The 144,179-nt window shown below is 45.2% G+C and overlaps 2 protein-coding genes across 4 annotated transcripts; one reads left to right on the top strand and one right to left on the bottom strand.

Annotated features, from left to right (window-relative positions):
• Window positions 1-35,507: 35,507 nt before the first annotated feature.
• On the top strand, window positions 35,508-105,247 carry slc12a2 (solute carrier family 12 member 2). Of its 3 annotated transcripts, none has more exons than XM_061734530.1 (27): window positions 35,509-36,316; window positions 57,223-57,342; window positions 59,746-59,821; window positions 63,230-63,325; window positions 64,158-64,297; window positions 64,393-64,503; window positions 65,229-65,337; window positions 65,428-65,552; window positions 65,653-65,737; window positions 65,825-65,985; window positions 66,075-66,182; window positions 66,284-66,407; window positions 66,553-66,654; window positions 71,197-71,352; window positions 72,393-72,492; window positions 74,755-74,866; window positions 83,298-83,438; window positions 83,593-83,699; window positions 85,372-85,451; window positions 86,351-86,494; window positions 88,506-88,553; window positions 90,539-90,658; window positions 93,971-94,082; window positions 97,356-97,442; window positions 99,147-99,282; window positions 99,411-99,478; window positions 101,019-105,247. In XM_061734530.1, exons 1-27 carry the CDS (start codon window positions 35,759-35,761, stop codon window positions 101,152-101,154), a joined length of 3,462 nt encoding a protein of 1,153 aa, XP_061590514.1. In that variant the 5' UTR covers window positions 35,509-35,758; the 3' UTR covers window positions 101,155-105,247. The 3 variants fall into 3 exon arrangements, with proteins under 3 accessions (XP_061590515.1, XP_061590514.1, XP_061590516.1); XM_061734532.1 differs by lacking the exon at window positions 35,509-36,316 and adding an exon at window positions 36,572-36,599; XM_061734531.1 differs by lacking the exon at window positions 88,506-88,553 and having other exon boundaries at window positions 35,508-36,316.
• Window positions 105,248-109,438: 4,191 nt separating this feature from the next.
• LOC133454475 (major intrinsically disordered NOTCH2-binding receptor 1-like) lies at window positions 109,439-115,354 on the bottom strand. The gene is made up of 3 exons (XM_061733204.1): window positions 115,220-115,354; window positions 109,710-109,958; window positions 109,439-109,642 (listed from the first exon to the last, which is right to left on the bottom strand). The coding sequence occupies exons 1-3, from the start codon at window positions 115,352-115,354 to the stop codon at window positions 109,439-109,441; spliced, it is 588 nt and encodes a 195-aa protein (XP_061589188.1).
• Window positions 115,355-144,179: the final 28,825 nt, after the last annotated feature.

The raw sequence follows: 144,179 nt of genomic DNA, 5'->3' as shown, positions 1-144,179 counted from the left end.
ATGATGATGATGATGATGGTGGTGATGATGATGATGATGATGATGATGATGATGATGATGATGATGATGATGATGATGATGATGATGATGATGATGATGATGATGATGATGGTGGTGACGACAGTTTGATCTGTCAGATGTTCTGTTGGTTATTGACTGCATATTTTCATCACAGATTTGTGAGGCTCTCAGTCATCCAGGACAAACTAACCTGAAGAACTTCACTGAACTTTTTTATAATTCATCAAAAATCATCTGAGATGTCTCAACACTGAGATGAGCAGACCTGTGGCGTCCTTCACCTTTAACAATGGATAAGTATGAGTTGATATGAACTCAAGTCAGTGATGTAGTTCTAGCATGGATCCCCGGTTCCTGGGACTTAATTCGTAAGTTCTTGTTAGAGGTGAATGTCTGATGATGATGATGATGATGATGATGATGATGATGATGATGATGATGATGATGATGATGATGATGATGATGGTGATGGTGGTGAAACAGCTCTGAGTTCACAAACATCTGCAGTTGAAGGCCACAACCCTCCTGTAGAACATTATATACAAGCTGAACTTTCACACAGTTGGCAGCTCTGAGGGAAACATTCAGATAAACATATGACCCCGGTCAGCATGACCTCTGCAACACTTTCACTTTTTTATGAAGGAATAAACTTAAGCCAGGGGATTCTAGGGATGTCCCGATCAGATTTCTTTGGCCCCGATGCGATTCCGAGTCATTTGAGTCCCGATCCGATACTTACGTAACACATTACAAAAATGAACAAATGGAAAACAAACAGATCCAGGTTGTCCCTCATTTTTTATTTTATTCACCTTATTTTATTATTATTATTTAATTTTGCACTTAAATAGAGCAGTTATCTTTAAGGTAGCTTGAACAATCAAGTAATAATTTTCAGGATTTGACATTTCCCCCAGTTTCAGTTCTGCCCCTCCTGTTTCCATCTGCCCTGGTTGTCGTCACCTGTGTCTCATTATCCCCTGTTATATCTAGTCTTGTCTTTCCCTGCTCCTGCTGGTCCGTACTGTTTCCTCCCTCCATGTTCTCCTCTAGTTTTGGATCCCTGTTTCTGTTCTGCCTTTTTTGATCCTGCTAAGCAGCGCTTTTGGTTTTGTTTTTGTCCAATAAACCCTGCCTTTTGTGAACTCCTGCCTCCTGCTTTTGGGTCCTCAACTAAACCACATCATGACAATAATACTGCAACTATTAACTAGTAAAAATAGCGCAAATGTAAACATAAATGTGAAAGAGTGTCAGAAAGACTGAGTGGCAGCGTAAACTTTCAGTTTGAGCACTTGAAAACATCTAAAATGGGAAAGAGCTGTTGTGCGATCGACTGTACTCATAGATTTAGCAAGAAATCGGAGTTATTGTTTTACAGACTGCTGAAAAATAAGCTTATAAGAGACAAATGGATCGTTGCAATTCACAGAAACAACTGGATTCCAGGCACCGAAACGTGGATTTGCGGTTCCCATTTTGTATCAGGTAATGTTGGATTTTTGGGTAGCTAACGTTAAATGGTCAAATCATAAAGTTCAGTGTCCTCATCACTTTAATTTCTACAACAAATTCAATTCAATTTTCAATTCAATTTTATTTATATAGCGTCTAATACAACAGAGTTGTCTCTAGACGCTTTACAGAGACCCATACCCAGAACATGACCCCCGAGCAGTTATTACATAAACAATGGCAGGTAAAAACTCCCCTAGTGGGAGAAAAACCTTAAGCCAAACAGTGGCAAGGAAAAACTCCCCTTTAGGAGGGAAGAAACCTTGAGCAGGACCAGGCTCATCAGGGGGGACCCTCCTGCCGAGGGCCAGACTGGTGGGTCAGGGACGGCAATAGCACAGCAGGCAGGTGGAAGCAGCAACGGGATGACCGGGGGTGGGGACCGCAGGCCAGCACGCAGCTCCCGAAGCTCCGGCCCAATCAGCAAGTCCCAGGTTGGGGTGCAGGGTCAGGAAAAGACTTGTGCTCCGTAAAAAAATCCTGCCTTGAAGTCGGACCAAGCGTCAAGACTTTTGTATCTTCAAGCTTTACTTCGTGTATTTCCCCGGCATAGAAATTAAGTACATTAAAATATCAGGAAACTGGATTGGTGTCCAAATATTAATGTCCATGGACCACTGGTTCTTGGTAACTGTACCAAATATTAATGTCCATGGACCACTGGTTCTTGGTAACTGTACCAAATATTAATGTCCATGGACCACTGGTTCTTGGTAACTGTACCAAATATTAATGTCCATGGACCACTGGTTCTTGGGGTAACTGTACCAAATATTAATGTCCATGGACCACTGGTTCTTGGTAACTGTACCAAATATTAATGTCCATGGACCACTGGTTCTTGGGGTAACTGTACCAAATATTAATGTCCATGGACCACTGGTTCTTGGGGTAACTGTACCAAATATTAATGTCCATGGACCACTGGTTCTTGGGGTAACTGTACCAAATATTAATGTCCATGGACCACTGGTTCTTGGGGTAACTGTACGGGTTACTGTCAAGTCCAACTGCCTTGAAGTTAAGGCCATAATCAGCTGTTATCCCATCTAATTGCAGCCATTTTCTCTGATGCTTTGCCACTGGTCCAGCTGGTCCAGGGGGGATGTGACGTCAATGCACACCCATATTGACCTCACTTTATGTGACATAGCCCACACTCCTCACCCCCACATCATCCATAGCTTTCTTCATATTAGCAGCGCTGTCGCACAAAAATACGTGGACCTGTTTGTTGATGCACCAGTTGTTTAGCATTTTTTCCATAGTCTGTTTGATGCGCTGATGAAAATCTTGACAATAAAATATATATCCGATCCCTAATCGGGATGCAACGTCCAATTTCAATCAAGTCTGAAACAACGCGATCAGGCCCGATTTCCATTCACCTGATCGGATCAGGGCATCCCTAATAAATTCATAAAGAAGACACATTAGTTTCGGAATATTTAAATTTTGGCTTCCTAAGTTCATGAAAAGTGAGCTGACGACGGTGCTGAAGCTGCTACAACACAGGATATTTACTGCTGCTGGACGAGATGAGACCCTTCAATAACACGCTCATCATCTCCAAAGAGAAGCCGCCTGCTACAGCGAATGATCTCTTATCAGCCAGCGAGGTGGTTACTGCACAGAGAGTATTCCTGGAAGTGAATCCCATGTTTGGTGAAAGGACGTCGCTGGTTTTCACCATTTTACAGACATTAAAAATAGTGTTGCCATCTTCCTGGTAAGTGAAGACCAATGATTCAGACCACTTCTGATTTCCCCAAAGAAACAAACTCAGACGCAGGTCATGCTCCTTTTCTTTCATCTTTAGATTTGCAGTCGGTGGACAGATCCATCAAAGGGATCGTTTCAGATTCTTGAGCTTTCAAAAATGCGCGCTTGCTTTTGCGGGAACGCGCGACCCCCTCAGGAGTCCGCCTTGACATTTGTCTGTGGAGAACGATCAATATTTACATCCATAATGTTTACTGTGATTCAAGGGTCAGTGTCTGATTTCATCCGTCCACGCTCCACCTGCGAGCGTAAATGCTGGCTGTGCGGCGGCGTGTGTTCGCTGACAACAAGATGTGGCGTGGAAAGACTGCGGAGAGGAAACTTTCCACTCTGCCGGCGGTAACTGTGGCCGTGACCTTCGCTGGTGTTCTGTCCGTCGGTCAGGTTCAGGTTGAAGTTTGTGGGCTTTTGATAATCTTTTCCCGTTTTTCTGTGTTAAAGATTCTGGTCACATGAAAGCAGGATGAAACACAGTGAGAGTTATACACTTTGTGCACTTTTTATTAATCTCCTAAATCATAACTGCACAATCAAGTGCTTGTACTGCCCTCATCAACGTGATCCACTTCATTCAAATCATCTGCATGTTTCTCACAAGGCAACAATAACTCTTGAGTCCTGCACTAACGAGTGAATCTGCCGGCCTCTCTTTGAACTGTGTCGGTGCGTTGATGAGCCTCCGGTCTCTGTGGTTGGAGTCGGGTCGTTGCAGCAGCTTCTGGGAATGTGAGCCGCCTCCCTGCACGGGTCAGCTATGTGCTAATAGTCTTACACTGTTCTGAAAGGTCGGAGTGACACACGAGCCTCAGCTTTCTCTCCCGACCTCCCTGAAACAGAAAACCACTCCAGATACTCTACCGTCTCTCACCTTTCATCATTCTGTGCAGTTCATCTCAAATCATCGCTGCGCTCTTTCCTAGAAAGTCAGAGTCATTTTCTTCAGTTTGGGTCTTTTACTGTTAAATACCGTTAAATACATCGAACATCTCAAGCTGAAAAAGGTCTCAAAAAGAATCAGTGAATACAGTGATTGTATTTGTTTTTAGTTCTTTTAAATATTTGTGACTCTCAGAACTCATCTTTATTCATGTATTCATGCATGTTTAACGGGCAGTTTTTAAAAAGTTCCTAACTTGTTACCACATGTGCAGTAAACTGCAGAATGGCACATTTTGCATCTTCTAAGAGTGTGCATGTAAAATATTTTCACCTGCATGCTGTTTGTGATGGTAACCCTCTTGTTTTGTGTTGGGAGGTTTATCTGCACAGACGGAGCGCAAAAGCATCGCTTTAATTTCTTCACTCGCTTTTACTTTTTGCAGAATAGTCTTCCTTCTAGGGACCAACAATTCTTTCATAATAGTTCTTTTGGTGGACAAATAGAGACAAAAAAAGTCTTAAAATGATTTGATACGTCAGCAACGGGGGTTTGGAATTCAGACAGAATATTCAAAGAAATATTGGGACAAATGTGCATATTTTTCTCCTCCTGCGGCGGTGAACATGGTTGAATGTTGAGGATTCCAGTGAATAAAGGCTTAGCTGTGATCTCTGATCCCTCCACATCACTCTGCATCAACAACCATCATTAATCAAAATGATTAAATATTGATAGAATCCCATGGACAACACAATAATACACTACAATAAAGAGTTACTTTCATAAATAGTGCATAAACCTTACTTTTGATGGCATCTGAGAGGAACCGTCACAGAAAGGAGAAATTTTATTGTGGGGAGACAAATCAGTATTGCACATCACTTTTGGACAAAATCAGCACAATATACTCAAAACCAGGGGGGGAAGCTCATTCAGACAACTGACATGTCCCAGTTTTCCAACAGAGAGTAAACCCAACATGCATCAAAAGGTCTGACACCACTCCTGTAAAACTGCAACCCGTGTCCACACGACACACACAGGGTTTTTATATGTGTGTGTGGAGGTCTGTGTGACCTGCAGGGTCTGCCATCACTCAAGTGAACCCACTTTATGTTGGTGCAGGCGGACGGAAGGCGTCCTCGGCAAAAGTCACAGTACCCTGCTAACTGAAAGGCCACAAATATGGTCAAAACAAACAAAACAGTGATGATCCATAAACTGCACCACACCTCCATGAAACATGGCATTCACCTGGGAAATTAGCATCACGCTTGTTCTGCATCCAGCTGCAGAGCTGAAATGAGATGTTCAATGATTCATCACAGTTAAATTATTTCTGCTGCTGACAGCAACTACAAAGAAACCCACCGGGTCCCGTAGGGACCGGACCGGGGAACCAGAACCCACAATGTGATCAATAACCTCAAGGGCCGAGGACAAAATCTTTGTGTTGGGTTTGGATCAATATTTCTTCTTAATGTCACACCTAAAGATGACTTTGTACCTCTGTTCACAGCATGATAATGTTTGTTTTGTTTTCTTTTGTTTGCTTTGATATGTTTTGATTTTGACTATATTTATAAATACATATAATTGAGTATTATATTACTGTATTGAACAGTTATTAAAGTAGGTATGGGTGTTTTATAAGTAAGCTTATTGAAACTCATCTTATGTAAGAATGTATGTAGATTCAGGGGTAGGACTCGATAAGTGTAAGCTGTACATATAAATATATATATATATATATATATATATATATATATATATATATATATAAATATATATATATAAATAAATATATAAAATCTTCAAATCAAATCATTATCAGGCCGGAGCAGCTGATGCTTCATATCTGAAAGGCAGCTGAATAAAATCACCTAACCAACGCCATCTCTCCCTCGTCTTTGGTTTCTTTTTGCCGGAACGATCATTTTAAAACCACTAATATCCTCCGGGCTCCTGCCGGCTGAAGCGTGTTTTCTCAGCTCGCGGCTCAATTCTCTGGTACATCTGAGAAATGACAAATAGACGCCGCAGTCGGCACAGATGTTAGAAACGTATTCCCGGGGCTGGTGATCACCTATCATGTGTGTGTGGTGTCGGAGGTCACGGGCCGGTGGCCCTGCAGGGGCTTCTCTGCAGACCTGCAGAGGTGGAGCTCAGCTTACACAGACCGGAGACCATGAAGCACGGGGAGGATGAGGAGGAGGCTGTCACAGAGACGGGAGCTCACAGTTTCCTTTTCATATCACCACTTCAGTGTATAACTAAAGCTACCACCTCCTCTTTTAATCCTACATCTATTGTGCATAAAACCACAACAAAACCCACCTGATCATAGTCAGTCTTGGTGACGGGCAAATACAACCTCCAACAAACACCAACATACAACTTTTTTCACTATTATTTCTTTAAAGGGGACCTATTGTGGCATCTAATCCCTATTTTAAACAGGCCTTGAATGTCTTTAAAACATGCTTTTGATTGTTTTTGCCTAATAAATTAGAAATTCAGCCTCTGATCCATGTCTTTATCATCTCATTCTCTAACCTCATTATCTATGCGGGATTCTGGGTGGGCGGGGCTATGATAATGAGGCTCTGTGCTGATTGGCTGCCTGAATGATGCGATACACCGCTAAAATGGTGGAAGCTCCGGCTGGCGGAGTTACCGTGTCCTAACTGCATGCGAGCGAGCGTCAGCAACAAAATCAATTCCATTGCTTTATTTTCTATTGGACTGTCCTAACTGGACACAGCGACGCAGCGTTTTGATCTGAACATTTGCCGGACGTCCTGCTTCTATTTTCTTCCTGTCGCTCGCGTTGAAAGCCGGTTGAAAGCGCTGTAGGAAACAGTCATGATGAGGAAAAGCTGATCCAGTTAGTTGAAATGAGAAGTTATCTCTATGATTCCTCCTCATTTCACTACAAAAACCTCAATAAAGTGGCAGCTGCTGGAGGGAGATGGACAGAGAGACGATGTCACGCAGTGCTACGATAGTCGGACACTCGCATGCAGTTACACGGTTTAATAGTTGTGGGCGTGGTTTGCATTTTGGTTCCGTAATGACGGGAGCAGAATCTTATTGGCTCGTAGATCCACATCACACTGGACGGCTCATCCGGGCGGCTGTACAGACACTGCAGAATCTGGTTGTTTCCTCCTTCTCTGAGTTGGCAGGCTGAGGGGAGACCACTTTATATATGTTAAAGCAAGAGAAAACCTGTTTTTCAGAATAGGTCCCCTTTAACAAATAAGGACAAATCATGAGGAATATTAAGTACCCCCATGATCCAGCAGCTTACAGATCCCCCTTTAGCAACAACGGCGTGAAGAACTCTTTTCCAGTTGGGTTTTATCAGTCCCTCATGGTCCGTTCTGCTCCACAACACTTCTGCAAGTCCTGAGTTCACGTTCAAGTCCTTGAGCGTAAGTTCAGCCCAGACCAGCGTCCCTCCACCACCGTGCTTGACAGCAGGTGTTTCTGCTGGTTTCCTCCAAACATGGTTTTGGACATTCAGATCAAACATGTCCATGTTGGTCTCATGTGTCCAGAGGACAATGTTCCAGAAGTCTGCTGGTTTGTTCAGATGCAGGTTTGTGAACGCCGGTCCTGCTTCCACAATCTTTTCATACAAAAGAGGCAAACTCTTCCAAACCAAGTGATCATCATCACCATCACCACCACCACCACAAATGCTGCTTTGTGCAACTTTTCACTCACCTTCTTGTAAATCTGGCTATCCCGGTACTTTCTACCTTCTACAAATGAAAATGTTCATATCCTTCATTACATTTATGAAGTGATTAGTCTCCTCCTGGTCTTGTGTTTCTCCGTGTTTGTAAGAACTTCCTGGACTCAAAAGACCAGGATTCCTTGTGAACAGAGCATGTGCAGAAAACAAATTCCTGTTCCTTTTGATGGGGAAATCCTGTTAGGCATTTACATGACCCAATATTCGGGTTACAAAAGGAGTAACCCAGGGCTCATATTTGGGTTTTTAAAAACCTGAATATGAGCAAATTCAGGTTATTCAAAGGGGTTATTGGTGTTTACATGGCCGTGCAAAACCGGGTTATTGCTAATATTCTGGTTAGAAAATTCAATTCAATTCAATTTTATTTATATAGCGTTGTTTCTATGATTTTTCCAGAGACCCAGAATATGAACATAAACCCCCGAGCAATTATTACATAAACAATGGCAGGTAAAAACTCCCATAGTGGGAGAAAATCCTTAAGCCAAACAGTGGCAAGAAAAACTCCCCTTTAGGAGGGAAGAAACCTGGACCAGGACCTGGATCATAGCAGCAGCAGCGGGATGACCAGAGGGGGGGCGTCAGCAGCACACAGCAGACATCCACGTAGGCAGGTGGAAGCAGCAACGGGATGACCGGGGATGGGGGGGGGGGGCCGGGACCGCAGGCCAGAACGCAGCTCCCGAGGCTCCAGCCTGCAAACATGCACAAAAGAAAAAAAAGGGGGGCCGGCACAAGAAACTACAGGAACGATGGACAAAAATGATCGCTATGAGATATTTATAATAAATAAAAATGGAAATGGAGAAGAGAGGAAGGGAAGAGGAGAGGAGAAGAAGGGTGAGAGGCACCGCCCAGTGGATCATGTCGGTCCCCCCTGCAGCATAAGCCTATAGCAGCATATCTACCACCAAGCTATATTTGAGACTAACTATTATAGTCTTGTTCTATAGCTGCAACTATGACTACTGACTCTAACACACTAGAGTTTACACTACCTAGAGATTTACCAACACCAGCTAGAGGTTTATTGACTGCATGGAAACGCAGTCAATGACTTACATACATGTATAAAGAGTTAAGAGAAGAGCGTGAATAAAGAGGGTGGATGGAACTGCTCCCATCTATGCGCTTTATCAAAAAGGAAGGTTTTAAGACTAATCTCAAAGTCTGAAAGGGTGTCGGCCTCGTGAACGTTCGTAAAAACCGCGAGAAAGAGGTCAAGCAAAGAGGTAAATTTACTATGAAAAACCTGGAAGAAACTGCTGACCCCGACAGGTGAGGGTGGTGTGACTGCATATGAAAGGATCCTCCTCATGGACTCAGGAGAACTCCCATCACGGTCCATCGCCGCATTACAAACATCACAAAGGTTGTTTTGTTTGTTTGTTTTAGTAGATGCAACAATAGTTGGCCCTTGTGTTCAACACAAGTGCAGTTCTTCTTGGACACAAAAACACACACAACAAAGGACATGGTCTTGACTTAACAACGTCCAACGGTCTGGACATCTCCAAGGTTACGGTGACGTTGCTGTTTGACCAGTCTGGTGTTTTCTTTGAGACTTTTATTAACGTCAATAGCTTCAGACAGATCATCAAGAAACGCTACATAGGTGAAAATATCCATCTCCTCCTCCTCCCCCACTCAACTTCAGGTAATGAACTTGCGCATAAATTCAATGGTAAAATTATCAGTATTATTTCTCCCAACAAGATAAAGGTGATCACTGCTAAAAAGAAACCTCAGAGGAGAAATGCTGCATGGGTCGGAATTGAAACAAGAGTCGAAGAACTGAACGCAGGTGGAAACCTAACTTACAGGTTCATTATGTCTGTTAAGAGAGACTGAGAAGATACAATACGGAGCTGAGGGATGAAACATGATCATATCAGACCTTCTAGACATTGTAAATATGTCTCTGCTTTCACACTTGCCTGGTTGGAGTCTTGTCTAAAAGACAGAAACTATTTTGTGTCTTTAAGAAACTACTAATCTGAACTAACAAAAATAACATGTGGAGTTCTTCAAGGTTCAGTTCTGGGGCTTCTGTTGTTTAACATCTATCTGCTCCCACTCCCTCAAATTATGAAGAAAAAAAAAAGTGTTACCAAAACTACGCAGATGACACACAAATCTATATATCCACTTCACCAGGAGACTATAATCCAATTCAGTATTGATCAAATGCTTTGATCAAATTAAGGAGTGGATCAGATTTCCTTCAGTTAAATAAAGACTAAACAGAAATAATAGTGTTTGGAACCGAGGAAGATTAAACGTAGGACTAAAAAGCAGAAATGTGGGACTGGTTCTGGACTCAGACCTGAACGTTAACAGCTGCATTAAGACGGTAGTGAAGCCTGTTGTCCCCGTGAAGACCATGTGGACGATTAAAGGACTGATGTCTCAGCAGGACTTAGAAGACCTGGTCCAGATCTTCAGTAGACCGGACTACTGTAACGCTGGTCTCAACGGTCTCCCTAAAACCTCCATCAACCAGCTGCAGTTAGTCCAGAACTGAGACCAGGAGACCAGAGTCCTCACTGAGACCAGGAGACCAGAGTCTTCACTGAGACCAGGAGACCAGAGTCCTCACTGAGACCAGGAGACCAGAGTCCTCACTGAGACCAGGAGACCAGAGTCCTCACTGACACCAGGAGACCAGAGTCTTCACTGAGACCAGGAGACCAGAGTCCTCACTAAGACCAGGAGACCAGAGTCCTCACTGACACCAGGAGACCAGAGTCTTCACTGAGACCAGGAGACCAGAGTCCTCACTAAGACCAGGAGACTAGAGTCCTCACTGAGACCAGGAGACCAGGGTCCTCACTAAGACCAGAGTCCTCACTAAGACCAGGAGACCAGAGTCCTCACTAAGACCAGGAGACTAGAGTCCTCACTGAGACCAGGAGACCAGGGTCCTCACTAAGACCAGAGTCCTCACTAAGACCAGGAGACCAGAGTCCTCACTAAGACCAGGAGACTAGAGTCCTCACTGAGACCAGGAGACCAGGGTCCTCACTAAGACCAGAGTCTTCACTGAGACCAGGAGACCAGAGTCCTCACTAAGACCAGGAGACCAGAGTCCTCACTAAGACCAGGAGACTAGAGTCCTCACTAAGACCAGGAGACTAGAGTCCTCACTGAGACCAGGAGACCAGAGTCCTCACTGAGACCAGGAGACCAGAGTCCTCACTGAGACCAGGAGACGAGGGGCCTCATCTATAAAGCTTGCTTGCGCAGAAAAAAATCCCTTGAAAGTTGCGGAAGCCGCCATCTACGCAAAGCCTTGGATCTATAAAGAAAAAACTAACCGAAAAATCTGCGGATCCCTATGGCAACCCTCACCCTCCCGTAAGAAAATACTTAAGACATGGGGAACTGGCGACGCATGCGGTGAGGTGGTGAAATGCAGCCAGATACATGTCATACTCCCAGTGACTGCGTCCACATGCACTCAACATCCACTTTAAAACGCAAAGATTGGCAATAACACCAATGTGGACTGCATGTAAACATAGTCAATGTCATCACATATCAGACTTACAGATCCATTTACACCCAAGCCGGCACCATCATAGATCCATGTGTTCCACGAGTAAGCCATTACGCAGGCGGGGGGGGGAGAGGAAAAAAGAAAGTGTTCTGATTAAAATAAGGTTGGACTATATAAAAATTGCGTTCATAAGGATAAAGTTTTAAACAAAATAAAAATTAAAGAAATAGTCTCTTCTCCCCGTGTGTATCTGCCTGTCATGCAGGGTGCGCGCATGTTGTGTTTACTTTTAAGCCTGAATTATTGTTCTGTGTTACACCAACGCAGAGCCTACGCCGTAGGGTACGGCGTATGGTGCGCATCGCCGCGTACCCTACGCCGTAGGCTCTGCGTTGGTGTGACGCGGAACCATAAATCAGCCCTGAGCAGCTCTGAGGGGAGGAGGGGGGGTCCGCTCCTGTCTTCGCATCGCTTTCGCACAGACAGTCTTGAGGATTTGCAATCACAGGCTGAGCCTACCGTTAGTTTTTAAACTGTAAAGTGGGGGGGACAAATACATGATTTTGAAAAGTGGGGGGGGACATGTCCCCCCTGTCCCCAGTGGTAATTGCGTCGTGGCACTAACGGGCAGCAACGGCGTGCTGCCACTCACTCGCTTTATTTTATTGTATACTATTTATATACTTATTCTAACTTTTACTGTGACCACCGAATAATGTGGTTTTCCTGTCCTCCACATCATCTACAACATCTAGATCTAAGTCTCCGTGAAAGTCAGTGTCACGGTGGCTGGACACCCTCTCATTCATTCTGACGCCAAACAGGCTGCAGGAAGCCACTGCGCATGCTCAGTAGCATTCATTCATATGCATTTATGGTAAAAAGTGGGCGTGTATAGGGCGGGATATGAGGCGGATTCAGCTGCGCAGCCTTCCAGCTGGACTGTGATTCATAAAGCGAACATTGCGTGCAGATGTGCGTGCACATGGTTTTATTGATCTGGATTTTTTTTTGCGCCCGGCATTTTCGGCTTTTGACTGTACGTGCACTTTTAGTATGAATCCTACGCAGTCCATTTTGTTTTATTTTTTTTATTTATTTATTTTTTTTACCTTGTCTGCACACATATTAATGATTGATACCATGACGGTAGAAACCAAAAGTATATATATGTGCATTATTACTATATTTAATATATATACATATATATATATACGCATACATATGCGTACACATACATAAATATACACATACAAACCCAGTGATTTTTTTTTTTTTTGAGGGGTGGGGGAGGGGGGGGGGGGGGGTGACGACATCCACTGCCAATCCAGGAAGCAGGAACACACGGAAACACATGACAAGCACTGGAAATCTGTAACAAAAAACCACAAACAGAACACGAAGCCGGCACGGAGCCAACCAAAACATGAACAGCAATCGGCCCAAATCTTGAGATCTGATCGCAGTCTGAGCTAAGCTACCGCTACCACTACCTAACCCAAAAAACTAGAGAGCCAGCATGCAGGTGAACAAGCCAGTGTGTATGTCTATGTGTGTGTGTGTGTGTGTGTGTGTGTGTGTGTGTGTGTGTGTGTATGTATATGATCATGCATGTGTGTGTGTGTGTGTATGTATATGTTTGTGTGGCTGTGTATGTTTGTGTATATGTATGTGACTAAGTGGCTATATGTGTGTGTGTGTGTGTGTGTGTGTGTGTGTGTGTGTGTGTGTGTGTGTGTGTGTGTGTGTGTGTGTGTGTGTGTGTGTGTGTGTGTGTGTGTGTGTGTGTGTGTGTGTGTGTGTGTGTGTAATAAACCAAACAAAGCTCTACCTGAAGTGTATCTATAGTGGGGGAGGGGGGGGAGCAACCCCGCCACCCGCGAGACCAGAGGCCGACACGGAAGAGCCCGGAACCCAGGCCACCGGCAACCCCACAGAGGGGAGAAGCAGGAGGGAGGCAACCCACAGCCTGCGAGGCCCCGCCCCCCCGGCGGCGGCCGAGGGGGCGGGGCCCCCACGGCGCGGGAAGAAGCAGCCAGGGATCCCGCGGCGGCGGACCGCGACCCAGGCAATCCCCGGCCACCCGGTCCGGGCCGGACACACGGCCAGGAGGCCCTCACCCTTCAGGCCAACGACCCCCACCCGGCAGGGGGCCAGCCTGCCCGGAGAGACAGAGCCGCACCCGCCCCCCACGAAAGTGGCCCTCCAAGACCAGAGGGGCGCCCCGCCGCAGAGGCAGCGGGGGGGACCGGAGACGGGCCCGGAGAGAGGGAACCCCCCAACAAGGCGACACCCGTGCAGGCCCGACAACGGAGGGCCCCAGACCCAGGCATCCCATTCATTCATCCATTCAACTATCCAATATCTATACTAATAATAATATGATATCCATCCATCCATCGTCCGCCGCTTTATCCGTTCCCGGGTCGCGGGGGCAGCAGCCTCAGCAGGGATGCCCAGACTTCCTTCACCCCAAACACTTCCTCCAGCTCCTCCGAGGGGAGTCCGAGGCGTTCCCAGGCCAGCCGAGAGACATAGTCTCTCCAGCGTGTCCTGGGTCTTCCCCGGGGTCTCCTCCCGGAGGGACATGCCTGGAACACCTCCCTAGGGAGGCGTCCAGGAGGCATCCGGTACAGATGCCCAAGCCACCTCAGCTGACTCCTCTCAATGTGGAGGAGCAGCGGCTCGACTCCGAGCTCCTCCCGGGTGACCGAACTCACCCTATCTCTAAGGGAGCGTCCAGCCACCCTACGGAGGAAACTCATCTCGGCCGCTTGTATCCGCGATCTTGTCCTTTCGGTCACTACCCAAAGTTCGTGACCATAGGTGAGGGTAGGGGCGTAGATTGACCGGTAAATCGAGAGCTTCGCCTTTCGACTCAGCTCCCTCTTCACCACGACGGACCGGTACATCGACCGCATAACTGCGGACGCTGCACCGATCCGTCTGTCAATCTCCCGCTCCATCGTTCCCTCACTCGTGAACAAGATCCCGAGATACTTGAACTCCTCCACCTGAGGCAGGACTTCTCCACCCACCCGGAGAAGGAACGCCACCCTTTTCCGATGGAGAACCATGGCCTCGGTTTTGGAGGTGCTGATTCTCATCCCTGCCGTGTCGCACTAGGCCGCAAACCGCCCCAGCACATGCTGAAGGTCCCGGTCCGATGAAGCCAACAGGACAACATCATCTGCAAACAGCAGAGATGAAATCCTGAGGTTCCCAAACCGGAACCCCTCCGGCCCCTGGCTGCGCCTAGAAATCCTGTCCATAAAAATTATGAACAGGACCGGTGACAAAGGGCAGCCCTGCCAGAGTCCAACATGCACCGGGAACAAGTCTGACTTACTGCCGGCAATGCGAACCAGACTCCTGCTCCGATCATACAGAGACCGGACAGCCCTTAATAGAGGGCCCCGGACTCCGCCAGAAGGCACCCCAGGCTGCACGGCGAGCCCCGCCAGGCCCGGGTATCCCGACCCACCTATCCCAGGCCGGTGAGGGAACGCGGGTGATGTGGGACCCCCTCCCGCCCCTGGTGTTGAGTGCATGTGATTAATGCCATAAAAACAGGGAGGGGGAGGGCCAAGTGACACCGACCCCCCCCCCCCCCCCCCCCCTCCCGAACTACGTGTCCTTGTCAAATGTATTTATTAAGTGTTGAATGTGCAGTGTCTATTTCGCTGTTAAAACCGTGAGGCGGGGAGTGCCGGGCCACGCGGGACAATGCCCCCCACGACCCGGACCCCCCGCCCTTCGCCTATGTGCGTATGAATCGTGTAGGGGGGGAAGGAGGGGGAGCGGAGGCCAAAGCCAGGAGGCAGGACCAGCAAAGCCGGCCCTGATAAGACACCCGCGCCCCCCCACCGGCCATCCAGTAGACGGGGGCCGGCCCTCCGAGCCGGGCCAGGGCCCCACCGTACCTCCACGGGCGCCCCCGGCGCCGCCGGAGCCCCCAGACGGAGGGGGAAACGGTCCAACATCCTCCCATTCATACTGACAACATAAGACATAGACACCTGGGAATGGTGTCACCCCGCCGCCGCGCCCGCCCGTGCACCCCCCGGTCAGGGGAGGCCCGATCCCCAGACCCGGCCCCACCCCCCCCCCCCCCCGAGGCCATCCCGGCGGACACCCCAAGGGTCACGGAGTCCCCACATCCGCAGGGGCACTCGGCCCCCGCCCAGCGACCAAGGAACAAGGCAGCAATGCCCCCCCAGCGCAGACAGCCACCCCCCACCCAGGCAGGGCCGGGCCCTCCGAGTGGGACCCCCACGTCCACGGCCCAGCCCCCCCCGGGAGACCCGGAGACGCCCAAGCCACAGCCCCCCGCCCGAGCCCCCCCAGCCATCCCCCCCATCGCCATGAGGCAACCCCCCCATAGGCCCCCAAGGCCCCCACCGGCCAGGGACAGGGCCCCACGGCCCCCCCCACGGCCCCCCAGGGGCCACCAGAGGCCTGCGCCCCAGACCGCCCAAGCCGACCCCCAACCCCAAGGGCTACGAGATCACCACCCCCCCGCCCCCACTACGTAACGAAGCCAATAATCGGGGACCAGAGAGAGTGCAATTCAGCCGAATGTTGTTCAGTGGAGGCAGACATTATCTCACTACTAATATGATCTGATAAAAGATAAAAGATAAAAGATTCCTAAAAATGATTGATACATAAACTGGATTTTTGTTTCCAATTTACTAGAATGGTTTTCTTTGCGATACATAAGGCAGTGAGGACCCGGTGTGTCCAATTAGGTTCTATTTCAATGTCTCCCAGGTGACCTAATATACATACCATGGGGCACACTGGGATTCTGTAGTTGATCCATGTGGATAAATCCTCACAAATCTCCTTCCAGAACCTCTGTACCGGTGTGCAGAACCATAAAGCATGCATATAATTATCAGGAGTGTTCTCTGTGCACTGTGAACAGATATTAGAGGTGACAAAGCCCATCTGGAACATCCTTTGTCCAGTATAATGTATTCTATGATGAACTTTGTACTGTATAAGTTGTAAGTTTGGGTTTTTAGTCATAGTAAATGTATTTAAGCATATTTGTGACCAAGAAAACTGGTCAGTATTAAGAGAGAGGTCCGCCTCCCACTTGGAAATCGGAAGAGAGACTGAATCATCCAGTTAAAACTGGTCAGTATTAAGAGAGAGGTCCGCCTCCCATGGGCGTCAGTTTGATTTCAGAAGTGCTGGGGACATTTACCATAAACCTGAGTAAGGTTTGAAAAGTGCTGGGTACGAGCTACGCCCATTACTTCCGAATTGAGGTTTCCTGATAAATAATAGTCATTGCTTATTATTATTATTATTATTTTAATATTGCTGATCATGGCTTACAGTTTAAGAAAACTCAAATATCCTATCTCAAAAAATTTGAATATTCTGGGAATCTTAATCTTAAACTGTAAGCCATAATCAGCAATATTAAAATAATAAAAGGCTTGCAATATTTCAGTTGATTTGTAATGAATCCAGAATGTATGACATTTTTAGACTCCAGAAAAATAAAGGATTTTATCACAATATTCTAATTTTCTGAGACAGTCCTTCCTGTAAACTTGTTTGTGTCGTTGTGCTGAACCACTTGCGAATATCCATGTTACTTTGTGTTAACGGAGCAGCAGAGAGCAGAGTCTTGCTGGTGCAGGAAACTGCGCACTGGTAGCAGATCAGTGACGGACACTGGCTGATTTATGGTTCCGCGTTTTACCAACGCAAAGAGTACGGCGTAGAAGACCAGAGTCCTCACTAAGACCAGAGTCCTCACTAAGACCAGAGTCCTCACTGAGACCAGAGTCCTCACTAAGACCAGGAGACCAGAGTCCTCACTGAGACCAGGAGACCAGAGTCCTCACTAAGACCAGAGTCCTCACTAAGACCAGAGTCCTCACTAAGACCAGAGTCCTCACTAAGACCAGAGTCCTCACTAAGACCAGAGTCCTCACTAAGACCAGGAGACCAGAGTCCTCACTAAGACCAGGAGACCAGAGTCCTCACTGAGACCAGAGTCCTCACTGAGACCAGAGTCCTCACTGAGACCAGAGTCCTCACTAAGACCAGAGTCCTCACTAAGACCAGGAGACCAGAGTCCTCACTAAGACCAGGAGACCAGAGTCCTCACTAAGACCAGGAGACCAGAGTCCTCACTGAGACCAGAGTCCTCACTGAGACCAGAGTCCTCACTGAGACCAGAGTCCTCACTAAGACCAGAGTCCTCACTAAGACCAGGAGACCAGAGTCCTCACTGAGACCAGGAGACCAGAGTCCTCACTGAGACCAGAGTCCTCACTAAGACCAGAGTCCTCACTGAGACCAGAGTCCTCACTAAGACCAGGAGACCAGAGTCCTCACTAAGACCAGGAGACCAGAGTCGTCACTGAGACCAGGAGACCAGAGTCCTCACTAAGACCAGGAGACCAGAGTCCTCACTGAGACCAGAGACCAGAGTCCTCACTAAGACCAGAGACCAGAGTCCTCACTAAGACCAGAGTCCTCACTAAGACCAGAGTCCTCACTAAGACCAGAGTCCTCACTGAGACCAGAGTCCTCACTGAGACCAGAGTCCTCACTGAGACCAGAGTCCTCACTAAGACCAGGAGACCAGAGTCCTCACTAAGACCAGGAGACCAGAGTCCTCACTAAGACCAGAGTCCTCACTAAGACCAGAGTCCTCACTAAGACCAGAGTCCTCACTGAGACCAGGAGACCAGAGTCCTCACTGAGACCAGGAGACCAGAGTCCTCACTGAGACCAGGAGACCAGAGTCCTCACTAAGACCAGGAGACCAGAGTCCTCACTGAGACCAGGAGACCAGAGTCCTCACTGAGACCAGAGACCAGAGTCCTCACTAAGACCAGAGTCCTCACTAAGACCAGAGTCCTCACTGAGACCAGAGTCCTCACTAAGACCAGGAGACCAGAGTCCTCACTGAGACCAGGAGACCAGAGTCCTCACTAAGACCAGAGTCCTCACTAAGACCAGAGTCCTCACTAAGACCAGAGTCCTCACTAAGACCAGAGACCAGAGTCCTCACTAAGACCAGGAGACCAGAGTCCTCACTAAGACCAGAGTCCTCACTGAGACCAGGAGACCAGAGTCCTCACTAAGACCAGAGTCCTCACTGAGACCAGGAGACCAGAGTCCTCACTGAGACCAGGAGACCAGAGTCCTCACTAAGACCAGGAGACCAGAGTCCTCACTAAGACCAGGAGACCAGAGTCCTCACTGAGACCAGAGACCAGAGTCCTCACTGAGACCAGGAGACCAGAGTCCTCACTGAGACCAGAGTCCTCACTAAGACCAGAGTCCTCACTAAGACCAGAGACCAGAGTCCTCACTAAGACCAGGAGACCAGAGTCCTCACTAAGACCAGAGTCCTCACTGAGACCAGGAGACCAGAGTCCTCACTAAGACCAGAGTCCTCACTGAGACCAGAGTCCTCACTGAGACCAGGAGACCAGAGTCCTCACTAAGACCAGGAGACCAGAGTCCTCACTAAGACCAGAGTCCTCACTGAGACCAGGAGACCAGAGTCCTCACTGAGACCAGGAGACCAGAGTCCTCACTAAGACCAGGAGACCAGAGTCCTCACTAAGACCAGGAGACCAGAGTCCTCACTAAGACCAGAGTCCTCACTGAGACCAGAGTCCTCACTAAGACCAGGAGACCAGAGTCCTCACTGAGACCAGAGTCCTCACTGAGACCAGAGTCCTCACTAAGACCAGAGTCCTCACTGAGACCAGAGTCCTCACTGAGACCAGAGTCCTCACTAAGACCAGGAGACCAGAGTCCTCACTAAGACCAGAGTCCTCACTAAGACCAGAGTCCTCACTAAGACCAGGAGACCAGAGTCCTCACTGAGACCAGGAGACCAGAGTCCTCACTGAGACCAGAGTCCTCACTAAGACCAGAGTCCTCACTAAGACCAGGAGACCAGAGTCCTCACTGAGACCAGAGTCCTCACTAAGACCAGGAGACCAGAGTCCTCACTAAGACCAGAGTCCTCACTAAGACCAGGAGACCAGAGTCCTCACTAAGACCAGAGTCCTCACTAAGACCAGGAGACCAGAGTCCTCACTAAGACCAGAGTCCTCACTGAGACCAGGAGACCAGAGTCCTCACTAAGACCAGGAGACCAGAGTCCTCACTGAGACCAGAGTCCTCACTGAGACCAGGAGACCAGAGTCCTCACTGAGACCAGAGACCAGAGTCCTCACTAAGACCAGAGTCCTCACTGAGACCAGGAGACCAGAGTCCTCACTGAGACCAGGAGACCAGAGTCCTCACTAAGACCAGGAGACCAGAGTCCTCACTGAGACCAGGAGACCAGAGTCCTCACTGAGACCAGGAGACCAGAGTCCTCACTAAGACCAGGAGACCAGAGTCCTCACTAAGACCAGGAGACCAGAGTCCTCACTGAGACCAGGAGACCAGAGTCCTCACTAAGACCAGAGTCCTCACTAAGACCAGGAGACCAGAGTCCTCACTAAGACCAGGAGACCAGGGTCCTCACTAAGACCAGGAGACCAGAGTCCTCACTAAGACCAGAGTCCTCACTAAGACCAGAGTCCTCACTAAGACCAGAGTCCTCACTGAGACCAGAGTCCTCACTGAGACCAGAGTCCTCACTAAGACCAGGAGACCAGGGTCCTCACTAAGACCAGGAGACCAGAGTCCTCACTGAGACCAGGAGACCAGAGTCCTCACTAAGACCAGGAGACCAGAGTCCTCACTGAGACCAGAGTCCTCACTAAGACCAGAGTCCTCACTGAGACCAGAGTCCTCACTGAGACCAGAGACCAGAGTCCTCACTAAGACCAGAGTCCTCACTAAGACCAGAGTCCTCACTAAGACCAGGAGACCAGGGTCCTCACTAAGACCAGGAGACCAGAGTCCTAATGAGACCAGGAGACCAGAGTCCTCACTAAGACCAGGAGACCAGAGTCCTCACTAAGACCAGGAGACCAGAGTCCTCACTAAGACCAGAGTCCTCACTAAGACCAGAGTCCTCACTAAGACCAGAGTCCTCACTAAGACCAGAGTCCTCACTAAGACCAGAGACCAGAGTCCTCACTAAGACCAGAGTCCTCACTAAGACCAGAGTCCTCACTGAGACCAGAGACCAGAGTCCTCACTAAGACCAGAGACCAGAGTCCTCACTAAGACCAGAGTCCTCACTAAGACCAGAGTCCTCACTAAGACCAGAGACCAGAGTCCTCACTAAGACCAGAGTCCTCACTAAGACCAGAGTCCTCACTAAGACCAGAGTCCTCACTGAGACCAGAGACCAGAGTCCTCACTAAGACCAGAGACCAGAGTCCTCACTAAGACCAGAGACCAGAGTCCTCACTAAGACCAGAGTCCTCACTAAGACCAGAGTCCTCACTAAGACCAGAGACCAGAGTCCTCACTAAGACCAGAGTCCTCACTAAGACCAGAGTCCTCACTAAGACCAGAGTCCTCACTAAGACCAGAGTCCTCACTGAGACCAGGAGACCAGAGTCCTCACTAAGACCAGAGACCAGAGTCCTCACTGAGACCAGAGTCCTCACTGAGACCAGAGTCCTCACTGAGACCAGGAGACCAGAGTCCTCATTAGGACCAAGAGATTGTTCTTAGTTCTTGGATCTTTACACGTGTTTCCAGTGTGTCCCAGAACAGATGTTAAATCCAGCTGCTGGTTTATAAATCTCTGAATGGTCTGGGACCAACATCCATCTCTGATCTCCTGGTCCATGATGAACCAACCAGGAGAAAACCTTTTCTCATAACAGGCTTCACTTGTCTTCACAGTTGTGCAGTAACTGAGCGAGTGCATCTTGTGAAGGCCTGATACTGGTTTGTGAGCATCCAGCTTCCATCTTCTCTCCAAAATGCACAACACGAGTTAAATTTCTCAGTGATTGTGAAGCAAATAATGCTCCAACGATCCACCAGAGGTCGGGGGTGACGGATGCAGCAGAACGTGTAAAGGGTGCGTGGTGAGGAGATTTCCCTGACCTCCCTCGTGTTTGCCCTCCAGGCCAGAGGAGCAGAGGTCGGACGACAACAGCTCCTGGGGAGGTTTCAGGGACTGATGGCTGTTATTTGTTGTTCAAACTTTCACTACAACTGTGCCGGTGACGAGGCGGTTTGTGACGTTGTCTGATGAGTGTTTGCTTCATAACAAGCGTCGTAGTCCCCGCTGCTGCAGAGCTGACCTGCATTTGAAACACTACTAACATCCCATCAGAGTGGCGCTGGCTGCCGTTGAGCACTGTTACCATAAACACTCAAACACACCCTCCAGCTGCTCCAAGTGCTCACTCTCCTGTAAAGACCCACATCTTCAGGAGAAACCTGCAGGATGGGACTGTGAGCTACAGGGACAGCAGCAACAGTTGTATGGTTTTATTCTAAATAAAACAATAAAAAAGGGCCATTATAGCACGCTCGTGCCACTGGGGTCGACCGACAGGACAGAGGACACAGGGTTTAGTGCAGGAATTGTGTTTTATTTCACTAAGACACGCGTGAACCAGCACCTTCAGCAGCTCTCCTTCCTCCCAGCAGAGCTCCTTGCTGGTGCAGCCGCTGTTCAAGTAGCCAGGCAGGGTGGAGAGATTGATTGACCTTTAAGACTAAACTTAAAACCTTTCTGTTTAGTAAAGCCTATAGTTAGTGTTTGGTAAACCTCTAGCTGGTGTTGGTAAATCTCTAGGTAGTGTAAACTCTAGTGTGTTAGAGTCAGTAGTCATAGTTGCAGCTATAGAACAAGACTATAATAGTTAGTCTCAAATATAGCTTCGCGGTAGATATGCTGCTATAGGCTTATGCTGCAGGGGGGCACCGACATGATCCGCTGGGCGGTGCCTCTCACCCTTCTTCTCCTCTCCTCTTCCCTTCCTCTCTTCTCCATTTCCATTTTTATTTATTATAAATATCTCATAGCTATCGTTTTTTGTCCATCGCTCCTGTAGTTTCTTGTGCCGGCCCCCCTTTTTTCTCTTTTGTGCATGTTTGCAGGCCGGAGCCTCGGGAGATGCATTCTGGCCTGTCCCCCCCCCCCTTGCTGCTTCCACCTGCCTGCTGTGTGCTGCTGACGTCCCCGACCCCCCAGTCTGGCCTTCGGCAGGAGGGTCCCCCCTTATGATCCTGGTCCTGGTCCAGGTTTCTTCCCTCCTAAAGGGGAGTTTTTCTTGCCACTGTTTGGCTTAAAGGAGACCTATTATGGCATTTAATGTATATTTTAAACAGGCCTTGAATGTCTTACATAAATCAGAAATCCAGCCTGTGGGCCCTGTCACTAGTTTTACCGCTTCTAACCTCTTTTTCTGTGCTCCATTCTAAGGGAAGGGGGGGGTATGATAATGAGGCTCTGTGCTGATTGGCTCCCTGAATGACGTGTAGCAGGGGAGGAGAATAAACCTCGCTCCGCCAGAGCAGCCCAAGCCTGTAAATAAATCCCAACACGGAATTTTCACAAATGGCAACTTTATTGTTAAAAAAATAAAATATGAGTTGTATATGAATAACATTTATGCACTATTTCAGCCGGATCTGCCCGGCGGATGCTGAACGCTGGCCCCGCAACCCCACGCCGGGCGCCAGGCGTGGCTCCGGGGCACATCGCCCGTTACCGGGGATCAAACCGACAGATTTCGCTGAAAATCTCGGAGGGTGAAGCTGGTCCAGCCTGGGACGTACCCCAGAAATCCCTGCTCCCAAAGCGGCTGGGAACCTGGACAATTTAGACGGACGGACCCGCTTTGGGAACCAGGAAGTAGGCTGGAGCAGCGCGCATCACCGCTGCTTTAACCAGGGAATCTGACCGGTTCCGACCGGCCGGGACCGCAGAAACCGGCCTGGACTGGTAGCAGGGACTCCCGGGGACCGACCAGCGGAATTTCAGCCGGATCTGCCCGGCGGATGCTGTGCGACGGGCGCCGCAACCCCACGGCGGGCGCACAGATCGGCTCCGGAGCGCATCCTATGCGCATCGCCCGTTACCGGTGATCAAACCGACAGATTTGGCTGAAAATCTCGGAGGGTGAAGCTGATCCGACCTGGGACGGACCCCCGAGGACCCAGCTCCCAAACCACCCGGGAACCTGGATGATTTAACCCGGATCCGCTCCACCGCGGCGCCGCGTCCGACTGGCTGAAGGAAGCACCGCTCCAGCAGCGGAGAGAGCTGGTTGTGGGCGTGGTTTCAGCAGCGGAGGCTGAACCTATGGAAATCTGCTCCCGTCGTGACGTAACGACGGGGGCAGATTTTAATCGGCTCAAAAAAAAACCACGTGACACTGGGGGACTCTGTCCGGCGGGGGTCAGAGAGCTTGCAGAAATTCATGGTATTTTGTCTCCCCTGTGCTGGCAGGGTGAGGGGAGACCACTTTATATATGTTAAAACAAGAAAAAACGTGTTTTTCATAATAGGTCCCCTTTAAGGTTTTTCCCGCACTAGGGGAGTTTTTACCTGTCATTGTTTATGTAATAATTGCTCAGGGGTTTATGCTCATGTTCATGTTCTGGGTCTCTGGAAATCGTCTAGAGACAACATCTGTTGTATTAGACACTATACAAATAACATTTTATTTAATTTAATCTACCCTGCCACAGCCATTCTTTCATTCTAGCTGCCAAGTCAACGTGTCAAGACAAAGTAAGTAAATCAAGTCAGTTTTATGGTCCTCTTTATTACTCAGTGGTCTGCAGTTAAACGGGTCTCCTGCTCGGAGGCCAGAAGAGAGGACCAGACCTGATCTGTGTGGTCACCTTTCTCCTCTCCAGGGTGGAGGGACAATTACGCCGCTATAACTATGGCGATTATGGGGAAAAACAGGAGACGTGCTGTGCTCTTAAAGTCCCGGGAGCAACTTTGTCTAACTGCTTCCACTTATCAGCATCCCCAAAGGAGCCGGGAGCATTTCCTCCGCCTCCCGCTGCCCAGAAACCCGCCGGAGAGACCAGCAGAGAACCAGCGACGCTCTGGAACGCCACTCCCCTCATTAGTTCACATGTGCCAAGCACAGTCGCTTTTATTGCTTGTTCCTGCTCCCACTTGGCCCAGCTGTCAGTGGGAGGGAGGCGGGGCACACCTGGAGACGACGAGCACGTCCACCCCTGCAGCTCAGCCACCCATCAACCTGACCTGACCGTTTAGTTCAGGGCTGCAGCTATCCAATATTTTAGTAATCCAGTAATTCTACAGAAAATTCCATCTATTAATCGGGTAATCGGATAAAACATATTTTTGTTTAGTTAAAGAGCAATTATAAATATACATAAGGTGTTAGATGTTAAATGCCATCACTAAGACTAAATGATATAATACAGTAGGTTCATGGCTGTTCATTTAAAAACCCTGAACTTACACCAGTTGACCAAATTTACTGCCTTCACTCAAAAAACTAAGGATCTTACCAAGAAATGTTCTTATTTCTAACCTAAAAATGCCATTACACCTGATAACACACACCACTTAAAAGGTTAGGTGTTTTTCACACGTGTTTAAATTGAACTTTTATTTGTGTCAAGCAAATTTTAAGTTCTAGTTAAGTTTTAAGTCAAAGTAAAATTTTATTTTGAACACTGCCAAAACTCAAAATCTTATCAAGATAAGATTTTGAGTTTTGGCAGTGTTCAAAATAAAATTCTGATTCCTGCTGTATTGGAGCACATTAGCCACCAGCGCTACTTGATGTTTTATCCATCAATGACTACAGAGCTAAAACTGAAAACTCTCAGCTCTGTGTTTGTACAGATTAAATGCGTTAGCCGCATGGACAGTCGTCATAATTAACAGAAACCCAGCCCTCCACAGGGTAACGTTATGTTATCAAGGTACCGTAACGTTAATCTCATTAATTAGTGCTACTTTAACTTAATTTTATCTTGTCTGGGTGACGGTCCTCCCTCTGGGAGTAACAGGGTGTTGGTGGAGAAGCTGCAGCGTTGAGGACGTACTGTTGTGTATCAGCTCTGTCTTACAGTGAAACAGCTACAGTGTTGCCTTGGTGTCCAGCTGGAAATGACCCACACTTTTGACACTTTCTGCCTTTTCTTTTAGTTAAAACCAAACATATCCTCCTCTTTCTTCTTCCTTTACGTGCGTGGTGTCAGCGCGTTGTGCCGCATTAAATGTAGTCTGGGAGAAATACCTGCTTTGAGCTGCAAAATTAAACCATTCCTCGAGGCAGAGAACATTCCTCCATCATTTTTTGTAATCGAATTACTCTAATTATTCGAGGAATCGTATCGGCCCTAGTTTAGTTTGCAGTTTTCCCAAGTGGCACATCCCTCCGTTCTCCCCATTCATCAGTCATTCTGGATGTTGCTAGTAGTGTTCAAAGCTGATGATAAAATCTGTCTGGAAGTGCACGCTCTGGCGTTCCTGTAATTAACTGCAATAAAACGTGTTGCTGAAACTAAATGAGAGAGTAATAAAAACAGTGCAACAGTCTCTAGGTCGTTAAACACACCATTTAGAGTCTTTCTCCCGTTACCCCTGGCGACCACAGCATTCAGTCAGAAGCAGATGTCTACAAGTGAAACTGGGGCCGAGCACTGATCTGGTCTCCTGCAGGTCCAGCCCCCTGAACAAGACACCAGAGTCCCAGTTATAAGATGATATCTACATTAACTTCAACACCACTCTGATGTTAGATGCAGGCAGGCCAGCTGACAGTCTTGCCTGGGCCCCGGACAAAATAATCTAAGATGGGCCCCCCTGTGCCCGGATCTCTCCTTCTCCTCTTCCTCTCCTCTCCCTATGCTCTTCAGCTTTTTATACAAGCTAATGTACGTTAACATTAGAGCTAGCCAGTTAGGTTAAGTTACAAGGTTGGTAAACGTTGTAACTGTTTCTTACCTTGCTCTACGCTGACTTTATTAATTCCAGCTTCACCGTCACCACCTTTTTAAAATATTTGTGTAGAGAATCTCTGAGGCCTCTATTTTGTTCTTCTCTTCTTCTCTTTTCTCTTCTTTTCTGAGCACCGGACTTGTGCTGACCGGACATTTTGACCATTCTAATGGTTGAATTAAATGATGAGCTTTTATGTAACTCAAATACTACATATTTTTTCAACAAATAGGCATATTTTGAAACATTTTGAAAAATGATTCCATAATTTAATGAGAATTAAAAAAAAAAATCTTTTTTTTTTCAGTTCTGCCAAATACTGACTTGGTGATTGGGAGATAGGTGGAGGGTGGAGCTTCAGAAACAATACTGACTTGGTGATTGGGAGATAGGTGGAGGGTGGAGCTTCAGAAACAATACTGACTTGGTGATTGGGAGATAGGTGGAGGGTGGAGCTTCAGAAACAATACTGACTTGGTGATTGGGAGATAGGTGGAGGGTGGAGCTTCAGGCCAAAACAAAAAATGACAACATAAACATCAGTTGAGGGCTGCAACTCCTCTTTTTAAACTGGAATATCCTGGCTTGAGTGCTGTTGTCAGTGACATAAGTATTTGAAATGAACATGATTTTTAAATGTCTGTTGACATACCGGGGTCATTTTATGATGTTTTATTATTGCTCTTACACACAGCTCCTTTAAAAAAGTAATTTTAAGATGTGCATTTTATCTATTTCCCGTCAGTATGAACCTAAGAACATTTCATGCTTTCCTCGGCAGCTTCATTTCCTGTTTGTGCCTCTATTTCTGCATCTACGACCTGCAACGCATCACAGCACGTCAGCGCAGGAAAGTTCATGTCACTTTTTAAGCCGTCGTTCCTTCTCACAATATCTGAAACCGGTTCTGCTGGTGCTGATTCACGTTTCCGTTGTTCCTCTTCCTCATTCTTCCTGCACACGCATCTTAAGGCATGTAACACTATTGGCACTTTTGCACTAGTCTCACTTCAGCCCGGCTCGGCTCGGCTCGCCTCGCCTCGGCGCGGCTCCACTCGTGTGTTTTCGCACTGCCTGGGGAGAAGTGGGCAGGTTGGGGTGAAGCTGCTGTGACGTACTCGATTGCGCAACCGCTTTGTTCATGTCGGCGCTGATCAGAAATCAGCTGGAGCCGCGAGCGGCTGAGAGTAAAACAGCCCGTCTACATCCCTTTTTTAATTCTCTCCTCAGCACCAGGTTTATGAACATCTGCACCTCAGAGTTGGATCACCAAACAGACGTTTTGCGCTGTATAATAAAATCGCCGCGAGCCGCGGGTCGCTCTCGCGCTGACTCCCGCTTCCTGATTCAAACGTCTGACGGCCCCGCCCCCCGACCAATCAGAGGCGTGGAGGGTGGTGACGGCCCCGCCCCACGACCAATCGGTGGCGAGGAGGGTGGTGACCTCAGAAATAGTCCCTGCTCAGCCCCGTATAGAACCTCGCTGAAATGGTTACAGAAAAATGTATCGGCTTGGAGCGGCTCTACCCGTCTCAGCCCTAGTGCGAAAGCGCAAAATGGGGCCGTGGCAGGTAGAACCGAGGAGAAGCGATACTAGTGCAAAAGCGGCTTATGAGGTCATCGTTGCCATATTTGTAGTTTTAAACTCATCCACACGTACCCGGGACAGTTTAGGACTGCAGGCAGGTCGACTCCGGCCCCGAGCTGGTGACCTTTCTCCCCTTTACCTTAACTGGGCTCTCCTTTTTACAGAAGAGTTCTTCACTTCTTCCTCTGGAGGATATCTCCTCCGGGATCATGTGAGCGTGGGTGTCTGCAAGCTGAAGCCTGCTAGGTGATGCAGCAGCACGAGGACTCGATGAGACTGAACGTTCGGGTCTGGGGGGGTTTCCCCCAGACCAGGTTTGACCAGCTGTGAACTCCAAGGGGTTAAAAAGCTTGAATAGAAGGCGACGAGACGTGTTTATCTCTATTCACAAGGATGTTTCACCTTCTGGACGGAAGCCTTCAACAAAGCTGGTGTGGACTTCACGTGATGTCCTTAAATTGAAGCTTAACCAGCGAGTTTCAGGAGCAGGACCACACCTCAACCACGCCTCTTCCGGCATACCTTCAAATACTAACCTAAACCTCAGTTCCTCTTCGCTCTCGTTCTCTGCACCCCTCCCCCCCACCCTTTTTCTCTTCTCCTTCTTCCCTCTCTTTCTCTACCTCATAGATTCCTAGGGGGTTCGTCGTTGCCCGGGCGCTGCGGCGGATTCCCTACCAGCTTCCCCACGACGCATCAACCGAACCATAGATCATCATCATCATCGCCATCGTCATCGTCATCACCTTCGTATCAATAAATCAATTAAATGTATCTCGTTGATGTTGTGGTCCTTGCTAGTGAAACAACTTTTAAAGTCTGAAATCTAAAACCAAAATGAATTATAAATATAGAAAGAGGTCATGATTCATGTATTTTGGTGAACATGTCGTTACATTCCTGTTGATACCCGAACAGCGTTTACAGACAGAGAACTGTGATGCAAACAGCTGTTACACGGTTTTGTTTGTGTGCTGACAAACATCTCTTCACTTGTTAATTACGTGTCATTAAGCACAGCTGCCATGAGCCAATCCGTAGTCCGTGTACCAAACACTGGCCCCTGGAGTCCAAAGTGACCCCCGCCCCCACATTCAGATGGGGCTTTGAAATGTAAAAGCACGTCTGAGTGGCGACCAGGATGAATGAAGAAAAAGGGACATTTTTACCTGAAACGGAGCAGGAAACTATGTTTATCTGCAACACCAAGGGTTTGAATGTGTTCTGGAAATAAACTTCTCTGTAAATCACTGTTGGGTCATAAACATGCGTACAAGGTGTGGTCTGTGCATTGCTACGTCTCTTTTAGCAGTTATTTCCCACAGGAGTGCACACGGATTCATGAACAATTTCAGAGGAAGCTGAAGTGTGAAGTGTCTGCAGCTCCTCACGTCTGCTGTAGTCGGCCGTGTTTTCATGTTACGTTTACTCTGGGCTCCTGTCTGGTGTCGCCCCGACTACTACTGGCGGGACACAAAACAAAGAACACGTGAGGTGCTAAACCAGGTCGTCCTGAAGGGAAAAGGCCTTCCCAAGTGACATCATGCTGAAATTAATGACATCAACAAAGCTGAGAATTCTTATTTAACAACAGACTTTTGAAAAAAAAAAAACAATCATTTGGTTCTGTGTTGTGTAATTTGGAAATTTGGAAACATTGGCTTCAGAGTTTGGAGGTTCTGCAAAGCCACCGAATGTCCTTTTATACCACAAAACATCTGACTTTTCTCCTTCAGGGGAAACAGCAGGGATTCAGCCATGTCTGACTGCCACGAAAAGCGTGACAGTTAGCGCTTTTACGCTTGAACATGTGGCTTTACAGGTTTGACCCTGTCATTTTCAGAGCCAATTGAATCAAAGTTATCAAATTCCCATCGTTTTCCGGTGTTGACCAATCAGAATAAAGCAAAGATTGGTCATTTGTTCCAGATGATTCTGGGAAATCTGGCCCTTGTTCACTCCTACCGCACACACAAAACAGATCAGAGGGAACTATGTGTAAGATGTGCAGGTAAACACGCTCTGCTGCTATTTCAGGAATGTCAACTCCTGCTCAGTCCGGGGTGAGCAGGCCTGACGCTGCAGCTGCTGGAAGAGCATTCATTCCTGTGTTCCACCCAAAAACAAGCGCCCTCAGCTACGGCTGTGTTTACATGCTATTTAAACATTTAATCACTACTCAACGGGATACAGATGGACAGGCCAGTAATAACCAGTCTAGGAGGACTAAATCAGAACATTATAGTTGTAGTTTAACATTAAGTATAAAAAGAGGAAACCTTTGATTTCTGTCAGCATGAACTATGGCAGTGGTTCCCAACCTTTTTTCCTTGTTCCCCCCCTACTTGTGTCTAAGACCAGCCGGGCCCCCCGACCCGTACGTACTAGCAGCAAAAGAGTAAAGTGATTCGTTACAAACCTTTAATTGAAAAAATTAACATTAATTATGTTTTTTTGATACATTCCTCTTTGGTTTACCCTGTACTTTGTTTTTCTCACCTTCCTTTTGTGTCACCAATCTATAAAATACGCACAAAAAATAATTGCAAGGACATAAAAATATTTCTGAAAAATGTCTCTTTTAATATGAGAACAACATTTTTTTTAACATTTTTCCTTTAACAACCTGTCGGAGTAGTAGTATGATTAAATGTTGAATAATGATATAATAATACATTTTTAAGTTTTTATCCTGATAAATAACTTAGTATTTTAAAATGACCAATATATTTCTAAGTGGGTTTATACAGACTTGGATTACAGTATTTTTATTTATTTAACATGTGTAAATATAATTTGTACAACTGCATATCCTCAAAGCAGACAAAGTTTTGCGCCCCCCCAGAGATCTCTGGCGCGCCCCCAGGGGGGGCCCGGACCACAGGGGGGGAGACACTGGACTACCGTGAAGACAGACACTGGCAAGCAAAAGTTTGTTTCCTCCTTTAAATGAAGCCTTTCTGCGTGGAAGGTCGGCGGTTGTAGTTCTGCCAGTGACCAAAAGGAGGCGCACATACAACAACTGGCTGGACGGACACACACACAAGACTCCTGAAAACTTCACTGCTTCCCTTTCAAAGGTGCATCAACAAGGTGATGGGGTCCGTTGACGTGTAAGAGGAAGTAATGTAAACAGATAATGAAGCGTAGAGACGAGTCTGACGATAACAAACCCAACCACGAGCGTTTCAAATCTAGAAGAAAACTTCAGCGGTCGTCAACATTTCCCATTGGATTTGTAAACACGTCACATTACACACTACTGCTCTCCTGTGTAAATAACGGCAGTAACCACAGGTGTGTATGATATCATAACTCACATGTTATGGCACAACAGTCGTGAGGCACACGCGTTCAGGGGACACCTGCGTAACATATCAGGTCTGCGGTGTTTGTAAAGCAAACTGTCTTGGTGGTAAAGATCACAGGTATGAAGTTTGCTCAGTCAGAGTTAGACGTGGCTCCCGCCCCAGAGAGTTGGCTGCGGTCTGGGAGCTGGTCTCAGGCCCGTTTTCACAGCCTTTCCTGGTGAATTCGTTACCGGCCTTTCGCCGGTTAAATCAAACTTCCCAGGAAACCATTTATTTCTGCTTCACTTCTAAAGGTTCATGTTTAAAAGTCGTAGGAGTGTTCACACAAACTCATTGTGGAGATGAATGTCATGAGAACGCTGCACTTTCTGTGATTTCCACGAACTCTGGAGCAGGATGATGAATGAAGGGCATAAATATTAGCAGAACAAAGTCAGCGCTGCGTAACTTCCTGTTAAAGATGAGACGATGAGACGACTGCTGGCAGCTCCTCTGCTCTAAAAAGGGTTTGTTTAACAGTTTTCATCTGACTGACTAAAGCACACACTGCAAGGCCTGAGAGAGAGAATCTGGAGCCACAAACCTCTGCAGAGTTCAAACGTACACTCTCAATATCAGCTTCCCCACAGGTGAACTACAACAATATGACAGCACTATCTGCTGGTTTCATGCCCGAACCTGCTTGCAGGAATTACATGCATCCCTTCAACAGAGCATGCACATCTGATGTCAGCCGATGAAGTGTGATTCACAATCTTACGTTCCAGCTTTACCCTGAAGATATTGCTGGGATGAGTCAAGTTTTTCCACAGCAAATCCGGAAGAAATATTTCCTTATAAGAGCTTGCTTGGTGCTGTCCCGTCCAACCAGGAGTAAAGCGACGAAAGAGAAAAGGTATTAGGTCAAGCTGTTGCATGAATGGCAATGTGAATCCTTTAGAAATTACATGCTGAATCTCCATTCGGCAGCTGGAGAAATTTGGTCTAGGTATGTGCAGAAAAAGCTCCAGGTAAAATGTAGAGTTGCAAGCAGGGCAAGCTGGGATTTTGGTGGCCTGAAACAAGATTTTGGGCAAACACTAAATCACACGCACTGCTGGAACTGAATACACCGACAGGTAGACGAATGAATCGTCAACAAATATCTTCAGTATTCCTGTAAAACTGAACCTTTGAGGAGCAAAGGTGGACAGAGCATCTCCACCTTGGACATACGAAGAAAATCCTTGAAAATGTTTGAGTTCTTCAAAGAAAGATCAGAAGCAAATTGCATACTTCTCCATCGAGAGAGCAGAATGTCATTAAACCATTGAAGGAACCTGAAGAGCTGTGGTGGTCTGGGGGTTGGGCCGTTGACCTTGGCAAAAGTGTAATTTCACTTCTAACAGAAAAACACACCATCTCTTCGGGTGGGGGTGGGGGTGGGGGGGTGGGGGGGGTCCTGATCTGTGCAGAACAGAGAATGTTGGAGGATTGTCACTGAAACCAGAGTGTGACGACGCCGACGGCTCAGGTCTTATGCACTTTCTGAAGCACGTTTGCATAAAAAAGGGACAAAATAACACTTGAAACTCTTCGTCACTTTGTTTCCTCATCTTGTAAGTGGTGGAACGGCAAGATAACAATGTGATTAAGACATTGCTGCTTCAGATGTTCCTGAAAATGATTGCATTCCTGAAGTGAAGGAATGAAAGCAGGTCAATGTCTGCAAAGAAAGTCAAACAGTTGCATTGCTGTGTTTTTGGTTATTGGGCATTTTTCTTTTCTACTCTTTTCTAGAAAAGCCACTTGTGTTCCTACATTTTATGAGCATTATTTACTGTCATGTTTTTTCTCATTTTTTAAGATCTACTTTATGAGTACTTTTACAGATTATCTGTAGCCTTTCATTCATCCTGCACTGTTTGAGATTTACTTGATTTCCTTGTACATGCAACGTCTCTCTTTCTTTCTTTTGGTTTCTCTCTCAGTGTAACATCAGTGTTCTATGGTTGGCTCAGTATTTTATATTTTATACGTACGTTAGATGTTAGATACGTTAGATTGTTTTATTCAAGTTTAGAAAATACAAATACAAATTTTATGTTAATATTGTATTTTCCAAGCTATTAAAAGCGTGAAACGTTCCTGCGCAAACAAACCCGAGGTTATAAAGTGGGGTGTGGTGTAAGTCCTTAGTTTCGGGGGGGGGTTGAAGGGCATCCATGATGTCAGGTGTGGTGACAGCGCCCTCAGTTAAGGGGGTGATGAGGTTAGATAACATAAACTGGCGTCGTGCTTGGTCGTGTCCCTTTAAATTTTGTATCTCAAATAAGATCAGAGAGATTCATTTAAAAATGTTACACAATATCTATCCTTGTAACAAGTTAATATCCAAATTTGTTGATGTTGATGTTGATTGCACCTTTTGTAAGATTGAGCCTGAAACTCCCATACATTTGTTTTATCACTGCTCACTTCTCTCATCTGCGTTTTGGACTGATTTTGAGAATTGTATACATAGTAAAACTAACTTTTGTTTACTATAACATTTATGGCTAAAGATGTTATCACTCAGTTTGAATCTGACAATAAACCATTAAGTTACATAGTAAATCTTATGATTGGTAAATTTCATATACACAAAGCAAAATTCTCAAAATCACTCCCAAATCTCAATGCTTTCCTTGGAGATTTTAATTTATATATAGGCTCCCTTAAACTTATGTCAAACCAAAAGAGCAAACACACATTGTCATATTATAGAGAGCTTTTTTCTGTGTTTCTTGATTAAGCTAAATTAATTTTATAGATATTTTTATTTTACTCATTTATACATATATATAATTTATATTGTATACTGTATTGCACAAGTTTTTGTGTATTGCATCCACTTGCTACAATTAATATGATATTTACCCATGAGAATAACTGTATTTATTATGTCAGATACATTCGACTTCAAGTTATCTATATAGAAAAAAATATGAGAGATATCAAAGACTGGTACTCTATTCTAAGTAGTAACCAGTTTCTTAATTCTAACCAGAGGTTTCTGGACACAGGACACAGGAAAAACATATGTTCTAAAATGTAATCTGCTACATTACAGAAAGCACATTGATCACTCAAATCGTATTAAATGCTGTAGCGAGAAACAGCACGGCGTAAAGCCTGAATTATGGTTCCGCGTTACAACTACGGCGTACATAACCGTACGGTGCGCGTCTCCGCGTACCCTACGCCGTAGGCTCTGCGTTGGTGTGACGCGGAACCATAAATCAGCCTTAACCTGCAGGATGACGACAGACCCGGCAGGTCCACGTGCTCGGAGCAGCAGCTGAACCAGTTGGTGCAGTTTCTCCATGGATCTATTCTCCCTCCTCCTCCGTTTTTGTGGGGCTATTGTGATGTATTCTCGCGAGAAAAGCCTGAATTATGTTTTTTTTTTTTTTATTGAAACATAGATACAAACAAACAAGGCACATAAAAGTCATATCAGAATTACAAACTTTTGCCTTGGGTTGAGCAACATCAGTATTACAAAATACACACTGAGAATCTAATTATCGTACAACATAAAAAATAAAAAAAATAAAAAATAAAAAATAAAATAAAATAACTCACAAGGGCCATCTCATATTAAATCATATCTTTCAAGTAAAGAAAATTGTTTAAAGGCTTTCTTTTCTTTAACAAGACTCAAGGACTTACTCAAGAGCTCATTAGCTCATTTCTCCACTGGGTCAAACACGGTTTGGTCTTAAAATATCTAAATTTGTGAATGAAGAACTTTCCCAATAACACCACATTTTTAAGGACAGAAATTTTAATCTTAAAAACTCATTTGTTGGGTAAATTTCATTTAAAATTTTGAAGTTTACCTCTTATTTTTGGTGGAAGTGGAAATTAAATGTAATTTTTTCTTATTTTTCTAATCTTTTCCACTTCAAATTCCTTTAGGATATACCATCTTTTTATTGAGTTAGGGTAATATTCTTCTAGCAAAATGTTTCTAATGACTTTGTTATTACATTTAAAGTCACAAGCATAGAAATGTACAGTTGGAGGAGGCCATTATAAAGGACAGGGATGGTCGATACATAATAATCAGAGGTGTATAATCCTGGTGCCATAAAGTAAAAATCCTGTCCAAAATACTAATCAGTAATTTGGTGTTTGGAATAAACTATAATAAACTTAAATCTGAAGATGCTTAAAAAAAAAAGAAAGAAAAAAAAAGATGTACCGCTCGAAGTCTCGCGAGACCCCGCTGCAGCGGGATCCTCCTCCTCCCAGCGCGTATAAACAGCAGCGGAGCCGCCGGGACGCAAGGTCGACAGCAGCATCCCGCCCTTTTACACCGAATCACAGCTCTGAGCAGGACCGGACCTGCTCCGACCAGACGACCAGGCGACCAGGCTCGGGTTCGAGTCCCAGTATCAGTCCTCCCAGCCCCGGCTGCAGCTCCCCGCCCCTCCGAGCCTCGTTTCTGCAGGACGGACCTCCATCCCTCACCCCGGCCCCGGTCCCCGTCGCTGTTGCATCGGTAGAACCATGTCCGCGGAACCGCCCCCCGGCCCCGACCCCGGCCCGGAGGAGCTGCTGGCCCCGGGCCCACCGGGGCCGGGACCCACGCCCAGCCAGAGCCGCTTCCAGGTGGACCTGGTGGCCGAAGCCGCCGGAGGAACCGGAGCCGGGGGAGCCGAGGACCGCTCCCCCGGCTCCGGGGAGGGGGAGCAGGGCTCCGGTCCCGGTCCTGGCTCTGGCTCCAGCCCGGCCACCACCGGGGGAGCCGGGGAGGAGGCCAAGGGCCGGTTCCGGGTGGTGAACTTCGCGGACCCGGGCGGGTCCAGCGCGGCCTCGCCGGAGCCGGGTCCGGACGGGCTGCAGAACGGGGACACCGTGATGAGCGAGTCCAGCGTGCACTCGTCCACGGGCGGCCAGCACCACTACCACTACGACACCCACACCAACACCTACTACCTGCGGACCTTCGGACACAACACCATCGACGCCGTGCCCAAGATAGACTACTACCGGAACACCGCGGCCCCGCTGGGCGAGAAGCTGGTCCGACCCACGCTGTCCGAGCTGCACGACGAGCTGGACAAGGTTAGGACACACACACACACACACACACACACACACACACACACACACACACACACACACACACACCACGCTATCCGAGCTGCACGACGAGCTGGACAAGGTTAGGACACACACACACACACACACACACACACACACACACACACACACACACACACACACACACACACCTATACACATACACACACCACGCTGTCCGAGCTGCACGACGAGCTGGACAAGGTAGAGATACACACACGCATATACACACACGCTGTCCGAGCTGCACGACGAGCTGGACAAGGTGAGAGACACACACACACACACACACACACACAGAGACACTGGACAAGGTAAAGGAGTCACACCCCCAAACACACACCACACTGGACAGGGAAACACACCCCCAAACACACACCACACTGAACAGGGTGAAGGAAACACACCCAAACACACACCACACTGGACAGGGTGAAGGAAACACACCCAAACACACACCACACTGGCCGCTGGGTCTGAGGTCTGAGTGACCCGGAGGATGGAGATCCAGCATTTTCTGATCCAGAAACACAGCAGGGTTTTTACTTTATGGCATCTGGATTAAACACTTCTGCAAAAAACAACCAATTCCCATGTTGCAAACCACAGAAATCACTGTCTTCACATGCTTCTTCAGAGGGTTGGAACAACTGCTGGACAAGATTTTACTTTATGGCACCTGGATTATTCACCTCCAGACCTGCTCCGCTCCAGACAGGGGTTTCTGAGACGCAGTTCTTGTCTTAAGTGTAGGAGCTGCAGGACGGCATCTTTCTGAAAGCACCTATTAAGTGTGTTGGTAGAAGATCAAATTTAAAAAGCACAACAATTTTTTTTAAATTGTTTTTATTATTATTATTGTTGTTGTTGTTATTATTAAGTTGTCATAGTTAACTGAGCTATTTTCTCACATCTTCAGTAGATGATGAGTTTATGTTTTACTTTATTCACAAGTGTTAATGAATTAATGAACCCTCCACGTGGCTCAATGAAAACATTTACAAATGAGGCTTGTTCTTTTCAACAAATGGATGTTAAGTTTGAACTTCAGGCTAGCGGTGCCTTTCAAGAAGACTGAAGCGGTTGTATGATGGTTATGAAAGGCGGTGGCCAGTCTTGCAGACTGTGATGAAACCAGCGGTCACCTCTACGAAGGACCGCTGAAGCACGTGCATCAGTGTCTGTCAACATCCAGTTCTGACTACTCTAGGAAATGTTTATACTGGTGAAAAATGATGAGACTCTACAAGCCTAAACTTTGCAAGGTTTTAGTAGCATTTTTAGACAAGTCTTGGAGTGTGAATGGGGCTTTGACTGACTTAGCTGAACTTGGTGTGCCAGTGTCCTTTAAAAATATATGATGATCCACTAGAGGTTCATAATTACTCAAACCTAACAGTTCCAGTAATTATTACATTTTTTTTGTCTTCATTAGGACTCATTTAATGAAGTGATCTGTAAAATATAAACATGAGTTCAGCCATCAGCACAAGATCAAGGCAGATTCAGCAGCTGAGCCGGTGCTTCAGTTACGTTTAACGGCTTTAACTCGGTGTTGAGGTTCAGGCCTGTTAAAGCGTTGCTAGCTTAGTCTCATGGTAACTGATCCAGTGGGCATGGAAAGAGCAAAGATCTGGCCCAGTACCGACCGTTTTAGAAGTGGTACCAGATCCACGCGAGGAGAGATGCAACGTCTGACTTAAATGTAATTAAATGTTTGTCCTTCAAGGCAACAGAGATTGCTGCTAGATGAAACTCCTGTTAACAAACCGTGGGGATGAGGGAGGGCACCGCCCAAGTGGGTGGAGGCCTCCAGAGATCCCCCAGAATTCTTTGGGGGCTGTTTCTGTTATAAGCAGCGGCATGTAACTTGGGGGAAGTCATCAAATATACTTTGATTATTCCAAGTTTGTTTGCTCTATTTGACAGAATCTCTTTCATCAATGAGGGGATAGAAAAGGTTTACGCTTCATCCTCTTTTTCATTCCACGTCCACCCCGGCTCTTTGAAACTTGAAGTCTCCTCACGACGTGCAGATTTGTCATGTTCCCAGCGTTGCTTGTTTTTTTTTTTTTTAAGGCTCCACCAGCTGCGTCCGCTTGTAAACAACCCTCTAGTTGTCATGGGTACTCTTCATCACGGCTGTCTGAAGAGCGCCAGAGTTACAAAAGCACAACCCTTTAAGAAGCACAGCATCCGAACAGGAGCAGAGAAGTATCGAAGGACCCGGGCTTGCAGACACAATGACCAGAACCGATGCCACGATGAGCCGATAGTCTGGAGCTGATTATAGCATTTGCCAATATTGAATGCCTTTTCCTATAATTCCACAACAGTATTTCCTTTGTCTACTCAGATTACGCTCCGATATCGTCTATGATGAAGACTGCAGAGGTCACAGGTGGTAATGTGATCGGGGTCAAACCGTTGTTATCAGCAGATGTGGATTTTTATTATTATTTAAAAGAAGGCCTATCAAGCAGTCAACCTCCTGGTGCTTGTATTCATCAATATTACTGTACATATTTGTGGCTTCCACCATGAAGCAGACGGCGTGGTTCAGAGATGACATCACACGCGTGTCGTGGTTGAATAGTTCCTGGTGGCTCTGAGCAGCGACTTGGCTTGAAATGCACATCTGTTTCTCATCTCAGCCACAGAAACAGATTTGTATTGTTTCTGACGTGCTTGTTAACGCTCTGGTTCCTGGCCCCTCCCACTTCCATCGGATTTTTAGAAGAACAAATTCGCGGCACGCCTAAGTCGTACTGATGTTCTTGATTTAAAAAAAGTATGATTAGACTGTTCCGTTCTGGAGCTCTGCATCAAAATTTAGAGGGAAGGGCCCTGCGTGCCTGCAGTGTGATCTAAAGATAATCTTGCCGAGGTGCTCTGATGATGAGTCATGGTCTTTTAACTGTTGCCGGGTTTTACCACCCGGTGACCTTGACTTATCAAGGTTGAATTCTGATAAACTTCAAAGTGAGTCTGGGCTTCAGCAGCGTGTCTTATGCATCACGTCTGATTCATTTCCTCTGGTCTCTCTCCGGTTTAGACAAAAGCCTCCTCAAAACCACATCTGCACTCCCGTTGTTTTCCATGAAGAAATATGTAACGGTGCCCTCCCGAGGATTTTAATCAAGTTATAAATGCACTTCTCTGCAGCAACACGAGCTGGTGGTGGTGATGACAGATGAGTGGTGGATGTTTGTGTTTCACTCACCGTGAAAGGACCTACGTCCTTTTATGACTCATCCTCATTTAATGGAGGACATCTGATACTGAACGTACGTCTGAGGCCGGAAAAAATATTTTTGAGTTAAGCAGATTTAATTAAAGCTGATTACATTTACTTTTTGACACAAACGTCTCATCAGTCCGCGCCCTGTTCTTTAATCTGTGGGGCGCATGATGTGTTTTCCAATATTCAAGCAGGAAGTAGTCTGCGATGAAAAGCCGGTCTTGTCCTATCAAGGTCACGTGCCACAGAGTTTCAATTGTGAACTGGGTTCAACGGCAGCTATGGCGTGTAGTGACACAAGGCCACATTGTTTCATCGCCACACAATTAATGGTAGCTGATGCACGTTGATAGACGGCCAGATTTAAACCGTCGCTGTGGTTGGCTGACTCTGGTGGGGGTGGGGCAGTTCGGCCCGATCGTGTTGGGGGTTGAGAGGGTTTGAAGGTCGCGCTGACCGCGTGTCCCTGCCGTATCACGGCTTAAGGCTGGATTATGGTTCTGCGTTAAATCGACGCTGACCCCACGCCGCACGCCACGCCGTGCCTGACGTCACCTCCCACAAAATGTAACTACACGTCAAGAGGTTGCAGATCAACGCAGACCGAGAGGGCTGTGATTGGTTCGCTTGGTAGCAACGCATTTCTGGTTCCGGTTCGTGACGCAGTCGTGAACTTTCAGCGCTCTTTTCTTCCTGTATGTGTGATTATTTTTATTTATTTTTTTGGTTGTTTGGGTTTTTTGCACAATAGTTGTCCTTATCACTTTGATTCACTGTGACCGGAAAAGTCGGATAAACCATTCAGGAAAAGATTGCGACCCCCTAGCGCCCTCGGGGGGTACTGCACCGTGGAGAAATGGAGTGACGGAGAAGTCCGAACGATTCACGCCGGCGTCACGGCAGCGGCGTGTGCTCTGCGTTGGTTTAACGCAGAACCTTAATCTAGCCTTTACAGGAGAGCGTTTTCCTGTCTGTGAGGCAGATCCACATTAAAGTGTCCAATGGAAACTCCACTGTACTTTATCGAATTTTGCCCGTGGTGATCAATGAGTGGTCCGCTTCACCAATGAGGAGAAGCGGTTGACTGTTGAACGCTTAGGTGTCTCTGATGTCGCCGAAAGTGACAGTAACGACCACAAGCTCAACTTGTGGTTAATTAGGTGACTTTTCGTGGGCGTCTGCAGCAGGTGCAGGGCGGGAACACGCCACCGTCCTGCAGATGCACAGGCGGCGGGTTTTAGGTCAGTATCGACGGACCAGAAGGGAAGTGGTGACAGAGCAGATTTATTCAATCCCGGTCAGCCGAGCATAAAAGCACTGTGCTTAAATAGCGAGGTCGCCCACAGTGGTGCCCCTTTGTGGTTACGCGGCCGTTTGTTTATTAAAAGTAAAAGGTTAGCGTGGCGTCACCAGCTTCCCTCCCTGTGCCGCACAGTCATGGTGAGAGGGATGACTGTACTCCAAGTTTAGCACGTTTGACCGGGATGTGGCGTTTAGGACACGACAGCTGGTCGTGGACGCGAGCCAGAAAGGAAACATAGATGACCAGATTGGAACCAGATTCTGTAGGAACTATGACATGAATGAATGTTTCAGCCACGAATAACTCGTGGGCATGACCCGGTTTACAGTCACAAGTCGTGTTTGATCAATCTGAACTTGGTCTGAAAACATGCCAGGGCGGCATATTTAAATGTGTTAATTTTTTATGAGTTCTCTGTTGCATCATCTCCTGCAGTAATGTTGAAGGTGTTTTTGACTAATGTGCTTAAACATTGATGGACTTTATCTCATCTTTAACTCCCGGAGTCTAACTAAAGCCCAAACTACAGATTTGAGGCGTGTCGGCCCACTGCAGAAGCTCACATCCGCTGTGCGTCATTGTTCAATTTGTCAATTTGCTCTTCGCACAGATCAAGCCAAGGCTGCTCAATACTGCGCTTGTGTGTTAGTGTGTTTGTGTGTTGATGCACACCAACACACTGTTGTTGAATCAGCTGAGCGACGGACTTGTTGAGAGGAGCGGTGGGTTTTTTCTCACCTTCAAACAAGCCTCTGCATCGATCTGTAGCTATTGCTCAATTCAGTGGTGTATCGGCTCTGGAGTGATGATGATGATGGCAGGAGTGCTTCACAACTTATTTGACATAAATATACAATATATCCTTTGGTTTTTGGAGACTCATTGGTTTATTTTATCTTATCTTTTCATTTATTTTAAAGGTATTTGGTGCATTTTTCTGTTACGTCATTATTGATGTGCAGATGACAAACTAGGTCTGCAGCGTCTGTCCAGAGTCTGCAGGTCTGTTCTCGGAGAAAGATGCATAGACCCATCAAACACTTCAATGGACACAAATTTTATATATAAAAAAAAAAAACACATTTCTGTTAGATGCCAGATGTTTTAAGAGCCACCGATGATGCTGGTCGAGCAGATCCTGCACTATGACTTGTGCTGTCTCATGGTGGCGGGCCGACGTGGAAGTTCTCGTGATATCCAGCCTCCTTGTGGTCAAAGCTGGTATTGCCGTTGCTTTCATAAATCGGACAATAATTAAAGGGGACCTATTATGGCATTTAATCCCTATTTTAAACAGGCCTGGAATGTCTTAAACAAAGCTTTTGATTGTTTTTGCAGACATGAGCCTGCTCCTCAGTGGCGGAGCTAGACTTTTAACCTTGGGGGGGCCAGAGGGGGGACAAGGCTATTTCAGGGGGTCCACAGACTATGACAATGAATTAGTTTCTCAAACAATCCCCCCAACAATTGCAATCGGAGTCTCTAAATGTTGAAACGTATTAAGCACAGGAGATGGGATTTGTGTGTGTGTGTGTGTGTGTGTGTGTGTGTGTGTGTGTGTGTGTGTGTGTGTGTGTGTGTGTGTGTGTGTGTGTGTATATATAAATTTAAAGGGGACCTATTATGGCATGTAATATCTATTTTAAACAGGCCTTGAATGTCTTAAAAACAAGCTTTTGATTGTTTTTGCTAAATAAATTAGAAATTCAGCCTCTAAACCATGTTTTTATCTTCCCATTCTCTAACCTCATAGCGGGGCTATGATAATGAGGCTCTGTGCTGATTGGCTGCCTGACGCGATGATGGGAATAACGCGATATACCGCTACGAAAAAAGGTGGACGCTCCGGCTGGCGGAGTTAAGGCTGATTTATGGTTCCGCGTTACACCAACGCAGAGCCTACGGCGTAGGGTACGCGGCGACGCGCACCGTAGGCTACGCCGTACCCTACGGCGTAGGCTCTGCGTCGTTTTAATGTGGAACCATAATTCAGGCTTTATGCGAGCGAGCGTCAGCGACAAAATCAATTCCATTGCTTTATTTTCTATTGGACTGTCCTAACTGGACGCAGCACGGCGAGGCGCGCCTATTTGAGCTGAACATTTGTCGGACGTCCTGCTTCTATTTTCTTCCTGTCGCTCGCGTGGAAAGCCGGTTGAAAGCGCTGTAGGAAACGGTCGTGGACGAGGAACGGCTGATCCAGTTAGTTGAAATGAGAAGTTATCTCTATGATTCCTCCTCATTTCACTACAAAAACGTCAATAAAGTGGCAGATGCTGGAGGGAGATGGACAGGGAGTACGATGTCACGCAGTGCTACGATAGTCGGACGCTCGCATGCAGTTAGGACACGGTGTTTAGTTGTGGGCGTGGTTTGCATTTTGGTTACGTAACGAAAATCAGCAGAATCTGAACAGAATTTGATGTAGAAGCCACATCACACTGGACGGCTCATCCGGGCGGCTGTACAGACACTGCAGAATCTGGTTGCTTTCCTCCTTCTCTGAGTTGGCAGGCTGAGGGGAGACCACTTTATATATGTTAAAGACAGAAAAAACCTGTTTTTCAGAATAGGTCCCCTTTAAACGAAACGTTTTGTTCAGCCGTAGCTGGTTGGTAGAGACTGGTCACCTCCAGATAGTGATACTTGAACCCGCCTGGTTCGTTTCTGTTCCTGATGACCCACCTCTCGCACCTCTGTCTGGAGTCGGCGTTCCCGAGCAGCAGCCTGACGCAGCTGCTTCTCATCGAAGATGGGTTTTTACCTGCACAATAGAACCTCTGTTCTGGTGCTTTTTTGTTTTTTCTGTAACTTCAGTGACTCCCTCCCTCGTCCCGAGTCCAGATTCTCCCTCCTTATGTTCCTGCTCTGATCGGACATAGAAACAGGAAGGAAAAGGACGTCCCGGGCGCCCGCCCGCCCGCCCGCCGTGGCCTTTTGTTTCATCTGCTGAATACGCACACACGTGCATGAACAGGATGTTTGGCAGCAGCTTGTAAACCATTTGCGTGTGAGGGTGTGCTTCGTGTCTCCTGATGACTTGGCTTGCTTCTTATTCAGGTTTAAATGCGTCACAGAGCCCGGTGTCAGAAATACACCGCCCACCGCCCACCGCCACCCCCCCCCCCCCCCCCCCCCCCCGAGACCCCCGAGTAATGTGCCGTAATTAAACTGTGAGTACAATAGAGGCATCAGCAGCAGTTAAAGATCCAGTTTTAATCCACACTGACTCTGTCAGGAGTCCAGTCCATGTGAACGTGTGACTGATGTTCAGATGTAAAGAAACAGCCAGTTACACGTTTCACAGGTGGACCCAAACACCCCTGAAGCCTGGTGTAAACGTGCTATTTATGTCGTATTAAACAGCTTAATTTGAAAACAAAATATTGAACTATCTCTGACTGAACATAAACATTTCAGTCAGAATATGTAACTGCTCCTACCGTTCCTCCCCACCACCACACAACACTTTAATATCCATAAAGTGCTCCGAGATGACCTTGTTTATGCTTTCAGATTTCACATTATTCCTCTTTGCAATCTCAGATTATAACAAAAACACAAGATAGCGTTGGCTCGGCCAGTTGGAGGAGGTTGTGGCCCAGCTGGAAGGCTGCGGGTTTGAGTGCTTTGTTAGGGCCAAGACACAATACAAAAGGTTTAAAGAAACCATGACCAAAACACGTGAGACAGTGATCTAAATCCAGCACTTACAGCAGCATGGACCTGCTGAGCATGCCCAGTCGGGCAGAGCTGATGAGCTGCAGCTGCCGCCAATCGTTCTTCTTCACTGGGTGCAGGACATTAATGGCTGCTGGTACATATAATGTGGCGACCTACTGGCATGTTTTATATCTTTCCCTTTCCGCTGCCGTGCAGCTGCATGCAGTGATTCAGTCTCCCACTTAGATTCATTACAGCGGCCCCTCCCTGCTTAATGCACGAGCAACGGATCAATATGTGATCATGCACGGAAGGAGATCTGATCGTGTTACAGCGTGAAGAGAATTTCGTCGTTTTCAGGAACTCGAAGAAGGAAAAAGTGTCCGGTTGTAAACCAGCGGACTGTTCTTTGAACCAGACTGATTGTGCTCCTATCTGCTCCGTTTACACTCACGAGCAGTTGTAGGGGGATAAAAGTGATCATCTGAGCAGTTCTTTAGCTCCACAGGAAAGCTGGAATGAATTAAACCTCTCAGGAGGAAAATCATGGAAATGCTGCACCAAAAAAAAACCTCATCAGAACCAGTTTCAGGCAGGAGGGACATTTACGTGCGTGATGCAGTGGAAAGAGCCCAGTGCATCATGGGAGGGTCCCCAGAGACCAGTGCCTGTAGCTGTAAAACTAAAGGGATACTTTGGGGTTAGTTGAGCCTAACTACACACGTCATCAAAAAAGGACATTTTAAACCTAATGTCTTTCTTCTGAACCCAAACTGGAAGCTGCTTCCACGAGAGCAAGACCTTTACGTTGGGAAGCTCCCGCAGCCTCCAGGTGCTCTGCTGGTCATGTCAACCATTCATCAAAACACATCCTGATCTTTTCAATCAGAACTCTCTGACTGCGACATGTTGTTGTACAGTCATCAATTTTTAAGAGAAACAAACAATTATTTAACTACGTATTTCCAATATGTACTTTAGTCCTTTTTAAAAAAAAAAAAAAAAAAAAAAATTCCAGCCTGTTGCAACTTTTTTGAGACCGTCATCAAATTCAAAATTAGCTCATATTTTCCATGAAAAGGCAAAACGTCTCGGTTCCAACATCTGATGATGTTGATGTTAGAAGTTAAATATCGGTTCGTGAGATTTATAAACCGCTTCCTTCTACTTTTATTTAGGTGTTGCACAGGGGCCCAACTTTTCTGGAGTTGGTGTCATCTCTATGTATGTATGTATGTATGTATGTATGTATGTATGTATGTATGTATGTATGTATGTATGTATGTATGTATGTACAGTGGGGAGAACAAGTATTTGATACACTGCCGATTTTGCAGGTTTTCCCACTTGAAAAGCATGTAGAAGTCTGTAATTTTTATCATAGGTATTCTTCAACTGTGAGTGACAGAATCTAAAAAAAAATCCAGAAAATCACATTGTATGATTTTCAAGTAATTAATTAGCATTTTATTGCATGACATAAGTATTTGATACATCAGAAAAACAGAACTTAATATTTGGTACAGAAACCTTTGTTTGCAATTACAGAGATCAGACGTTTCCTGTAGTTCTTGACCAGGTTTGCACACACTGCAGCAGGGATTTTGGCCCACTCCTCCATACAGATCTTCTCCAGATCCTTCAGGTTTCGGGGCTGTCGCTGGGCAATACGGACTTTCAGCTCCCTCCAAAGATTTTCTATTGGGTTCAGGTCTGGAGACTGGCTAGGCCACTCCAGGACCTTGAAATGCTTCTTACGGAGCCACTCCTTAGTTGCCCTGGCTGTGTGTTTCGGGTCGTTGTCATGATGGAAGACCCAGCCACGACCCATCTTCAATGCTCTTACTGAGGGAAGGAGGTTGTTGGCCAAGATCTCGCGATACATGGCCCCATCCATCCTCCCCTCAATACGGTGCAGTCGTCCTGTCCCCTTTGCAGAAAAGCATCCCCAAGAATGATGTTTCCACCTCCATGCTTCACGGTTGGGATGGTGTTCTTGGGGTTGTACTCATCTTTCTTCTTCTCCAAACACGGCGAATGGAGTTTAGACCAAAAAGCTCTATTTTAGTCTCATCAGACCACATGACCTTCTCCCATTCCTCCTCTGGATCATCCAGATGGTCATTGGCAAACTTCAGACGGGCCTTGACATGCACTGGCTTGAGCAGGGGGACCTTGCGTGCGCTGCAGGATTTTAATCCATGACGGCGTAGTGTGTTACTAATGGTTTTCTTTGAGACTGTGGTCCCAGCTCTCTTCAGGTCATTGACCAGGTCCTGCCGTGTAGTTCTGGGCTGATCCCTCACCTTCCTCATGATCATTGATGCCTCACGAGGTGAGATTTTGCATGGAGCCCCAGACCGAGGGAGATTGACCGTCATCTTGAACTTCTTCCATTTTCTAATAATTGGGCCAACAGTTGTTGCCTTCTCACCAAGCTGCTTGCCTATTGTCCTGTAGCCCATCCCAGCCTTGTGCAGGTCTACAATTTTATCCCTGATGTCCTTACACAGCTCTCTGGTCTTGGCCATTGTGGAGAGGTTGGAGTGTGTTTGATTGAGTGTGGGGACAGGTGTCTTTTATACAGGTAACGAGTTCAAACAGCTGCAGTTAATACAGGTAATGAGTGGAGAACAGGAGGGCTTCTTAAAGAAGAACTAACAGGTCTGTGAGAGCCGGAAGTCTTACTGGTTGACAGGTGATCAAATACTTAAGTCATGCAATAAAATTCAAATTAATTACTTAAAAATCATACAATGTGATTTTCTGGATTTTTTTTTTTTTTAGATTCTGTCACTCACAGTTGTGTGTGTGTGTGTGTGTGTGTGTGTGTGTGTGTGTGTGTGTGTGTGTGTGTGTGTGTGTGTGTGTGTGTGTGTGTGTGTGTGTGTGTGTGTGTGTGTGTGTGTGTGTGTGTGTGTGTGTGTGTGTGTGTGTGTGTGTGTGTGTGTGTGTGTGTGTGTGTGTGTGTGTGTGTGTGTGTGTGTGTGTGTGTGTGTGTGTGTGTATTCTGTTAAATACAAATAAAAGATGGTAAAAGGGAGAAAAGCAGCAATTGGTGCATCGTTACTGTCTGGTGTTACTTCAGGCTGCAGACACACGGAGGGTAACATGATAAATGAATGTGGGTAACGACAATATTTGCTAAGCTGTGCTCAATGTCCTGATAGCCTCTCTGCTTTTTCTGAATTCTGATACGTTCAAGGAGTAAAGCGGCGACGACCTTGACGGCCGCTCTTCCTGCGTGCTCTGGTCTCCGCCCTGCGGATCGACTGTCTGCTTGCAGCGCTGCTAAGCTCAGCGTTTCGCACACGCAGTGCTCCAAGTCAGGGGCTCACGGTATGTGAGGTGAATGTTGACATCACTCTCACATGACCCCCCCTCCCCAACTCCCATGACTCCCCCGACTCCCCCCGTTGAGAGCCACAATAAACCGGTTCTGGCTGTTATGAATGGGTACGACTGTGATACTGCAAGAAAAACAAGGACATGTTTAAATAAAAGGGCCAAGGCCAACAGAACTGACTGCGACCCAAACTCGGCCCAATGGAAAGAACAGACGCCAGGCCAGAAAAAAACGTGGGCTCCCTGACTAGTAAAGGTGTACTTTTACAGTTTGTGTTAATTATTCTGAGTTGTTCTGCAGCGGCTGGATTGAAGGACACCTGATGTAACAGACCAGGGTGCCTTCAAAATAAAAGTTGCTTACTAAAACTGCAGTTTGATACCAGGGGCATACATGTATTATACTGCAAAGTGATAGAAGCTCTCAATATAAATCCCAAATTTGGAAAAATGTGGGACAATATGGAAAATTTGAAAGGGGGAAAAAAGATATTCTTCATTCAGTTTGCTTCTATTTCAGTATAAGCCCAAAGTATTTATTTATTTTTCATTTTATTTTTCCTCTCACCAGCCGCACTTTTTTTGTTAACCGACGTCGGCCTTCCTTTCGTTAATTCTGCCATCACAGAAGTGGAAATGAGCTTCTCTGGGAAGAAGTGGCGGTGGCGGCGTCGACGTATGGCAGCAGCTGTGTACGCTCTGGTCTTTGCAGTTTTAGCTACTTTAGTCTCCTAAGTTTAAGTATTTTCCTCTCCTTTGTCACTACACACATAGTCTTCAGTGTACACACGTATGATAGGCACACGCTTTTAAAGATCAGCGATCGCTCACTCACTGAGATTTTTATATTATACACATAGGCTCAAGACTATTTTTTATTCTTTTTTTATTCCACCTACGGTATCATGTAGATCATTCATGCACTATGCACTTTGTCTTTTGTCTCTCTATCTTTTTTAACTGCAATGATGAGCCTGCACAACCAAGATTTTTACCCATGTTACTTAGTGATATGATGTGACGATAAAGATTGAACCTTGATCTTGAATCTGAGAGCACTGGCACATCCTCAGATCACCTGGATTTTGGATCCTGGACTTGTTGTGGATGAGCGTTTAGGGGGTCCTGTTCACCCGTTGTCTGGGGCACGCGGTGCCCGTTTCTTCTTCTTCTTCAAAAAAAAAAGGTCAATATGGATTTGTCTGACCATAATTTATGCCATGAGATGATCCACCTGCAGATGCCTCCGAGTCCAGACACGTCGCGCTGCCTCTGGTCGGCTTTAACAACGGATGTTGTTTTTATGCACTGTAAAGTTTAAAGGGGCATTTGTGAATGTAGTTGCATATTTTAGGGGTTAATAAAGTTATCTCTTGCTCATGGAGTTATATCAGACATTGATTAATGGTAGGTCTTGATACGGTGCCATCTTGGGGATCAGATATCACAGGGGTCCACCTCAGACTTGGACCTTTTGTTCTTGAGGCTCTAATTTTTCTTTTATGTTACGTCGGAGGAGGGAGATGCAAACCCTCTCAGTTGTTTTCTTTTAATGTTCGTGTGATTTTCTAACCCGTTTTGTAGACGATCTGGAGGTGAGATTTCACAGTCAGTCAGTCAGTCATGCTGCATTTGTGCCACATCGTTACAGGAACCTGAAAGTTAAGATAAGAATCACATCTTGCTCTTAAACTCAGCGTTCGCTTATGAATACTTCCTTTTCAAGTGTAAAGTTTTACCGAGGACAGTTTATCGAGGACCATGCATCTTCATAGTCCTCCAACACCTGTTTAATCTGCTTCTGATTAATTTACTCCTAACTTTCCAGCATGTGGGCTTTGTGTGCACGTGTTTGGAGAAATGGGCCACCAATAACGTCTTAAATCTGCACCCAAATGCAGATGAAGCAGTTTGTGGGTCCTTCCCGCTTCAGCGTTTACATGTGTACAAACATGCACGCATCTGGCAGCCTGTAAACACGCGTAAAACGGATGTTTAGGTGGCGCTCAGCATCATGGAAAATTGGGGAAGTAATTTGATTTGAGGCACCGTTCGTGTGAAACCGGCTGCCTGAGAAACGCTGGGGAGAGGCTGCTGTCGCATCACCCTGACCTCCCAACATCTTGGACATTTTTGTGCAAACCGTTTCCTTATGAGCAGCAGGCCCATGGCAGCTCTGTGGTGTGTTCAGGGAAGCAGACAAAAGCTCCCTTTGTTAGAGTGCCCTTAGTTCAAGGTGAATAATTAAGAGCTGCAAATGTGGACTTTTTTCGGGTTTTATTAAAAGAACAAGACAGGCGGCGTTGACATGAAGGCTCGATACTCAACCTTGTTTCAAGTTGCAATTTCTGCATTTCAGACCGCTAGTGGACTCAACAAAAGTTGGTATGGGGATAATTAAGAACTAGTAAGGAGGTGGACGATGGGGAAAACGGTGTTATCTCCACCAGGAGACGTCAACAGCTGTTTGTAATGATTCGGTGTAAGATTATCATCCATGGAAGTCTTTGAGGTAGAAAATGCACAGAGGTTCTTTGCTTTGCTGACCGATGCGTGAGAAGATCAGTGCAAGGTCTGAAAGAAACTCTCCCGAAAAGAAAACTTGAACAGATTTTTTACTTCCTCGTTGCATGGATGCCTTGAAAAAGGTCTATGACCGAAACGTTGGCCTAATAGACGAGTGCACGGTGAGAAGAAGGTGTGCGGGAGTTTTCTTTTTATATTTGGCTGCAGCTTTCCTCCTCCGACGCACCTTTCTGCAAATCCGGTGTGCAAAAAGTTTTCTACTTCGGACTTCCTCGTTGCATAAAAGCATGTTTAAACTAAGTTTAAGGCCTCTTTAATAAAGAGGGAAAGGCCTTCAGTCTTAGCAGCTCATCAAGGCCCGTCTTTCTGCAACAGCTGATTAACCCACAGGGAAGAGGGATTACTGATTACCGTTGTCGAGCCCAGCAGCGCCCACTTAAAACCTTCCTGTGTTTCCTGCATTGACCTTGTCCAGAGGCAGCGTTGGCGTCTCCTGGCTCAAAACGGTTGACCGTTACTCCGTGGAAACATGTAATGTGATCAAATTTTTTTTTTTCTGAGAGATGAGTGCGTGTGTTCTGGACCAGAAAGAAAGGAGGGCCGTCCAGGCTGTCGTCTGACCCGGTTCTGCACACGTTGCAGAGGCATGGCTGGTAGAGGAGTCTACTGCCTGCAGACCCTGAGAAGATGCTTGAATGCTTGACGTGTTGTTTTGGCTCCGTCTGCAAACCGGTTGGAGCCAAGTATTTCTGTATATCACATCCAGTAAAGTTGTTACCCTGCGGACTGCTGCGCGTTTTGGTCGGCTCCAGCTCAATCTGAAACCGGCCAGTTGGTCTGCAGATTCTGTTACCGTGCTGGATAACAAAGCCCCTCAGTGTTTGTGGGGTGCCTCACTCGCCACCCCTTTCACGCTCTTGCCAGAGTTGAGTAGTAACTCGACACATTTCCAAAACAATAACCTCTGCGGTGTGCGGCCGGGCCTTGCCGGGCCCCGCCGGGCCCCGCCGGGCAGCGTGGGGAACCCAACTCTGGGAGAGTTTCAGCGCAGCCATAGAGGAAGCACGAGAGTGGTGGGAGGTTTTTCTGGACAAAGAGACGGGGGACATCTGATCAGCTGTGCGGGGGGGTCTGAGAACCCATCAGCATCAGCTGGGCTCTAAAGATGCTCACAACTGCAGCGTAAACTGATCCCCATGTCAGACCCGGTGTGCACAGAGCTATTGAAATATTCACAAATGTTTCAGGACGAACAGGCCGACAGCATAAAGGCCGCTCTCTAATCTCTGTCCCACTCTCTCCCAACAATTTCACGCATTCACCAAGAAGCCCCCATTTTTTTAAGATGCCTCCAACTGCGTCGGGTAATTCCACATAAACAGTAATTATGGCACACGTACGTACGTCTAGGGAAAAAGAGCAGGGCCTGATGCATCATGGGACGTCCCTGCAGTCTAGACTCATTGCAGTGCAACAGAGGAGATGGCTTGGGAGTCACCTCAGCCTCCTTCAGCTTATCAAAGCTTATAGGAGAGAAGTTCTGCCTCCTGAAAACGAACTGAGCTGGTTCCTCGAGAGGGTGAACACGAGTCCACCTGCAGTCGGAGCTCTGACCGTTGTTTCCTGGAAATAAAGCCGTTGTCTGCTGCCTGCTCTGCTGTTAGCATCCACAGGAATATCGGGAAGAAGCTTGATGTCTTTAATCCTGGACTCTTAAATCTGTGTTGCTGTTTCTTGTGAAAGCCGGTGGCAGGATTATATTTTTCTCTCTCTTATGAAACTCTTTGTGCTAAATCGTGGGACGATTTGCAGTAACATGCAACGCGCTGGGTGCTTTGTTATCGTTGTACAAAGCTGGTCTTTGTGTCGCTTCAGTCATGTAGACAAAGTTCAGCGACTCGTTGATCTGATCTTTGCTATGCATTCAGCAGCGAGGGCTCGCTCTGGACCCCGGTCTTGAGTTTTACTCAACATTTACCTACTTGTTCAAAGGAAACTTAACTGTAATTCTAAAGCATGGCTGTCGATAGCAGCTGGACACCTAAATCTGGATCTCAAAGGTTTAGTCCCTTTTCAGACGGTCGCTGCCGGTACCCTCGGCCTGGGCTCCACTGTCATTGCCGCTTTACGGTCGCCGTACATCGGCCTGCTGAACAAGACGGAGAATGCTGGGCGTGTGGCTCATGTACCACGCCGTCTGTCTCGTTGTTTATTGGCTGTTAGAGGAATTCTCTTTAATTTCCTGCTCTGTCGAAGGCAGACTGGCTGTCTTCTGGACCGATTCCAGCACATTTACTGCCAGTGGTTGTGTTTTACAGTGACTCATTTATTTCAAACAGCAAACTGTTTTATTGTTCTGTGTTGAGGGAAAACCGTGCTGCAGTTTCACATCAATTTATTTATCATTATAGGTCACTGCCCGTCATAAAGAGATCCAGCGATTTTGTCAATTTCCTATCAAGGACTGGGTGACGGGGGGGTAGCAGAATAAGGGCGTTCTTGCATTGCCTGGTTGTACCCCGCTCGACTCGGCTGGCTTTGTTTATCAGCACTGTGGTGACACAAAGGCAAAACACACGACTTCCTCATGTGCACAAAGTTGAAAAAACTGTGTGCCCGATTCTGAATGCTGCAGTGTTTGCAGCGTGAGCAGAATAACGGCTCTGCAGGACTCACCTGCAGCGCTCAGCCACCTCAGCTCTTTTTCTCTTGTGTGCAAAGAATCGATGTGGCTCGTCTGGATTTGACTGATAATCAGAGGACAGTACGAGTGGATGCAGAAGAAACCTCCTCCGGACACATTACTGTTACTGTATCATTACTGTTGTGGGGGAAAGGGCGGTACGTCTGTCTTCACTCACCACTGGGTGCTGAAACACTGATCAGTACCCTGAATCACAAATGCATGCCGGAACGGCCCGTTCTGGCACTGACAGGAGTTTTACTGCCCAGGTCTAATCAGGCGGCTTCTCGTCGTCCTTCAGGGGACGATGAGCAGGATGTTCTGATGACAGATGGTCCAGGTGACGTGATGCTCAGTAATACGTAAGGTCCCCTGCTGAAACCTGACCTGACCACGGGCCTGACACACTTCCTCCATACCAAATATCCGCTGATCCAGAGCCTTTCTTCTCCCACATGTTCGTTTACATCTGTTTGTGCTTTTTGTTTTAATGCTCATCTCCAAATCCTTACATTTCTTGCAACAGAGGGTTTTTTCTTCAGATCAGCATCATACGGTGATGCTCAAGTGTCACAGAGAAAGCAGTATTAGTATTTTATTCATCCTGCAGCCATCAGCAGTGGAGTTATGATGAATTTCAAGACATTTTTGTGTTTTTCTTGTTATCAGACTGCAGCTTTTGGCAGAGCATCAGCATCTTTGTTTTTATTTAAAACGGAGCAGTGGAGTTGTCGACATTGTGAAGCATTATTTAGCATAATATTTGTTCATAGACACAAAGGGAAGGATGAGGGTGGGGCTGAGCGACTAGAGAGGGAATTAGTTGCGTAATGCAGCATCAAGAGATTTAAAATGAAAGGGGAAAAATGTCAATACATTTCTGAATCAATAAACTGTCTAATGCAAAAATGCAGCTGTCGTCATTGCAAGAAATAAACACCAAGACACGTTTGATTCCAGTCGCAGCTATTTGATGAAGCCATGTGCTGAAAGCCCATAAGAAAGTAAGTTAGTTAGTTTACCAGAAATCAACTAAAGTATTCTGCAGAAGGTGAATAGTTTAAATTTGGTCATTTAGTGCAGGGTTATACCCCAGACGTGTGCACGGTCTGTGTGGTGATCTGAACGGGTTTTCTAGCACGTCTGGCTCTTATTTCAAAAACTCAACAGTGTCCAAAGTTTATCCGTCACTCCCTAAAGGCCCGTATTAGTTGTAGTAGCGCACTCCTCAGTCAGCATGCTGAACTAGACTTGATACAGGAGTCTACTTCTGAGCGCATGACAACTTTGATCTAAGTTGTCCCAAGACAGAAGCGGTTCTGTTCAAAAGTCTTGCGTAATGTGCAAGTGTGTGTGTGTGTGTGTGTTTTTAACGACTCTATTATGCTCTGATACATGACGATGGAAAACTGGCGAGAAGAAGCAGCGTGATCTCAGCTGAACCATGATGAAATGCTGTTTCCAAGCGTTCGTTTGGCATATCTGGTTCACTGGGCCGCCGGCTCCTGTATAAACAGGCTTTGTTAGATTTCCCTTCTTCTTTTTGTGGTAATTGTGACACCACAGATCAAATATACTTGTAATATCATGAAAACATGGTCTGTTTCCAAAATGTCGGTGTGTCTCTGGCGCCCTGGCCTAAACGCGGCACCACGAGCCGAGTGCCAACAGTCGGTGGCGTCGTTGGTCAACACGAGCCGTGTTTGTTTGTGTACCCTCGCGGCCCACAGGGCGGAGCCCAACTGTCTACGGAGGCCTTTTCAGCTCAAACGTGGAGTTGTTGGGCCGACCCGAGGTCTCACAGTTCGCCTATAGCTGTGTCGGGACCGCCTCGTCAAAGAGGTCTTATTTAAAATACTTGGTGCCGGCTGCTGTGTTCGCAATGACCCCAGTGACCCACGTTCATTCCCAGAGTTCCTTTGGGCTGCCCTGGATGGTGCGAACACCCTTTAATTGACTAGTTTCTCAGGATCAGATTGTCTACATTTATAATTATACTTGTTAGTTACAAGATGATGCAGAATTGTATCAATGTGGAATAAATCTGAGCATTTTTGATCAAGTTTATGCTAAAATGTGTTTTTTTTCTTTAGCTAAATTTAAGTTTCTTATTACTGAAAGTACTGCAGTTGTAGTTATACTCCCGGTTTTGCTTTGAGTGGACAACTCACTTCAGCACTTGAACTGTACTTTCATTAGATAGTGCAGGGTGTCTGTTTATCGCACGTGTAAACAACTTAATACTGTTCCATTATTTTTATCTGCTGATGTTCGGGCGGGTCAACAGTTTTGTGTCTATAGTAGGTGTTAATGTGACGGACTGTTGGGAGCTCATCACTGTTGGGACTGGCACTCAGCTGTCCTCGTTAGCGGACACGGACCCGGAGGCGAGCACACACCGCTAATCAATTGTCATGGCCTCGAAAAACGGCACGGTGGAGGAAGGTCCATTAACCCAAGGTCGTGCGAAACGGCTCGTCTGCATATGAAACGTCCGTGTACGACAGCTTTCATGCAGAATGTAAATCTGCATTTCAACCGGATTGGTAGAAGTAAATTATTTTATCCAACTTCTTTTCTTTGACCCTTCTATTTAATTGTTGGTGCAGTAGTGTGACTTATTTCAAGTAATTTAGATTACACAAGAATGTAGAAGCTCGGCGTCATGCTGGAAGTGGACAACACCCATCTTCGTTAATGGTGTTATGCAACCCGCCGATGACACGCCGCTCCCGCTCTCGCCTCATTATACTAAAATCACAGCACGGACCGTCTCTGCGTGCCCACTAGTGGAATCGTATTGAATGTTGTCAGCTGATGTGGACGTTTTCCCCCCGAATCCAACGCTTTTGTTGCAGCAGAGGTAGTTATGTCACCAGGACAAGTTTTCCTTCGATCGACGAGAAACAAAGTCAAACGGTGAAGCTCTCAGTAAAGCTACCGTTTGGTCAGGAATTTAAATTCCAAGATAAACGGAGCAAACTACATCACAATTAAACAATGAATGCTTGTAACCTCGGTCTATTGGTCATGCATGACCGTACCATGACCACGATCATTTACGCTCTTTATAAAAGCTCCAACAATACGAGAAGCTGGAGGATCACAGGATCGGCACTCGGACCATGCCATAATGGTTTGCAGAGCATTTCATCATCTGCCTTCTTCTGTAATTAATGTAATTATGCGTTCCTTCAAATCAAGTGGTTATTTTGAGCTTCATTTCATCTGATGGCTGCCCCTTTTGTCCAAACCCGTGGGCCAGATGCTGATGAACGTGACGTGGAGGCTCTGGGCGGAAGATTGTTTTACAGATGTCCTGAGTTAATCTGGCGCTCAGCAGAGCTGCAGATGCAGCTGGGACGGCGTCCCGGACACACGGTGACCTGAGAGGGTCAACTGGCCGTTTGTGTGTGTAGGATGGAGACTTCCTGAGTTTATGACCTGCTGTATCTCAAGGTCAAACCTGTTTACAAGGTCGTCTTTAAAGACGTATGGAGACTTTTCTCATCCCATCCCCAGCCGTCTGATCTTTTCAACATGCGTCTAGTTTCTCTGAACAACGTGTTACGTCATTGGTAAGGCAGATTGATAATAAAAAAGTACATAAAGTACATTTCTGCTCGTTCAAACAAGTTAGCACGTGGTGTTCAAAGGGGAGTCACCTGTGTGAGAACTTGATGACAGAGTTCAGAGGAAAGGCAGGAGGTGCAGTTTCTACAGCGGGGGATCTTCAAAATAAAAGCTCAGCGTCTCATTTTTGTGCCTTGTCCAGTTGGGAGAGTACGTCCAGCTGGATACGTGGTCTTTTTGTTGAGATGCTGAGTCCTGGAGAGGGGGTGGATTGTCCATCGTGGTCTTTCTTTTCCTGTCCCCCACTGGCTCGGATGACTTCAGTTTCTGATCTCCCCAACCAGCCATCCTAAAACCATGACTTGAATCAATGTTTGAAAAAGTCAGTAATTAATTTCCTTGAGTTGAGGGGAAACAAGAGAGGACGTGATTGACATGTGACCCTTGGCTCTGGGGTTTCTTGTTGAAGGATGCAGCTGATTCAAGTTGACAAAGCTGATGCTTCGCCACACTGTGTTCCACTCATGAAGCGGCCGCGTTGTTGTTCTTTGCAGGAGCCGTTCGAGGATGGCTTCGCCAACGGTGATGAGCTCACGCCGGCGGAGGAGGCTGCCGCCAAAGAAGCAGCTGAACCCAAAGGAGTGGTCAAGTTTGGTTGGATCAAAGGTGTGCTGGTGAGTCAAAACCCGCATAACTTCTGTTTGCTTTTTTTTTTTAATTTTTTTTTATTTTGGTACCAATTAGGGTCGTCCCGATCAGGATTTTTTAGCTCTCAATCCGATCCCTTGAGTTTGAGTATCTGCCGATCCTGATTTTTCTCTTTCTTTTTTTGGCTCCCGATACATTTCTCATACTTTTTCCCGATCAGATACATTTTGCCAATGAATAATAAAAAAAAAAAATTAAAAAAGAGGACTAAAACTAAATGATCCCAAGTTTCTTTTCTTGTCCATTGGAAACAACATGGACATTATTTCAACAAAGCTTATCAGCTCTGGTGCCACAAAATGTAAAAACATGAAATTGTAAACTAAAACAAAAAGTGCAGAATAGTGCAATAACAGAAATAAATAAATTTAACTTCAAAAGAGGTCGTTGAATGACATCCAGTCAAACTCACAAACACAAGAAAATTAAAATACTTTTTGTCTTAACCTTAGTGCAACATTCTGAATGGATGAATGAATGAATGAATGAATGAATGAATGAATGAATGAATGAATGAATGAATGAATGAATAGCAGCAGCTTAATGAACATGAACAGATAGAACATTTCACAATTCAAACATGTAAACCATGTTAGTTTCACTTACTTCGTCGGCCGGAAGTGACGTTAAATGCAACGATATAGAAAACGCTTTAATATATATTAAAAACATTAATAACTAGGTTTGTCCCGATACTTTTTTGGCCGATACCAATGTTTTGAAAATGCCGTGATCGGACCCGATCGATCGGGACAACACTAGTACCAATGAAACCGTCAACCTATGAAAAAAACATTTAAGCCCGAGGCCACGTTCTGCCTTTCCATGTTTTCTGACTTATTTGAGCAAAACACCGGTAGAGGGAACGCGTCCTGCTGCCAAATGTTTTTATTACCGTGGGTCTCTGATGCCAGAGGGCCGTGTGCGTCCACACGAGCAGGAGCGTCAGTGGTTGCTCTGATGGATCAAGCAAGTTTTCCGTCCTGATGGATCTGCTCGTGCTTCTGTTTCCAAGACGTCTCCAGAGAAAAGGGTTTGTGCTGCGAGGAAACGTTGGCCAACCAAGGCTCAGTGGATGCAGTTGTTTTTCTCTCCAGACTAGCAACCAAGTGAATTTATTAGTTGTTTGTTTTTTTTCCACACACTTCACGGGGAACTGTTTTTCTGAGCAAATCCCAAAACAGATGTTTTCTGACTTGATGTGTTTTACATCTTCACTTATAAATATGGTTTTGCAGGAAAACACATAAACGTGGAGCGACTGAAAGATGACCTAATCCTCAAAGTCATGTAAAAGCAGTCAGTTATGGTTAATGACACTTACACAGTCTTTTGCTGTTTCCTGAACCTGAGCATGGTTATTTGTTGAACGGGGTCTGAAGTGGTTTAAGCCAATGAGCCAGAGGGAGATGTTTAAATCACGTTGAAAGTACAGCCGTAGCATGGATCTTCCATGTGAAAGATCCTTCGTGTTCGTTTGTCTGGTGCACCATAAGAAAACCCGTGAAATAGAATCAAAGTTAATACAAGCCTTTATCATGCACAACGCTTTCCGGCCGAAGGTCCACGTCTCTCAAACCACATAGGCAGGAGTGGAATACACAGTGGTTATGGATCCAGTCGTATTTATACTAAAAAAGGGAGGTGTTCTTTGTAGTGAACCCCATCTGCCAACCATATCAGACCTTCAGTGGCCCTGGTCATTGTTTCCTCCTTAGGATGTCAAGCCAGATTACAGATAAGACCCCTCAGTGTTAAAATATCTGTTTCTCCCCATTGTCTTCACTTAACGAAGAGTAACTATCTGAACTAAACCCTGCACATAGAGAAAACAGTGGAGCCATGAAACACTAAACCCTGCAAATAGAGAAAACAGTGGAGCCATAGCTGAACTCCTGAATAGGAGATAACTTTGCATATAGAGAAACACCACCAGTGTAGAATCTTGTAGAAAAACCCTTCAAACTCTTAAACAATTTCATGAAATCCTAATACATGCATACAGGTGGCTGGATGTTATCAACCTGCTTTATTGTGACATCTAGAGACTCTGCTTCCCCTCTAATATAAACCGTCCCATCATTCTCATGTCTGTTGGTTTTTAATGGTTTTTTCAAGTGGTGCTGAGTATTTCCTTTGTTATAAAATATGATAGTAAGCTGCAGGCTGGGATGGGGGAGGGATGAAGGAAATTAAAAACATTTTATGATGTTTGGACAGCATGGGGGCTCTTCCTCTCATCTGTTTGAATATCCTTGATCTCAGCAGATTGAGCATGCTCAGTACAGCTATTTGGCCTCGGGTCTTTGAGGGTCTTTCCATGTACAAGTGGAGCATTAATACCTTTTTAAACATGTTTGTCTCTTTAGGTCCGCTGCATGTTGAACATCTGGGGAGTGATGCTCTTCATCCGTATGACGTGGATCGTGGGTCAGGCTGGAATTGGTACGTAAATATCTTGTGTTAATATATGTTGAAGACATTTGTCCTTTAAGGGGCGAATATACTTGCTGTTTGAGCTGCTTCACAACCAGCTGCGTTGTGAACGAGCGGCGTACCGGCGGTGACCGGTTGGGGGCAGTAAGCAGAGCAGAGTTAGAAAAGTAATCAAATCTTTGGTAGTAGTCTAATAAAGCAGCTGGTGGAACAAAGATAAATGAACCAGACAGCAGCACTGATGAAGAGGAGACCACTGCTCTGCTCATGATCTCAAGAAAAGATTTGTCGGGCCGTTCAACCAGAGCCGTCGGGAGACTGGAGAGCTCGTTCGTCCTGCCGAAGCAGCAACAGACGATGAGAAACAGCAGCAATATTTCCACATTTACTCCATTTCGTTTGACGACTTGTTACATGGGATTGTGTCCCGCTGATTCAGCTCAAAACCAGACACGGCGAGTCTAAGACCGCAGCAGAGAGCTGGCCGTCATCCTGCCAAACAATCGGTGCATTGCTGAACAGCGTGCCATGAGCTTGAAAAGAAAGTTTCAGAAGAACCAGGAATATCATTGGGAGTAGGGCTGGGCATCGATTCAAATATCAAGAATCGATTCGATTCCGATTCTTAAGATTCAGAATCAACGATCACGCTTCGATTCAATCCGATATTGATTTGGGTTACTGTTAATAAAATGTTAATAAAAGTTTTTTCAGCTGTTGCATGAATTATATGACTGTAGTTCTGCAACATATTAATACTAGTATTATATTGAGATTCAACAGCAAGTATTGCAGCTAATGATGCTGTAAGGACCAATCAGCTCCCAGAATGCTGATAGAACTGCTTTCAGAAACATCGTGGGTCAGAATTATCAAACAGATCCAGGGAGGAAACAGAGACGGAGGAAATCAGTTAGATTTTTTCCCCATTTATGAGAATTTGGTTTTTAACATTTATGCAAATGTAACCCCAAGACAGTATATAAAGCAAAGAAATATAGACAATTTATGCAATTATAACTGAAAACGTTAATGTTTTCATACCTTTAAACATATTTAAAGGCAAAAACATGGCACCAGTTATTCTCGTGTCCAACAAAATATTCTTTTTTTGGGCATAAACAAAAAAGTACCAAAAGTTGTAATGTAATGATGAAATTTTTTTATTTTTTATTTTTTTTAAATCGATCTTTAGACATATGAATCGATTTTTAGGAATTAATATGAGAATCGATTTAAAATCGGAGAATCGATCTTTTCAACACAGGCCTAATTGGGAGTATGTGCAGTTCCTTTCTGATGTCATCAGAATTGGCGATGTAGAACAGCTGCCTCAACAACAGCTGGATGGCACAGAAGGCAAGGTCGGGTACATTCCACACCATGGGCTGTATCATCCTAAAAAGAAGACACTACGAGTTGTATTTGATTGTGGAGCAAGTTACAAAGGCACCTCCCCGAACAGTTAACTGCTACAGGGTCCAGCTCTCACAAATTCCCTCTTTGGTGTTCTTCATGATATTTAGACAGGTTGCATTAATGGCTGACATCATAGCCATGTTCCATCACGTGAAAGTGTCACCGCCACATACTGATTTTCTTTATTTTTTGTGGTGGCCTAATGGAGATGTGACACAACATGGACATGCGTGTCGGCCATGATGTGCTCGCGTACGCGTTTTGAACGGCAAGTACATTCGCCCCTTTAGTGATATTCACTGCATGTCACTGATATAAAACGAGCCTTGGGCGGATGATGGTTTGTGGCCTCGGTAGCAGCACAAGTCATCCAGAAACATTATTTCTTGCAGTAGCCTGTTGATACTTGTACTTTTGGGTGCCAAGCTCTGCAGCATCGCCTGAAGGAGAAAAACATTTGCATGAGTTCATTTCAAGGTAATTTCTGGTGAGGCTGCCGATGATGAGTCTCCTCTGACCCGAGCGGGCATCGCCCACCTGTGCACCTTCCTCTTTCAAGTGCTCTGTGGCAGTGATTCTGCCATCTTTCCTTTAATCAGTTGAAAACGGCAAACTTCTCTCATCCATCAAGTTGTACCTGGCATTTATACCAGGCGGCCGTGTTGGTTCTGATTGATGGGCCGTGGCCCAACAATCTTTGGTGTGTCATTTTACGAGGGGTGCATGCCATAAATTCCCGACGTGCAGGCTAATGCCTCTCCTTTCTGTTCCCAAAGCTCTCTGTTGTGCCTGTTTTGACTCTTTGCAACAGATGAAGTTGAAACGGTTATCCTCAGACAGGATGCTCGCTTTAGGCTAGACCAGCCCGGGTGTTGAGATCCGTTTACTGACACTGATCCGTCCCAGGGCCGTGCATTTCCCTGTCTTTCAAAACCACCAAGTTCAGCTTGAGTCTTATCCAACCTCTGTCCAGCGGAGACAAGTGCGCCATGATACATAAAAATAAGCGCTGTAAACATTTGTGTGAATTGTTTATGTACGTCATCACCTTAAATGATCAGTTCAGAATAAACCGCATCTGTCAGTTGAAGAGGAAATGGTGAGGTTTACATTGGGACTTTTGTGCAATCTAGTGTGAGAAATCCGCCGGGCTGCTGTTCATATGATGTTGCAAGGCTTCTTCTTCCCCTTTTAGAAACACTTAGAAACATTCATTTCATTTTCTTCATCACTCACTACGACATGAACAGGAGCCTGCGGCCTTTCGCTGCGCGTCTTCTGGCTCTCACCCCCCATTTCCTGTCTAGTCGCTGTTAATAAAGGCCACTACAGCTACAAAATGGTATCTACTAAAATAAACGAGAGCAAAGTGTAAAAAATATATATCTAAAGAACATGTATGTCAAGTGTTTCAGCTCAGTCCTTGCACACAAAACCAAACCTTTTTGGGCATAAATGGGTCCGTCTCTCCCTCCTCCCGCCTGTTTCAAGGCTGTTCAGGTGGTTTGTTTATGTTTGAGACCTGTACAGGTGCTGGGGTCGTGGTCCGGTCCAGGACGGACTCACTTTTGATGTGTATCCAGACCTGAATCCAGGATATTGTTTCCAGTCGCCCCCGACAGAGGAATGCAGTCGTTTTATTTTGATGCTACCTTTTAATAACCGAAGGAGGATGAGAGGCAGCCTGCAGATACCCGACACATTCAAACATGGCCGCCTGCAGTTACCAGGCAGAGGCACGCTGCCCGTGTTTACTGACGGCTCAGTGCTCATCACGCTGTTATTTTCTCAGTTCCTTCGCAACTCCCCACAATCTCTGTCTCTGAGCACCAGTTGGTTATTTTCCACTCTGATGTGAAATATCACCTCAGAGTGAAGCGTGGTCGGCTTGTATTCATGGCTGTGCTGCAACTCCTTATAGATCTACTGGAAAAACCTCCCCATGTAACACGCTCTTATCAAGAGGTCTGACGGTTTGTTTTTGTTCCCTCTCTGCAGCTCTCGCCTGCATGATCGTCCTCATGGCTACCGTGGTTACGACCATCACTGGTCTTTCCACATCGGCCATCGCCACCAACGGATTCGTCCGAGGAGGTAAACATTACTTTCCATCTCTCCAGAATATCACAAAAGAGTCAACAAGCTTGTAACAGTATGACCAGTGAGATTCAGCCATACAGACCCGCTGTATGTGTGAAAGGGTGTTTTCAGATCATTGTTTGGGACAAGTGTGCACCTTGGAAATATGGTGAACTATCAGCCAAATTCAGCGGCAGAGCCGAGATTAATGCCGTTGATCCTGCAGAAAGCCCCTCTATTAGGGTGTAAATTTGTTGTTTTTCCAGTGAAAATATCTGCAGAGGTCATAGTGGTTGTTTTGATTGCATCAGCTGTTCAGGTGAGTGCGCGCATGCAGCCGGTGTATGATCCCTGATCTTGAAAAAGAGAAAAACCACACTGCAAAAACTCAAAATCTTAACAAGAATATTTGTCTTATTTCTAGTTAAAATGTCTAATTTTTAGTCAAAAAATCTCATTACACTTAAAACAAGACTCGAAATTCACTTAAAATAAGTAGAAAAATCTGCCAGTGGAACAAGATTTTTTTGCTTGTAATAAGAAGATAAATCTTGTTCCACTGGCAGATTTTTCTACTTATTTCAAGTGAAAATTTACTTGAAACAGGTCAAAATTGGCAAATAAGTTATTTTTCTGGTGATGACTCTTGTTTTAATTGTAATGAGATTTTTTGACAAAAAATTAGACATTTTAAATAGAATTAGGACAAATATTCTTATTAAGATTTTGAATTTTTTGCAGTGCAGGGTCCATGACAGAAAATTGACTAAATTACTCTGTTGTCCAGAAGTAAAAGAAGGAATAGATCAATAGCATTGATGTTATCCTCCACAACGTCTTATTTTAGGTGGAGCGTATTACTTGATTTCGAGGAGTTTAGGTCCGGAGTTCGGTGGGTCCATCGGCTTGATCTTTGCCTTCGCGAATGCAGTGGCTGTTGCCATGTACGTGGTGGGCTTTGCTGAGACGGTGGTGGAGCTTCTCAAGGTAAGTCCCTGCTCAGGTGACCTCATAATTATTACTGACGTCTCCTTCCACCTGGTGCTGACTGATCTCTGCTCCTCTGCTGAACAACCTGCCAGGAATCCGAAGCCATCATGACAGATGAAATCAATGATATCCGCATCATTGGCACCATCACCATCATCCTTCTCCTGGGCATCTCCGTGGCAGGAATGGAGTGGGAGGCCAAGGTATGAATGGTATCTGTTGGAAATATAAAGAGAGCTGTCGTCCTGGTGACGACAGCCCAGATGCACAATGACTGCATTTCCATGCATCAATAACCCTTTTAAAACTCGAATATTGGCAATAACCCGAATTTGCACGGCCATGTAAACACCAATAACCCCTTTTGAATAACCCGAATTTGCTCATATTCGGGTTTTTAAAAACTCCAATATGAACCCTGGGTTACTCCTTTTAAAACCCCAATATTGGGTCATGTAAACACCAAACGGAATATCCCCATCAAACGGAACAGGAATGTGTTTTCTGCACATGCTCTGTTCACAAGGAATCCTGGTCTTTTGAGTCCAGGAAGTTCTTATAAACACGGAGAAACCAAGACCAGGAGGAGACTAATCACTTCATAAATGTAATGAAGGATATGAACATTTCTGCATTTGTAGACGGTAGAAAGTACCGGGATAGAAGATTTACAAGAAGGGGAGCGAAGTAGCATTTGTTTTGAATTTGGATACAGGAAGAAGAAGCAGAAATGACGGGAATTGTGTCATGATGTTCTCCGTGCGTCGCTGGTTTGATCCAGATATCCCAAATGATTAATTACCATGTAAACAGAATATTCCGCATGTCTCAGTAACCGGAATATTAGCAATAACCCGAATTTTGACTGCATGTAAACGTAGTCTATGATTCAAGAGACATGTGGAACGGTTAATTTTGTTTCCCTCAGGCCCAGATCTTTCTGCTGATTGTCCTCATCACAGCCATCATCAACTACTTCATCGGATCCTTCATTCCTGTTGAATCAAAGAGGGCTCGGGGCTTCTTTGGCTATGATGGTACGACCACACACTGACATTGACTTCCTCTCCTCCTTGGTGACCCTCAGATCAGAGCTTAGCTTTATCAGCTCTCACTTTCATCTTCAGGTAGCATTATGTGGGAGAACATGGGTCCAGACTTTCGAGAGGAGACCTTCTTCTCCGTCTTCTCAATCTTCTTCCCGGCAGCCACCGGTATTCTGGCTGGCGCCAACATTTCTGGAGACCTAGCGGTGAGTTGCTGTAATGAAATAGCAGCTATGCTTGGAAAGAGATGATCCATTCATCAGAAGACTTGTGCTCTGTCCTGAGTGTTTGTCATCGTTGTTTCAGGACCCACAAATGGCCATCCCCAAAGGAACACTTCTGGCCATTTTGATTACAGGAATAGTCTACCTGGGCGTCGCCGTTTCCACAGGTACAGTAACACTTCCGGTGTTCCTGCCGCTCTGCCACATTTGTTTGCAGCATGAGATGACTGTGTGTGATGCTTCACTGACTGCAGGCTCCTGCATCGTGAGAGATGCCAGTGGAAGCATGAACGACACCCTCAGCTCGCAATTCATGGCAAACTGCACCGAAGCAGCCTGCAAGTTAGGCTACGATTTCGTGAGTTGCAGGAGCGAGAAAGAAGGCTGCAAGTACGGACTCCATAATGACTTCCAGGTATGAATTAGCTCTTTTAAAAGAGGTCTAGACATTTTCTACAAAATAAGAGAAAGGCACAGTGATAACATGTCCAACTTCCTGTTCAGGTGATGAGTGTTGTTTCTGGTTTTGGACCGATCATCTCAGCCGGGATCTTCTCTGCCACGCTGTCCTCGGCTCTGGCGTCTTTAGTGAGCGCTCCAAAGGTTTTCCAGGTAACGTCTACACTCAGTTTTATTAAAAATGTCTGTCTAGGTTGTTGCAAATAACTAAAAGTGAAAGGAGGTTTTATGATGGGTTTTTTTCGTGTGTGCAGGCGTTGTGTAAGGACAACATTTACCCCGGCCTGGGGATGTTTGCCAAAGGCTATGGCAAAAACAACGAGCCGCTCCGAGGCTACTTCCTCACCTTCGGCATCGGTCTGGCCTTCATCCTCATCGGTACGCCTGCACACGTGAATCATTTTCAGTGCATGCTTGGAGGGCGTTTGCCGATCCCAGTGCTCGGACCCGCCGTGGGGTTTCCCCGACTGCAGGAGGACGGATCCTGACCTGCCCTGAGCTGACCGTCTGCTTTCCTCTACAGCCCAGTTGAACGTGATTGCTCCCATCATCTCCAACTTCTTCTTGGCGTCCTACGCGTTGATCAACTTCTCTGTGTTCCACGCTTCACTGGCCAACTCGCCAGGTGAGCTCAAAATGCAACAAAGTCAGCGGTAAAATATTTTTGAGTCGGCTCTTGATGACATTTTGTGTTTACCTATTTTCCTTAAAGGGGACCTATTATGAAAAACACGTTTTTTTTCTTGCTTTAACATAAAGCAATAAAAAACGGTGGTCTCCCCTAGAGCTGGGTATCATCACTGACCTCCCGATACGATACGATTCCGATACACCTGGTCCCAAGACGATACGATATCGATATTCTAGTTACAATAATGGAATAACGTGATCCTTCCACGCGCTACATCCGGCCAGAGAAACCCCACTGGTCTGGTGGAAAGAAGCTGCTGCTGCTCACTCCTCAGGTTAAGGAGGAGACCTGAGCTCAGTGCAGGGCCTCCCGGGGTTGGTAGAGGGAGCAATACCCAGGACTGACTTAGGAAGTAGCACTGGGTGATGAAATGGGGGAAAAAAATCGGGATTAAAAAAAAAATATATATATATTTTTTTTTTAAATCGATACCTGGATTTATGTATCGATAATCGTTCCTACACATGTATATCGATAAAATATCGATATATCGATATTTTTAACCCACCCCTAGTCTCCCCTCAGCCTGCCAACTCAGAGAAGGAGGAAAGAAACCAGATTCTGCAGTGTCTGTACAGCCGCCCGGATGATCGTCCAGTGTGATGTGGATCTACGAGCCAATAAGATTCTGCTGATTTTCGTTACGTAACGACAGGAGCGATGCGTGAAACCACACCCACAACTAACTCCACCGGCCGGAGCTTCCTCCATTTTTCCATAGCGGTGTATCGCGTCATTCAGGCAGCCAATCAGCACAGAGCCTCATTATAATAGCCCCGCCCACTCAGAATCCTGCATAGATAATGAGGTTAGAGAATGGGAAGATAAAGACATGGATCAGAGGCTGAATTTCTAATTTATTTAGCAAAAACAATCAAAAGCTTGTTTTTAAGACATTCAAGGCCTGTTTAAAATAGGTATTAGATGCCATAATAGGTCCCCTTTAAGTAGGCTTATTTACGGCAGATCTGGTTAATGATACATGGCTAGTATGAGGGTCAGCACCTCCAAGGCTGAGGCCCTGGTCCTCGGTAGGGGATGGGAGGGACGTATTTGCAGTGTCAGCAGTGTTACGGGAACAGGAGCAGCTCAGAGTAGTGTCCCTGCTCCTCCATGTCAGAAGGATCCCAGCCGGTTTGGTTAGGATGCCTGCCCGATTCCTTCTGGACGCCTTCCATGGAAGTGTTTCAGACCCGCCCCGTCAGGAGGAGTCCTCAGATCAGACCCACGTCTCCATAGAGGCCGCATCTCTTGCTTGGCTTGGGAATCCCTTGGTGTCTGTCCGGTAGAGCTGGAGGAGGCGCCGGGGGAGACTAGTTCTCTCACTGCACTGTTGGCCCTGTGAACTGGTCCTGGATGGATGGATGGATGGATGGATGGATGGATGGATGGATGGACGGATGGATGGATGGATGGATGGATGGGGGATGGATGGATGGATGGATGGACAAACAAAACATGATATAGTGCCTTTTCAACTTCCTGTGTTGGAGAGAAGATTGTGCTCGACCTCTTGGACTGAGCTACATCAGCATCTAGAACTGAATCAGTACTCTCTATCGGCCAAAGCCGTCAGAAAGAGATAAAAACATGGGCACGGTGGCGCAGCTGGTAGTGCAGCCGTCTCACAGCAAGAAGGTCCTGGGTTCGATTCCCGCTGGGGACGCTGTGGGCGCTGAAGTGCGTGTTAGTTCCCCCATGACTTCAGTGCCCACACCCTGGGTGGGGTTGGAGAAAGGCTTTCTGTGTGGAGTTTGCATGTTCTCCCCGTGTTCCCTGGGTAGCTAATGTGAGCTACTCTCACAAAAACATGCAGCAGTCCTTGGCTACATATACAGTCAGTCCGGAAAGTATTCAGAACGCTTCACTTTTCCCACATTCTTTTATGTTACAGCCCTATTGATAATAGGAATAAATTCATTTTTTTTCTCAGAATTCTACACAAAATACCCCATAATGACAACATGAAAGAAGTTTTGTTATGATTTTTGTAAATTTATAAAAAATAAAAAACTATAAATATCACCTGTGCATAAGTATTCAGAACGTTTGCCATGAAGCTCAAAATTGAGCTCTGGTTCATTCTGTTTCCACTGATCTCTCTCAAGTTGTTTCTACAGCTTAATGGGAGTCCACCTGTGGTGAATTCAGTTGATTGGACTTGATTTGGAAAGACACACACCTGTCTATATAAGCTCTCACAGTTGGCAGTGCATGTTGCAACACAAACCAAACATGAAGTCAAAAGAATTGTCTTCAGACCTCCCAAACAGGATTGTTTCGAGGCACAAATCTGGAGAAGGGTACAGAAAAATGTCTGCTGCTTTGAAGGTCCCAGTGAGCACTGTGGCCTGCATCATCCTTAAATGGAAGAAGTTTGGAACCACCAGGAATCTCCCTAGAGCTGGCCGCCTAAGCTGAGCAATCGGGGGAGAAGGGCCTTAGTCAGAGAGGTGACCAAGGACCCGACGGTCACTCTGTCAGAACTCCAGCGTTCCTCTGTGGAGAGAGGAGAAACTTCAAGAAGGACAACCATCTCTGCAGCAATCCACCAATCAGGCTTGTATGGTAGAGTGGCCAGGCGCAAGCCCCTCCTTACTAAAAAGCACATGGCAGCCCGACTGGAGTTTGCCAAAAGGCACCTGGAGGACTCTGACCATGAGAAAAAAAATCCTCTGGTCTGATGAGACAAAGATTGAACTATTTGGCATGAATTCCACACGTCGTGTTTGGAGGAGACCAGGCACCGCTCATCACCTGGAGAACACCATCCCTACAGTGAAGCATGGTGGTGGCAGCATCATGCTGTGGGGGTGGTTTTCATCAGCAGGACCTGGGCGACTAGTCAGGATTGAGGGAAAGATGAATGCAGCCATGTACAGAGACATCTTGGATGAAAACCTGATCCAGAGTGCTGTTGACCTCAGACTAGGACGACGCTTCATCTTTCAGCAGGACAACGACCCAAAGCACACAGCCAAAATATCAAAGGAGTGGCTTCAGAACAACCATGTCAATGTCCTTGAGTTTCCCAGCCAGAGCCCAGACCTGAATCCCATCCAACATCTCTGGAGAGATCTGAAAATGGCTGTACATCCAACCTGATGGAGCTTGAGAGGGTCTGTAAGGAAGAATGGGCAAAACTGCCCAAGAATAGGTGTGCCAAACTTGTAGCAACCTATTCAAAAAGACTTGAGGCTGTAATTGCTGCCAGAGGAGCTTCTACAAAGTATTAAGCAAACGTTATGAATACTTATGCTCATATGATTTCTTGTTATTTTTATTTTTAATACATTTACAAAAGTCGCATCAAAACTTCTTTCATGTTGTCATTATGGGGTGTTTTGTGTAGAATTCTGAGAAAGAAAATGAATTTATTCCTATTATCAATAGGGCTGTAACATAAAAGAATGTGGGAAAAGTGAAGCGTTCTGAATACTTTCCGGACTGACTGTACATACGTTATTCCGACCGGAATAACGTGATCCTTCCACGCGCTACGTCCGGCCGGAGAAACCCCACCCTGTCTGGTGAAAAGATGCGGCCTGCTCACTCCTCAAGTAAGGAGGAGACCTGAGCTCAGTGCAGGAACTCCCGGGGTTGGTAGAGGGAGCAACGCCCAGGACTGTTACTTAGGTAGAGCACTGGGTGATGAAATGGGGGAAAAAACCGGGATAAAAAGAAAGAGATAAAAACGGTGTGGGGACGTCTCTAGAGATGCTGATGAAGAAAGCCGTTCTAAGTATGGAGTATTAATATCAGATTGAAGTTCACAGCTGATCTTTTATATTGAGCTCTCTACTTTTTCTTTCTTCTCCCTTTTCAATATGAAACCTTTAGCAAAGCTGCAGGTACAGATTCTGTGTCCGCTTCTAATTCCTCGAGCAGGTCATAAGGACCTAAATGGTACATGACTCATGTAGAAGCCAGCAGTCGTAGAGACGTAATGGAGTAATGGATTATCCTGCTCCCGGGATCCGTCCCCTTCTTCTGGGGCCTGAAAATACCTGCACACAGTCCATGTACCGTTTATCTCCTGTGGCTTGTTCCTGACGTCGTGTGACTACACACCAACTGTTCTCCATCACTAAAACCCCTCAAGTTCTAATTTCTGTGGCGCTCTGTAAACAAACATGGCCCCCAGCAGCCGGTATAACCCCCTCCCCGAGTCTCCAGACTAACAGGCTGCTAACTCCCACCACTTAACCCAAACCGAACTACGGTTGTAATGTCGTCCATGCTCTTTAACAGCAGCATCCATCGTCTGATAGACCAGAAGAACCTCAGTACCTCATGTTCTAATAGAACTTGTGCTGAACTCTAAAACGATGTGCATTTCCTCCGTTTACCATCATCATTAGTGTTCAGATGTCACGCTACCCATCCATACAACATGTGACCAGCCCTCTGTGTGTGTGACGTCTTAAATGTACTTGTTGTTGCCGTTGTGTGACTCACTTTTTGTGGATGCTGCAGGCTGGCGTCCCAGCTTCAAATACTACAACATGTGGGTGTCATTGGCTGGAGCAATCCTGTGCTGCGTGGTGATGTTCGTCATCAACTGGGCGGCTGCCCTGCTCACCAACGTCATCGTCTTGGCCCTGTACATCTACGTCGCCCACAAAAAGCCAGGTAAGCACACGATGACACGTGTTCAGGTTAATTTGAAGTCGCATTCATGCCACGGCAGCGGTGCGACGTGTGTCGTCGCTGCTCCCGGTAGAGTTGGTGTAAAGTTGGCTTTCATAAAAAAAGACCAAAGTGGAAAACATTTTGCACACTGGATTTGCAGAAAGGTGCGTTGGAGGAAGAAAGCTGCAGCCAAATTTAACAAGACAACTCCTGCACACCTTCTTCTCACCGTACACTTGTTTATTAGGCCAACGTTTCGGTCATAGACTTTTTTCAAGACATCAATAAAAAAAGACCAAAAAAAAAAACAATCTTTGCCCTGCATTTTTTAATTTGAAGTCATAATTTCTCAGTTTTCAGAAATCCCTCTCCACTCGGGTGGAACCTGGATTCTCGACAGTGGGGAGAAATAAAACGGGAACAAACAAACCTCTTCAGAACCAGTCCTTCAACTTCCTGTCTGAACTGATTTAACGCACTTTCAGTCAGCTGGAATCTTGTCAGTTATTTACTGTAGATTTTCTGGTAACGAGCAGGCTTGGACCAGTTTTTCTGCCTCGTGTTGAGACAGGACTTTTCATTTTGGCAGTATTTTGAAAGTGAGGTGGGCTCGGACGAGTCCTGGTCAGAAAGGACTCCCAAGCTTCCTCAGAGGTCAAAGATGCCGGAGTAATGCCTTCCAGAGTCATATCCGTCAGTCATATCCGAGTTGAGTTTAAGACGGTTAAGATGTGTTTGTGGTCCACATGACGGACTGGTCTCATCAGCTTCATGAAGTCACAGCTGAGTCAAACAAAAGTTTTATCCCGACAATCATGCTCTGTTGCACATCTTTTTAACCTGTTATTGGTTCTCAAGTTTCATGTCTGCAAACACAAAGCTGGGCTGGCCGCTCCGGCCACACGCGTGTGCGCCCAGTTTGACACGCAGCTACACATACAGAGGAGACTCCGACGCTACGTGGGTCACGAGACCTCCGGCTCTGCAGACCAGCCTGTAAACACGCTGGCTAACGGCTCTGCGTGTGTCCTCTCTTCCAGATGTAAACTGGGGTTCGTCCACGCAGGCGCTGACCTACCACCAGGCCCTGACCCACACTCTGCAGCTGAGCGGCGTGGAGGATCACATCAAGACCTTCAGGTAAGGAGCAGGCACACCTGAGCCGGCACATCGAGGACTGGGTTTTTTTTTATCTTTATTTTGGTCTTGTTTTGCCGAAAAGGTGTAGCTGAAGCCGTAGCTTCTACCCTTTTTATCTTGTGATCAGTTTAAATATGAAACATTAGCTTTAATCCGTGAACAAACAATGCATAAAGAAGACGGAAAAAAAAATAAGACAAAATATAAAATTGACGTTTCACATTCTAAAATGTTTTTGATAATATACTTTATAGTTATAGTGTTTTATATTTATTTACAATATTTCCTTAAACTATTCCATATTTCTCTAACCTTAATTGATGTACATCTCTTTTTAATATTAGTTCTTACTGTCGTCGTCTCAAACATGAGTTTCCCCCTCAGGTCATAGCGGGTTTCCTTTATTTGGAACAAATCCTGAATGCAGTTTGGAAGCAGTTTCTGCTGGGCTTTAAAGGCAAATAGAACAGTTTTCTGCTCTACTATATCATGGAGTATTATATTTAATAAAGAGATTATTTGTTGGTTCATAATATTCAGATCTATTAATTATCCTTAACGCTCTTTTATGTATGGAACTATGAGTGAGTTAAACATCAAAAACTGTTGCTCTTTGACAGAAGATATCATTTATTTTACTTAATATTGCTAGGGTTTTAGACATTTTTGATTTTACACTATTTATATGTGATTTCCAGCTAAGTTTATCATCTATTATACCCCATGAACTTATTTTCGTATATTCTTTCTATTTCCATACCACTAATTTTAATTGTTATTTGATTTTTTTTTTTTTTTCTAGTGCCAAAAATTATGAAGTAGGTTTTAGTTATATTAAATCCGGGAGGGAAGGCGGTCCGTGACTGTATGTGGCCGGCATTCCAGGGCTGATCACATCATATTGTGGTATTTAAGATATTTTACATAACTGATGTTTTGACACGCGCTGTCCTCGGACCATACTGCTCAGGACCGGGAGGTCACAGCTGCTGAAACATCATCATTCATATGGAATAATTAGGGTTGCAAGGGCCTGGAAAATGTTCTACGGGAAGTTAGGGTGGAAACTTTTGGAAAAGCTTTAATTTGGAGACTTTTCCTGGGAATTAACAGGAATATGTGGTCATGATATAGTATGCAATATGCATTATGCAAACAAATGAAAGAGTGCGAGAGGTATGCAGATGGTGTGAAACCCATAACCTAGTTCAGTGTATCCCAACTCCAGTCCTGCATGTTTAAGATGTTTCCTGATGATGACCCTTAATTACAGTCAGGTGTGTTGATGCAGGGAGACATCTTAAACATGCAGGACTGGCGTTGGGAAACACTGACCAAGTTGTTGTTCCTGTGGTATACTACTAAACTAATATTATGCTAATTTGCTAATATTCAATTTCTTCCTGACAGTCGATGCTTTGTTACTTTCCAAATATGAAAGTTTCCATAATTCTGCAACTCAAATAATAATCCTGGAAATAAAGTCCATACATGGGTTGCGTGGCGTGCTGCAAGCCTGGATGGGCTGGCATGGACCTGCAGCCTTTAAACACGCCAACATGATCAAATGTCGCTGCGTGGCCTCGAGGATGCGTGCATGTTTGAACGTATTTGTTGGGAGATGAAAATGAAGGCTGCATTCTGACGTGCACGGATGCCATGGACAAAGTCTGCAAGGAATGTCACGAGTAAATGGCTAAAGTTTCAACTTAAAGCACAGCGGTGCTTCAACTTCAGCTGGTTTTGTGTCCTGGGGGGCTTGACGGTACAGTTGAAGGCAAATTACAAATTCAGGATGATATTTATAGATCTGCCAGCGTGTTCCGAGTATGTTTATTCTATGAAGGCTCGCGTGGAAGCACTGGAGTTCAGTCCTGTTTTTGAGGGCTGATTAATGACCATGTGCCTTTGGGCCGTTCCCATGGCAGCAAACCCATCAGGAGATTAAACGGCTTCTGATGGAGCTTTCAGGATGACTCGTGAGCTCCTTGTCTCCACTCATCACTTCATGAGATTCCCTCGCTTAAAATACTTGCTTTGAAGTGCTTTTGGTGTTTGTGTGTGTGTGTGTGTGTGTGTGTGTGTGTGTGTGTGAGAGAGAGAGAGAGAGAGAGAGAGAGAGAGAGGAAGACTACAGGTCCTTGTGAAGATCAGAACAAAGATTTAAAGCTATTAATCTTGTAAAAGTGACAACATGATGCCCATTAAATGAGTGGCTGAACTCTGACGATGTGATGTTTTCTCTGATCTGTGTGTGATTAGACCCCAGTGTCTGGTGATGACCGGTTACCCCAACACCCGCCCCGCCCTTCTGGACCTGGTCCACACCTTCACCAAGAACGTAGCGCTGATGATCTGTGGGCACGTCCGCATGGTGAGCAGAGACTCTGTTGTTCTGTCTTCAGAAAATCAGGCAATTAAGATAAGTACATTATTGCAGAGAGCCTTGACGCTATCATGTCGCACAAATGCTAATTTAATAATGAAAACATTTCATTAAAGAGAGCAAATGTTTTGGAAAACAACAATTTTTACGGACTGTGGTGCAGCAAGGTTTCATGAGAGTCAGCAGGCTTGTCTGTGTGAACAACACTAAAAGGTGGATCTGGTTTGTTGTGGTTCCAGAAGCAGAACCAAGCAAGGTTCAGCAGCGTTCAGTTATTCTGCTCGAATAAACTTCCTGTAGACAAACTTCCTGTAGACCTGAGGTCTGCTCCAACTGTCAGCTCCTTTAAATCAGGATAAAAACATTACTGTTTACTGAAGCTACTCTTAAATTAAATACTTACCAGCTGGACTCTACTGCCCTTATTTTTAACAACTTGTGCTTTTTATTATTTGACCTCTTTTCTTATCATTTTCTCATTTATTTGTTATTTAAGCGTACTCTTAAATCAGCAACTTGTGCTTTTTATTATTTTATCTTCTTTTCTCATAATTTTATTTCATTTTATTTGTTTTTTACTGTCTAACTATGTCTTGCGGCTTTTAATGTCGATGTAAAGCACTTTGAATTACCTTGTGTTGAATTGTGCTACATAAAAAAACTTGCCTTGCCTAAAAGCAGAAGTCTGCACTGATGCAACTCTGCAGCCACGCCCACATTACGAAATCTCTCTGTCTGAACCGCGATGTGTACGTCACATCAGGACAGTCCGGGGGAATCGCTTCGTGTGGGCGGGGAAATGGCAAAACAAGAAATCATATCTTCATCTGGTTGGGTTCGTTTCCACACGGCACTTCTGAAGGTGGGCCAAGCCATCTGGACAACATCACGAGGTTACAGTAGCTGCTCGTTTGGGCCGGTGCTGCCAGAGACACAAATGCTTTCCAGGAAGAGGAAAAGCATGAAATGTTGTGTATTTTCAGAAGATGGACCAAAGAGCAACTTCCAAAGGACCACATGAGAAGATCCCAAACCAGCAATCCAGTCCAGTGACAGTGTATCAGCTGAACCCCTCCGGAACGGCTCGGGTTTCCATCAGCACAGCTGCATCTGGGTTATCCAGAGCAAGAAAGGTGAAGAAAGTTGAGTGTTTTCCCGACTCGGCCCCCAATGGGACGTTTGAAGTAGTTTTCTCCGGCTGCAGCCAGAGCACCAGGGGTCCGCAGCAGCGAAGAGGCTGACGCGTCAGCTCCAGACCTGTGTGCGCGGCGTAAAAAGCCTTTTAAAAAACCCTGCTGGGCATTAATGTCACACAATGGCAGGGCCACGTTGGGCGGATGAATGCAGGCTCTGTGAAGCCTCACTGGCAGCAGCTCCGGGGAACATGTCGTCCTCCAGCAGCCGGACGTCGCTGCCGTAAGAGCTGAGGAGTAGCTGTGCTCCAGCTAAACGCTGTAAACATTCCCAGCTAATGGCATTACAGTTTCCTGGCTGAAGGGCAGCTTTGTGAGGCCTTTCTTAATTTCAAAAGACACAAAGCCTCTTATTCAGTTTAACTTAAAACTCCCAGATCACAGGATAACATTATTTACATTGCTGCAAGTTGCTGTTGAGAGCAACCCGGTAATTGCCCCATGAGCGGCGGTGGAGGCGGAGCCTGAACCAAGGTGAGGGCCCTACGCCATCAACCGATGCAAAAGATGTGATTAAAGGAAGAAGTCCCAACTAGGGATGGGCAGTATGGACTAAAAATTGAATTGATAAAAACCAATTACTGTATTTTCGCGACCATATGGCGCACTGTGTGGAAAGGCGCACCCTCAGTTTTGTGTGCCATTTTTGGTTTTAAAACACACATACGGCGCACCGACCCAAAAGGCGCCGTCTAAGGAGACGGAGCTGCACACACGCGTGCTGCAGAACACACACGCGCTAAAAATACAGCGGAAGCAAAACTTAGTTTGATATTTTATTTCACTTTTCACATCAATCAAACCCTTCAAAGGTTCATATTCTGTTTCTGCATTAAAGAATTTTAAAAAACCACCGGGTTGCTGCACAAACCTGTCTCAGCCACTGATCATCTCCTCATCCATCCAGCCCTTTTCAATTCACTCTGGCTGGAAAAGTCTCTTAGGGAACGCTTTTCTTTTAAAAATCACCATCGGCGGCAGTTTCTGTCCATCAGCGTGGCAGCCAAGCACAAGACTAAATAAACTTTTCATACCCCGTTGTGCTGCGGATCCCGACCGCGGCGGTCCCGGGTCCCGCTCCGGTTCCCCCCCGCGCTGGACCGGGTCCGCTCCCCGTCTGCTCCCTCGCGGGTCCCGGGCCCCGGTCCGCCCCCCCCCGCGCTGGTCCCGCGGCGGTCCCGGGTCCTGCTCCGGTTCCCCCCCGCGCTGGACCGGGTCCGCTCCCCGTCTGCTCCCTCGCAGGTCCCTCGCGGGTCCCGGGCCCCGGTCCGCCCCCCCCCCCCCCCCCCCCCCCTCGCGCTGGACCCGCTCACACACACGCGCTGTCGGGGAGCCGGTACCAGGGTTTGTATCCGACAGGAGCTCCGTTAATTCAGCTGCGCCAGTCCGAATTTCCAGACCTGTCTCAGCTTCTTGATCATCATCCCTTCATCCAGCCACCCCTTTTCATTCGTCCTTATAATGACTCCGGCTGGAAACGTCTTATGCAAAGTTTTTCTTTTAAAAATCACCATAGGTTTCTGTCCATCAGCTGCGCCAGCCAAGCACCACATAAACCAGTAAGTGTGTGTCGCGCCGCGAACACACCCGCGCATGTCGGGATCCGGTACCGGGTTTGTAACCGACAGATTTGGCTGCAAATTTCGGAGGGTGAAGCTGATCCGACCTGAGACAGACCCCAGAAATCTCTGCTCTTAAAGCAGCCGGGAACCAGGTCATTGGATCCAGAACCAGAACCAGGAAGTCGGCTGCAGCAGCGCCCATCACCGCGGCTTTAACCGGGGAATGTGAGCGGTTCCGACCGGCCGGGACCGGAGGAGCCCACATGGACTTGTAGTAGGGGCTCCCGGGGAAAGAGCACCGGCATTTCAGCCGGATCTGCCCCGGGGAACCGGCGATCGGACCCGCAAACCCACGGCAGGTGCATCCTCGGTTCCCGACATGCAAAACACACGCGCTGCAGAACAAGTGTGCTTATTTAAATAGAGCGGGAGCAAAACTTAGTTTGATTGTATTTTATTTCACTTTACACATCAAGCAAATCCTTAAAAGTCTTCATCTTCTGTTTCGCATTAATCAGCTCAGTGGAGTCTCATTCACGTCGCAACTCACGGGGGCTTCACCCGCCCCCTTCTCCCTTTACCGTTCTCATGGTGGCCGGCCTTACATTACCGTAATTCAGGTAATAGACACGGCGCACCGTTTCTTAAGGCGCCCGGCACATTAAAAAAAAAAAAAAAGGTTGCGCCTTATGGTCGCGAAAATACGGTAATAAAAACTTTCTTGCTTTCTTGCTTGCTTGCTTGCTCAGATCTTTTGCAGTTTATCGTGAACGGTAAAATATCGCCCATTCCTAGTCCCAATAGACGCTGGGCGGGTCGTAGCAGCCAGCGACTGATCAGAAACATGCAGCTGCACGTTCACCTGCACAGCAGTAATCCAGCTTCTCCTGAACTAGGCAACATTTAGACGATGGAGTTTACTTGAGTTGTACAGAAGAGCAGAGTCGGATCGATGACTCTGACCCACATAACGCCTCTCTGCACCCTCGTCATGTTTAACTCATCCAAAGTTTTAATTGCATTGATGTCTCTCAGGACACGGATCGTTTCTCCGGTCCGCTCTGACTCAGCTGGAGTCTGGATGCAGCCCGGTTTCATCTCGGGGAAGGTTCCTGGTGAAGTGACAGAATCGGGCTGGAGCTTTAAGAGACCACACTGACCCTGTGAGGGAGGTCTTCTGGTAGCAGCAGCGAGAAAAGCAAAGATGATGGATAAAATATTAGTATAATTATGAAAAGGTTGACAGTAAGAATATGACTGTTGTGGATTTTACTTCTCTTTTTAAACTTTAAAGGAAGGACAGAGATTTTTGCAGGAGGATGTGAATGACGCGCCGCTACGTGCCATAGGTCGGGACTCGGTCTGCAGCACTGAGGATCCACAAAGATATTTTATATTTTATAGTACTAGTATGAATAAGCTTCGTTTCCACACAGTCATCTTTTAAACCTCATGAATGTTAATCTTCATAGTTCTTTAACCCAACGATGTTGAGGAAACAACAGAAGGCTATTTAACTGTTTCTGCTGTCTGAATTGCCCATCATGAAGTCTCGACACCGGAGAACATTTGACTATTTCAGTTTTAGAGGCTTTTATTGCCAAAAACATCAGATTTATTTGAGAGTTTACCTTAATAGCATCATCCCCCCTTCTAGCATCTTGATAGATGGAGATTAAGGCAAGTTTATTTATACAGCACAATTCAACACAAGGTAATTCAAAGGGCTTTACATCAACCTTAAAAGCAGCAAGACACAATTAGAAAATAAATAACAAATAAAATGAATTATGAGGAAAAAAAGGTAAAATAATAAAAAGCACAAGTTGCTGATTTAAGAGTACGCTTAAATAACATATGAATGAGAAAATGATAAAAGAGGTAAAATAATAATAAACACAACTTGTTAAAAATAAGGGCAGTAGAGTACAGCAGGTAAGTATTTAATTTAGGAGTACGCTTGAGTAAATAGTAATGTTTTTATCCTGATTTAAAGGATCTACAGTTGGAGCAGACCTCAGGTCTACAGGAAGTTTGTTCCACCGGTGAGGAGCAGAATAACTGAACGCTGCCTCACCTTGCTTGGTTCTGGTTCTGGAACCACAACAAACCAGATCCAGATGAACCTCAGGGGTCTGGGAGCTTCATAGGAACTAACAGATCCAGATGAACCTCAGGGGTCTGGGAGCTTCATAGGAACTAACAGATCCAGATGAAGCTCAGGGGTCTGGGAGCTTCATAGGAACTAACAGATCCAGATGAACCTCAGGGGTCTGGGAGCTTCATAGGGACTAACAGATCCAGATGAACCTCAGGGGTCTGGGAGCTTCATAGGAACTAACGGATCCAGATGAACCTCAGGGGTCTGGGAGCTTCATAGGAACTAACAGATCCAGATGAACCTCAGGGGTCTGGGAGCTTCATAGGAACTAACGGATCCAGAGGAACCTCAGGGGTCTGGGAGCTTCATAGGAACTAACAGATCCAGAGGAACCTCAGGGTAGGGCTGGGCGATATGGCCTTTCATTAATATCTCGATATTTTTAGGCCATGTCACGATACACGATATATATCTCGATATCTTGCCTTAGCCTTGAATTAACACTTTAATGCTACAATTACACCAGTATGATGATTCTATATGTCTACATTAAAACATTCTTGTTCGTACTGCATTAATATATGCTCATTTTAAACTTTCATACAAAAAGGGGGAATAGGTCAAATTTGTAAAAAGATCTGTGTGTAAAACGATTTGTGCGTTCGTAACTTTTGCTTTGCCCTGAGCTCGGACTCACAGGCTCACGCCAGGCTACAGTAGCAATGCAGCCTTCACACCACTAGTCGTAGCACTCAGTCAGTACTTTACCTGCAGCAGTTCCATCGGGGTTTTGAACATATTATTGGACATCGTTTGGACTTTTATACTGCATGCAAACACCTGAACCCCATCTACTTCGGACCTATATCGGACATTTAGTAATCGGGTTGCATATGGAGTAAGATAACTTCCAAAAAGATGTGTTCATGTTATAACTATTCGTATTCGTAATGATAAACATTTGTATGTAAATAAAAACGTTGTACTCAAAATTCTGCTGTCACGCACATGAGTCTGATAAATTATTAGGTTAAGAGTAAGAAATTAGGTAAGAAATTGACCTTTTACGTCTCATTTATTCATTCACACACGCACTAATATATTTGGGAAACAGTTAGGCACCAAATATAATATATTTAATTTTCTCAGATGGCAAAAATAAGAACTTTATTGATCCCACATACTGTAGGAGTAATTCATTTTATATCAGCTATAAAGAACAAGGTAGTGCTGAAAAAAAACAATAATCTATCCTCCCTCACAAAAATAAGAATAGAGAAACATATTTTCTCATCAACAAAACAAATTTAAATTTTTTCAAATAACAAAATAACACATTTGAACCATTTTTCATACAATAAAAGAACTGAAAAAATCTGAAGAATTGTTCAAATATGTTATTTTGTTACTTGAACATTTTTTAATATGTTTATGTAAAATATGCTTTGTTGATGAGAAAATATATTTTTCTTATTTTTGTGAGGGGGGATAGGCTATATATTGTTTTTTCGGCACTACCTTGTTCTCTAATATGACATGAATTACTCCTACAGTATGTGGATCAATAAAGTTCTTATTTTTGCCATCTGAGAAAATTAAATATATTATATTTGGTGCCTAACTGTTTCCCAAATATATTAGTGCGTGTGTGAATGAATAAATGAGACGTAAAAGGTCAATTTCTTACCTAATTTCTTACTCTTAACCTAATAATTTATCAGACTCATGTGCGTGACAGCAGCATTTTGAGTACAACTTTTTTTATTTACATACAAATGTTTATCATTATGAATACGAATAGTTATAACATGGACACATCTTTTTGGAAGTTATCTTACTCCATATGCAACCCGATTACTAAATGTCCGACATAGGTCCGAAGTAGATGGGGTTCAGGTGTTTGCATGCAGTATAAAAGTCCAAACAATGTCCAATAATATGTTCAAAACCCCGATGGAACTGCTGCAGGTGAACGTACTGACTGAGAGCTACGACTAGTGGTGTGAAGGCTGCATTGCTACTGTAGCCTGGCGTGAGCCTGTGAGTCCGAGCTCAGGGCAAATCAAAAGATACGGACAAATCGTTTTACACACAGATCTTTTTACAGATTTACCGCGGCAGAACTGTGTCAAAATCCACGTGTGCAAAGACAGCCAATCGAGAGCTCCCGGCTGATTTTTGCGCACACATAAATATGAATACAGACACACGAATCTTTTTACGCACACACAGATCTTAATACAGACACACAAATCTTTTTACGCACACACAAATGTGAATACGGACACACAAATCTTTTTTTACGCACACAGATCTGAATACAGACACACAAATCTTTTTACGCACACACAAATCTGAATACAGACACACAAATCTTTTTACGCACACACAGATTGAGATACGCACACACAAATAATATTGGAACAATAATACCCCCATAAACAGTTACTAAGCAGTGAGTGGCACAAACATAAAAAGTGTAATTTCAAAAGTGCACGTTGCATCTCTGACTCCCAGTCTGAAGAACATCTGCTAAGAACATGTTCTGGTCCTGGTTTTACCAGGATGAGCTGCTCTGAGCAGCAGGGGCCCCTTAGAGCACCTTTATATTAAATTGTAGGTGCAGGGACTGCAATGTTTCATCCTCTCCTCCTTTACTTTGCATCACTTTCACTTATTGTTAGAAATATGACCTCATATAGTCTTGTTTGACTTTGTTTCAATGATAGTGATTAATTTCATGTGGCCACATTTAAGCAACACTAGGTGACGTTTCTCAGTTCTGGAAGAGAAAAGTCTGAATTATGGTTCCGCGTTAAAACGACGCAGAACCTACGGCGTAGGGTACGCGGCGACGCGCACTTACGCTGTAGGCTCTGCGTTGGTGTAACGCGGGACCATAAATCAGCCTAAAGGCTCAGCTGCGCGTGTCACGCTGAGCGGCAAGGATAAAACATCCCCTCCCGTCTTTACTAAGCCGGTTAGCTTTGAAAAGAGTCCGCCGCGCGTAGCAACCGCGCAGATGAGCTCACGGCGCAAACAGGCCGAGTTAAGTTAAAGTTAAAGCGGAGAAGTGAGCGGCGGTCCCGGACCGCAGCGCTGACACCAGCAGCTGGTCAGGGGCCAATGATAATGCACACACGACAGCACGTGACTGACATGTGTGACAGGGTGCGCTTGTTTTATGTCTCAGAAGGAGAGACGAGACGAGAGAGTGAGAAAAGTCTGTCATTTAATGCCCGCGACTAAAAGCAAAATGCATGAAAATTTATACTCGAATATGCACGATAGAGTCATTTTGTACATCGCACAGAGTAGAAGCCGAGATACATCGGCTATCCTCGATATATCGCCCAGCCCTACCTCAGGGGTCTGGGAGCTTCATAGGAACTAACAGATCAACCATGTATTTTGGTCCAAGACCATTCAGGTCTTTGTAGACCAGCAGGAAGATTTTAAACTCTATCCTTTGACTCACTGGAAGCCAGTGTAGTGATTTCATGACCGGTGTAACGTGGTCCAGTTTCCTGGTGTTTGTATTAACCCTGTGTGCGTCTTCTCAGGGCTACAGGAGACCGAACTTCAAAGACCTGGCCACCGACCAGACCCGGTTCCAGCGCTGGCTGCTGAAGAATGAGGCCAAGGCTTTCTACATCCCAGTGTTTGCTGAGGACCTGAGACAGGGCACCCAGTACCTGCTGCAGGTGGGACACTGAAATCCCCCGGCCGAGCACAGTATCATGTCTGGTAAACTGAGGCTGTTTGGGAGGATCCCGGTTCATGTTCTCAGTCCTCATGCAGCCATGTAAGCGGCCTCAGAGGTGAACAGTCGGTCATCTGCGTTTTTTCTTTCTTCAGGCTGCTGGCTTGGGGCGCCTGCGGCCGAACACCCTGGTGATGGGCTTCAAGAACGACTGGCGGGACGAAGACATGATGAACGTGGAGACCTACATCAGTATGATCCAGTGAGTGATGGCGCTGCTAAGAACTGGACTGTCCTTCGGCACCAGTAACTCATACTGGTGCTCTGAGGAGAGCTAACTATGACTACGTTTACATGCAGTCAAAATTCAGGTTATTGCTAATATTCCGGTTACTGAAACATTCAGAATATTCAGTTTCCATGGTGATTAATCATTCAGGATATCTGGATCAAACCAGCGACGCACGGAGAACATCATGACACAATTCCCGTCATTTCTGCTTCTTCTTCCTGTATCCAAATTCAAAACAAATGCTGCTTCGTGCAACTTTTCTCTCACCTTCTTGTAAATCTTCTATCCCGGTACTTTCTACCGTCTACAAATGCAGAAATGTTCATATCCTTCATTACATTTATGAAGTGATTAGTCTCCTCCTGGTCTTGGTTTCTCCGTGTTTATAAGAACTTCCTGGACTCAAAAGACCAGGATTCCTTGTGAACAGAGCATGTGCAGAAAACAAATTCATGTTCCGTTTGATGGGGATATTCCGTTTGGTGTTTACATGACCCAATATTCAGGTTTTAATAGGAGTAACCCAGGGCTCATATTGGGTTTTTTAAAAACCTGAATATGAGCAAATTGGGGTTATTCAAAGGGGTTATTGGTGTTTACATGGCCGTGCAAATTCGGGTTATTGCCAATATTCGGGTTTTAAAAGGGTTATTGATGCATGGAAACGCAGTTACTGACTGTTCCGAGACGTTAACTGTGAAGCAGCAGATGGTGTGCAGTGATAACGTTCCTGAGGCGACGGGTGTTTCTGAATCGAGCTGGATGTGTTGGGATTCGGTCTCCACAGATAGATCCGGACTCCAGAACGTAGTCTTTGCTCAGACTCCTTTTGATAGTCTGAGATGATCCTTGTCCAGATGTTAATTTTCTCGGTCTGTCTGAAGTACATGGCGTCCATTTCCCCCGACAAAAGATGGCGAGTACCGAGCTGCCTGTTGAGGAGACACGCTTCTACTGAGTGATGTTTCACCCCACATCTGGAACGGATCGGGGCTCCGCTCCACTTCGTGAAGCTTCAAGCGTCAGTCGTGACTGCAGCTGTGTGTTGGAGTTGCTGACGAAGCTCCCCCACATCTGTCACATCTGTAATCTGTCATTAGGTCGATCGGGGATTGAGGGATTGACTGTTCTTGGTACTGTGTCGTCTGAGGGACGACACAGTTCCCTTGTTTGTGCCTCAAAGACGCAGCCTTACGTGGACGTTACTCCGGTACTCAATCACCAGCTGAGGCCCGAAACAACCCTGCTGAACCAGCTATTGTGTTCCAGGGCTGAAACATGAAATAGTCATGAAGGTGGTGAGATTAAAAAAACACCAACGATACGGTGTTCAAGTGAACGTAAGAACAGCTGCTCCTCCATTTCTGTCCAGCTGTTTCTGGGTTGGAGTCGCTCTCGTCACCCATAAATCTGTTTTCCTGCTAAAGCACCAAGCGGTCATGTGAGGCCGGAGCCCACTTTTTGGATTAAGGTTTTAGAGCCGCGGGTCAGAAGTGTTGGAGTCAGTTAATGCGCTCAGGAACGTGTTTGTTGGCTCTCCCCCGGGTGTGTAGCCCAGGCAGGAAACGGCGCCGCTGTGCTTGTATCTGGTATCCTCCATGTTGTGTCCGCTGCTCACACTCTCCTATGTTCTCTTTGTCAGCGATGCCTTTGACTTCCAGTTCGGAACCGTGATCCTACGCCTGAAGGAAGGGCTGGACGTGTCCCACATCCAAGGACAAGGTATCCAACGTGTGACAAACACTCTGAAACATTTAAAAATGCAGCTGATGTCTGAAGCGTTGAAGTTTGTGCCGCTCGCCTTGGCCCCAGGAACGCCATCCAGGAACTTCCCATATAAAGCCTTGTTTTCTTTCCGTTTTACGGAAAACTGTTTCTGAGGCCGTTGTTTCATATAAATTGGTGTTTAAACTCATTTAGAGAAAGGGAAGTGTGCAACAAACACCTACACTGCAAAAACTCAAAATCTTACCAGGAATATTTGTCTTATTTCTAGTTAAAATGTCATGTCATTATGGCAATGTCATTTTTAGTCAAAAAGTCTCATCAGACTTAAAACAAGAGTCATTACCAGAAAAATAACTTGTTATTTTACAATTTTCACCTGTTTCAAGTAAATTTTCACTTGAAAATAAGTAGAAAAATCTGCCAGTGGGACAATATTTATCTTCTCATTAAAGGCAAAAAAATCTTTTTTCTACTTATTTTAAGTGAAAATCTACTTGAAACAGGTGAAAATTGTTGTTTTTTCCAGTGATGAGTCTTGTTCTAAGTGTAATGAGATTTTCTTTTGACTAAAAATGAGACATTTTAACTAGAAATAAGACAAATATTCCTGGTAAGATTTTGAGTTTTTGCAGTATGGAAACACACTTTGGGGAAAACACAGAAAATCCCAAATCTAGTGTTTATCATTCTGCTAATTAGGAGCAACCTCTCTGCACATTTTTAAGCCTTTGTTGTTGTTTATCATCGTATTGATCAACAGCCGAGCTCATGAACTTGCACCCTTGTTTCTTCTTCATCCTCCGACTTTAGTCAGCTGTTTATTTATTTGTTAAATGTCTCTCTTCTCCCACACTTTCCCCTCCGCCTGCCCCCCTCCTCCCATTTCCGGCCAGATGATCTGCTGTCCTCCCAGGAGAAGTCTTCGGGAACCAAGGATGTGATCGTGTCCATCGACACCAGCAAAGACTCTGACGGCGACTCGTCCAAGCTGTCCTCCAAGGCCACCAGCCTTCAGAACAGCCCAGCGGTACAGAAAGGTCCGGGCTCCTCGCTTTCTCTTCCTTTTCTCATTTTCTTTCACCATCCACCTGAAGCTGAGAGGGAAGATGTCATTGAACACGTGTGTGCGTACACACAGGCTCAACAAATCAGTTTAAGAAGTGCTAAAGCCTTCTTAATCCATCAATGGCTTCCTTTATTGCCCCCCCCACCGCTCCCCCTCATACACAAACAGGAAGTCTGCCCGGAGACCCTGGACCCCGGTCTTCCCACCGGGCCTAGTTTGTTAGTGTGCAGATGTTTTCGGCTGCATTGTGTTTGTCTGACAGAGTTCTGCGCGTGAACAACGTGAACGACCGTGTCCACATGGTGGGAAGAGTTGCTGCGAGGTCGGCCCGCAGCAGCAGAACCAGCCGGGTCTTTACGTAGAACTGTGCATTCGCAAACATGGAACAAGCGCCGCTTTGTTTTCTTACGAGTTGTAATCGGTTATCCCCAGTTTCATGTTGATTAATCAGAAGTGTCTTCAGTATTCACATTCATGACTCAGGTACAAGTATAGATACTAGAGTTTAAAAATACTCCTGCAGAAGTTGAAGTATCAGCTCTTGTTTTTTAAGTTCAAGTAAAAGTATAAAAGTACTGGTTTCAAAACTACTTAAACTATAAAAGTAAAAGTAATGTAAGGGGGAAAAGCCATTAAGGACAAAAGCCATTGAAAATTAATGCATGTTAGTATAATGCAAATATATTAAAGAAGCATATATGTGTACTATTGAGCATTAACATGTGTTTCAGAGAGCAGCAGATATGATGACTAGTTGCCTATAAGTATTGTAATGGTGCAAAAAGTCAAACTTCAGAGGCAAGTTATCATTTATCCTAACCTTTATTGGAATGTACATCCAAGTTTAGTTGCAGGAATCTGAGGGAACGGATCTAAGAACAAAACTGGACAAGAACATCTGAAACAACCACAACCAAATTCACTCTATCCGGATGGAGCAATTTAACTGGATAGTTTTTATTAAAGGCCCAAATGAAATAGAGTAACGAGGCTGTTTTTAAAATGTAAGGAGTAAAAAGTACAGATAATTGGGTGAAAATGTAAGGAGTAAAAGTAAAAAGTCGTCTGAAAAATGAAAGGTCCGGAGTAAAGTGTCACCAGCGGGAGGATATATGTGAACCCTTTGGGTTCAACTGGTGTTATCGATACGTTTCCCTAATATGCTTTCTCATGTTTTTATCAAACACACCCTTAAAGAAGTTAGTAAACTCTGATTATCTGGTCAAATCTTTGAGGAAACAACTGGATGTCCCAAGTTGCGTCTTTAGGATCAAAGGTTTGTGAGCAGATTAAACGCAGTGAACTGCAGTGTGCTCCTCTGTGACGCCAGCTGTGTGGCACGCTGAAGGTACATCAGCATCAGCACTAGTTTGATTTTAACGAAGCTCCAGATATTTATTCTAAGGTTCTATTGTTGCTCCTGAGCCTGTAAGCCGTGGTTCAGGTCATATCTGGCACAGATGTGCATTTAAAGCCTAAAAGTTTCAGTTTTTAATACCTGCAAACAGGGCGGACCGCACACTCTGAACAAAGTAGCTCAGTGAAGATCCAAGAAGCATCAAAGTGAAGCCGAACTCTTCGCTTTGGCTAATCCTCTTAAAACCAAAGCACCCCCCACCCCCGAGTTGTCACAAAGACAGAATCGGTATGTGGCGTTAACTTCCAGCAATCCAGTCATTTCCACCCAGGCCCGGGGAATTAAGAGTGACTCGTGGGAATGTATCCCTCTCACATGTTGCCGATGGCTGCTTAACGAAGGCCTGCGGAAACCAGTTTGGTTTAACGAGACGGTCCTGGCTCAGAGCCACCGTACCCGGGTTCTACTGCTCTGTTCAGGCACACCAATCAGGCCCGGCTCTGTGTCGGAGGTTTCCCGTGTACAGTGAAGACGAAGTCTTCCTCCCGATCACAGACATCAGTTCAGCATTTCACTTCACATATGATGATGTCTCTCTCCTTTTTGTTGCATTTTTTTCCCCCAGATGACGATGACGATGGCAAAGCTCCAACTCAGCCCCTGTTGAAAAAAGGCAGGAGATCATCATTTCCCCTCTCTCTCTCTCTGTGTTTTCATGCTTTTCCTTTTCTCGCGTGTGCTTCTGTCCTCTTCCTCTCGCCTGTGTCGCCTGGTTTCTCTTGGGTAAAGTCTTCCTGCCCCACTGTCGCCATCTCTGTCTGAAGTGCGTCTCCGGCTTCTCTGGGAGTAACAAGTCTTTCTCTCCTCCTGCTCTCCTGTTAACAGTCTTCTAGCTGGGCTCGGTGTGAGGTTCTGCTGTGTGTGGTAGTGCCTTTGACTTGAGCCGACTCTGCAGTGGGGAACCCTGAGGGTTTCTCTTCCTCAGAGGTGTCCCGAGTGTTTGCTCGGCTGCTGCTTCTCTCTGGAGGTGACGGTTCTCTGTTGCCTTCTCTTCCAGGATGAAACTGCTCATCTGTTCTCTTGTTCACAGTTTCAGTCCATGCCATCGCTGCGCGGGTCCAACAGTGCTTCCCTGGCATTTATCACAACATATGGGGCTTATTAAGAAAAAGAAAGGATAAGTTAGTATTTTAAAGGGGACCTATTATGGCATCTAATACCTATTTTAAACAGGCCTTGAATGTCTTAAAAACAAGCTTTTGATTGTTTTTGCTAAATAAATTAGACATTTTGCCTCTAAGTAGGGCTGGGCGATATGGACCAAAACTCATATCTCTATTTTCTAGCTGAATGGCGATACTCGATATATATCGATATTTTTTCTGTGCCATAATTGGGGTTTCCCCCAAAGCATTATAGCATAGCATCTCTGTTAGCTTAGTTTTTTTTTGAGGCAAACCCTTAAAAAAACAGTCAGTTTTAATACAAACCTCGTGCCAAATGTCACACAGGTTCCTTTATTAACAGAGGTCTGCACAATATCAAAATGTATAAAACAAATTAAATAAAAATAAACTGCCTGCATATATAGAATAAAAATGCTTCTTGAATAAAATAAAACAAATATCCCTTTCCTGCATAACAATTAAATTAAAATACACTGTGCAATTAATACAATGTAGACAGTAACAGGCAGACTTTTCCACTGAGGTTGACAGTTGTGCAAATAACAAAACATTTGTGCAGATCTCAAATAAAACATTCAAGTCAATTTGTCACAAAATAAGCTATATCAAAATCATTAAAAAAAATAAAATTCTCTTGATATAAACGATATTGTCTCGTACCATATCGTGTTTGAAAATATATCGATATATATTAAAATCTCGATATATCGCCCAGCCCTAGCTCTAAGCCATGTCTTTATCTTCCCATTCTCTAACCTCATTATCTATGCAGGATTCTGAGTGGGCGGGGCTATGATAATGAGGCTCTGTGCTGATTGGCTGCCTGAATGACACGATACACCGCTACAGAAAAAATGGTGGAAGCTCCGGCCGGTGGAGTTAGTTGTGGGCGTGGTTTCTCGCATCGGAGGGCAACTGATGTAAATCACATTTTGGTTCCGTAATGACGGGAGCAGAATCTTATTGGCTCGTAGATCCACATCACACTGGACGGCTCATCCGGGCGGCTGTACAGACACTGCAGAATCTGGTTGTTTCCTCCTTCTCTGAGTTGGCAGGCTGAGGGGAGACCACTTTATATATGTTAAAGCAAGAAAAACCCTGTTTTTCATAATAGGTCCCCTTTAAGCTTATAAGTAGATGGATAAACTGATAAAGTAGCCAGTTCTGACTCTGCAGGGGAAACGCTGTTCATGACTCGCGTTTATTGGAAGTGTGTGTTACATGTTGTGAGTGCTCGCCATCACACCTCCTTCCTTTCACCTTCATTCAAACACACGACACCTCTCGCTGTCCGTTTTCTGTCCAGCTTGTACCACAGTTTCTGGACCAACAAGCCAATAAACACTGCAGAAACACTGTTCTGTTCTAAGCCAGTGAGCGTTTATCTCACGCATCTGCGTTTTGTGTGTGTGTGTGTGTGTGTGTGTGTGTGTGTGTGCTGGTGTGTGTTGGGCAACCGTCCCTGCAGACAAGAGTCCCATGGTCCCGCTGAATGTGTCTGACCAGAGGCTGCTGGAGGCCAGCCAGCAGTTCCAGAAGAAGCAGGGGAAGGGCACGGTGGACGTCTGGTGGCTGTTTGATGACGGAGGTGAGAAACACAGCTGGTTCTGGTGCACACAGAAGCACAAAGATGACTATAAAAGATTTATAAAGCAGAAAAACTAAATCCTGGCTCCCGACCAGGCTGCTTCCAGCTCGGTCCCCGCCAGGGCTGGAGCCACATCTGGAAAGATGGAGCTTTGAAAACCATCCATAGGGCCTCCCCATCTAGCGGGGGACTGGTGGTAACAACGTAATCAACCTAGAACAATTAAAGTCGGATGAAACTATCCAGTTACCTCCTCATCACATGTTGGAGGCAACTGGTCCCACTGGAGGGTGAAAACAGTTGAATTCAGTCTGAGTGAGAAGTCCTCAAGCCGAGTGCTGTTCTTCAAGTGCAGACACCCCGTCCTGCTCTCTCATCATCGTGTTAATCCTGCCCAGAGCTGCTCAATCTGAATCACAATCCAGTTTATTTGGCCAGGTCAGACAAGACATAGAATTTGATTTGGTTGTTATCACTCACTCTACAGTAAATAGGTAATTGACAGATGACAGTTCTTATTAACTGACTACTGTTATTATTGTTATTAATGTTATTGAACGGTGATTGATTCTCTGAGACTCTATGAGTGATGAGATTCATCAGAGCAGCATCTTGGGGGAAGAAACTGTCCTTGTGTCTGGAGGTTTTAGCTACAGAGCTCTGTAGATCCGTCCAGAGGGGAGGAGTTCAGACAGACTGTGTCCTGGGTGTGAGGGGTCTGGACCTGGTTCTGGTCCTGGTCCTGGACCTGGTCCTGGTCCTGGTCCTGGACCTGGTCCTGGACCGGTCCAGGTCCTGGATAGATTGGAGGTTAGTCCCAGTTATCCTCTCTGCATACCCAATTGTCCGTTGCAGACTGATTTAACCGGCTCCCCGAGACTTTTGGGCGTAGTTCCAACAGATGGTAGCGAGACAGACCTGCATGTCTGAGCTCCTGGGCTGCCAGGGCTGCCCGTTGTCCCTCGGATGACGTGGTCCTGCAGGTGTAACGGACCTCACCTCACCTGCAGGTGAGACCTGGGTATCCAGGTCTCACCAGCAGGTCCTGCAGGTGTAACAGACCTGCAGCTGCTGCTATTCATTCATTCATTAGAATGTTGCAGTTTGACTGGATGTCATTCAACGACCTCTTTTGAAGTTACATTTATTTTTGTTATTGCACTATTCTGAACTTTTTGTTTCAGTTTACAATTTCATGTTTTTACATTTTGTGTCACCAGAACTGATAAGCTTTGTTGAAATAATGTCCATGTTGTTCTCCAATGGACAAGAAAAGAAACTTGGGATCCTTTAGTTTTAGTCCTCTTTTTCTTAATTTCTTTTTTTTTAATTCATTGCCAAAATGTATCTGATCGGGGAAAAGGATCGGAAATGTATCGGGAGCCAAAAAAAGTGATGGGATCAGGAAAAATCGGCATCGGCAGAAACTCAAACTCAAGTGATTGGGATCTGATCGGGAGCTAAAAAATCCTGATGGGGACAACCCTAGTGCAAATCCATAGATAGATTGGACATGACACGGTTTTTATTTTATCTTTGACTACTTTTCAAAGACCAGGGACATGACAAGTACATTGACATCTGCAAGAACTACAAATAAGGTGACGGCATCACCAGGGGTGGTCTTAGTGATGCTAGCAGCATAAGGAGGAAGATAAAACACTTTTAATGAACGTGTAGTAGAATGTCAGGAAGGATTTTAGTTTCCTGGGTAGGTGCACCCCCTGCTGGCCCTTGTTGAGCCTCAGGTGGTGTTCAGGGATGGCACCCAGGTATTCCCTACAGCAGGGGTCTTCAACTAGATTAGCCGGGGCCACATCTGCAAAAGGACTGTATGGAGAGGGACGCACTGCTGCATGCACAAAGCACGCAGGTGGAAAATTCGGGGATTTTCAAAATGTATTTTGCACTCAAAGATGAATGTGTGTGTGTGTGTGTGTGTGTGTGTGTGTGTGTGTGTGTGTGTGTGTGTGTGTGTGTGTGTGTGTGTGTGTGTGTGTGTGTGTGTGTGTGTGTGTGTGTGTGTGTGTGTGTGTGTGTGTGTGTGTGTGTGTGTGTGTGTGTGTGTGTGTGTGTGTGTGTGTGTGTGTGTGTGTGTGTGTGTGTGTGTGTGTGTGTGTGTGTGTCGTCCAACGATCCGAAGGTCGGCGGTTCGAATCCCGCTCTGTCCCAGTTTGCTGTCGTAGTGTCCTTGGGCAAGACACCTTACCCACCTTACCCCGTGTGAATGTGTATGAATGTTGGTGGTGGTCGGAGGGGCCGTTAGGCGCGATATGGCAGCCACGCTTCCGTCAGTCTGCCCCAGGGAAGCTGTGGCTACAAATGTAGCTTACCACCACCAGAGAGAATGTGTATGAATGAATAATGATTTCTGTAAAGCGCTCTGGGTGACTAGAAGGGCGCTATATAAATCCAAGTCATTATTATTATTATATATATGTGTGTGTGTATACAAATACATTTGTGCTCAGGAATGAGCAGGAGAATATATCTGTCTAGTTTATATATGGATTATGTATTAATTGTCTCCAGATTTAGTCATTGTGAATTTTAAATATAATATTCAGATAAAGAAATATTATTCTAAATGCAAGTTCATTTTGAAACCATGCATTGTGCAAACTTAATGAAGTTAATATTGACCTACTTTTAATAAAACACGTCATAATGACAAAGCACCACTTTCCACCAAGATTTCCTTATTTGAATATTATATTAAGCATTGAGCACAAGCATTTCAGTCCATAGTAGCTAGTTTGATGTTATAAATAAGGAAACAAAATATCAACCATAAGCTCCTTTTATTTATGACACATCATTATATCAGCAAAACAAAACAATTGCATGAAATTATAGGAGGCTTAAAGTCCATCTGAAATGCAAAGTCCTCCTTTAGAGATTCAAATGAAAAAGATTTCACGCCAATCCTAGAAGCTAATGATGTAAACAAGTCCTCGTTACAACGGAGGTTAATGACAAATAATGTGACAAACATTATCACTGTGCAACACTGGCAAAAAATCCAAAGTAATAAAAAACATCTCCAACAGAGAGTAACATGTACAAACATTGTCCAGTGAATCATTAACCAACTGAAAAGACTACCAAGCATCTTAAACTTTTATTAATTAACGAAATGCGATATGTAAAAAATGTTAGTTTCACTTACTTCGTCACTTCCGGCTGGCGGCTGCCACACGTGCACGTTGGCGCGTCAAATGAACGCAGGATACGCGTAGCGGCCATGATGCGTACGCGGTCTGAACTGCAAGTATATCCCAGGCTTGAGACTAACAGCTGGTTATCCTCCAGGTCTGACCCTGCTGATCCCCTACCTGCTGACTAACAAGAAGAGGTGGAAGGACTGCAAGATCCGCGTCTTCATTGGAGGAAAGATCAACCGGATCGATCATGACCGGCGAGCGTGAGTACCACTCGTCCTTTACCTGGTCTCCTTACCCTGCATTCACACGGGCGTCATAGGCGTCCGGCTGCCATTCATTTTCTATGAAAGCAGGCTCTGAGGCGTCCAGAGCATCAATTTGAAGTTGAAAAATCTCAACTTTATGCAACTGAGCAGCGTTGACGCCGAGGCAGCGTCCAATCACAGACCGGGATTCCTGAAGCAAGAAGCCTCAATGCAGATTGTATTTTCATGTTCACACAAACGTACACTCATTCACATGCGTACAGGAGCAGAGCTGTGCACTAACAAACTTATTCTATCAGGAATTAATATATTTTATCAAGCAAACTGACATTTTTGCTGATTTGACTGCTGTTTTTACTTGAACTAAATGTTTTTACCTGAACTGCTCATATGAAACAATAACTGATGGTTGAGGAGCTGGATGGTCCCAACGATTTTATTTGCTACATTGATCCAACGCAAAACAATTAAAAACCGTGCTTATAATCACAAAACACAGTTTAAACATTATGACCCAATCCGCTGGGACCCGGTGTGTCGGTGTTCACCAGACAGACTGCAGCTTCACCGGGACCAACGATGATGGTTGATGTTGATCCAAACTTGTTAAGGAGCATCAAAATAACTCTTATCTATGCGGAAATAATGTTAAAATATAAAGCAGGCATCCCAAAGTGTGATCCATGGTGAAATAGGAAACTGAAGATGTGCACGTGTAGGCTATATACACTGTTCCCTCCACTTCTGCAGCGCAGCTTTAGCCCTGCCCACTGCAGGCCCCTCCCACTGCAGGCCCCTCCCACTACAGGCCCCGCCCACCGCAGGCGTCGATAGACTTCGGTTTGAATCCACCAAGCAGTGCGATGCAGGCGTCAGGCGATTTTTGACTCATTCAGTGTGAATCCAGCATTAGACCTCAACTTCAGGAGGGTGTGGTGTTCAGCAGATGCATAAATGGGCCTTACAGTGCATGTATATTGTGCCATGTACTAATCTAGAGTAGAAGTGGTACATTGTAAGTAAGCCATCTCATTCTCTCAACGTTTTCTCTTCATCATGCTACAGTGTAACGTAAACATGACAGATTGTGGTGAGTAAACAGAAGAGATGATCCATTAGAGAGGTGTTTGGAGCTGGAGTACATCCTGTCCGTCCTCAGGTGGGACTTCTTCACCATGGTCTCTACATTATAGCCATTAGCGTGACCAGAAGTCATTTCCCCACCTCCTCCTCATGGCCATCTGTTCAGCAGAACCGACAACCACAGACAACATTCACTGATGCTGGAGTTTCTAGGAAGTTATGTCTAATAAACTTGTAAAGATTTAGAAGAGCAAGAAGTTTGAAGAGTAACAGCCGTTTGAAATTATCTCTGTCCCAAACTCAACTAGAGGATGTGGAAAATAAAAATAAATGTGACTCTTAGATACACTTTGACTTATCTTTATTCTTGAAGGTACCATAAGTATGAACATTAGCTATCCAGGATACTTGTACTCACTGTTCCCAGTACCACCAGATACACGCCAGACTACAATAACCCCACAAGATGTACAGTCAGTCCGGAAAGTATTCAGAACGCTTCACTTTTCCCACATTCTTTTATGTTACAGCCCTATTGATAATAGGAATAAATTAATTTTTTTTCTCAGAATTCTACACAAAATACCCCATAATGACAACATGAAAGAAGTTTTGTTATGACTTTTGTAAATTTATAAAAAATAAAAAACTATAAATATCACCTGTGCATAAGTATTCAGAACGTTTGCCATGAAGCTCAAAATTGAGCTCTGGTTCATTCTGTTTCCACTGATCTCTCTCAAGTTGTTTCTACAGCTTAATGGGAGTCCACCTGTGGTGAATTCAGTTGATTGGACTTGATTTGGAAAGACACACACCTGTCTATATAAGCTCTCACAGTTGGCAGTGCATGTTGCAACACAAACCAAACATGAAGTCAAAAGAATTGTCTTCAGACCTCCCAAACAGGATTGTTTCGAGGCACAAATCTGGAAAAGGGTACAGAAAAATGTCTGCTGCTTTGAAGGTCCCAGTGAGCACTGTGTGTTGCAACATGCACTGCCAACTGTGAGAGCTTATATAGACAGGTGTGTGTCTTTCCAAATCAAGTCCAATCAACTGAATTCACCACAGGTGGACTCCCATTAAGCTGTAGAAACAACTTGAGAGAGATCAGTGGAAACAGAATGAACCAGAGCTCAATTTTGAGCTTCATGGCAAACGTTCTGAATACTTTTGCACAGGTGATATTTATAGTTTTTTATTTTTTATAAATTTACAAAAATCATAACAAAACTTCTTTCATGTTGTCATTATGGGGTGTTTTGTGTAGAATTCTGAGAAAAAAAATGAATTTATTCCTATTATCAATAGGGCTGTAACATAAAAGAATGTGGGAAAAGTGAAGCGTTCTGAATACTTTCCGGACTGACTGTATATACACAATTAGGCCCATATTTACAAGCCCAAACCCGCCCCAAGGCCATAACTGAAGACATGTTTTCAGTCAGAATGTGGATAAAATGATACCTGATACTTCATCGCTGAGTACCCCTCCCTGCCAGAACGCCTTTTAACCGTCAGAGGAAATGGGAACGTCACAAACTGATGAAAGCTTTACCGACCCAAATTTTCCTTGTTCACAGTCTGAAAAATTGATCTATGATAAGTTGAAATTCAGGAAAAAACGTGAAACTGAATGTGAAGAACTAAAAGACGAGGTAAATGTCAGCTGCTGTTTTTCCCAGCATTCTTTGTCTGAATGAATGTACACAATAGTTATTTATCAGCACAAAGATATCTGACACACACACACACACACACACACACACACACACACACACACACACACACACACACACACACACACACACACACACAGCTGCCTCCTCTTCACCTTTTGTTGCATGAATCAAGCTCGCTGCAGAGCCTTTTATCTGCACTCTTTGAAATCTGCACACCAGCTTTTCCAGCAGACGTCGGGCTGTTTACATGTTTACATGTCAGCTGTCGGACCCTTATTGACTCTCCACAGCAGGAGATTGTGTTAAATATGGATATATTTGCACTCATTAACACATTCGCGTGAAGCCTGACTGCTCTTTTCTCATTAAGGGGAAATTGACCCCGTTAGCATAAATACTGCAGAGAGGGGTTCCTTTGTGCATATAAATCCACAATTGACTCGCTGCCGGTTTCCACGCCTCCTCATCTCACATTTTCTGTCTTCCTGTCTCCGTGCAGGATGGCAACCCTGCTGAGCAAGTTCAGGATAGACTTCTCGGACATCACCGTGCTGGGAGACATCAACACCAAGCCCAAGAAGGAGCAGTAAGTCCTCCGTCACCTGATGGAAGCCAAGCGGTGTGTCCTGGTCTCCACCCGACCACGCCTGCTAGCCTCCTCCCATATTCACATCCGTACAAATCTGAGCCCGTGAGAAGCTGAATATGAGAGGAGCTAATAAACGTCCACACTAACGTTTTCAAATAAATGAACAAAGAGGAAAAACGGACGAAAAGAATACAAAATAAATGAGGTGTTTAGATGTCCGTTATCATTCGTTATTCCACGGTCCGTGTGAATACTCGATTCTGATTGGCTGGCAGGTGGAGGTTAAAAGTGATAACCTACACCTAGAAAACAAGTTTGGCAAATTGCCTGATATCTTTAATATCATTGCGCTGGATCAACTGCCAGGTGGTAACCACGGCAACGGGGATTCAGAGAAGAAGAGCCGGCTACCGCAGGACGGTCACATGAGGGATTTTGCCATTTCTTTCAGTTTTGGTCCAAACGTTCCTGATGCCAGATGGGTGAGGTTCTCAAGCGGCAGAGTGGATCGCTGCTGCCCTCATGTGGCGTTTATGTGGCACGACATCATGACCTCAGTAGAAGAACTGAGTCCTGAAACCGAGCCGGGCTCTGACCCAGGAGTCCAGGCTCCTGCTTCCCTGTTAGTCTTCAGTCATCAGTTCTGGTTCTCAGAGAGCAGGTCTAGTGTCAGCTGTGTCTCATCATGGGTGACCTGTGCTCTCATCTCTGTCTCCTGGACGTTAGAGATCATCGGCAAGACGATGCCCCCTTAAGATCCAGGTCAAACGTTCGAGAAAAAAGTTGAAATGTCAAGATTAATGTTGAAGTATAATCTTGAGAAAATAGTCGAAATGTTGAGAAAAAAGTTGAAATGTCGAGAAAAAAGTTGAAATGTCGAGATTAATGTTGAAGTACAATCTTGAGAAAATAGTCGAAATGTTGAGAAAAAAGTTGAAATGTCGAGAAAAAAGTTGAAATGTCGAGATTAAAAAGGAAAGGAAAAAGGAAGAAAAAAAGAGAAAAAAATTTAAAAAAAGGAAAAAAAAGGTCAAACATTTTTGTAAAAGCTCCAGGGAGCCGCTAAAGACCTCTGACCTAGAGACAAGTTGTCCTGTAATAGAGGCTTTATAAGTCAAATTGAATGAGACAGTATTATTCTATAGTTGTCAGTCTGCCTGTCGTGACGTGAGCCAGCTGGTTGGTGCGGTGTGAGGGCTAACATCCCTCTCCCTGCTGCCGTGTGAGGGCTAGCATCCCTCTCCCTGCTGCCGTGTGAGGGCTAACATCCCTCTCCCTGCTGCCGTGTGAGGGCTAACATCCCTCTCCCTGCTGCAGTGTGAGGGCTAACATCCCTCTCCCTGCTGCCGTGTGAGGGCTAACATCCCTCTCCCTGCTGCCGTGTGAGGGCTAACATCCCTCTCCCTGCTGCCGTGTGAGGGCTAACATCCCTCTCCCTGCTGCCGTGTGAGGGCTAACATCCCTCTCCCTGCTGCCGTGTGAGGGCTAACATCCCTCTCCCTGCTGCCGTGTGAGGGCTAACATCCCTCTCCCTGCTGCAGTGTGAGGGCTAACATCCCTCTCCCTGCTGCCGTGTGAGGGCTAACATCCCTCTCCCTGCTGCCGTGTGAGGGCTAACATCCCTCTCCCTGCTGCCGTGTGAGGGCTAACATCCCTCTCCCTGCTGCCGTGTGAGGGCTAACATCCCTCTCCCTGCTGCAGTGTTGCAGCCTTCGAGGAGATGATCGAGCCGTACCGGCTGAAGGAGGACAGCATGGAGCTGGACGCGGCGGAGAGGCTGAAAAACAGCGAGCCCTGGAGGATCACGGACAACGAGCTGGAGCTGTACCGCACAAAGGTACGTGTGGGGCACTCCCCCCGCAAACCACCTACGCTTTTAAGCTACGCCGTCAACGGAGTTCAGCAAAGTTTTCTTTTTTATTATCTTCATCCCATTTTAACTGTTTCTGGTCTTTTAATCCTCAGACGAGCCGTCAGATCAGACTCAACGAGTTGCTGAAGGAGCATTCGAGCACAGCCAACCTCATCGTCATGTAAGCTGTGTGTGTGTGTGTGTGTGTGTGTGTGTGTGTGTGTGTGTGTGTGTGTGTGTGTGTGTGTGTGTGTGTGTGTGTGTGTGTGTGTGTGTGCTACTTATAGTTCAGTAACAACAACATAAACAGTTGAGCATGTTTGTGGCAGTTGATGTCACTTGTTTTGTTTTTTTTCATGTCACCCGTCAGCCCTGATTAAATGCTGTTCCACACGAGGGTCTGTGTTTGTGAGCACGGTTTATGACTTGTCCAAAAAGCACTAATCAATCTTGTGCATGAGCTTCATTTTGCCGAGCTGCTGATGTTGTAATATTAGGTGGAAATGGGTGTAATAATGCAGTTCCCACTGGCCCATTAAAGGTCTGTGAACGCCATCGCTGGTGCGTTTACACATATTATTTTTGCTGCTGCCCCATCTTTATCTCCACCCACAACATCCCATCATGCAGCACCCACTGCAGCTCAGATGTGGTTAACAGATAATTGCCAAGTGTCTGACTCCGTCTCCTAAATCCAGCTCTGATGAATCGGTTGTATCTCTGTGGGATTCTGACCAAACATGAGGTGTTGAAGCAAATTGATTCACATAAAAGTCTTAAAAATATATCCTAGATGATTCTGAATCGATTTAAACTTTTTCAAGAATAAATGTTATTTACTTCAATGCCAGTGACTACATTTACATGCAGTCAAAATTCAGGTTATTGCTAATATTCCGGTTAGTGAAACATTTGGAATAATGTGTTTCCATGCGTGAGTAAACAGGGTTATCCCTGTTTAGATGGTGATTAATCATTCAGGATATCTGGATCAAACCAGCGACGCACGGAGAACGTCATGACACAATTACCGTCATTTCTGCTTCTTCTTCCTGTATCCAAATTCAAAACAAATGCTGCTTCACGCAACTTTTCGCTCACCTTCTTTTAGGGCTGGGGATCGATTCAAATATCAAGAATCGATTTGATTCCGATTCTTAAGATTCAGAATCGATTATCAAGATTTGATTCGATCCGATTCCGATATTGATTTGGGTTAGTGTTATTAAAACTGTTTTTTCAGCTGTTACATGAATTATATGACTGATTTTTTTCAACACAGGCCTACCTTCTTGTAAATCTTCTATCCCGGTACTTTCTACCGTCTACAAATGCAGAAATGTTCATATCCTTCATTCCATTTATGAAGTGATTAGTCTCCTCCTGGTCTTGGTTTCTCCGTGTTTATAAGAACTTCCTGGACTCAAAAGAGCAAGATTCCTTTTGAAAAGAACATGCAGAAAACAAATTCATGTTCTGTTGATGGGGATATTCCGTTTGGTGTTTACATGAGCAAATATTCAGGTTCTAAAAGGAGTAACCCAGGGCTCATATTTGGGTTTTTAAAAACCCGAATATCAGCAAATTTAGGTTATTCAAAGGGGTTATTGGTGTTTACATGGCCGTGCAAAACCGCGTTCTTGCTAATATTGGGGCTTTTAAAAGGGTTATTGATGCATGGAAACACAGTCAATGTCTCATCTGTTGCTTCTCCTCCCCAGGAGCCTGCCGTTGGCCCGGAAGGGCGCCGTGTCCAGTGCGCTCTACATGGCCTGGCTGGAGGTGTTGTCCAAAGAACTGCCCCCGATCCTCCTGGTGCGCGGCAACCACCAGAGCGTCCTCACCTTCTACTCGTAATTCCGGTGTCGCCGGGAAGCAAAGCCACGTTTTGAAGCCTCACATCCAGCTCTGCGCCCGGACGCAGGACCACAAACACATCCCAGTTCAGTCCAAGCTCACAGACGCACCACATACACTCCAGAGATGGTTTGGCTCTTTACACGAATGACGAGAAAGTGATGACGGTTGAGATGTGTGATAGAGGAATGTCAGGGTTATGGTGGGAGCTGATGGGAACGTTCCCCCCTTGGCTCCCCTTATATTATTTATTCGACAATATTTTTCTCTTGTAGCTTTTGGTTTTTAAAATTTCCTCTTTAAAATGGTCATTTGGGTTCAAATTGATTTAGTTTTTGGCGCAGGAGTAGGTGTGCATGACGTCAGCTGTGTAGTTCTCATGACATGGGTCGCGGCGACGTCGCGCTCTCTGGGTGATCGGGGACAGTCGTCGTGTCTTTTGCAGCAATAATCCCTCTGTTGTCTTTACCTCCCGGGAGAGAACCACGCAGAAAGCTTTGCAACACCTTCTGAAGCCTCACGGATGTGCCTTCCAGTCGGATCTGATGTAATGAATCTAATCTCTGTCCAGATTGACACTATTACCTATTTATAACGGTGGATAATTAGCTTTCATTAGTTTTTACTGTGATCTCCTACTAATTTGGATGGGTTTAGTTCTGTGAGTGGATTGCAAGAATTAAATGAGGTGTCCACTTGACTGCATGAACACTATCTGTTTCTTTATATTTTACTCAAATCCATGTTTATTTCGGTCCATAGCTTTGTTTTTATTTTTTTAAATTTTTTTCCACTTTGGGTCTTCCTTTGTAAAGCTGAATTTTCACAGCAGATTTAGTTACTTGACTTGTTTCAGGCCCAGAGCCTAGAACGGTGTGTGAACAGTCTGAAATTCGCAATCTCGCTGCTCATCAGCGAAGATGTGAATCCAGAGCTTCATCAGCCTGTTGATGGACAGATCTTCTCTCCCATGTAGCTGCTGATCAACGTTTCAGTTTCTTTAGTCCGCATGTACAGTTCTTACCCTCTGAACGCGCCGCTCCACGCAACACGCATTTTAAAACATGCCTTAATGACAGAATTAACGATTGTGAGAGTCCCCCCCACCCCTGAAGCCATACTGGCGGGGCAGTCAGTGGCTGAATGCAGAGATTGATCCATTCTGCTAATAAATGCTCCTGGGGAAAGTCCCCGAGCTGCCACCGGTGTCCGCGCTGCCGCCATCCATCGGCAGATCTGAACACGACCAGCTCTGCCAGCGTTGACACGCTGACACTCGTGTTCAGAGTCTGCACAAATATAGATGACAGGCTGTTAAAAAAAAACAAAAAAAAAACACGCTACCTGCACACTGGAAGACTCCGAATGTGTCGAGGCTCAGTGAAGACACGCCTCAAGTTACTTCCTTTTATTGTGATTGACGTCCACCGCGCCCTCACGCCCAATCAGCTCGACTGCGTTCTCATCCAGAAGCCCATCTTTCCTCTCATCATTATTATTATCATTATTATTATTAGTAGTAGTATTATTAATATTCTTATTATTATCGGCGTTGGCTCGTAGCCTTTGTGAGGCTGCCGTGGTTCCACAGAAAGCCATATAGAACCAGTCTTTACAGTCTAAATGGGTTCAGAATGGGTCGCACGTATTCCCTGTCCAGCCGCCGCCGTGGAGAATGTCCTGATGTAGAGAAAGACAGTAGCTTCTTGTATCAGAGCTGTCCTGCAGCTTTTACTTTTGAGTGTTTTGGGAAGTTGTACAGAATGATGCATGTGCCTGGATGCAAGTTCGCAGTAACTGCTTATACAATCATTAGAGGTGAATGAACACAGATGAGCCGAGTCCTTCAGATTTGGACCACTTTGGGTGGGCGTAGATGTTCAGATTGTGGATTACCTGGGAGCCTGACAAGCATCTGGGGTGATCAGGGGAGGAAGATGAGGTTTATCACAGAATAAGTGCACATGTGGGTGTGGACGGCGTGTTGTTGGCATTAGGAAAAGAAGCTGCGTTGTTGCTGCTGGGCATTACGGTTAAAAATGAGAAACGGTTTCTTTTTACTTGTGAGTACTACTTCCTCTGTTTTCCAAACAAGTGGTTTCAGCCTTCTTCTCTCCGTGTACTCTGTCCCTCTTCTTCCATGTATGCAATTTCTTAAGAGGAATGTGACACGATGCTTAGCTTAGTTGAATGTACTGTATCATAAATGAGCACTAGTTCCCGTTATGTTCGCCGTTTTCTACAGACTGCTGTAAGCGCAGTGCGCCAGCTTCGTCCCGCCTGCATCACTCCTGCCTGTGTGACTCACCTGCACAAAGCATCAGCCATCCCGGTCACCTGCATTCAGCTCGCAGGCGTGATGCGGACGGGAGTCATGTCAGTGTATATAAGCATTCAGTACATAAACCTTCAATAAATCCATTCTTAAATGATCCCTGCAAGCTGTCCTGGTCTGTCCTGAAAGTTAAAGAGGGTCCCAGGTGAAGTTCCAGCACGCCTGCCGGGACGTCCTTCAAGCTCACTGCTGATGCTGAGCTGTTTCTAGACTTCTCACTGCAAAAACTCTAAATCTTAACAAGAATATTTCTCTTATTTCTAGTTAAAATGTCTCATTTTTCGTCAAAAAATCTCATTGCATTTAAAACAAGACTCTGGAAAAACTGGAAAAAACAACAATTTTCACCTGTTTCAAGTAGATTTTCACTTAAAATAAGTAGAAAAATCTGCCAGTGGAAAAATATTTTTTTGCTTGTAATGAGAAGATAAATCTTATCCCAGAAAATATTTTTCTGGTAATGACTCTTGTTTTAAGTTTAATGAGATTTCTTTGACAAAAAATTAGACATTTTAACTAGAAATAAGACAAATAGTCTTAGTAGTGAGTATTGATGAAAGTGGTCCAGAATGTACCCCCCCGGCATCATCCAAAGATCCTCAAATTGGCTCAAAATGTAATATTATGATAGCTATTAACTTCCCCCTGCTGTCGTTTATCCACACAACAATAATGTGGTTTCAGATTTACGCTGTGAGGATGCATTTTGGAGAAAGTGAGGACTCATCAGCAGCAGTGAGCTCTGAGATCTGCTGTTTGGGGACACATCTGTATATTCTAACCAAATAACGTCTCAGTCTGGTCATACTGTGAAGCCTTCACTCGTCCTTAAGGTTACCTAGCAACACCACAAACAAAAACACGGGTTCTTCTATATTTGTATATTAAAGAAAAAAACATATATATATATGCCTATATCCAGTAATACAGTATAGACTCGCACCTATATGTATGTATCAGTCTAATCTGGAGCAAATATTTGTCTTTTAATATTTCACATTAAAGCAAACAAAAGACTTCCTGTCACCACTTTCCAACCAAACAGTGTTTGTGTGTCGTTTTCCATTATTTGACGGCCTGATGATACTGTTGCGATATTCTCCACTAATCAGAAGGCGTCTGTAGACGTGTCAGGACCAAGGTGTGGTTTGACATCTCATTATTGTATGCCGTGTTTTCTTTTGCCAAAGCCCCCCGGCCCCCCTCATCGTTCCCAGACCATCATAATGTCAAGCCAAAGTGCTGGGTGATCATTTAAAGGAAAAAAATAAATAAAAAATCAATCAGTCACAACCTGGTTTTTCAGTCCTGTTGGGGTTTGATCTCTTGTTTCGGACCACAATCATAAATAGTCTGTAAATAAACTTCATAGTCTTGGGGAGTGGAATACTTATGTCAAATTTCAGTAAGGAGACAGATATTTATTTTAGTTCAGGAATTACTTTGCTTCGTTCTCTAATATTTTGGTTTTGGTTGTAAGTTAATGTGCATGTTGATGTATTTTATGTTACATTTCTTGCCTTTTTAATTTAGCATTTTTCCCTCTATCTTTTAAATGCATAAAAGGAAAGACACAACGAGCAGATTTCTTCTGCTTTTACACAAATGTGGATGGATTGGACCCAGCTGGTTGACGCAGTAATGTTTTGATACACAGCACTGTTAACAGTCACAGAAATGCTTTTTCTAACATTTTAACAGTTATGATTACCAGTACTTTGTATCTTTTATTGCAATAAATAAATCAAATCTGTTGAATTTTCCTGTTTATGTATTTATTCCGAGTACAACAAGCTAATAAAGTGAACAAAACATGAATATAAAAAGGTTGGGGCACATAACAGGAACATTAGCAAAACATCTTTCAACCAATTAGGTTAAACGTTGGCAGGGATAGGTTGGGTATAAAAAAGGCAGTCTTCCAGGAGCAAGACTGGCCAGAGATGCGTATGTCCAGAATCTGGAGAAATCTGTGTTTGCCGGGGTCGAAGCTGAACACGTGTGATCTTTTGGTTGCTGGTGTAGCGTTCAAATATAATTGTGTAACAGAAATCACATCCCTACATCTCACAAACACTTCAGTGAACAGTGTAGCATTTGATATAGTGGACCAGGAAGTACTTTAATCACGATGGAGACGTGTATGGAAGCCCATAGGGGACTTTATTCAAATGCAAATGTAATTCCACAATAGCATTATAATTTTCCACATATGCATGAGTTATTTGGGACAAAAATGAAATTAAAATGCAATAATTCAATTTTCATTTTCATTTTCACATACTTGTATGGGCATTCTATGACAACATTAAAATGAAAATGGAAAAGCATTTCACATTTCATTTTGAAAGATTTAACCTGATTTACAGAGGACAATATTCAAATGCAATAAGAGAAACAGCGCCCCCAGGCTAATGCATTTACATTTTAATGTCACCAAGCTCTTTTCTGGACAAAATTTAAATTAAAATGCAATTTTCTAACAACTTGCAAATTAAAATGAAAACGGCATTTCACATTTCATTTTCAAAGACTGAAACTGCTGCACAAAGGACAATTTTCAAATGCAATAAGAGAAACAGCGCCCCCAGGCTATTGCATTTACATTTAAATGTCACCAAGCTCTTTGTTGGACAAAATTCAAATTAAAATGCAATTTTCTAACAACTTGAATGTTCAAACGACAAGGGCATTTCACATTTCATTTACAAAGACTGAAACTGCTGAACAAATGACTATTTTCAAATGCAATAGGAGAAACAGCGCCCCCCAGTCTATTACATTTTACATTTACATATTACAACGCACTTTTAGGGACAATATTCAATTTGAAAATGCAATCCATCACTTTTCCTTTGCCCTGAGCTCGGACTCCAGGCAGATAACCGGATGAAACAAGGTGATTACCTCAACGCTAAGGAAATAAAAATGGAATCATGTTAAGAATCTTGCTGCGATCCTACATGCGGATCTTATTTTCAGTGCCCACATGAAATGAGCAACTCAGTCTGGTATCTTCAATACAGAGTCCCAAAATAACAAAGATGCCGAAGAAAGACTGGGAAAAGCTCACCCATGCTTTTATTTCAGGAGGGGTAGATTCCTATGATGCACTCTTACTGTAGCTACCGGTTCAGAAAATGGATTGTAACGTTGTAAATCTTTAACTGGCCAGATTCCAGATAATATCAGAGACGTGTTTCCTGCATGTGAACCTGGAAGGTGTCTTAGATGCAACCTGATCTCACAAAAATCTGTGAAATGCCCACGACCTCTCACCACTATTTTCCGTGTCACCAACACGGAAATGGTGTAATTCCGTGTGAGCACCACGGATATTGTATTATGCGAAGTCAATGGGATCCGTTGTCGTGATATATACACGGATTATTACATTATTATTATGTATATATTATATATTATATATCTTTATTATAGTGGCTAAGTTATGAGTTTTTCATGCGTGATGAGTTATGTTAATCTACAGGTCAAGGCCTTTCCAAAAATGTATTTGGTTTTGTCACAGGATTAAGTTTAATTTTTACCCCTGTTGGGTCGCATCGTCTGTCAGGTATAGATTCTGACCCTCATAGCTCCAGCCTGGATAAAAATTAAAAAAAAAAACGTTTGTTTTTTTTATTCTTTGGTGGGACTAATCTTTTAATGTATTTATGTTTTTCCTAATTACAGTCATACATTGTGATTTGGGCTAGAATATACCTTATTTTACCTAACAAATACATCCTGGGTCAGAATGGCATACAGTAACATTGCTGTATTTGAAGTGATTTATTAGGTTAATAATATCATCATGTATCATGCCCTTAAACTACTATGTACACTCTTGTTTTAGGATTAACAACCTCCATTTCTGTGAAAAAAAAAAATTGCTAAGAACTACATTTCCCTAGAGTCATGCTATATAGCTTTATGTTAATCAGCGCCATATTTGTAGTCACATTGGTTTGGGTTAACCCTAACTTATAAAAACATATATCAATTGAATATATCTATTATGTAGTGCATCTGAAATAGTAACTACATTTTATAGAGATGATGTATGTTAAAGAATTGTAAATATGTTTGTTTATTTAGGATACTTTATTTTACATCATGTAACTGACTGATGTATTCACAGTGATTCAATATAAGTTGTAAATGTACCTGTGTACAGTTTATTTTAATATTTACCATTCAAAAGCACAATATATTTAATGGTTTACTTTCACGTGCATAGCAACAGTAATCAATGACTACACATCCGCGATCCATAAATTGAAATGTTAAATAAAGTTTATAAATAAAAAAAAAATAAAAAAAAACATCCACGATCGGGGCACGTGATCAGGATCTCCGCTCAACACTCTATGACATAAAGCTGATGCCCAGGGAATTCCCTGTGTTTGGGTCTGGTTAGGTTAATGCACCACTTATGATTGGTTAGAAGTAGGAAACGCTTGTGGTTTTTGCTAAAAATAATAATTTCACATCATTTACGCCATCTCCGTCATCATGGCGACAGCAAACAACATGGTTAAATACTGGAATTTACGTTAAATACTAGAAAACACGGTTAAATACTCACCGTCAAAATAATGTCATCAAAATCATCAAAACACCATTAAAACACTGTTAAAAGAGCGTTAAAAACATGCTTTTACAAACTGACAGTAACAAACAGTAACTTGCGTGTCAAAAACTCTAACAATAACGTAGCCACTATAATAAAGAATAATATGTACATAATAATAATGTAATAATCCGTGTATATATCACGACAACAGATCCCATTGACTTCGCATAGGTACAATATCCGTGGTGCTCACACGGAATTATACCTTTTCCGTGTTGGTGCCACGGAAAATAGTGGTGAGAGGTCGTGGGCATTTCACAGATTTTTGTGAGATCAGGTTGCTTAGATGTCAGTGACTTGTTGGCTGGTGGGGCCCAGAACTCAAACCAGGCCAGGCGAACCGGTCATGGTCCTCCCCATGGAGGAGTTTGCCCCAATTATAGGGACCAAATTGCCTTGGCTCGCTTTTAATCACGATCCAACGATGAAACGTACGGAGCCTGTAAGAGCTCAAGTGAAGAAAAAAAAGTAACTTCGTGGCCACGTTAAAGTTAATCGAGAGCACGTTATGTGTCATCGTGAGCACAATTTATATTTATAACGAGCTCCGACCAACCGCCACACGCATACGCACACTCACAACTCCCGTGCTTACCCCGCCCTTACCTGCTCTCTACCCACACATTAAATTGATTAAATCGTGTTCATGATTTAATAACTTGTGAACACGTTATACTTAGTCGTGCGCACAATTTAATTAAACGTGCACACGAGTTAATAGAACGTGCACACAAGTTAATTAAATGTGCTCACGTTTCATTAAATCGCACGAACGAGTTAATAAAACGTGCGCTCGATTCTGTCAACATTAAAAATATATTGCATGATCCTTCACAGGCTCCGTAGAAATGTGTCTTGTGGTAATATGAATCCAAATTGTAAAGGTCTCATTTACAATATTAATCAGAATTGATATTGATCAAGCACCACAATAGAGTGGTTTTGCCTGGTCCCAACTCAAATCAGCTCAAAAACTCTGGGTGGGGCGGAAGATGGTGCAGTCAGACAGAACTTCCTGTCTTTCACGAGACCACGAGAGGCCACGAGAGCTGCACAACCTGGTACCAAACTGTAAGTAGGTTTATTTCTGCTGCAAGGTTTGAAATTTTAACCCCAGTAGTTATTCCATGAACAGCACTTCTCCACGCTTTCATGGTGGCTTCAGCTTTGAAAACTGCAAATCTTACTCTGGATGCAGAATCTCTGTGGACAGACTCCAGCTTGACTCCATCAAAGTAAATACAACAGCATATGACCTCAGAAAAGAGGGGGGTGCAATGCACAAATGCATTTGTGGACAGTGCAACGGCGAGACCTCACCAGTTACTTTTGTTCACAAACACAACGGGCACAATGATGATAATAAGAACTCCACAAACAAGAAAAATGACGGAGGAGAGAATCCTGCAAACTTTTTTCCTTCTGTGTTCTGCTTCTTTCTTCTTAAGTAAAGAGTCAAATCCTGGTGTGTAGAGGTCCTCGAGCCAAAAGTCCAGATCTTTAGGCATCTTCTCTTCTCCCTGCAAAGGAAGCAAGTAAAGTGACTATACTTGTGTCAGGGATCCACAGCTTCTCTTCACAAATTACCTTGAAATAGTCTGCCAGGTTTCCATGGATTGTTTGTGTGTCATAGTCTCTGATGGTCCAGCAAGGCTTGCACTTGTCGTTATCTGCTGCTTCCGCTGACATGATGTCCACGTACAGCGGGTTTTTCTTGATGTTGGACTTCAGAGTGATGGGGGTGATGTGCTTCTGCAGGTATCTGTCTGCAAACGTCACGGGACTGCCCTCCTGAGACAGCCCAGGCTGGTTTTCAGCCTCCAGTATTTGGTTCCTCTGTGGAGACAGACCTGAGTTGTCAACACGTCCACCTTCAGCCTGCAGAGATAACTGGGATCATGATGGTGACCTGGATCAGTTGAGCCAGCTTTCTGATTCAGACGGAAACACTCTCAACTTGAGTTTTTCCATCACTTCCCAACATTTGTTTAAACCCCATTGATCTGATTTTAATTGATATTTTGCTGGACTTCATCGCTGCCATGGAAACATGACAATGAATATAACGTGTGTTTGACTAAAACTGCAAAGCTTCTTCTGTTGCAGGGTTACAATACTGACAGTCTGGGCTGAGACCCAGAAGAGTTTTCATGCTAATTTGTACGTTTTTAAATCTGATTTTGAAGACGTCAGGCGAGTGTCTCTGCACCCGGTTGTTAAACTGTTACCTCCGAGTTTCTCTCGATGTTGTCTTCTCAAAGTTCACCTGAGTCACCTGCCAGCTCTGTAGGTGATGTCATTTTCCCAGCTGTTGCCAGGCAACAAACACAGTTCCCCCCAGTGTAGTCATGGACATCTCTGGAGGTTTCTACCGCGCTTCTGTCTGATAAACTACAGACTTTCTGACAATTTGAAAAATTACATTGAGTTTATTCTATTTGATTTCCACTGCAAGTGTGTAATTTCAGCCGAGAGTCCGTTACCTGCACTGATGTGGATTGACCAGGGATTGGATGAGCCTGACTCACCTGATCCAACACGCTGTCTTTACCTGGTATGTAGCATCCATTACTATACAAACGGTCTCTATGCGCAGAAACATAATATCCATTCATTTGGGAGGACACCACAGCATTCCCAGGTCCAGCTAGAGAAGATTTGATATCTACAGCGTGCCATGAGTCTGACTCGGGGGCATCCACCCAGTTGGACACGCCCAAACACCTCCCCCAGGGAGGGAACCAGAGCTATCTGAACTAGAACCAGCTCGCCTGGTTCCTCTCTATATGGAGCAACAAATGACTCTACTCCGATTTCCTCTCAAAAGACAGACTTCTCCTCCTCTCTCGAAGGGAGAGTCAAGCTGTGCTCAGTCGGCGACTCTTTTTAGTGACTTGTATTTGTGATGTCGTTCTTTCAGGTCACGTTTCCACAGAGCCGGGTATTTACAAAAACGGATATTTCCCCCTCTACGTTTCGAAAAATACCATCATTTCCAGGAACCTGCATAAATATCTGTTAAGGTGCTATGAGCAGCCAAACCTGCAGGGGGCAGTGTAACGAGAAGATAAAGTCATGCTAGCCAATCAGAATCCTGGAAAAAAACATCAACAAATGACACGAGTAACTTCCAGTTACTTCCAAGATGAACGAGAGTCTTTGGTTTGGAGTGACAGAGAAGTGGAGTTACTTTTAAGTGTGACGTTAGAATATAAAACAAGTAAAATACAAGAAAATATTGACGGTGGCCAAACAAATTGTAAACACAGGTCGCACACATGACGCTGGTGACGTTTCTGTCTCATAATGTGACGTTCTGAAGCCTAAATGTCTGTTTCTCTCCGTTTACAAGCAAACGTGAAGACGGAGTTTTTGAAAATCCCCACTTTGGCCGGAGTTTTCAGAACTGATTGTTTTTGGTGACTTTGAGCTTCGTTTTCATGTAAACAAATGGCCAAAACGCATGAAAACACCACCGTGTTTGCTACATGTAAACAGGGCCATAGTCCCTGTCCACCGGTGGCCAGAGGTGAGGCCAGAAACACATCTGGACACAAACAGAGTTTGGCCTTTTGGTTCAACTATCTCCTCACAACAACAGACCAGTGGAGAACACGTGCTACTGCAGACACCACGCTGATCCACCGGTAGATCTTCCTTTGCACCCTCTGCTCCGTCAGGGAGAAGACTTCACCTCCTCACCACCACCCTCCCTTTCCAGCTGAGAACCACGGCCTCTCTTTCAGCTTCTCCAAAGCACGGAAATCAACTCTTTGATTTCTACACCCACACCCTGATGAGGACCTGTCTTAAACCCTCCCAGAAATTCACACAGATGCCCTCCTTCTTCAGCTTGATCTTGTCCCTTATCTTTTGTTTCCCCGCCAGTAATCCTGCACACTACCATCCTGCGCTGTTTGCACTCTCATGTCACCAGGAATCCTTCTTGAAACAGCCCTCCACATCTATGAGAACGCTGGCTTGTGATCCTTCTTATGACTACTTGTCAAAACAAAGGCCCTCAAATGGACAAGGATACTCTTGAGCAGGGTTGGGACTAACGCGCTATTTAGTAACGCGTAAGAGGCGAGTTATACTTGCTGCTTGTGCCTGCGTTCACGTCCGTTCGCGTTCACCACCAACTGCAACGTCGCTCGTGTAGTACGTGAGGAGAGCGCGTCGTACCGGCGGTGACCGATAGGGGGCAGTAAGCAGAGCAGCAGTTGGAAAAGTGATTCAATATTTAGTAGAGGTAGTAGCAGTAGCAGATTAGAACAACGAACAAGTTTACAGGACAATATTGGATGATGTAGGAGATTATAACATCGTGTGAATGTGTTTGAATGTGTATGAATGTTGGTGGTGGTCAGAGGTGCCGTTTGGCGCGATATGGCAGCCACGCTTCTGTCAGTCTGCAGGGCAGCTGTGGCTACAAATGTAGCAGCTGTGGCTACAAACGTAGCAGCTGTGGCTACAAATGTGGCAGCTGTGGCTACAAACGTAGCAGCTGTGGCTACAAACGTAGCTACCACCACCGGTGAGAATGTGTATGAATGAATAATGATCGCTCTGGGTGCCTTGAAGGAAGCTATATAAAACCAAGCCATTATTATTATTATTTTTATTAAGTAACGCCGTTAGTTTTGCAGTAACTAATACTCTAACGCATTACTTTTTTAATTCAGTATCGCAATTACCGTTACCAAACGGTGCGTTACGCCGTTATTTCTGGCTACATGAAGCTTTTTTCCCACACGTGTGTGTTTTCAAATACATGACGGTCATGAGCCAAGAGAAGGAGAGTTTCTCAACATGGAGATATTGTCATTACAGTGATCCCTGTTTTTTTTACAGGGGTTACGTTCCAAAAAGAACCTGTGATAAGTGAAATTCTTTTTACAATTATTATAGAAGGCTTCAAATTGCAGAGATCAGCCCCGCCTCGCACGTATTCCACTGCTCTTCTGAGCTGCTGCATCCCGACTCTGTAGCGTCTTTTTCTCCTAAAGCTGCGGTGCAGGAGTGTTTTTTCCAGAGAAGAAAATAGTTATGGGTCGTTGTTGTCGCTCTTTTTTCTGCTGGGCAAAAAGATTCTGATAAACCGACACCATGGATTATATCTGAGACTGTAATGAACGATTCATCAAAGGTCCCGTTCTTGAGCTGCTGCTGAAGCTTATTGGCCGTTCTCAGCTTGTTGCTAAGCAACCAACGTTATTGACACAGGAAGTGAAGAAGCGGAGAGACTGTTTAGCCAATCAAAATGCAGAACACGATGCACAATGCAAATCCATACAGTACCTGCTGAAATGAAGGCTAGAGGGGATTAATGGGAGCATTTAAAATAATGTTTTTATTTAAAGTAACTAAAAGGTTACTTTTCATAGTAACGCATTACTTTTTGGTCTGAGTAACTGAGTTACTTTTTAATGAAGTAACTAGTAACGGTAACTAGTTACTATTTTTCAGTAACTAGCACCACACTGCTCTTTTTTTTTTTTTTTTTTTTTTTTTTTTTACCTTGTCTGCACACATATTATTGATTGATACCATGATGGTAGAAACCAAAAGTGTATATGTGTGCATTATTACTATATTTAATATATATACATATATATACGCACACATATGCGTACACATACATAAATATACACATACAAACCCAGTGTTTTTTTTTTTTTTTTTTTTTTTTTTTGGGGGGGGGGGGGGGGGGGGGGGGTGACGACCTCCACTGCCAATCCAGGAAGCAGGAACACACGGAGACACACGTCAAGCACTGGAAATCTGCAACAAAAAACCACAAACAAAGCACGAAACCGGCACGGAGCCAACCAAAACAATAACAGCAATCGACCTAAATCTTGAGATCTGATCGCAGTCTGAGCTAAGCTATCGCTACCGCTACCTAAACCCAAAAACTAGAGAGCCAGCATGCAGGTGAACAAGCCAGTGTGTATGTCTATGTGTGTGTGTGTGTATGTATATGATCATGCGTGCGTGTGTGTGTGTGTGTGTGTGTGTGTGTGTGTGTGTGTGTGTGTGTGTGTGTAAATGCATGTGACTAAGTGACTATATGTGTGTGTGTGTATATGTGTGTGTGTGTGTGTGTGTGTGTGTGTGTGTGTGTGTGTGTGTGTGTGTGTGTGTGTGTGTGTGTGTGTGTGTGTGTGTGTGTGTGTAATAAACCAAACAAAGCTCCACCTGAAGTGTATCTATAGTGGGGGAGGGGGGGGGAGCAACCCCGCCACCCGCGAGACCAGAGGCCGACACGGAAGAGCCCGGAACCCAGGCCACCGGCAACCCCACAGAGGGGAGAAGTAGGAGGGAGGCAACCCACCGCCTGCGAGGCCCCCCCCCCCCCCCCCCGGCGGCGGCCGAGGGGGCCCGCGGCTGGGGCCCCCACGGCGCGGGAAGAAGCAGCCAGGGATCCTGCGGCGGCGGACCGCGACCCAGGCAATCCCCGGCCACCCGGTCCGGGCCGGACACGCGGCCAGGAGGCCCTCACCCTTCAGGCCAACGACCCCCACCCGGCAGGGGGCCAGCCTGCCCGGAGAGACAGAGCCGCCCCGGCCGCCGACGCGGGCAGGCGCACCCGTCCCCCACGAAGGTGGCACTCCAAGACCAGAGGGGCGCCCCGCCGCAGAGGCAGCGGGGGGGACCGGAGACGGGCCCGGAGAGAGGGAACCCCCCAACAAGGCGACACCCGTGCAGGCCCGACAACGGAGGGCCCCAGACCCAGGCATCCCATTCATTCATCCATTCACCTATCCGATACCTATACTAATAATAATATAATATACTATACATAATAATAATAATACTAATAATAATAATAATAATAATAATAATAATAACCATCTTTGTATAATATAATGTTCATAAATTATTAAGTTTTGATGTCCTGCCAATGGAGGCTCAAATCCTCCATGGCAGGACCCTTCCATACCGCATTCTCACCGACACAGACATACAATCACGCACCGTTTCCCCCTCCCCGGGGGGGTCCAGCACCGCCAGAAGGCACCCCAGGCTGCACGGCGGGCCCCGCCAGGCCCGGGCACCACACTGCTCTTGAGTAGGTGTAGTATGGTCCATACCTGTAAATAGACCTTGTTCTGCCACCGTCTCTGACTGGACATGAGCGCTCCAAAGTGGAGCGCTCCCAGCATGCCGACGTCCAGCTGGAGGAACTTATCTGGGTGATTGTTGTTGGGTAGAACAGACACGTCCATCCTGAGCCTGCTGCTACATTCACTCCGGCTGCTTCTCCTGCAAGCAACCCGTCTGGATCCACACGCTCACGACGGCTCACGAGCTGGGTAATTATTCATGAAACGCCAGCTATTCACCAGGCTGTATCACTTACAGGTGAGTGTAACCCAACCTAGCCATCAAGAGCCTGACGCTGAGAAGTGACACTATCAGGAGACAGGAAGAGAGATGGCGGTCCAGTGTCTTCACTTATGTAACATCCACGCCAAAGTTTGTGTTATTTAAAGAACATTTACAGTTCGGGGTGTGATGCATGACAGACGACAGCAGATGACTCCTGACTCCTGGAGTGAAATCATCATCATCTTCACCAGCATGAAGATGATGATGTCAGGTCTTCAGCTCAACCAGTCCCACACTTTGACCTCAGACAGCTGCTGTGCACCTGAAGGTGGGATCAGACCATCGTTCACCTGGTTGGGTCTAACAGAGGCATAGTGATAAAACTTGGAATTAACTGATTTTCTACGTGAACTTGCTATAAAATGTGATCTTGTCTTCTAAAATGGAAAGGAAGTGGTACTCTTGTAAGTCTGTAGACTCTTATCGTGAATGGAAAGATATTCTAATAGTATATAAAAAAGCCATTCGCAAAGCCAGAACAGCTTATTATTCAACATTGATAGAGGATAACAAAAGTAACCCACGTTTTCTGTTCAGCACTGTAGCCAGGCTGACAAAGAGTCACAACTCTGTGGAGCCGTGCATTCCTGCAGCTCTCAGTAGTGAAGACTTTATGAGCTTTTTTTTTTGATCAAGGTATTTTTATTTAGTTTTACAAGTTATAGTTTACAGTTTAACATAAGTTCAACAGGACACACAAGAAGAAAACAAAAAAAACCCATCACCCCCCCCCCCCCTCCCAAATACCAGACATATAGAGTTCACAGTATGAAATACATAGTTCAGCATTCAGTGCTCATATAGCCAGATAACAAAATACAAACAAAAAGCAACAAAAGAGATACAATAGTTAAAGATGACTGAGGACAGCAACAGAGGTTTAGTGTACTATACTGTCTGCCTCCATATCTTCAACAAACATTAAGAAAGGCTGCCAAATGTTGTAAAATTTTCTAGTAGACCCCCTTATTGTGTATCTGATCTTCTCCAACTTGATATGGTACATGATTTCCCGAACCCAATGACTGTATGTTGGAGGTGCTGGGTCTTTCCATTTCAGTAATATCAGTCTCCTAGCTAGGAGAGAGCAGAAAGCCACCATCATTCTTTCCCACATCTCTAGCTGGGAGTCTATCTGAGGTACACCAAAAAGTGCAATGAATGGAGACGGTGCAAGCCTTTTTGCAAAGATCTTAGAAAAGGTCTCAAAGATGGGCTGCCAGAAAGCGCAGAGCTTTGGACACGTCCAGAACATGTGTAGGAGAGTGGCTGGATCTCGCCCGCACCTATCACAAGTGGGGTCGATATCAGCACTGATCTTAGAGAGCCTAACTTTAGACCAGTGCAGACGATGTACAATTTTAAACTGAATGACAGCATGTCTAAGACAGATGGAAGATGAAAAAATTCCCTGTATTATTTTGTGCCAAGTGTCGTCCGTAATTTGCTGATTTAAATCTGTCTCCCATTTATTTTTGAGGAGGTCCAAAGGCATCAAGTTATGAGAATATAGTATTTCGTATATTGTGCTAATAGTTCGTTTTCTGACTAGTTTACAATCAAAAATTGAATCCAATAGGCCAGTTGGAGGACGTAAGGGAGAGCATACAAAGTTTGAGAATACAAAATTCCGGAGCTGCAGATATCTATAAAAATGTGACTTGGGAATGTGATATCTTTGTACCAACTGTTCAAAGGAGGCAAAGCTGCCATCAATATACAGATCAGACAGTGATACCATACCTCTTCTGGACCACATATCAAAGACCCCATCTATTAACGATGGGACAAACATATGATTCAGTGTAATTGGGGCGGCCTGAGAAAGCTCTGTAAGTGCAAAGGATCTTCTGAATTGGTTCCAGATCTTGATTGAATGCAAAACAACTGGGTTGGAGGTAAAGTTTGAAATGGGCTGTGGAAATGGCAACTTAGAACACAGTAAGGCTTTTAAAGATGTGGAATTTACAGATGCCCCCTCTAGATTTAGCCATCCAGTGTCAATGTTATCATTATTGTTATCCATCCAATATAACAGTACCCGAATGTTAACAGCCCAATAGTAATACAAGAAATTAGGGAGTGCCATTCCTCCCATTGAGCGAGGTCTCTGAAGTACACTTCTTTTTATCCGGGGCGGTTTTTTGTTCCAAATAAAACTGGATATCTGATTATTTAATTTAGTAAAAAAAGATTTAGTTAAGAAGATGGGAAGACACTGAAATATATATAAAAATTTGGGCAGTATATTCATTTTTACTGTATTAATTCTTCCACCTAGAGATAAAGGCAGAGGATCCCATCGTTCAATATCCTGATTTAAGTTTGATAACAGGGGCTGATAGTTAACAGCATAAAGATCTTTATGTTTATCTGTAACCCATATGCCGAGATATTTGAATTTTTTGGGGCTAATTTTAAAGGGGAGTGAGTTTAAGAATGTATTACTAGTGCCAACAGGCATCAACTCACTTTTTTGAACATTGACCCTGTAGCCAGATAGTTTGCCAAATTCTTTTAGTAAGCTCATTAATTTAGGGATACTCAAAAGGGGTTGTGATATATATAGGAGCATGTCATCCGCATAAAGCGAGACTTTGTGGTCCTCCCCTGCTCGGTGAATTCCTCTGATATCCGCATTTTGCCTCAGAGCTAAAGCTAGTGGTTCCATTGCGACCGCAAAGAGAAGCGGTGACATGGGACATCCCTGTCTTGTACCACGTTTAAGCTCGAAGAAAGGGCACAGATTATTATTAGTACGAACAGCAGCCGTTGGAGAAGTATATAAAAGTCTGATCCATGATATGAATTTATTGCCAAATCCAAATCTCTCCAGTGTGCTGAAAAGATAGTCCCACTCCACCCGGTCAAACGCCTTTTCAGCATCAAGTGAGAGGACGACCTCTGGCACACCAGGGGGAGAGGGGCTATAAAGGATGTTAAAAAGGCGTCGGACGTTGAAAAAAGAGTAACGGTTCTTAATAAAGCCTGTTTGGTCAGGTGATATAATGGAAGGCAGAACCCCCTCTAGTCGACGTGCCAGAACCTTGGCAAGGATTTTTGCATCCGTGTTAAGGAGAGAAATCGGGCGGAATGAATTACACTCTAGAGGGTTTTTTCCTTTTTTGAGAATAACAGAGATCACTGCTTGGCGCATGGTCAGAGGTAACACCTTATGTGAAAGTGATTCTTCAAAAACAGACAATAGTAAAGGGGCAAGTTGGTCTGAGAATTTTTTGAAGAAATCTGTCGGATACCCGTCTGGTCCTGGGGACTTGCCGCTTTGCATAGATCTGATTGCAGATATTATTTCCAGGGCCGAGAAGTCTTTCTCCAATGAATCAGCCATGTCTGGGTCTACTGATGGAGCATGTAGGGATCTTAAAAAATCCTCCAACATTGAGGGTTCAGTTGGACATTCCGATGTGTATAATACTTGATAGAAATTTTTAAAACAGGAGTTAATTTTGAGGCTATCTGTACACTTTGAATCTTGTTCATCATTGATCGCAGGTATAGTCTGATTGGCAGTTCTTTGTCGTAACTGATGCGCGAGAATACGTCCAATTTTCTCCCCATGCTCATAGCATCCGTGTCTAGATTTGGAGAGGAGATATTCCGCCTGTTGCGTTGATAAGATATCAAATTCGGTCTGCAAAGACAAACGTTTTTTCACCATGTCAGGAGATGGTTGACAGCTATATAACATATCTAGTTCCAGGATTTGATCTGTTAATTCTTTAAGGCGCACTGTATTTGTTTTTTTCTTATTTGCACAATAAGAAATTATTTGGCCTCGTAGATAAGCTTTTAAAGATTCCCATATAGTGGAATATGACATTCCTGGTGTTTGATTAGTGTCAAGAAAAAATTGTATTTCAGATGAAATGAAGTTGGTAAAAGACTCTTCTGATAAGAGAAGAGGATTGAGTCTCCAAGGGCGGTAACTATTTTGTGTGTTAGGAATGCTGATTTTCGTGGTTAGTGGACCATGATCTGAAATGACTATGGCATCATAATCACACTGAGTTACAGAAGATAGAAGTCTTTTATCCAGGAAAAAGGTATCTATGCGAGAATAGCTCTTATGCACTGGGGAGAAAAAGGAGTATGCTCTAGCAGTGGGATTACCAAATCTCCATACATCCACTATGCCATATGTTTTAAGAAAAAGTTGGATTGTGTGTGCTGATTTAGACAAGGATGTCTTTTTGGAGGAACTGCGATCTAAGGTAGGGGAAAGTACACAATTTATATCACCACCAAGGATCAGATGGTGTGATGACATGTTTGGTAAACGAGAAAAAAATTTTGAAAAGAATTCTGGATTGTCCCAGTTTGGTGCATAAATATTGGCCAGGATGACCGGGAATGAAAAAAGTCGCCCTGTCACAATAATGTAGCGCCCTGCAGAATCAGAATCGACATTAGTCATTGTAAATGGTATATTTTTATCAATGAGGATGGCTGCCCCCCTGGTTTTTGTGTGGAAATTAGAATGATAAACCTGTCCTGACCATCCTCTTTTTATTCGGACCAGGTCTGTTGTGCGCAAATGCGTCTCCTGAAGAAACGCAATATCGGTCTTAAGTTGTTTTAAGTGTGTAAATACCTTTTTCCTCTTAATTGGATGGTTAAGTGACTTCACGTTCCAACTCACAAAGTTCACTGATGAGAGTCTGCCCAGCCCTCTGGTAGAATTAGGATCAGTCATAACCTACTAAGTAAGAGATTTATTGCACTTGAAATTTGAATCTGGCTGAGCAAATAGAAAGGAAAAAAGACATACATAAAATAAATCCAAGAAATAAACAAGTCTGGTATATTCCCACCCTCCCCAACCCCCCCTAATGCCTAAAGAAACAAGGCAAACAAGGTACCCCTCAAAAACAAATCCACACATATGTGTTTGTGTTGGGGAGCTCTATAGAGCCAACTGCTCAGGCCCCCATCGAACGATTCATGAAAACCAATTCAGCGCATTGTTATTGTAGTATTAGAACATCTGCTATGTGTTCAAGTACAGAAAAAAAAAAAAAAAAAAAATCAAAAATTTAAATAAAATACAAATAAACTACATTTAAAAAAGATTAACAATTATAATATTGAACCCCACATCTCTTATGGAATCATTAGTTTAACCGCTTTCAGGCTCTAAGAAAAAAAAAAAAAAAAAAATTATATATATATATATATATATATATACATATATAAAATAAAAAATAAATAAAATAAAAATAAATAATAAAGAAATTATATATATATAATTTAATAAATTAAATTAAAAAAAAAATTAAAAGAAAATAAACCCCACATCTCTTATGGAATCAGTAATTTAAACACTTTGGATATGTCCTCATATAAAATTAAAACAAAAAGGAAAAAATTAAACCTCACATCTCTTATGGAGTCAGTAATTTAAACACTTTGGATTAGTCTTCATATAAAATAATAATAAAAAAAAAAAAAAAAAAAAAAAAGGAGGAGGTTCCAATCATTTTACATTTGTCTTCCACTTTGAACATTGACAGCAGAAGCTGGTGAAACTGAAACAGTCTATCAACAGTGACATTAGTTCACTGGTGCAGCCAGTTTAGCTGCCTTTCCACGGAAGAAAACAGAAAAAGTAAGTAATTGTCAGAATAGTTGAGAACACGAAAAAACAGTCTCACTCACGCTCCTCGGCGGGGATGATGTGTTTCTTCACGTAAGTCATCGCTTTTTCTGCGTCGGTGAATTCCTTTTCTTCCCCGTTGTGCGTGACACGGAAACGGGCCGGGAACAGTATTCCAAAGCGGACGTTCTGGCGGTTGTGCAGCAACTTTCTCACCTCGGTGAACGCGGCTCTGGCTTTGGCGACTCTTGCAGTATAATCCGGGAAAATAGCAATTGACTCTCCGTTGTACCGGAGCGGCGCGCGGGTGCGCGCCCGGTTCAGCACCTCAACACATTCCTGGAAATAGTGAAGCTTGGCTATTATTGCTCGTGGTTTCCCACCGGGTTTTCTTGGAGCCAAACTTCTGTGCGAGCGATCAATGAGCACATCCTTGTCCAGCTGCAGCGCCTCTCGTAGCAGCTTTGAGACCGACGTCGTGGAGCTTGATCCCGGGGTTTCAGGCAGCCCCAGTATCCTGATGTTACACCGCCGCGCTCTTCCCTCCATGTCCTCGCATTTGTCCCGGAGCTCCGCCACCTCCGTCTTCAGGGAGTCCACCGTGGTCTGTAAAGTCACCACCTGGTCTGACCATGCTGACAATCCGGTCTCCATGTCTCGGACCGAGGTTTTCACCTGGTCAATCTCAGAGTGAATCGCCGCCGTGTTATTTTTAACTTCTGCCTTTAAAGCCTGTAGCTCATTTTTAAGGAAGTCAAAGTCGTCGGCAAGAGCGTTTTTCATTTCTGATTTTATCACTGCCGAAATTTCTGTTTTCAGCGAGAGAAGAATCTCGGACTTCAGGGACTCAGCGTCCATCTCTGGTTTAGCGTTAGCTGACCGTAGATGCGGTGGAGATGGTCTTGCCGCGGGGGTGGTAGTAGTGGAGCCCCCGGGGGTGTTGGGCCTCGTGTTCGCGGCCCCAGTATATTGAAATTTTTTCAGATTCTTCGCCATTCACTCAAGTGTAGACTTCTTCTCAGCCTCAGAAATGTTTTCAGAGCAGATTAGTCGATGTTTTAATCAACTGCGCGTTTATTAACTTAAAATGAAAAGAAGTTCGACGGGAGCCCAAACAAACACGTCCTACTCCATCGCCAGCTCAGCAGCGCCCCGACTTTATGAGCTTTTTAACAGTAAAATCACGAGAATTAGAGAAGAAATCAACCAGCCGGTTGTAGGTGTTTCTTCAGCTTTAGCGACTTCCCTAGGCTCTGACTTGTCTCTAGACTGTTTTGATCCTATAGACCTCCCTGAGCTGACCTCACTCGTCAAGAGAGCTAAGTCAACCACATGTATGTTAGACCCCATCCCGACTCGACTATTGAAAAATATTTTTTCTCTTATTGGTACGACAATACTGGACCAAATTAACCTATCCTTAAATTCAGGATATGTACCACAGGTTTTCAAAGTTGCAGTAATTAAACCTTTACTTAAAAAACCTTCTCTTGACCCAGACACCTTAGCTAATTATAGGCCAATTTCTAACCTTCCATTTGTATCTAAAATCCTGGAAAAGGCAGTTTCAAGCCAGTTATGTGACTATTTGTATAGAAATTATCTGTTTGAAGTCTTTCAGTCAGTGTTCAGAATGCATCATAGCACAGAGACAGCACTGGTTCGAGTCACGAATGACCTTCTTATGGCCTCAGATAAGGGATTAGTTTCCATACTGGTTCTACTGGACCTCAGTGCTGCTTTTGACACTGTAGATCATGGCATTTTACTGCACAGGTTAGAGCATGTTGTTGAGAAGTGGGCAGGTTGGGGTGAAGCTGCTGTGACGTACTCGATTGCGCAACCGCTTTGTTCATGTCGGCGCTGATCAGAAATCAGCTGGAGCCGCGAGCGGCTGAGAGTAAAACAGCCCGTCTACATCCCTTTTTTAATTCTCTCCTCATCCACCAGGTTTATGAACATCTGCACCTCAGAGTTGGATCACCAAACAGACGTTTTGCCGTCCCTGACCCACCAGTCTGGCCCTCGGCAGGAGGGTCCCCCCTTATGAGCCTGGTCCTGCTCAAGGTTTCTTCCCCCCTAAAGGGGAGTTTTTCCTTGCCACTGTTTGCTTACGGTTTTTCTCCCACTAGGGGAGTTTTTACCTGCCATTGTTTATGTAATAATTGCTCGGGGGTCATGTTCTAGGTATGGGTCTCTGGAAAGCGTTCTAGAGACAACTTTTGTTGTATTAGTGTATGGTGTATGTTAGATATATAAATAAAATTGAATTGAATTGAATTGAGAAAAGTCACAAGAACAGACAAGAACAATGTGCTGACGCTGGTAAAACCCATAAATAGATGTGGTACAACAGTGACTACGTTTACATGCATCAATAACCCTTTTTTTATAAGATCTTTCAATATTTTTTAAGACAAACAACCCCACATATATCCCCCCCTCCCCAGTTCCCACATACAAAGAAGATAATAGCAATAAAACATAATATGTAAACAAGAAATAAAATAAAAATAAAATTAAATTAAAAAATAAATAAATAAAAAAAAATAAAAAATAAAAAAATAAAAATAAATAAAGTACACAAATAAAATAACATTAGTAATAATAACAGCAATAATGATGTTAAAATAAATAAATAGATGAATAACACATGGACGGTTAAGGGTTACACATTAGGCCAAACATTTGTTAGTAGTACAATTGAGGGTTTCCACAAATCCGAGTAACTCTGTAAACATGACAAAAATAATACTACATCCCTACATCATTGAAAGACAGCATAAGGACGAAGTCTAAGAAAGGGGACCAGGCCTTTATAAACTTTTGGCGAGATTTGAATCTGTTGTATCTGAGCTTTTCTAAAGGCATAAAAGATATCACATCTTTGACCCATTCTGTGAATGTTGGGGGTTTATCAGATTTCCAATTGCGGAGGATAAGTCTCCGGGCTATGAGAGAAGAAAATGCAACAAAATTGGCTTGAGGAGAGGTAACTGGTGCATCATCCGTAGGAACTCCAAATATAGCAGTCATAGGTTTGGGTTCAATAATTATATGACAAACGGAGGAGAAAGCATCAAAAATCTTCTTCCAAAATGACGTCAGAGACGTGCAACCCCAGAACACATGTCCTACAGAGGCTCCAGGTGACATCTTATACAAATAGGATCAACATCAGGATACATTTTAGACAGTCTTTCCCTCGAGAAATGCAAACGATTAACTACTTTAGATTGAATCAAACAATGTCTAAGACATAAAGAGGTGGTATGAATGCGCCCCAGAGAGCGTTCCCAGATCCCTTCTTCCAGCTGTAAATTTAGATATTGTTCCCAGGCTGATTTGGTCTTGTCCAAGAGAGGAAGGCCAATATCCTGCATAGTCATATATATCTTTGAAATATATGTAATAATATATGTATATTGTCTATTATGCTCTTGTCTGGCATGGTTGGGAATGAAAAATGTTCTCTAGCAAAACTACGAACTTGGAGGAACCTGAAAAAGTGAAGACTAGGTATCTCATGGACATTTTGAAGGGTTTCAAAAGAGGCAAATGTGCCGTCTTTATATAGGTCAATAAAGAAAATCAGACCCTTGAGGTGCCATGTCTTAAAAGCCGAGTCCGCCTGTGAGGGCGGAAAGAAATGATTGTCAGTCAAAGGCATATGGCCACACATATTATTAAAACCAAAGTGTTTTCTAAATTGGCGCCAGATTTTGAGGGAGCTATTAATCACTGAATCACTTATTAAAGTGTGACTGATTGCCTGGCAGTGCGGAGCATAACACAGACACTAGAGAGATCTTGGGATCTGTAGACATTTCCATAGAGGCCCAGATTGGGCCCTGCTTGTGTTTATGGGCCGCAACCCAATAACTCACTTTTGTAATATTCGCCGACCAGTAATAAAACATGAAATTAGGCAACCCCATGCCACCTGCTGCTCTTGGCAATTCTCAAAGAGCTCTTCTGGCACGTGGCCGGGCTTTATTCCAAATAAAAGTGGTGATACAGCTATTAAGATCACGGAAGAAGGTTTTAGTTAAGAATAAGGGAATCATTTGGAATAGATATAAAAAACGAGGCAAGACTGTCATTTTAATTGAGTTGGCCCTGCCTGCTAATGAGATGGGCAATGAAGCCCATCTCTCAAGATCCAGTTTTGTGTGGTCTAGAATTTTCAATTCAATTCAATTCAATTTTATTTATATAGCGTTTAATACAACAGATGTTGTCTCTAGACGCTTTCCAGAGATCCAGAACATGAACATAAACATAAACCCCAGAGCAATTATTATATAAACAATGGCAGGTAAAAGGAGGGAAGAAACCTTGAGCAGGACGAGGCTCATAAGGGGGGACCCTCCTGCCGAAGGCCAGACTGGGGGAGTCAGGGACGTCAGCAGCACACAGCAGGCAGGTGGAAGCAGCAGCGGGGTGACCAGAGGTGGGGGGGGGGGGGGGGGGGGGGGGGGGTGGGGGGGGGCGTCAGCAGCACACAACAGTCATGTGGAAGCAGCAGCGGGATGACCAGGGGGGGGGGGGGGGGGGGGTGCAGGCCAGAACGCAGCTCCCGAGGCTCCAGCCTGCAAACATGCACAAAAGAGAAAAAAGGGGGGCCGGCACAAGAAACTACAGGAACGATGGACAAAAATGATAGCTATGAGATATTTATAATAAATAAAAATGGTAATGGAGAAGAGAGGCAGGGAAAAGGAGAGGAGAAGAAGGGTGAGAGGCACCGCCCAGCGGATCATGTCGGTGCCCCCCTGCAGCATAAGCCTATAGCAGCATATCTACCGCGAAGCTATATTTGAGACTAACTATTATAGTTTTGTTATATAGCTGCAACTATGACTACTGACTCTAACACACTAGAGTTTACACTACCTAGAGATTTACCAACACCAGCTAGAGGTTTACTAAACACTAACTATAGGCTTTACTAAACAGAAAGGTTTTAAGTTTAGTTTTAAAGGTGGAGTTGGTGTCAGCCTCCTTAACCCAGATTGGAAGTTGGTTCCAAAGTAATGGTGCCTGATAGCAGAACGCCCGCCCTCAAAATCTACATTTAGATACTCTAGGAACTACGAGTAAACCTGCACCCTGGGAGCGGAGAGCTCTGCCAGGAACATAAGGCACTATCAAATCTTGTAAATACTGCGGAGCTAAGCCGTTTTGGGCTTTATATGCAAGTAATAAAATTTTAAATTGAATTCTGAATTTTACAGGTAGCCAATGGAGCGACGCTAACACTGGAGAGACGTGGTCTCTCCTGCTGATTCCTGTCAGCACTCGTGCTGCTGCATTCTGGATCAGCTGGAGCCTATTCAGCAAATTACTTGGACATCCTGCTAACAACACATTACAGTAATCCAGTCTAGAAGATACAAACGCATGAACTAGTTTTTCTGCATCACTCTGCGAGAGGATTTTCCTAATTTTTGCAATATTACGGAGATGGAAAAACGCTATTTTACAAACCTGATTAACATATGGTTTAAACGACAAATCCTGATCGAAAACAACACCAAGGTTTCTCACAGTTGCACTGGAAGCCATCGCAACACCATCTAGTCCCTTCCTAAGATGCTCTGGACCAAGAATGATAACCTCTGTTTTATCTGAATTTAGAAGCAAGAAATTTCTGGACATCCAGTCCTTGATGTCCCTAAGACATGCCTGAAGTTTAACCAACGGTTCTGTCTCATCCGGCTTCATAGACAAATAGAGCTGCGTATCATCAGCATAGCAATGAAAGTGTATGCCGTGATTCTGGATTATACTTCCCAACGGCTGCATGTATAAACTGAACAAGATTGGCCCTAGCACTGAACCCTGCGGAACACCATAACAGACCCTTGACTGTTCTGAAGAAACCTCATGTACATGAACAAACTGGAACTCACTCACTCACTCACTCATCTTCTCCCGCTTATCCGTTACCGGGTCGCGGGGGCAGCAGCCTCAGCAGGGATGCCCAGACTTCCCTCACCCCAGACACCTCCTCCAGCTCTTCCGGGGGGAGTCCGAGGCGTTCCCAGGCCAGCCGAGAGACATAGTCTCTCCAGCGTGTCCTGGGTCTTCCCCGGGGTCTCCTCCCGGTGGGACATGCCTGGAACACCTCCCTAGGGAGGCGTCCAGGAGGCATCCGGTACAGATGCCCAAGCCACCTCAGCTGACTCCTCTCAATGTGGAGGAGTAGCGGCTCGACTCCGAGCTCCTCCCGGGTGACCGAACTCCTCACCCTATCTCTAAGGGAGCGTCCAGCCACCCTGCGGAGGAAACTCATCTCGGCCGCTTGTATCCGCGATCTTGTCCTTTCGGTCACTACCCAAAGTTCATGACCATAGGTGAGGGTAGGGGCGTAGATTGACCGGTAAATCGAGAGCTTCGCCTTTCGACTCAGCTCCCTCTTTACCACGACGGTCCAGTACATCGACCGCATTACTGCGGACGCTGCACCGATCCGCCTGTCAATCTCACGCTCCATTGTTCCCTCACTCGTGAACAAGATCCCGAGATACTTGAACTCCTCCACCTGAGGCAGGACTTCTCCACCCACCCGGAGAAGGCATGCCACCCTTTTCCGGTCGAGAACCATGGCCTCGGTCTTGGAGGTGCTGATTCTCATCCCTGCCGCGTCGCACTCAGCCGCAAACCGCCCCAGCACATGCTGGAGGTCCCGGTCTGATGAAGCCAACAGGACAACATCATCTGCAAAAAGCAGAGATGAAATCCTGAGGTTCCCAAACCGGATCCCAAACAAACTGGAACCTGTCAGATAAATATGATTTAAACCAATGTAGAGCTGTCCCTTTAATCCCAACAACATGCTCTAACCTGTGCAGTAAAAGGCCATGATCAACAGTGTCAAAAGCAGCACTGAGGTCCAGTAGAACCAATATGGACACTAATCCCTTATCTGAGGCCATCTGCCTTTTCCAGGATTTTAGATACAAATGGAAGGTTAGAAATTGGCCTATAATTAGCTAAGGTGTCTGGGTCAAGAGAAGGTTTTTTAAGTAAAGGTTTAATTACTGCCACTTTGAAAACCTGTGGTACATATCCTAAGTTTAGGGATAGGTTGATTTGGTCCAGTATTGTCGCACCAATAAGAGAAAAAACATTTTTGAATAGTCGAGTCGGGATGGAGTCTAACATACATGTGGTAGACTTAGCTCTACTAACGAGTGAAGTCAGCCCAGGGAGGTCCACAGAAGGTCCATAGAAGCTTCTTAAAGTTATGCTCATACAGATCCTTATAGTATCGAGTAACAGAGATTCCCAGGTAAGTACATGAATGAAGTTCCAATTTAAACGGGATGTCAGTATAAGTAAGATCCAAGGCCAGCTGGTTAATTGGAAAAAAAAGACTTTTAGAAAAATTCAATTCATAGCCCGAGAGCCTATCGAAATGAGTAAGTGTGTCAATGAGCGGAGGGATAGATTTAATTGGATTTGACATGTATATGAGCAGGTCGTCCGCGTAAAGCGAGGCCTTGTGTAAGTAGCCCCCCCTCTCAATGCCAGCTATCCTATCATCCTCTCTGAGTGTTATAGCTAAAGGCTCAATAGCGATATCAAATAAATATGGAGAGAGACTACAACCCTGGCGGACCGAACGCTGAAGGCCAAAGTAATCTGAACATATAGAGTTGGTCAAAACTGCAGCCTTAGGAGCCGAATAAAGAAGTGTGATCCAATTGATAAACGATGGGCCAAATCCAAACTTTTCTAAGACCGTTAGAAGGTACCTCCATTCAATACGATCGAAGGCCTTCTCCGCATCGAGCGACAGTATCGCTTCTGGCCACTAGGTGGACCGAGAAGAGTAAAGTACGTTGAAAAGCCGACGCATGTTATAAAAAGATTGTCTACCAGGCACAAAACCAGTCTGATCAGGTGCAATAATCTTAGGGATCACTGTGTCAAGCCGATGAGAGAGAATCTTAGTGAGAATTTTATAATCACAACAGAGAATACTTATGGGCCGATAAGCACCGCAGTCCAGGGGGTCTCTGCCTTTTTTAGGTAAAACTGCAATAGTAGCTTGTGTCATCGTCTCTGGCAACCTCCTGGCTACAAATGCTTCTTTGTATACTGAACCTAGTAAGGGAGTTAACTTTGCGGAGAAGGCTTTATAAAATTCTATGGGGAAACTGTCCAGCCCCGCTGCCTTGCCACTGTGCATAGGGTTTATGGCTTGAGTGATTTCCTCTGGTGATATGGCAGCATCAATATTAGCCCGAGCTGACGGCTCAATTACTGGAATGTTAATTTTGTCTAGGAAATCATTGATTTCCGAAGTATCAAGATTGGACTCTGATGTATAGAGATCACTATAAAACTGTCTGAACTGATCATTAATGATTTTAGGATTTGTGGAGGTCTCTCCTGATGTTATACGAATTTCTGGAATAGCTCTGTCTGCTGCTGCCTGCTTAAGTTGGTGGGCAAGGAGTTTACCCGACTTATCACCATGTTCATAAAACTTCTGCTTGGACTTAAATAGAAGATGTTCAGTATGTTTATAGACAGATTATCAAATTCCGCTTGTAGCAGTAGACGTTGTTTATATAATTCAGGATCGGGGTCAACAGAATATTTTTTGTCTACATCAGCTAATTTAGTGGTCAGTTCTGTAATACGTTTGGTTCGTGTCTTTTTTTCGAAAGCCGAATAAGAAATAATTTGTCCTCTTAAATAGGCTTTGAGAAATTCCCAAATAACAGTAGAAGACATACCTGGGGTGGAATTAATCTCTAAATAAGTATCAATGTGACCGTTGAGAAATTTCATGAAACTATCACTGGACAGCAATAGAGGATTTAGTTGCCAGGTGCGCTGGGGTAATACGCTGTTGGGGAAACACATATCCAGCTGGACTGGGCTATGATCAGAGATTACTATATTGTGGTATTGACAATTTGTGACAAATGGGAGAGAGCCACTATAAAGGAGATAGAAATCGATACGGCTGAAGGAACGATGGACATGAGAAAACAATAACCCTTTTCTAACCAGAATATTAGCAATAACCCGGTTTTGCACGGCCATGTAAACACCAATAACCCCTTTGAATAACCGGAATTTGCTCATATTCCGGTTTTTAAAAACCCCAATATGAGCCCTGGGTTCCTCCTTTTCAAACCCGAATATTGGGTCATGTAAACGCCAAACGGAATATCCCCATCAAACGGAACATGAATTTGTTTTCTGCGAATGCTCTGTTCACAAGGAATCCTGGTATTTTGAGTCCAGGAAGTTCTTCTAAACACGGAGAAACCAAGACCAGGAGGAGACTAATCACTTCATAAATGTAATGAAGGATATGAACATTTCTGCATTTGTAGACGGTAGAAAGTACCGGGATAGTGAGATTTACAAAAAGGTGAGCGAAAGGTTGCACGAAGCAGGATTTGTAGGAACACCAGACCAGATCAAGCTCCGCTGGAAGACGCTGGAAAAGGAGAACTACTGTACAGGTCCAAGAAACAAAACCACTTCTACTGGGCTGTTGATTATCCACCATGCTGCTGCTGTTGTTGTTTTGGATTTGGATACAGGAAGAAGAAGTGGAAATGAGGGGAATTGCATCATGACGTTCTCCGTGAGTCGCTGGTTTGATCCAGATATACCAAATGATTAATTACCATGTAAACAGGGATAACCCTGTTTACTCACGCATGGAAACAGATTATTCCCAATGTTTCAGTAACCGGAATATTGACTGCATGTAAACGTAGTCAGTGATAATCCTGTCCTTTCATTATGTTCATGTATTTGGGATTCATCTTCACAGCTGTTTTACCAAGCAATCTGGGCCCTGAGGCGGTGACTCTAGCCCAAATCATGATGCCCATCATGATACCATCCTGCACTACAGGGATCATGTTTGGTGCTTTGTTACACTGTGTTGTTGTTGCTTTTGCTAGAGATGAATGTTCTTCCTGAGCAATTCAGCGCTTGATTCAACAAATCATTTTAACAGTGATGCTGTAATTTGCCATGGTGCCCTGGCAAACTTGGCAAACTTGAGATCCGCCACAATGTACAGCTTCCTTCGTGGCGTTCCTGTCTGTTGATAATGATCTATGATAATTCATGCACAGAGATGTTTGCCAGTTCCAGTGGTGTCTTCAAACCCTCAGCTGTTACTCCTGGGTGCCCCATCGAGGCTTCTGCTTCCAGTCTTCGGGGTCGTCTTGGCTGGACATCCGCTTCTAGGAAAAGTCGGCACAGGACTAAACTGTGGTTTGATGGATCTCTAAACACTCTGAGATTACTTACTTCCTTTTTTGTTTTGTTCTAAAGGACACCTTAAATCAAAATTCAGCAGTTGTACTCCTGGATTGCTGACTATTGACTCCCGTTAGTTTTAGAGTGATTAATATGGATGTTCACTGGATTTCTGTACACAATGCAGCTCCATTCCAAGAAAGTTAGGACACATTTAAATGTAAATTCAGTTCAATTCTATTTATATAGCATCTATTACAACAGAAGTTGTCCCAGTACATGACCCCCGAGCAATTATTACATAAACAATGGCAGGTAAAAACTCCCCTAGTGGGAGAAAAACCTTAAAACAAACAGTGGGAAGAAAAACTCCCCTTTAGGAGGGAAGAAACCTGGACCAGGACCTGGATCATAAGGGGGGACCTGGACCAGGACCTGGATCATAAGGGGGGGACCCTCCTGTCGGAGGCCAGCTGGGTAGAGCAGGAAAAGAGAGAACAGACAGAGAGAATGAAGAACAGAGAAAGGAGAGACAAAGACACAATGGCTAGCTAGTGCACCACAGAGATGACTGTATAAGAAGATGGGGAAACTCTGGCCTGCAAACAAATCTCTTAAACCCTTATTTTACTCACAAAAGAACTTGGATCATATGTAAGATATTGAAAGTGAGACATTTTCCATTTCATTAAAAGCATAAACTCATTTTGAATTAAAATCCTCTAAAAATAAAAGTGGGCCCTGTAGACAAAAGGCTGGAAGAGGAGTTTGTTGTTAGTTTCAAATTTCTTCTCCTGACTGCTGTTTCAAACTGAGTCTCTGCCAGAGATCAATGACATTACCAAACTGGGGCTAAGGCTAAGAAAAAGGGCAGTAATTGTATGGGTCCCAAATAGTTGGTAACCAGTCAACAGCTGGGCTCGACGTACAGTAAGAACCAAGAAGACTATGTTCTGGTCCTGCCCCAAACATTTTCAATGCCTATTCCACGATGCTTCAAAAAGTCATCAACCCCAATCCTGTATGTGCCCTATTTGGACTCACCCCTGAAACACACTCCCTTAAAGGCAAAGCTCATGTTATTATAGCTTTCTCCTCCCTGATTGCCAGACGTCTCATCCTTCTTTCCTGGAAAGAACAAGCTCCACCTAACTTCACCAGGTGGATTTCTCTCTCTGGCCAGCACAGAGGTGCTAATGCATGCTTTTATTTCTAGCAGGTTAGATTACTGTAACGCCCTGCTTTCTGGTCTTCCAAAAAAGAGTATGTCACAGTTCCAACTGCTCCAGAATTCAGCAGCACGCGTGCTGACAAAGACCAGAAGGCGGGCTCACATTACACCAGTTTTAGAATCGCTGCATTCGCTCCCTGTACGCTTCAGGATCGATTTTAAGGTTCTTTTACTTGTTTTTAAGTGTCTTAACGGCCTTGGCCCTTTTTATCTCTCAGACCTGCTTTTACCATATCGTCCCTCGCGGACCCTGAGATCCTCCGGTAAGCTCCAACTCTGTTGTAAGCTGCCTTTTGAAGGCAGGCAGGGTGGAGAGGTTAATGGGACACACCTGTCCCCAATCAACCTGAGTGGCTGCTGCTCCTCCACCCTGCCACACACCCCCATCGCCAACCTCAGGCCGAGGTCCATCCGGCCGAGCCAACTCCCCCCCCACCCCCCTCGGAGCGGGAGAGGAAACCCGGAACCGCCGTCTGCGCCTCCGGGCCTTCCGGTTCGGCCGGCTGCCGAGGCCGGTCGGGAGGTCGCCCCCGGCGTCGGGCTGACCAGCGGGACCGGTCGGGAGGTCGCCCTCTGCGTCGGGCTGGCCCCCAGGACCGGTCGGGTGGTCGCCCTCGGCGACGGGCCGGCCGCTCTCGGGACCGGGCCCAGGGTGGCCTCGGGCTAGACGGCATCCGCGGCCTTGGCCGGGGTGCGACCAGGACCACCCCCTCCATGACGCAGCACTGCTCCGGCCGCTGGTCCGCCTCCGGAGCTGGGGCGTAAGGGACCGCCTCCTCCCCAACGCAGCGCTGCTCCGGCCGCTGGTCCGTCTCCGCAACGAACCTCCGACGTGGCTCGGGGTGGGTCGCGCCGCGGGTCCCGCCGTCACTGGCGCCGCCTCAGGAGCCGTTGCCTGGTGGCCCGCAGCCTCTGCCTCCCGGCCTGTCGGCTGAAGCGCCACCATCTCCGGCGAACCTCAGGCGTGGCACTGGGGTGGGTCGCTCCGCGGGTCCCTCCGTTGCTGGGGCCGCCTTGGGAGCCGTCGCTTGGCGGCCTCCAGCATTTGCCTCACGGCCTGTCGGCTGCAGCGCCACCAGCTCCTCCCGCGCTGCTGCGGCGAACCTCAGGCGTGGTGCCGGGGTGAGTCGCTCCGCAGGTCCCGCCGCCTCGGGAGCCGCCGCTTGGCGGCCCGCAGCCCCTGCCTCCTGGCCTGTCGGCTGCGGTGCCACCAGCGCTTCCAGTGCCGCGAGCTGCTGCTCACCCTGGCCCTGAAGCAGGGCTGCTAGGTCCGCCAGGGCATGGGCCAGCGCTTCCAGGACCCGCTCCGTGCCTCCCTCCTCCATCCTGTCGGGCCCCACGTTGGGCGCCAGTGTAGCAAGGCTAGTGCTACGGGGGCCCGACCGACAGGACAGAGAGGACACAGGGTTTCAGTGCAGAAGTCCTTTATTTCACCGGACACCAACACACGTGCTTCAGCTCCAGCAGCAGTCTCTCCAACAGCTCCTCCAGCTCTGTTGTAAGCTGCCTTTTGAAGACTGGCAGGGTGGAGAGGTTGATGGGACACACCTGTCCCCAATCAACCTGAGTGGCTGCTGCTCCTCCACCCTGCCACACATGCTTTTTCTGAAACTGGGGAAAATCAGATACACCCTTAAAAGCTCCTCACAAAACTTGAGGAGCTAAAAAAATTTTTTAGTATTATCAAAGTTTACAAACACCACTGAATGACAACTAGAATATTATTCTTAGAGTGAGGCGGAGGCTTCCCCTCATAATATCGTTCATTATTAGGGCCCGAGCACTGACAGTGCGAAGGCCCTATTGTATCTGTAGGAATTTTAATTTTTCTCGTTTTTCTTCTGACGAAAGGAGGGCCTTTTTTTCCCCCTAAACGTGCCCCAAAAGTCACCAAATTTTGCACGCAAGCCAAGCCTGGCAAGAAATTTGATATTTAATGGTTTGCAATAATGGGAGTGGCATAATCGCTCAGCAGCTTGACCCTTTGGCCGAAACCCAACAGGAAGTTGGCCATTTTTAATTAATCGTGTAATTTTGCCGCAATTTATGCCATTTCTTCGGGCCGTTAATGCGGCCCGACCCGCAACGTACACCCAGGTGTGTTATACATCAAAATGTGCGTCTCCATCCTGCGACGACACGCATCACTTTTCTCAGTCAAAAGCGTTACCGTGGCGACGCTAGATGCCAAAAAGCGCACCCCCCCTTCATCTGATTGGTCCATATTAGATAGTTCCTACTTTCTGCCATAACTTTTGAATTGTTTGACATAAAGACTCGTGGGTGGTGTCATCAGACTTAGTTTTGAGTCCTTGAACAAAATTGGTGCAAATTAGCCCGCCCCTTCTTCTGATTGGTCGATATGTGATAGTCCCTATTTTCTGCCATAACTTTTGAATGGTTTGATATAGAGAGTCGCGGATGGTTTCATCTGCTAAATGTCCAGGCCTGAAGAATCTACATGCAAGTCATACAAGCTTCCGCTGCAGCCTGAACGTGCACAAGGGTACGAGGGCCCGTTCATCGCTGCTTGCAGCGTTAATTATTTTTGCAATTTAATAGTACACCCCCCCCTTTTTTTCACCCTTTCTTTCGTTTTTTTCTTCTTTTTTTTTGTTTTTAATTTTAAAATTGTATTTTTTTACACTGGAATAATGGACAATCATTTGTATGTACATCTGGACTCAAAGGGACAATGGGGATTGCTGGGAGGGTTGGGGTGGGTAGTGGGTGGGGGAGGGATCTTGTATACTTGTAAGTATTCGAATATTACAGCCATACTATCCTTGTATTCTTTATTCTCTATAACCTGTAACGCTGTATACATACGTATGTTGCTTAATGTATAACCAATAAAAAATTCTAAAAGAAGAAACAAGAAGACTCCTCCCGCGGTCCATGTGAGCAAACACAGCCACGTGGGAATACGTAAATCCTGGCTTGGTTTTAGCGCGCAGCCTCAGCTGTTCAGTCAGTGTTTTTACACTGAACAGCTGCAATCAATCAGTTCAGTAGGTTTTTACTTTGATGTGTTTAAAAGTCCTGATGGATTCTGAAGTTGGGTAGGTGAAGTTTCTAAAACTTACTGAGCTAGAAGGGGGAAGGTGTCTCAGTTGGTAGAGCGTTCGCCCATGAACCTGAAGGTCAGTGGTTCGAACCCTAGTTCCGCCTGTGTCCACCAAAGTGTCCTTGGGCAAGACACTGAATCCCCTGGTTGCTCCCGGTTGTCAGGCCAGCGCCGTTGTGTATGGCAGCTCCGCCGACAACCAGTGTGTGAATGTGTGCGTGCGTGTGTAGGTGAATGTTTGCAGTGTAAAGCGCTTTGGGGCTGTAGGAGTACAGCTGGAAAGCGCTATATAAGTGTAAGCCATTTACCATTTAGAACAGCAACTTGAGAGGCTGGTCCAGCTGAAACGTCCAATGAAAGTAAATGTAAATGAAATCCAGCAAGGAGCTAAGCTGAAACTGAAATGGAAATGAGATCACAATTTAGTCAATAAATACATTCTTTTTTTTTTTTTTTTTTTTTTTTTTTTTTTTTTTACCTTGTCTGCACACATATTATTGATTGATACCATGACGGTAGAAACCAAAAGTGTATATATGTGCATTATTACTATATGTAATATATACATATATATACGCACACATATGCGTACACATACATAAATATACACATACAAACCCTTTTTTTTTTTTTTTTTTTTTTGGGGGGGGGGGGGGGTGACGACATCCACTGCCAATCCAGGAAGCAGGAACACACGGAGACACACGTCAAGCACTGGAAATCTGCAACAAAAAACCACAAACAAAGCACGAAACCGGCACGGAGCCAACCAAAACACGAACAGCAATCGACCTAAATCTTGAGATCTGATCGCAGTCTGAGCTAAGCTATCGCTACCGCTACCTAAACCCAAAAACTAGAGAGCCAGCATGCAGGTGAACAAGCCAGTGTGTATGTCTATGTGTGTGTGTGTGTATGTATATGATCATGCGTGTGTGTGTGTGTGTGTGTGTGTGTGTGTGTGTGTGTGTGTGTGTGTGTGTGTGTGTGCATGTGACTAAATGACTATATGTGTGTGTGTGTGTGTGTGTGTGTGTGTGTGTGTGTGTGTGTGTGTGTGTGTGTGTGTGTGTGTGTGTGTGTAATAAACCAAACAAAGCTCCACCTGAAGTGTATCTATAGTGGGGGAGGGGGGGGAGCGACCCCGCCACCCGCGAGACCAGAGGCCGACAAGGAAGAGCCCGGAACTCAGGCCACCGGCAAACCCCACAGAGGGGAGAAGTAGGAGGGAGGCAACCCACCGCCTGCGAGGCCCCCCCCCCACCCGGCGGCGGCCGAGGGGGCCCGCGGGCGGGGCCCCCACGGCGCGGAAAGAAGCAGCCAGGGATCCCGCGGCGGCGGACCGCGACCCAGGCAATCCCCGGCCACCCGGTCCGGGCCGGACACGCGGCCAGGAGGCCCTCACCTTTCAGGCCAACGAACCCCACCCGGCAGGGGGCCAGCCTGCCCGGAGAGACAGAGCCGCCCCGGCCGCCGACGCGGGCAGGCGCACCCGTCCCCCACGAAAGTGGCCCTCCAAGACCAGAGGGGCGCCCCGCCGTAGAGGCAGCGGGGGGGACCGGAGACGGGCCCGGAGAGAAGGAACCCCCCAACAAGGCGACACCCGCGCAGGCCCGACAACGGAGGGCCCCAGACCCAGGCATCCCATTCATTCATCCATTCACCTATCCGATACCTATACTAATAATAATATAATATACTATACATAATAATAATAATAATACTAATAATAATAATAATAATAATAATAACCATCTTTGTATAATATAATATTGATAAATTATTAAGTTTTTGATGTCCTGCCAATGGAGGCTCAAATCCTCCATGGCAGGACCCTTCCATACCGCATTCTCACCGACACAGACCTACAATCACGCACCGTTTCCCCCTCCCCGGGGGGGTCCAGCACCGCCAGAAGGCACCCCAGGCTGCACGGCGGGCCCCGCCAGGCCCGGGTAACCCGACCCACCTGTCTGAGGCCCAGGCCGGTGAGGGAACGCGGGTGATGTGGGACCCCCTCCCGGCCCTTGTGTTGAGTGCATGTGATTAATGCCATAAAAACAGGGAGGAGGGAGGGCCAAGTATCGATTGACACCGACCCCCCCCCCTCCCGAACTACGTGTCCTTGTCAAGTGTATTTATAAAGTGTTGAATGTGCAGTGTCTAGTTTGCTGTTAAAACCGTGAGGCGGGGAGTGCCGGGCCACGCGGGACAGTGCCCCCCACGACCCGGACCCCCCGCCTTTCGCCTATGTGCATATGAATCGTGTAGGGGGGGCAAGAGGGGGGGGTCAATAAATACATTCAACCACCAGGTTCACGTGACTTAGATAACAACTGTTAATTCATATACCCCAATTCCAAAAAAGTGGGACATTGTATACAATGTAAATAAAATTGATTTGCAAATCTCATAAACCCCATATTTATATGTATATCCAAAAAAAAACCTCTTTTTCAAGACTACTGGACTGTGGCCTTGACAAACAGTGATTTTTGGATATTAATGTGACCTCACAGACATATTTCTGTATGTATCATATATTTTACACGGATGAGACATTATTGTTCAATTACTTTTATTATCACTGAACATAAATCTACAGTTGGAAAAGAAAGAAAAACTCCCCTTTAGGAGGGAAGAAACCTGGACCAGGACCTGGATCATAAGGGGGGTAGAAACCTGGACCAGGACCTGGATCATAAGGGGGGACCCTCCTGCCGAAGGCCAGACTGGGGGAGTCGGGGACGTCAGCAGCACACAGCAGGCAGGTGGAAGCAGCAGGGTGATGACCAGAGGGCAGGGGGGGGCAGGCAGGTGGAAGCAGCAACGGGATGACCGGTGTTGGGGGGGGGGCCGGGACCGCAGGCCAGAACGCAGCTCCCGAAGCTCCGGCCTGCAAACATGCACAAAACAGAAAAAAGGGGGGCCGGCACAAGAAACTACAGGTACGATGGACAAAAATTATAGCTATGAGATATTTATAATAAATAAAAATGGAAATGGAGAAGAGAGGAAGGGAAGAGGAGAGGAGAAGAAGGGTGAGGGGCACCGCCCAGTGGATCATGTCGGTGCCCCCCTGCAGCATAAGCCTATAGCAGCATATCTACCATGAAGCTATATTTGAGACTAACTATTATAGTCTTGTTCTATTGCTGCAACTATGACTACTGACTCTAACACACTAGAGTTTACACTACCTAGAGATTTACCAACACCAGCTAGAGGTTTACTAAACACTAACTATAGGCTTTACTAAACAGAAAGATTTTAAGTTTAGTTTTAAAGGTGGAGGTGGTGTCAGCCTCCTTAACCCAGAATCTGAAGTTGGTTCCATAGTAACGGTGCCTGATAGCAGAACGCCCGCCCTCCAAATCTACATTTGGATACTCTAGGAACTACGAGTAAACTCAACAGAGTTCTCCCACGGGACTGTGAGCTCTATGATGTAAGCAGTCTTCAGTGAAGGGGACCAGAGCACCAGGTCTGGTCTGAGGTTGGTGGAGGCAATCTCAGGTGGGAAGATTATTTGTTTGCCGATGTCTGCAAGCATCTTCCAGTCGCAGGCCATGTGTAGGTGTCCTGCTTCTGGCTTGGTGGAAGGATGATTGGGTGCTTCCCGGACAAATCTTGTTGTCTTCGGGGGATTGGTTGCTCTTGGTGGCAAGGCGTTGGTCACGCTCCGCATGCTCTCCAGGGCTGATGCCAGGCTCTTGAGGACCTGATTGTGCCGCCAGGTGTATCTCCCTTACGTGAGGCTAGTCTTGCAGTCTGTCATGATGTGTCTGAGGGTGGCTGGAGTTGGGCAGAGGGCACAGGTTGGATCCTCACTGTACCATTGATGGAGATTCTTTGGTGATGGGAGCACGTCATATGTTGCTCAGATGATAAAGCTGATCTTATTTGCTTCCATTTCCCATAGGTCCCTCCAGCTGATCTTTCTCCTCTCCAAACCTTCCCACTGCATCCATTGCCCATGTTTGGCAAGAGAGACAGCCTTCGCACTCCTCAACACCTCCTCCTGTCGACGCACCTCCTCGACCACCAGTGCCCTCTGCTCTGATGTTGTAGCCTTTCTCCAGGTTGGTCCTCTTGTGGTCAGGCCTAAGCCTCCTCTTCCCTGCTGGACTTGTCCCACAATGTCTTTGTGCCTCAGGGCTGATGTAACTTGCTGCACCGCATCGGATGGTGTCCACTTCCGTCCAGTTGCTAGGGGCGGTGCAGCAGAACTGATGGTCTTGTCTCTGGAGTCCTTCAGTGTCATCTGGAGTCTTACTTAAGAACACTTGTATTCCTCAGTTAGACTAGTGAGAGGTAGCTCCAGGATCCCTTTGCCGTAGAGGCCGATATTACTTAGACATCATGGGACGCCAAGCCACTTTTTGGCATATGAAGTGATGGTTCGCTCCATCTTCTCCACAGTTGTTATTGGGACTTCATACACGGTGATTGGCCACATTGTTCGGGAGAGGAGTCCAAACTGTAGAATCAAAATGTAAAATGTAATGTAAATATACTTTATTTATATAGCACCTTACATCAACCTACAGGTGAACCAAAGTGCTTTACATAATAAACATACAATAAAGACAAAAAGTGCTCGCAGAATAAAACAAGAATAAAACATACCATCAAGACCAAGGTATAAAAAAGTGTTGCCACACTACTGGGTATTAAAAGCCAACCTAAATAAATAGGTTTTCAGTTTAGATTTAAAAAGGCCCAGGTCAGAGATGGTGTGTAAATTGCAGGGGAGCTTCTTCCAGAGCCTGGAGAACTGAGAAGGCTCGGTCCCCCCAGCGCTTCTGCTTTGACCTGGGCACTTCCAACAAACGTTGGTTGGAGGATCTCAGAGCTCTGCCAGGCTCACGCACCGTTAAAAGCTCTGATAAATAAGGAAAATGTTCAATAAGTTTTTGTTTTTTTTAAATAAGACAGGGAGACATCCGCTGATATGATGACAAAGGCAGCAAGACGGGCGGAGAACCAGAGAAGACGTTTAAAGAGTCAAACAGAGGACTTCACAAAAAGCAGCAGATATCACAAAAATATCAGCGAGGATGATACTGCTGGCCGGAGGGAGCCAGAGGTCACTGTTGATAACCAAATACACAGATATTTCAGCAGAGCTTCCGAGGAAGCTGGCGGAGCACTGGTCAAGTCGACTGTTAAGCCTGAATTATGGTTCTGCGTCAAACCAACGCAGAGCACACGCCGTCACCGTAACGCCGTTGTGAACCTTCGGACTTCTACGTCACTCCATTTCTCCGCGGTGCAGTACCCCCCGCGACCGCTAGTTAGCGATCTTTTCCTGAATGGTTTATCCGACTTTTTCCGGTCACAGTAAATCAAAGAGATAAGGACAACTATTGTGCAAAAAAACAAAACAAAAAAAATCACACATACACGAAGAAAAGAGCGCTGAAAGTTCACGACTGCTTCAAACCGGAAACCGGAAATGCGTTGCTTCCAAGCAAACCAATCACAGCCCTCTCCGTCTGCGTGTGGTCTGCGTCAACTCGACGCGTAGTTACAATTTTCGGGAGGTGCACGTTAGTGACGGCGTGTGGTCTCCGTCGACGGGTATCACACGCCGTAGGAACGGTGTCATTTTGAAGCAGAACCATAACTCAAGCTTTATATACACGGTATTCATCACAGCAGAAAGTGAACAAATCTTCCTTTTAACTTGTTATTTGTCAAGTTCACTTGTTATTGTCCCGACTGGTTGGTTCTTGAAGTGGCGCTTGTCTCTTTCAATAAGAAAGCCAGAAGTTACAGACATTGTTCAAGCAACGGCCTAAAAAATAAGAAAGTGTTGGAGCCTTCTTTAAGAATATAAAGGCAGTGATAACATGGCTCAGTTGTTTCCTCTGAAATATGGAACATGGATGAGACAGGTGTCCCTGCAGACAGGTGTCCCTGCAGACAGGTGTCCCAGCAGACAGGTGTCCAGCAGACAGGTGTCCAGCAGACAGGTGTCCCAGCAGACAGGAGTCCCAGCAGACAGGTGTCCCAGCAGACAGGTGTCCCTGCAGACAGGTGTCCCAGCAGACAGGTGTCCCTGCAGACAGGTGTCCCTGCAGACAGGTGTCCCTGTAGACAGGTGTCCCTGCAGACAGGTGTCCCAGCAGACAGGTGTCCCTGCAGACAGGTGTCCCAGCAGACAGGTGTCCCTGCAGACAGGTGTCCCAGCAGACAGGTGTCCCAGCAGACAGGTGTCCCAGCAGACAGGTGTCCCTGCAGACAGGTGTCCCAGCAGACAGGTGTCCCTGCAGACAGGTGTCTCAGCAGTCCAGATACAGTGGTTGTTTGCAGGCAGGGCCAGAAGCGGGCGGGTTCAGTGACCTCCGTCACCTTCGTTCAGCATGTGAGCAGGACCTCCGTCCAGCAGGTGAGCAGGACCTCCATCACCTCCGTTCAGCAGGTGAGCAGGACCTCCATCACCTCCGTTCAGCATGTGAGCAGGACCTCCATCACCTCCGTTCAGCATGTGAGCAGGACCTCCATCACCTCCGTTCAGCATGTGAGCAGGACCTCCATCACCTCCGTTCAGCAGGTGAGCAGGACCTCCATCACCTCCGTTCAGCATGTGAGCAGGACCTCCATCACCTTCGTTCAGCAGGTGAGCAGGACCTCCATCACCTCCGTTCAGCCGGTGAGCAGGACCTCCATCACCTCCGTTCAGCAGGTGAGCAGGACCTCCATCACCTTCGTTCAGCAGGTGAGCAGGACCTCCATCACCTTCGTTCGTGTTGTTCCTGCCAAAGGAAACACCATCTCATTTTTCCAAGGGTCTAGTTTAAGGATCAATTCCTCATAAGTGGACGGCCATGCTGCTAAGGAGGGGCAACCATTCAATCAATCTGTTAAACTGGAAAATGCACTGAAGAGACCACTTCTCCTTCTAGTGGATTCTTTACAATTTCACAGGGTTATGGCAATGAATGAATGAATGAATGAATGAATGAATGAATGAATGAATGAATGAATGAATGAATGAATGAATGAATGAATGAATGAATGAATGAATGAATGAATGAATGAAATAATAAATGTATTCTTTATTTCATTCAAAAAAATAAAACAATTCAATACAAATGTTCTTAAATTGTGAATGAAAAGGGAACAGAAAGAAGAAGAATCTTATCTGATCTGCCCCTTTTTCCAAGAAATAACTTCACAAATAACATAAATTAAAAAGAATGAATGAATGAATGAATGAATGAATGAATGAATGAATGAATGAATGAATGATCTTTATTTCGGTCTTGTACACGTTTTTTACAAAACAAAATGAAAAGGTAAAATAAACATTGCTTTTGCCGAAAAGGTGTAGCTGAAGCCGTAGCTTCTACCCTTTTTATCTTGTGAGCAGTTTAAATATGAAACATTAGCATTAATCCGTGGAAACAAACAATGCATAAAGAAGACAAAAAATAAATAAGACAAAATATAAAATGGACGTTTCACATTCTAGAATGTTGATAATATACTTTAAAGAAAATATTGTAAATAAATATAAAACACCATAACTATAAACATTTTCTTAAACTTGTAGATAGAACTGCACATTTTTAGGTCGTTGTCACAACTATTCCATATTTATCTTGCCTTAATTGATGTCCGTCTCTTTTTCATATTTGTTCTTGCTGTCGTCATCTCTAACATGAGTTTCACCCTCAGGTCATAGCGGGTTTCTTTTAAATAAGTTTAATGCAAAATATAGCAACATGGTGATATTGTCCTTCCCATCACACTGCTCACTCAGGTGACTTGACTTTTTGGTGGAAGGATTTCGACCATGAAGAACTTTTTCTACAGATTTGGCCCTGAGAGTTTTACTGACAAGAGAAAGAGAATGACCGCCATGACAGAAGCACATGTGAAAGGTCAGCTGGAGGAGGAAAGGGTGGAACAGAGAGGCTCTTCAGAGGACACCACCAGCCACAACAGAAGATTTCAACCAAAGTTGATATATTTGTGAATAAATATACCATATATAGACTCATATACAAGTTTAAAATACTTTAGTTCTGTTTAAAATTATGTTTAAATGATTTGCCTGTGCCTGTTCTTATATGTGTGTGCCGACCAACACCGAGTCCTTGGGTCAGCCAACCCTGTCGGGACAGGGTGGAGCAATGGCCAACTGAGATTCAGTCATAAATTAAAAAAAAAAGGGTTGTGTAGGGAGATTAAAAGCGTTGGCCTTTTATTTCTTTTAAACTGAGAGCTCAGTCTTGCAGATGACCGAATACTCATGATGAACAGATGGCAACACGGGAGACATATTTCTGACAGTGAAAAGTGTGCCAAGCAGCCCAGGCAGGTCCTCGACATGCAACAGTCACATCACTCGTGTGGTGGCGCCAAAGGCGCTGTCTGCAGGAGGGGATAAAGATTTAATGAGCGACAGATTTGCAGATTAGTTTATAGTGTTTTCGGAAATATGCTGGTTGGAGGCAAGCAGATTGAAGTCAGGGGGGGAAGCGCAGATCC

The sequence above is a fragment of the Cololabis saira genome, chromosome 11 (assembly GCF_033807715.1).
Source record: "Cololabis saira isolate AMF1-May2022 chromosome 11, fColSai1.1, whole genome shotgun sequence".
Classification (NCBI taxonomy): Eukaryota; Metazoa; Chordata; class Actinopteri; order Beloniformes; family Belonidae; genus Cololabis; species Cololabis saira.
The sequence above is the reverse complement of the archived record's forward strand: the minus strand, read 5'-3'. Positions and strand labels throughout refer to the sequence as shown.

Bases quoted from the DNA above. Each gene is read 5' to 3' on its own strand.
- slc12a2 (XM_061734530.1), top strand. From the start codon at position 35,759: ATGTCCGCGGAACCGCCCCCCGGCCCCGACCCCGGCCCGGAGGAGCTG. The intron at 71,353-72,392 runs GTAAGCACACGA...CCTCTCTTCCAG, and splicing joins CGTCGCCCACAAAAAGCCAG to ATGTAAACTGGGGTTCGTCC. The intron at 85,452-86,350 runs GTATCCAACGTG...ATTTCCGGCCAG, and splicing joins GTCCCACATCCAAGGACAAG to ATGATCTGCTGTCCTCCCAG.
- LOC133454475 (XM_061733204.1), bottom strand. From the start codon at position 115,354: ATGGACGTGTCTGTTCTACCCAACAACAATCACCCAGATAAGTTCCTC. The intron at 109,959-115,219 runs GTATGGACCATA...CTGTCTCCACAG, and splicing joins AGAACAAGGTCTATTTACAG to AGGAACCAAATACTGGAGGC. The intron at 109,643-109,709 runs GTAATTTGTGAA...CTTCCTTTGCAG, and splicing joins ACCTGGCAGACTATTTCAAG to GGAGAAGAGAAGATGCCTAA.